Source organism: Harpia harpyja, chromosome 13 (genome assembly GCF_026419915.1).
Source record: "Harpia harpyja isolate bHarHar1 chromosome 13, bHarHar1 primary haplotype, whole genome shotgun sequence".
NCBI lineage: Eukaryota > Metazoa > Chordata > Aves > Accipitriformes > Accipitridae > Harpia > Harpia harpyja.
The window spans coordinates 5,626,389-5,770,567 of NC_068952.1; the positions used below are offsets into that span (position 1 = coordinate 5,626,389).

The following is a 144,179-nucleotide window of genomic DNA, read 5'->3' on the forward strand; positions in this document are numbered from 1 at the left end:
AAAGAATTCTCTGAGAGTCTCTTACTCTGTCCATGAGAGGATTTATCTTAGGCAACACTGGGGCAGTGGGCAATCAAGGGCTAAACCTGGAGCTGACAGAGCTCAGCCCAGCTCCTCTGATTTAATGAAGATAATCTGTATCTGGCCTGAGGAGCCGCTCCTGACTCTGTGGAACAGAGCAAATGTTTGCATGCAAAATAATAAATTTTAGGGTGAGCAGAACAAATGATGCAGGGCCATCTTTTACAACCATTCTCGTAATACAGCAGAACATTAGCTACAGAAATCAGCAGTCATTAGTCAAATTGGAAATGTAACCGTATTAGGCTTTGTTAATCTTTAGTATTCTCTAAACACACAGTATGAAAACAGCACTTGCAGGTACAACCTCAAGTCTTTGATTAAACATAGTGGTGTATTTCAGAAATAAAAACTCAAAGCTGACTCCCACTCTCCCTGTGGGCTTTTTAGCAAATAGAAATATCCTGAAAAGAAGCATTGAACTGTGTTTTCTTACAAAATGAATGAATGTACAGACAGGTGGAGGACCTTGCCCTGAATCTCCTGTGCATAGATTATTGGCCCGAAAATTGATGAACACCTTCTGGTGCTGAGATTTTCAAGGCTGAGCAGTGAACCTGCCCCAGAGCCTCCCACAGATGTTAACGAAAAGTCTGTATCAAAAATGCCTGGATGGTTTTCAGAACTTCAAACAATAACTCTTTGAGCAATGATTCACTTTTAAAGAAGCTGGTTGAGAATTTGAAATACATATTCTTTGCTGTGTAAATTGTTCAAGCTACATCGAAATCAGTGGAAATATGAAAATGCCACTTACTCAAGATCTGTCCTTTAGCACTTAAGGTTACAACATCCTATTCATAATCATCCTAATCATTAGAGATTCTGACTGCCCACAACTCCCATTAAAGTCAGATGAAACTTTTGATGTCTGCAGAATACTTTGTGACCAAGTATCAGCTAAATTACCCCTAAACAGCAAAACTGAGAGAACAAGAGTACACAAAATCTGGGTTAGCTAAAGCATCAGTCTGTGTTCCCAACCATTTGGCAGGCAGAAGCTTTGGAGCTGTGACATGCAGGGCAGCTGACACGGCTCATCTAGTTGCTTTACATCACCCCCATTCTTCTCATATTTGCTGATACGAACTTTTTGCCTTTCCCTTCAACACTTCCAGAGAAAAGTACAGCAGCAGCTGCTGCATTCAGCGTGGCCAGCAGCGTCGTGTAACTAATACACCCATTTGATCCTAGAGGACAGCTTCATCTCAGCACCGTGGTGTGGCGACAGAGTTATACTCCTTTCAAACCCCTGGAAAATCCTAACCCTGTGCTAGCCACAGACAACTGCTGAATGCCAGCACCAAATCCCTCTACATACCACTTGGCGTTTGATGTCCTACCTTGCCCAGGTGCATCCTTACAGCGAAGGATAATTGTTCCACTGGCAGTGATGCCTGCTGCTTATAAATAGTATATATGTTATCTCTACCTATGTGTGTATTTCTGTGAATGAGTGTGTGCATTTATATATATGTCTTGCCTATGTAACCCCGAGAGCTAGTCCTAACCTATCAAGCACTGTGGTAGAAGCAGGAGGCGGGGGAAAAAAGTATATTGAGTAATGCCAGAATATTTCTGAAAAGCCCAATGCAAAACATTTCACAGAAGACATGAGAGAACAGGTCAGCCCATCATGCAGACTACTGGTTGACCCACCCATCGCTTCAGTGGATAGCAGCTTCCTTGTTTAGTTAGCTATTTGATTATTCAAACCACAAAACTCCATGTCTCTCCATATATCAATGACAAGGTAGAACAGGAAGATGGCATTCAACTGTGTCTTAATACATTTTAACAGGACTTCTGCTTTCAGGTAAGAAAAAGCTCAGAAAGGAAATACCCCCAAAAAGCCCACATTTTCTCAGAACAGTTGGGGCCATGACAGTCTCTCCACTTTGTTGATCACTAAATCATAACAATTTTTAAAAAAAGCATTTATGTAAGTTTCAGGGAAGTATACGTCCTATGCCAGAGACAGTCAAAACCATCCAAGAGTTATAGGAGAAACCTCCAAGCTTCTGCACTGCAAGGATAGTGAAGGGCTCAGAGGATTTTTCTTTCCGGCACTATTACAGACATCACATAGGTTAGGTCTCCTGTGTGCAATACAACATGCTTTCTTTGCCATACAAATTTAAGGAGTGAACTCTCTGGAGGCAAGCACGCTTCCCACCCAATATATATAGATTATCCAACCCCATATTCTCCATTTCTGGGTACTAGCACCTTGTTCCACCCCAGGCAATGAGGGGGTAAGAGCAGCATGGAGAGGGTAGGGAAAAGGACAGCATGTGTATACCAAGCCACCTGAGAACAATGGTAGGAGAAACATAATGGGAAATATTTCAGAGGAATATGAAGGAGCAGTGAGGGCAGGACAGGAAGGCAGCAGCTTTCTGAGTTGTAAAGGCAAAGCAATAAGTGAGGAAAGGCATAGACTATGCTGGAGACGATTTTATTCCTAGGCCACATGGCAACAACAGCAGGCAGTTGAGAAGTTTGATCTAGCTGAACCAGAAGAAACTCTCCTTCCCTTACTTATCAAATTAGTGTATTTGGTTTAATTCTGAGGGCCTGCTGCGCCTTCCTCTCCCCTCATCCCTTTCCCACAAACCCAGCTATTCCTTATTGAACCCATCACTACCTGAACTTTTGACACTGTCTAGTTGGGTTTCTTACTTGGCAATGAACAAACAGTGACAGTAACTGCATGGCACGAAGTTAATATTACTAAACTAAGCTACTCCCACAAGCTTCTTGAAACTGTCAAAGTGTTATGGTACTGAGTCACCACCTCTTTTCAAACTTGGTGACTTGCTGAAGTCCCCATCCTCAGATTATCTTTCTTAGGAAGTAAATCTGTCCAACCTAAGGCAGGAGATAAGCAAATACACGTCACCATGACTTGATTTCAAATGAAATGTGTTTCTGTTGTACCATGTTGTGTTTTGCCCCCCCAAAATTAGGTTTCATTCTGAATGCAAATACTACGTGACTTAGTCCAGCCCCATTCACCTCCAGCAAAGTGGAAGTGAATCTTGTCCAGCAAAGTGTGTCCCTCCCAATCAAGGCAAGCATCCAGCTAAGTGACTGCCTGCCATGTTACCAACAGCAGGGACATGACTGAGAAACTACAGAGCTAAAAGTTCAATTCATCACAGCTTGAGAGAAAAAGACAAATTCTATAGTAGATGGCAGTAGAAGACGCCCATCAGTATCAGATACGGGTATGTCCTGAGCACTGCAGTACAGTAGTTTCTGTGCAGGGCATTCAAGAGAGAGCTTTTGCATTTGAACGGCTCAGAAACTTTCAGGAAAAACAGCCCTTCTTCCAGCAGTGACATTTTAAATGAAAAACCTTTGTTTGGAAAAAAAAGATGTAATGGGTTTTATTCTTTTTCTGCTTTCAAAATTTAAAAAATGTAAATTATTTAAAAAAAAAAAAGCCTAACGATTGCACCAGGAGACCACTCTGTTCAACAGAAAACAATCCATTAAAACATCTCTGTTTAAGAAATGAAAAGGAATAAACAATGAAAACAGATTAAAATTTTCAGTTCAGATTCTAGCAAAAAGAAATACCTAATTATACTCTAAACTTCCTTTCCTAATTTTACTTCCTTTTGTTTTTGACAAGCTCTATACTTCAAGGTAAAGAGAGTCCTTGAGGAAGTCAGCCTTCCAGAGAGAAATGTCTAAGAAAACAGATTGAAAAATAAATAAAATTGCCCAATGTTTGTGAGTGACCTAAAGAAAGTCTATAAAAACTGTCGAGTTTGGTTTTGACTTGCCCCGGTGATAAAGAATCCAAAGAAAAGAGATTCTCTTCAGACAAGGCAAGGAAACATTTTTTTTTTGGCCATTTGGCCATTGGGTATACACATTTATGATTAGCACAACTTAATGATTAATACATATCCTCTTCTTGTAAACGTGGGACAAGCGTGCCTCTGCTGTACCTGTAGCAGTTAGCTCCCACAGCTTGCACAACAGAAACCTTGCTTTCCTCCCCCATTCATTGCATTCAGGAAGGGCATCAAGGTGGCCTGGGGAGATTTACAATCAAAGGCTTCCTGGCCTGACCTTTACTCAGCTCTGAGAATATCACAAGCAAGCACCAAAGACACTCCATATATAGCTGTAGAAATACCAGAATGGCATTGCAGAAGAGCAGCCCTTAAATGGCAGACCTGTCTAGAAGATGAAAGTGATTTTTTCCTACAAAATGAAGAATTCTTGCCAAAACGTGTTGACTTCTACGGGGCCTTTCATTTTCAGGAGTTTTCACTGGGAAGGAGTCATCAAATTCTTAAAGCCAAAAGTCTCTATTTATAAAACTAAAGAAACAAGGGAAATTGGTCTTAAGGAAGTTTCAAAACATTAATTCCACTTTCAGACTAGCTTTAGGCATTGGCAGGAAAGCAGAGAAGCCTGACCTTCAGAAAATACAGTCAGCTTGCTATTTTCTTCCAGAAAAAGAAAACCGGTCCCTGAAGTCATCGCTCACACCTCATGAGTCAGGTCATGCCGCAGAGCATAAAAGTGCATGGGATCACACAGCAGGAACGGCCAGGAAGATGGCTGCTCCTGCAGCCAGGTACATAGAAGGGGACCTGGATCATTGTCCAGGCACACGGGGCCGCGCACATCTCCGGGTGTCGTCCCCCCACCCCTGTGAAAAACAACCACTTTTAATGCACCGCCACCTTCACTTATGCAAGGCCTGGGTTTGAAAGGGCAGGAGCCTGCCACACAGCGGGACCACTTCCAAAACTGCCTCTTGCCACATTTCTCGGACCCACTGGATCAACTCAAGTGAAAAAACCATTTGGAGACATGTTAGGAAAAATTCCCTGCTCTGTCCCAGCTGCTCAGTGGTGATGAGGAGAGCCCGGCAGCGGGGCGTTATGGCTGACGGCTGGCCCTCGGGACACACCGAGCCACGGGCCGCCGCTGGAAAACCCATGCAGGCTTCGGCCCGAGCACTGCAGCCTTCGCTCGGCAGCTGCCCTGTCAGCCCTAATTGCTGGAGGAATAAATGAGTGGAGACAGCAGCTAATTCGCCTGTCTCATCTGCTTAAATGGTGAACTCTTCTGGGTACAGCCAGCCTTGTCTCTGCAAGACCCCGGGAAGTGGGGGGCAGCAGCAGTGCGGCCGAGTCATTGGCTTGGGGAAGCGTTGGGGACCCAGCTGTGGGCGGCAGCGTTCAGAAACAGCCGATCCCCCGTCAAATTTGCACATGGAGGGATTTATTTTAAAGCGAGGGGAGAAGGCGAATAAAATGGCGACCGGGCCGCAAAACCCCGCAGCGACCCCTAGGGGGCGCCGTGTCCCGGCGCGAAAAGCGGGGCGGGCCTGTGTCGTCCGCCCCCCCCGCCCTGCTTTTCCTCGGCGTCGCGCCCCGCCTCAATATGGCGCCGCCCGATGCGGCTTCACCCGCCGGGAAGAACGGGCGGCGCCTGCCAGGAGCCGCCGACTTCCGGCGCCGGCCCATTTCCTGGAGGGCCGCCCTTAAACACCGCCCGCCGCGGGCTGCCGCCGCCACCGCCCGCCCCTCCCGCCCTGCCTCCGCGGCATGCCCACGCCGGGAGCCGGCGGCGTGAAGGGAGGCGTCTTCCACAGGCGCCGCTCGGCCGAGGCTGCGAGGAGAAGCGGCCTTTCTCAGCCTCCCGCGGGGACCGTTTGCTGACTGAAACCGCCGGCGCGGGTCGCGTAACGGGAGGCGGCCCTCGCGGGTGGGCGCTGGAGGGGAGCGAGGCCTGCCAGGCCGTCCCCCGGGCCCCGCCGCCCGCCCGCCCTCCCGGCCTGAGGGGGCATGCGGGGCTAGCCCGCGCCGGCAGCCAGCCAGCCAGCGGCGCTTCTCCTGCCCGCCGCCCCTCGCCCCAGCCCCGGTGGTCGCTGCGGAGCTGGCTTCAGGCGGCCCCAAGATGTTCAGCTGGCTGGGCACCGACGACCGCCGGAGGAAGGACCCCGAGGTGTTTCAGACGGTTAGCGAGGGCCTGAAAAAGCTCTACAAAACCAAGCTGCTCCCCCTGGAAGAGCACTACAAGTTCCACGAGTTCCACTCGCCGGCTCTGGAGGATGCCGACTTCGACAACAAGCCGATGGTGCTCCTCGTGGGGCAGTACTCCACTGGGAAGACCACCTTCATCAGGTAAAAGCCGGCCGCCTGCCTGCCTGCCTCCCTCCCGGGCGTGCCGGCACCCTCGGTGCCCGTGGGCCGTGGTGGGGCAGAAGAGGTCTCTGCTACCTGTGCTATGCCTGGATCCCTCTTCTGTCCCGTCCCCCCCTCCGTGCCCCTGGTGCCCGTCAACAGCTTTCAGTTGAAAAGCCACCTGCATTCAAACTCAGAGAGTGTTCCTTTGCAAGGACAGGGTGGTGCGAGATGTCCCACGAAACACCGACGTGGCAAAAAAAGTAGCCCGGAGCAGGGCTGAGGAGTGCGGGCAGGGCATTAGTGTGGATTAGTGTGGAGACGTGAGTCACTTGGGGCCCTCTTGTCTGTTCAAAGTGCAAAGGCTGTGGGAAGCCTCACGCAGGGGTATCCCCGTGACTGCTAGGGTCAGGGTAGCCCCTCTAACAACCATTCTTTTCAGCCTGATGGAGCGTTTGGGTGGTGGGGCAACCTATGGCCTAGGGAGCCTTGAAGTGGGTGCTTGGGTTTGTAATGGTCTGTCTCTCACACTTGCCTCTTTCTTTTCTTGTGCTGTGCCCAGAAGCAATGCTCAGAGTCTAGTTTGAGAAACATGTGTGCTGGGGGGGGGCGGGGGTGTGTGCACAAGAGAAGACCGAGATCTTCAGGGCTCCAAAAGTAAGCCCTGTTTTAACTGTCCAGCTCTGCTGAGATGCTGGGAGCACCAAGCTTGTTCCTAACTGTAAAGAAAGGGCAGCTGCCAGGAGCAGGTTTGATGTGAAACTGTCAGACAGAGGGTTAAACTTTTCCAGCTGGACTTGGTTGGAGGGATCTCTGTTCAGCCACACTGCTAGTTCAACTTGCAGCAACATTTCTCTTGGGATCATAGCTGAAGCTGTGCTGTCTGTGTTTCCTATGTGATTCATAAGCTTAGCATTAAATTCCAGTCTTTTTCTGGTGTGGCTGTGTTGAAATCTGTGGAATTACCCCAGTGTAAATCTGGATGCAAGCCACAAGCAGCCAGCCCTTTGTTCTACCAGTATTTCTTGGTGGAGGAGGGAGCTGTGGAGAGGTGTGAATCAAATTGACTGTACTTCTTAAGGAGTGACCTTGAGAAGTGCAGGGTTTTTTTGTGTGTGTGCTGTAATATTCCAGCTACTCAGTGCCCCAGCTGGGAGCCAAGAACAGAATGCATTTCTGCTACCTTGTCATGCACCTGGCAAACAAAGTTTAAGAGTAAAAAGGCTTTTCTCATGTAAGCAGGTCGGGCAGATGGTGAAGGGGCATGAATGACCCTAAGAAGCATTTGGCACATGGTTGGAAAGCGAGTTACTCTTGTGAAAATTAGAGAGGCTAGCTTGGATAGCATAGCTGTCTCATTCTACTCCAGATCTTTGTTCTGCGACTTGGTACCAAGCCTATTTGAAAGGCTTTTTCTGTCCTCTGTGTTACTGACACTCAGAGCAGAACTTCCCCTGAACACAAGGAGGTTGCTGAATATCCATTCCTGAGGCTGCTGGCTGTGTAACTAGAGTATCTCTTCCTAATGCTTCTCTGGATTGCCAGCATCAGTGTTTCCCTGCAGTCTCACCTGCATGCTGTTAGCAGAGACTTCCTGCCTTTGCCCCTCTCTGTTCAGTGAAGTCGTCCTTCTCTAAGCCTGAGCTCCTTTTGCAAGCTCAGGTGCCTAAAGCATGTTCCAGGCAAAAGGAGAAGACTGAGTCTTCACTTGTGAGATTGCAGCAGCACTGTTGCTCTGCTGTCAGCAAGCTGATCTGAGCCTCTCTTTGACCACTGCATTTCATTTGTGCTTGTGTCCTCTTCTCCCAGTCTTCTCTGTGAACAGGGCTGGGATGAGCCTACTCAGAGACTATGATCAAGCAGAAGTGACCAGGAGCTTCTGCTTTACAGGAGTGCAAAATGGACCTGAGAAGGCCTTCCAGGAAGGCATAAGAAGTGAAAGTTGAGAACTCTTGGAGAACGCCCAGGGCCTCTAGTAGTAGGAGTGTGAGGGTCTGTTACTCTAGTATGTTCCCAACCGAAGGCAGGAGGTGCCAGAAAACTGAGTGGTGCTCGTGATAGGCTTCCAGGGGGAGCTTGCAGGCACTGGTCACTAGTGAGCTGGGATAAGCACCAGATTAGCATCCAGAGTTATTGTGGGAAGGCGAGTGGGAGCTAAAACTGAGAGCAGGGAGGAGTTAAAGGGGACTGGGGGAGGAAGTGGGAGGGAAGACAACCATTATGTCTTGGCAGTAGAGTGAAGCAAGAAACCCTGTGGACATCTCTTCCATAATCTCTTCAGGATGGGGGATAATTGGTGTTATCCTTATGTATACATTCCACTCTAATATTGCACTCTGCTGGTATTGCCATGCAATTTAGGCAGATGACAGTGTTGCTAAACACTCATGTGGAATGAACTCAGTCCCAGTTCACCTGGATCCCAGTATACCATTTAAAAAGAAAAGGACAAAGGACTTTAGTCACCTACCTGAGGTAGGCTTATCTCCTAAACATCTTCCCTTGTTCTTGGGGAATCTGAGGTGTAAGAAGGAAGAAATCATAGAATCATTTCAGTTGGAAAAGACCTTCAAGATCATAGAGTCCAACCATTAACGATGCCCCCTAAACCATGCCCTGGAGTACCCTATGCAAGGCTCTGAAGCACCTCAGCTGCAGCATTTTGCTGTGAGGCTGCTCTCTTGTCAGGAGCTGATGGCAGAAAGAAGGCAGTCAAGGTCAGCAGTGAGAAACATTCCTAGAGGCTGAGGTGGGGAGGAGGGAGGTGATTTGTGTGGGTCAAAGCCAGTGAAGCGAGATCAGAGCACTGGCTTGTTTTCAGTGGAACCAGGCTGTTTTCTCGCCTCCTTTCAGGGACCCAGGGAACTGAGCCTTATTTTGCTATGTGAAAGATGTAGCGTTGCTAACTGCAGCTTTTCCATTCCTGGCTCCTGCTGTATCCTCTTCTGCATTCCCATTTATCTCCTCAGCATACATTTGGATGAGGCTTTTCTGCAGGGCTGGGGTCTGAAAGGCTGTAATGGTGAGGGCAAGGCAACACCTCTACCTGGGAATATCTGACAGCCACAGCAGGATGTCGCTGGAGCCTGCCTTTATAATGTTATTGCTTTTTATGTTTCCTGTAAGAGGGTGGGAGTGCAGGACAGAACATTAGTCTCCTAATTAACTTAGATTCAGTGGTCTTTTCTAAAAATAATCCTGGCTTCTGTCCAGCCATCCTGCTAATAAAATAAACAAGCCTGCCAGAGCCCTACTAACTGTCAACATGGCTTGCTTTTCTGGTGTTGCCACCCTTTCCTCCTACAGCTAATCATTTACATGTCCTGGCCTCTCCAGACTGTTTGTTACAGGCTGCATGCAGTGCTCTGGTGTGACCTGGCGTGTGGCCCTGAACCTTTCATCTCTGCCTGCACCAAGCAGTTGTCACCATTTCCTTCTGCTCTGCCCTTCTTCCCTTTCCCGCTTTGCATCACCTCTGCTGCCACACACAGCAGCATCCTGCATGGCTCCTGCATGACTCATCACAGGCAAACAGCCCCTTCCCCCACATCCTGCAGAACTCCTGCCTGGAGAGCCTGGGATCTCCTCGCCTGGCTCCGATGCTGCTCCAAACCTTCCTGGGAAAGGGTAACCCAAGCCAGGCTGACACTAATGCAGCTTTCCTGCCCTTGTCCCTCACCTCCTCCCCCCTCAGCAGGAGCAGGGACAGGCCTGAAATGGGGCAAACAGCATGATGTTCCCAGCCACATACCAACTCCAGACACTTCTCCAAAAAACAGATTGTCATAAAAAAACACCCCCAACATTCACCTCTTGCCTGGCGTGCTTTGTAGGCTTCCCCAGCCTGGCTGGAGGTCACTCCCCCAGGCCCTTGAAAGTGTTCAGCAGCTCAGAGTAAGGCATGCTGCACTGGCAGGGGAAACTGCTCACTGTTGGTCAGTGTTTTTCACACTTATTGTTTGCTTTTCTCTCCCAGAAATCCCCACAAATGTGACAATTGCATGTGTTCTCTAGCTTGTTTCTGCTAGCAGAAGCAGCCTGTGGCACTGCCTAGCAGAATTGCTTTCCCCCTGTCAGGCAGTGTCAATAAATCCCCTTGTATTTGTCCAGTGTACAATGAGATTCTTGTGCTGCAGTCACCCTGCTGCACAATGTACCTGAATCTCCCACAGAAGCCTTGCTTCAAATAGATGCTATGATACTAGGCAGTGCAAATCTTCATCTCTGCTTTCATACCACTTGTTGCACATTAAATCAATTAACATTGGCTTGTAGCTAGTTCTATATGAGAGTGCTTTTGTTGCGATTTTTTTTTTAAGTCTTATACAAGAAATAAACACAGAAATGCTTTGAAACTTTAGCTGAGTGGAGCTGTGATAAAATTCTTTCGAGCAGCCTGGCTGGAGAGGAGTATTGCTATTATATGCAGGGCTTTTGCTTAGACTTTCTCAGAAGCTTTGTCTATAAATGACAAAACCCCCAGGCTTTTTTATTCTCCTGTTGCTCAAAAGCTATCATACTACATGTGCATCTCAAACCTGTAAAAATACAAGCAGGTTATTGTTGTGGCAAGGCTGTGACGTGGCATTGGGGGTAAGGGGTGTTTCTCAAAAGCAATTTACTTGTTGCATTTGACAATTGTTATCACTACCTGTTTCTTTTCTCTCTCTAGTATTTGCAAGTGGATAACTAAAAGATTCATTTCTATGGATTCAGTGAATGCCCATCCATATATCACTCTTAAATATACTATGTCAGATGAAAAGCCAAGTACAGAGCGGGAGCACGGGAAAGCCAATAGCAGTGACTAGCATTGCAGCAATGTCCATGGGGCTAACATTTTTGAATTGTCATCCAGGAGGCCTGAGCTTAGTTTCCAGAGTCCAGCCAAGTGGCTTCTAGAACATTCAGAGGATAGTGTACAGAGCCTTTGGTGAGAGAAAAGTAGCTCCTCCTTGCTCTCAGCAGCTTGGAGCTAGAGAGAAGTTACTGTAGCTGCCAGGAAGGTGTATTGTGATCTCCAGCCAGGGAGGTGTCACACACCAGCTTTAGCTGCAGTCTGCTTTTGTTAAGTAATGACCCACTTTTATGGGAAAGTTCAAGGAACCCCTGCATAGGCTTTAGGTAGATAGGATGTATCCACCCTACTGTAGGAGGTCAGAGGGCTTTTCCCTTCCTGGAATCCTTCCTGGATTATTTCAATTTTTTGGAAATTGCTAAACAGCTGCTGTTTCATCTGAGTTGCTCCCATTAAGAGAGGTCACTTCTGGGGGCATTCTGGTGAGCACAGGACTTGGAAATCACTTTGGATGAAAGATAGAAGAAAATACATGATAAAATACCAATAAAGGAGGTGGTCAAATCCTAAGGCAATTATGGATATCATTGCTGGAGTTATTCTTGCTGCAGCTATTCTCTTCATTAATATGTACCAAGCCAGATAAGTAGCAGTGATTTGCAGTATGTCTTGGGTGTACATTTGCTTGTTTTACCTCTGGATCCAGTTGATTTGGCCTTACCCATTGGGAACTGAAGATGCTTTTGCTGACATGGTGTCAATAAATAGCCCTGCTGAAGAAGCACAATTTTTTGCTGTTCCCCAAACAGTGATTACCTCTGTTAAAATGACAGTGAAAGCAGGAACCCCTGAAAAGTTATCACAAGCCTTCATGCAAGTGGTCCTGTAGTCTCTCACATAGAAAACTTGCCCTCTGATGAGACTCACCCGAGTGAACCAATGCTGGTTGTTCAACACACTGGTCTCAACCATGAAAAATCCTCAGCCCTTCTCCTGTTTCCTTTTTCCCTATCCCCTGAATCTAGTTTTAACATCACAACAATTCTATATTTATCTTTCTACTTGTACTTTCTACCTACTAAAGATTAGGTCAAAGCACCAGAAGAGGAAGTGCCAGCTATCTGCTGGCAACAAGCAACACAGTATAATACTAACTTCCATAACCTGGTGGTCATTATGTTCCTCATGTAACAATCCAGAGCTTATCACCAGGTCAGGTGGTATGACACCATCCTGTACTGAGGGTTAGACCAGTTCTAGCTCCCTTTTTGCAAGCCACATGGATGCAATGGTCTTAGTTTTCAGCACAGGACCAGCAGGTGGGATGTTTTCTGCACCCACAGACACAAACCTGACCTCAGTGATGGCATTTGGCTCCTTCATGAGCCAAAGGGAACTGTCCCATGCACACCATTGACCCACCCTGAATTTGGCATGGTGAGTCAGGGTATTCTGCCAGGATCCTATTCAAAGTCCTACAGCCACATGGGTGACTATCTTTCTCTGAAATTTGCCAAACTGTAGCTTCAGAGAGGCTGCCAGAGGCTTAGGAAATAAGGGATGCTGTGCTTACTGTGCTATTTAGCTTGATAACAAATATTGGGATATACTCTGCCACCCACATGCTTAATGCTCAATATGCTTGAGCAGTTTGTCATGCAGACCTGTAGCTGTGTTGCAGAAGCACACAAGAAGGGACACTTGAGACTTCAACAGTCAAGTACGGGAGAAGCTGGCATTTGAGCAACTGATTTGGACTGGGGGCTAAGCACATTAGTTGGATGAGTCTGCTGAAATGAGCAGCGGTGAAGTAATTGATATTGGCACCAAAGGCCGGTAAGGTTTCAGGATTAACTCTGTGATTGCAGTGAACTGCTGTTTTTACTTTGCTATGCTAAGTCTGTTCCAAATATCTTGAGGATTAAAATACTCAAAATGATCAAACATGATGACAGTCTCTTCCCAGCAGCTATAATCATCTCAATTTCTTAATCCACCTGAAATAAGAAAGCTTTAAACATGGAGATCCTGAGTAGAAAAGCTACCATGTTTATTGAACGATTCAGTGGCAGTGCTAAAAATAGCCTCAGAAGGATCCATACTCTTGAGCTTCATAATTACACTGCAATCTTCAGTACAACTCATTTAGGACTTAGGCAGCTCATGTCTCATGCCTACACCCTGGGTTTTTTTTTGTCTACAGGTACCTGCTGGAGCAGGATTTCCCAGGGATGAGGATTGGACCAGAGCCTACAACCGACTCCTTTATAGCAGTTATGCAAGGAGATGTGGAAGGAATCGTTCCTGGAAATGCGTTGGTGGTAGATCCCAAAAAACCATTCAGGAAACTCAACGCCTTTGGCAATGCCTTTTTGAACAGGTCAGTACTCCAGATCTTAGGTGCTCTGAAGAATAAAGCTAGAACCTAATGAACAGCATAGCTAGCAATTTAAAGGGATAGGGCATTACACTGTTCTTCCTTTTTTTCCCCATCCACATGGCTGATGCAAAGCCATTCCAGTCCTACCGGGTGCACATCAGTCACTCAGTGAAGGGCAGATTAACAAATTCAAGTGGGACAAACCTTCATTTTACTTGAACAAACAAAACAAAAAACACAGCACAGCCTGTCAAGCTCATCCTGTAGGAGTCTAGAGGTAAATCTCTTTATTACGCTTTGCTCTCCCTTGCTTTTATATTCCTAACTTCTTCCATTCTGCCATTAGTTCAGTTCCCTGAAATTAAATAGTCCAACCAGACGTAGCCACTAGAGTTAGTAGAGAAGTGGAACTGGCACCATATGCGCATCTCTGCTTTCTTGCATTTTTAAACATTGCTTGAATGTCCCCCTTGTAACAAAACCAGGCTCTCTCCATTCTAATGCCTTATACATATAACCTCAGGTGCAAACTGATGACAGCTCTAATATCTTTCCATAAAAATACTGTAGCAGGGGATTTGGACAGTGGCTCTGTGACATGAGGAATGTAACCTTTCCATCCCCTAGACCTAGCCCAACCATACCGAGTTGGATCTAGGCCTTGCAGGAAGCCAGCAGTACACACCCATATCCTAGATGAGCACAAACTGTGCTACAGCAGGCAGATGGGAACAAACTGACTGACTACACCCATCATTGGCGCCTTCCCTGCTAACACAGTGTGGGAGATGTAGCAAACATGGCAGCTGCTCAGCCAAACAACCAGGAAAGCTGGGCTTTGGCTTGCTTTCTAACTTCTGAGCTTAGAGAGTGTCTACCTAGAGAGTACATCATCTCCTACCAGCACTGACCACAGGAGTGCTGGTGTAGGCTGCAGTGAGACAGGGAAGGGGCCTGTGGAGAAACATGGGGAGAAGCTTGATGAGAGAAGAGGAACCTAGCTGGAGTTGCTACTATGCAGAGAACCTCACAGAGCCTCTGGAAGCAGTATCTGATCACTACACAGGCTCATCATTCAAATACATCAACATGGTCCTGCACCAGAGAGACTCTCAGATGTTTTCAATATTTTATAGGGCCCAGAACATCTGCACCTGGCCAACAGTTATGTCAGGTGACTGCCCACTCCCTATACCAGGGGAGAAAGATTGTTTGCCCTAAGAAAATAACAGGCCTCCTGCCTGGAGTGCGGAGATAGCAGATGAAGAGAACATCATTCAGAGCAGCTCTGCTGATAGCCAAGAACAGCCACAGCTAGCAGACAGTTCACTGCAGAGGAGAACCAACATCAGGAGTAAGGAGGCCACGCATGGAGGGCAAAAAAGCAAATGCTCCTGAACTGGACTGATTGATGTGTCCTGAATGCAATTTGCTCCTCATACAGCAAGGGATCTCTGTGTCCGTTAGCCTAGTTCACTGTATCATGCAGTGCTCTTCTTACTCTCCTGCTCCTCTTCCTTCTCCTGTGAGGAGGGAGTCAAGTGTGTGCCTGTGAGGACAGGAACGCAGAGGGGCACAGCAGTGACTCAGCAGCAGCAGAAGTGCAGTCCTGCTAGCGATGCAGGGAGTAGCCAAAACAGCCAATTAACCCCTTTTCTGCTGACAGATTAAAAAAGGGGGTAATGATTTCTTAACTAGCAGAGGAAGACATGCTAAGAGGGACTAGCTCAGCAGTGTGAGCATCACAGCTAATTAGGAAATTAAGCACATGTAAGAACTGACTCGGAGGGCCAGAAATTTAGCAGATATAAGTCAGGGTGCATCCACTGGACTGGATCAAGCCACCCACACTTACCCCTGTTGTGGGCCTGGCTTCTTGGCAAGAGACAATGCAGAGCTGTCTCTGCCTTGCACATATCTTGCTGCTGCTGTGTGTATGCCAAGGCACTGACCTCAGCTAGGAGGCTGTGAGCAGGAAATTTGGAGAAGGGAGGTAATCTCCAGGAGCCACCCCTCTAAGCTGAGATAAGAGAGTGACCCTGGGCAAGTCTGCTTTACCCGTGGGTGGTTAAAGGTAACAACTGGCTATGGGCACCAGTGGAAAGGAACAGAGCAGCATAAGGCAGCAGCATTCACATAGACCATGCTAGTCTTGGCTGAGAGGTGGCAGCCCATGGCACTGTGTCATCTGGGGTGCAGAGCCTGCTGCTCCAGAGGAGCTAAGCAGAGGACCAGAAGGAGTGAGCATCCAGCCTCAGCTGGTACTCCCTTCCCAGCAGAAACTGGGATCTGCTGCCTTCCAGGAAGCAAGGGAAGAGTGGTAGTCAGGATTTGGCTGGGAGGCAGCAACTAATTGTGCTGCTCAGAGCCTGTCTCCTCCCTCCCTTCATTCCCAGGAGATGGAGTGCCTGCCCATACCTTCCTGGCTAAGGAAGGGCATTCTGGTAAGGGCAGAGATAGGGCTGACAAGCTGCCCAGGGCTGAAAAGAGGGTAGCAGCTCTGCAGTACCCTGTCTCTTGTCTGCCTCTCCTTGCCCCAGGTGGTTACTGGGTACTGAAAGAAGGGCTTGTTTTCCTCACTCCAACTCTGCTGGCAGTACCCCAGCTCTGGAGGGATCCCAGCAGAGAAATTGCAGGTTGCACCTTGTTATCAGGAGGACTTGTTTGGCACCAAGGGCCTGGAACAAAATCAGGAATCTCAGCCATTACTTTTCTATCACATTGGCTTGGTTGCAAGATTCCTCCCACCCCCAAAGTCTGTCTTGGGAAGCTAAGGTGGAATCAGCCCTGCTTTTGTGGTGTAAACAGTGGGAGACATCACAGATAACAGGTTCCTCCTTCACCCCCATGCTCTACCTGTAGAGGTAGTGGAAGTCTAGATTGGCAGCACATTCTTTCCTTCATATGGCCCACGCAGAATTAGGTCATGCTCCCTGAGATCCTGCAATTCTGCTGGGACAGCAGGAAGGCAGCAGCCTTAACAACCTTGCCAACAGAACCAGAATGCACTCACTCATGCTGGCCTCTGACCTTGTATCTGAAATCTCCTGTGGAGTACTTTACCTAGAGAAACTGGTGGAAAATCCCCTTGCCTGAGCCATTTAATATTAGACCACAAGGAATGCTCAGGGCTGTAACAGTGGCGAGCAAACATGGGCTGGCAGGACAGGGGAATAACATGACCTCCTGAGCCTTTTGTTCTCTGCTGCTCTGCCTGGCACTCAACAGGAGAATCAAGCCAGTCCCCTGCTTCTACATGAGGTGTTACAAATTCAGAAATGCTCCCTGTTGCAACCTACCAAGCTGCAGATGTGAGAGAGAGAGGCTGTAATATGTGGTCTGAAATAGCGGACAGCTTAGGAGAGAAGACACTCATCTAACCCATGAGGATTCACTCTTGTCAGAATTTTCTTGGAGTCATGCAAGTAGAAAAATTGGGGTGGGGTTGTAGCATAGCCTGGAGGAGCTCATAGCTGCGGGGACTTCAGCAGAACCAGCCACTCAGAGCGCTTCAAGCCTCTGTCTGCCTTGACTGCATCTAGTGGCCCTTGTGCCAACCCCCATCCTTTATGTGGTTCTGCTTCCTCCCACAGTAACATGGTTTTTATGCCTGGAAGTCACACCGCCCTATTAATATGCTTACATACATATACACACACATATTTATAGCTCCTGGAATGCCATCACAAAAAGGCTATCCCTGAAATGCTACTGGGAGCCATGTAAGTGGATAAGCTTTTACTGTCCTTTGCCGTTACCAGCAACTGAAATAGATGAGCTGCAACCCACTAACAAGAAGCACAAGTTACTCTTCTTAGGCAGTGATTTGCATAGCTACAAGATGGGGAACAACTAGCTAAAGAGCAATTACACAGAAATGGAGCTGCAGAGGGGGGAAGAGTGAATTACAAACTGAATGTAAGTCCACAGTGTCATACTGATGTTACAAAAGCAAACATCTTGCTGAGATATATAAACAGGACTGTCATATGTAAGAGAGAAGGAGCAATCCATCCACTCTGTGCACCACTGGCAAGCTCACAGCTGGATTACCACGTCAGCTTGGGGCATCATGCCTGAAGAAATATGTGGAGTAGTTTGAGAGGACCCAAAGGAAAGCTGCAAGGGTCTTCAGGGATTTAGAAATGAGCTGGAAAGGCAGCTAGAGAGAACAGAAAGAGATTGGGGGGAGAAAAAAACCCAACCTGTTTTCTTTAGAGGAAAGACTGGGGGGAGACAGGATGACAACAGTATACGTTGTGATAAGAGGGGAAAAATAAATAATTTTCCACATCTACTGTGTTTGAGACTGGAAGGCATTGTAGCATGGGAGATTTAGATTAGACATTAAGAAAAAGAGTTTTTGCTGTAAGGGTAAGTAATGGAGTAGACTTCCAGCAAATGTTGGTGCATCGGGATTGTTATGGATTTGAAGAACACTTTAGACAAACATCTGATTGATCCTGCCTTGAGGCAGGAGGATAGACTAAGTGACCCCTTGAGATCTCATGCTGCCTATGCTTTAGGATTTCCATGTTGCAAGAATAGCACACTTTCTGTCTAAGACCAGATTTGAAGAGAACAAAAATCCTGCAATGTTGCTGATTTTTAATTTTTTTTTTAAACGAGTTACTTCAGTTCACTTGAGTTCAGGACTCTGCAGGGGAATGCTTAAGTGAAGAAAAACAAATACCACTTCTTGCTAAAATCTAAACAGCAAATGAAAACATTTGGATTTCCACATTTTCATTAATAATTCACAATTTGGGGGCCACATAAAAACCCTGTCATAGGTCATGACTGAGACCCATGTTCCAGAAGCAGCAAAATAGTCAGAGAAAGTGCTTGGTTCTGGCTTCTTTCTCATTTCTTTAAATCAACAGTAGCTCCAAGCTCCAACTGAAGACTTGTAAGTGAGATCAGAGCCTGGCTTGTCCCATGCTGCCTGTGATGTTCAGCACATCATAAATACCTTTTGCTTTTATTTTAAACACATGTATTTTCACACAGGTTCGTTTGTGCCCAGCTACCTAATCCAGTGTTAGAGAGCATCAGCGTCATTGATACACCAGGAATCCTTTCTGGAGAAAAACAGAGAATTAGCAGAGGTAAGTCTCAAGTTCACTTTTCTTCCAAATGACAGTAGTGAAAACCAAAGGGACTCTATATGAGTTTTGCCTCAAGCTATACAAGCTGTAGACAGAAACACTAGTAGGAGCGTCTCAGAGATACAGCATGACTTTACCAATGTCCCTTTGGACTTGATTTGCAATCTGCTATAGAGAATTGAAATGCTTTCAGGGAAGGTTGCTGACAAGGTCAGCAGTACCTGTGTCACAGTCCAGTATTTCCCAGTGGAACAAATTTCCATCGGAAAGAGTCAATCTATACTTATCTGCTTTGCAGAAACACTTGCTTTCAGTGACTTATTGATGAGCAATAGGCAAGGCTCCCATGGCAATCAACCTGGTTTCTTTTGAGCTGACCTAGCAGTTTGCTTGCACTGTCCAGGCTTCCTAAATCTAGTGCAGGACTGGATTGGGCTTAAGAGCCATTGGCACCCAGGTTCTTCATTGCAGTGGGGAGTCTGGAAATCCTGGGGATGCTAAATGGATCTGATGAATAGCACAGAGTCTCTTAGTGAACTTCTGAGTGTCTCAGACTGACCCTCTGAAGTGGGCAACTTCTTGATACTTTAAGCCTAATATCTGTGGTCACTTTCTTGCTCTGTAAGGTAATGGTGGCATAGCTCGCATTTCTTGCAGGTTCCTTAGACAAAGCTGGTAGCTATGCATCATTTCATTGCAAGAAAGCCAAGAGTAGTAATTGCAGCATTCAGGTTTGAGAAGATCAGTTCTCATTCACACTGCCTATTAACAATGCACAATTAAGTTTCAGCAGCACAGGCTCTACCCAAAGTGCTGAGGCCTTTCCCATATTTTGCTGTTCTGTCCTGTAAGATTTCTGATGACTCATGCCTTTCCCACTTCTATAACACTCCTTGCATTGAAATTATTCTTAGAAACTTCCTTTTCTCTTTTGAGCAGCCACCTTGCACAGAGCTAGGTCTTTATTTTACTGGGATCTTGCACCATGGGGACCTTAGCTAAAGAAGCATCAATAAAGCTATAAAGGACAGCTAGAGTTAGTTGAAAACTCACATTAAGCTTTTTCAGCATGGGTCTCTGCACTGCTAGGGGATCATAAAGTCCTTCCAGGCGGTCTACAAAAGGTAACAAGGTGCGCAAGCCTTCATCAGAAGGTTGAAGAACATGCTGTGCAGGCATTCCTCCCTTCAGCAGAAAGTGTTTAAAAGTGGAGATAAACATGGTGTAAACATTTTTCAGTCAAAAAATGCCACTGAAAGCAACCAGTTCTCTTGTGGACCTATCACTGTGAAGAAAGCTTGCTTAGGAGGAAATATTTTTGTAAAAAATAAATAAATAAGTTGTATGCCAGTCAAAATGGACCTATTTCAAGTCCCAAAAAACATTCCATAGTCCCTTTCCTGAATCTCCTCACCAATTCAAATCCTGACATATATTGCAAGATTTTCCTATTTTGCAGCTATTTCTAGTACTAAAAATATCCTCCTGCAAAATGTACTGGCACTGTTATAAAATTCACTGGTGCACTTTGACCCAAGCCAGTAATGCCTTTCCAAACATCTGGGAACAGCTGAGGGAATGTTCCTTATAAGCAGAGAATGCTAAAGGGGAGTCCCAGTTCTCTAAGCTTTTGCACACTATACCTGTTTGTAGAACTGGAGGCCTGTCTCAGCATGTGGAGCGGGTTTTTCCTGGACAACTTTTCTGCCCTTAGTGCAATTAAGTGCTTGTGCATTGGCCCTGTGACTACAGTGTGTGGTCACTCCACCCTTTTGCTGGGAGGTGAGAACTCTAGATGGAGCACAGCCATCTCCTGCTCATCCTACCATCCCAGGAATTTGCTCTGCTACACCTCCAGCCAGACAAGGAGTCTGTCACAACCTGGCTGTCAACTGACCTAATCGCAACAGTTAGAAGTACAGGGTAGGTGGGATTTCACTGCATTGCTGTTTATGTCCAGGACAGCCTGAAACTGGTCATGTGGGCCACATCAGGTGGCCTTTCAATAGCTACAAGATTACAATAGCTACAAGATCCTCATCTGGTTTAGATCAACATAGCTTTGTTGAAGCTGACAGAACTCCAGCAATTTCTGTCTGCAGGGGATCCAGCCCAGGGAGTAGAAAGAGTCAAGAGTGCTGAGGTGCTTATGTTTAGGAAGGGCTGCTGCCAGGCATTGGTTTGAGCTTATCTCAAGGAAGCTGGTGTTTGAAAGGGAGGGCTCACCTCCCAGCTCCCATGGAAGAGGAGTAGGAAAAAGAGGTGAGGCTGGTGCCTTTGCCACCAAGCTTACGAGCCAGCTGTCCTCATTAGCAAGTTGGTTTTGGAGGCAGATAGAGCAATAATGTGGTTTCTAGGCAGAAAACAAGACAGTGCTAAAAACTGCTGACACAACAAAATGCTCCTGCCCTTCTATACCTTCCCAGCCTGCTCAGATTTCACTTGGGAATGAAGCAAGACCTGAGGGAGTCTTACAGAGGTTTCCCAAGAGACACTTTGAAGTTTCTTAACTGCTGGGAACAGGGAAGCTCTTCTTACCCCCGTTGTTTGCTAGTAGTAGGTTTTTAAGACCCTCAGACTGGGGTACCTGTGATACAAGGTCAGGGAAGGAAGTAGATAGTAAAGCAGCTTTCTCTCATAAATTTGAGGGGAAAAGTAAAGATGCATAAGATGTGGCAGGCTTTCCCAGCCTGCCCATCCCATGAGAACCAGCAGCATTTCTAAAAATAGGAAATTCCTCTCACTGGGAACATCACAAGTCTGTCTCCTTTCCCATTAGACGTCAAGAGCATTAGCTAATCTATACAGTGCCAGCTTGGCAGAATACTGTGGTATCAAAGCTTAGCAATCCATGAGGGCCACCTTATATCCCTGAATTTCAAGGCAATAGCTGTTCCTGTTACTGCATCCATGTTTCAAGGAGCAGGAGCAAGGAAACTGGGTTTAAAGGAATGATTCAGGGGCCAAGACCAAGTTCTGAAGCTTTTTATTTGTCTGAATTCAACTCTGAATTAAATTCACTGTCTCGTTGCTGTTGGAAAGACTTAATGTGACAGATAAGACAATCCCTTCCCCAACGGACAGAGAGCATGCAGAAGCACCAGTGTGCCAGTGTTAGCGCTAGCAGCAGCCAGCCTCGTGTAGCCAGCAGCAGGGCTTTGCAAATGGGTAGCAAGCTTTCCTCCAAAGAATGCTGTATAATCCTGAGAAACAGAGCTCTGTGCTGACTATCTTCCAGGACACCACTACATGGTCTTAAGAGCCACCTTCCCCCCACAGAGAGCCCATGAAGTTTCCTAGTAGCAGACCTGCAGGCTTAAGCCTGTCAAGCAGTTGAGGGTGATGCAGTCTGTCATAGCTGAAGTCCACATCCCCTCAGCATGCAATGAGATCACCTGCACTGACACAGCTGCTGCTGCTCTCAGGCTCTGCTAATAAGTGTAGCCAAGGAGCTGCCTGCAGTGATTTGTCCTGCTGAGCTCCTGTGACTCATGCACTTCTTCGTGGTGGACACCCATGGTGTCACAGGTGTGGTAGCTAGACCCCTAGGATATACAGGTTTCATTTACAGGCCGGGTGTGAAATGTTCCCAGGACATCATGGCCCAAAGCATCCTGCCCTTCATTGCTTCTGTATTATGCTTGCCTGGAGACCAGCCATTTCTCTTCTGGTGTTTTTCACATACTGGCACATGGATCTATGTCCACATGTAAAGAATTAGTCATTGCATTACCTTGTCCCTCCTTTCTTTTATTGTTTCCAGCTGAGCATGAGGCAACAGCAGGCTGCAAGGATGCCCATAGGGGAGGTATTTGTACCAAAGCAGCAGAGTCTTGGCTGCATTGACAAATTGATAATGATACAGGTGCCATCCATTTGCAAAACACTGTTCTGGTGTCACATAATGAGCCTAGGCCATGCTGCTGGGAGGGAAGATGTGAAAGGGATGACTGTACTGAAATAAATGAGGACAAACGGGAGACCTGCAGGTCAGGTCATGCAGTACAGCAGAGCCAGGGCAGGAGTTAGGACTTCCTCATAATTCATCATCTTGTGCAGTCTGACATGCTAACTGAGCCACCTGGTAACAGCAACTCATGCACTTCAGTAGCAGTGGCATCCCTGGGGGCTGAGCCTTACATGCTCTGCTAACTGTCAATCGCAACCTACACATGCCCTGAGCTAAGCTGGCTGCCAGGTTCAGTGATGCCCTGGCCAAGTTGTATTTGATCCCTGTTTCAGAGTAGTACTTTCTGAATATATCCTGAACACTTACTTCATCTTCACCCTGTATCTGTCGCCTCCTCCCTTCCCGCATTAGCAGTGAGCACAAGGTCCTAGCCAGGAGGTAAGGACTGGCAGCATCATTCCCCATTGGCTTTCTTTCCAGTATGCACTATTCCAGCCTTTTTCCAGCCTTCTGTCCAGTTCCTTTCTGCTGGCTGCAGTGTAGTCCAGGCTTCCCATAGCCAAGGGAAAAAACACTAGCCTTGCTGTGTCTCCTGGGAATGCAGAATTCCCAAGTGACCAGTAGCTTCAGCACCAGGGATATTTAGTCACTTACCAGCCTGACAGTGAGAAGAAAAATGCTAATGGCAACAGTCTTTGGCAGTGCAGAGCTCTCAGACTGACTGTGTCTCAAATAGCCGTGCTTGGAAGGGAAAGGCAAACACCAAGGGAATTGATGTTCTCCCACTTCATGCAACATTGTTTAGGGTACAAGGGCAGCAAGAAAATACTTTTTCCAAAGAGTTTTGTCATGTGTGCTAGCAACAGCATGATACACAACTGAAAGCATCCACCCTGAAAGCCTCTAAAAGGGAGGCAAATATTTGCTATAATACTCCCCACTGCTGATGTTTGCTTATATTTTTTATTTCACTCTGCCTGGGAGGGTGAAAGTGCACTGGTTAGTTTTGACTTTGCAGTTCACCTCCATTACTGCAGTGCAGTAGCCGCTCTGCCAACTTGACTGATTTTATCACAGTCGTCACAAACACATACTGTTCCACTGAAAGGCTCAGCTCCTACAGTCACACAGTTCTGCACTTCCTCTAAGAGTAACACAAAAATGAGCAGAAAATCTACACAGTTCTCGTCCTTTTTATTCATAGAAATATGTGAAGCCATGAGCCTAACTCTTCTGACGTGAAAGCAGGATGCAATCAAAAACTCAAGATTATATTTGGGTTTTGGGAAGACCAAACCATGATTTTGTTCAGGGAGAGGGGCTGTCTTCATGATTTGAGTTGGAAATACTGCTATATTTTGCAGTTCCAGAACTGGAAGAGAAAAAAATAATGCAAAAGAACCGAGATTAAATAGTTGCACAGATAAAGGGCTGGGCTTTTTTTTCTTTTTACTCCTGTTAATGTATAGCAAGCGTTTAATTTGTGTTACCAAACAAGTCTGATTTTTAGAACAGCTGTTCAATTTGTCCATTTTAGTGTCCACTGTGCACTCCAGAAATATCCTAAGTATCTATTACATCAAGGAAAGATAGTCATGCCCATCGGTGTCTCATCAATTTGCATTATTTATGCCCATCATGTATTTTATCACCAACCTGAGTAACAATGGAGGACTGTGTTTCTTGGTCACTGGTAGCTATCAGTTACTGATGGCCATTTCAGGCCAGGTTTTCAAACATGATTTCTCCCCAGATTTAAACTATGTGTACTGGGAGAATTCAGTTTATGTTTGGACACTATAGTAAAGAAATTTCCTTGAAATTCCAGCTATGCGTCAGCGCTGCTGTGCACTGACCTCTCTGGAGAACTTGGCCTATATTCAGATGCCTTCTGAAGTCTCAAAATCTGGCTAGAAACTGTTTTCAGGATTGGCCCAAGTACCAGGAAATGGTCAGTCCATCTGTCACAAATGACAAAGATATAAACGTGTAAAGGGTAGAGGGGACAAGTTCTGCTGTGTGTTCACAGAAGCTAAACAGGCTGTTAATAAGGAAACTTTGCTCTGGGCAATGCTCTTGTCAGTTTTACTCCACCTGATTTGAATATGCCTAGTGAGTTTTCACTCAATTTCCACTGACATAAAGCAAGAGCCCTGTCAGGCTCCTGGACTCTTCCCAACCCTGAAACCCTTGCAGTAAACAAAATGAAAGCAAGAGGCCACACAGTCTGCCACTCCGGGTACTGATTAACGTAAATGTTAGCATTAGAAATCCAGCACCCACACCCATCTTTCCTAGCTGAGAATATAGGCAGATTTGCTGTGCTTTGAGTCCTTTTGCCTTTGCTTTGGAAACCTTTAAGTCTCCAAAATGTATGTAATGCTTCTGTTTGTTCTTGGTACTGAGGGGGAGGAAGTGCAGAGCACTGGCTGGAGGATGTAGCTCTTAGTGCTGTGAATCAGCAGCTCCAGGACAGATTATTTCTTTGAGTATAGTCAAAGGCAGAAGTAATCAGCAAGCTGAGGCCTGCTCTAGAAATTATGACATGTAACATTCACAGAAATCTTTTCATCCTGAAGGACTTCTGTCTACTTCCCAACACACCCACAGATGTACATTACAGGAATTTCTTTATAGCCCCTTGGAAGGCAGCCACTTCCAGAGAGGAGTATGGCAGCTTTTTACAAAGATGGTTTAGGATGAGCTGCAGTGAGGTATATCCAATACCCATCCCTCACTTTTCAACTTCCCTTCTGTCCTCTCCTTGCTGGCACCATCAGCTCCTCACCTTGAGAGAAACTTGCCCAAATCACTGTTCTTCCACCCAGTCCCAGCTGTTTCATCTCTCATACCCTTCCCCAGCACCCTCCTCTCTCCACTGCACCATCCCTCCCTGGGTCTCACAACAGCCACCCACCCTGCTTCCCACTCACTTTGTGTGTCCTCAAAGGCATGTGTCACTTCCCCCTCCCTTTCTCCCCTCGTTTTCTTCTTCTGACTATTGTGTTGCCTGCCTTCTTTGCTTACAGCCATCTGTCACTCAGGTAACACCTGCCCCTCCTGGCACATTCTCCCCCTCCAGTGTGGACTGCCTGCTTGTTTTGCCATGACATAGTCTTCTTCCCTGGACTTTGAAGGGCTTTCAGGCAGGACATCACTGTGACCAGTTAGACTAAGCCTCCAAACCCTCTTATTCAATTTAAAAATTCCAATCAAGTCATTAGCTCCCTGGAATAGGCATTCATTTTGTCTCCAAGAGCTGCTCCCTCTCTAGGTAGTCAGTGTTTGCTATGCCAACTATCCCATCTTCTGATGCTATCTTCAGACACACAGAGCCAATCTATCAGTTGACAAATAGGGACACAGCCATAAAACTCAGCCCTACAGAGGGCTGTGATCTAGTGAGTTTTCAGTCTCTGGATAACACCAGCTTTAGAAGGAGGAGAAAGGAGCTCCCAGTGACTAATATTCAGCAGGAAAGAGGTGAATTGCTGAAAGCAGCAGCGCTATTTAAAGCAGTAGTGACAGCAAACTGTGAGATACCTGGTGCAAAGCAGCAGCTTTGGGTTTTTCAGCATTTCTTGATCTCACTGTTCCCATTCCATCCCACCTGAACTCTACTACCACACAGACTGTGGCCATGGTTCTACAAGACAGGAAATCCAGTAGTGTGCTTACTATCAGACAAAAAAACAACAACAAAACCAAACCAACAAATCAGTGTAGCTACATGGTGAGAAATGCTGAACCAATACATGCACACTCATTGCTGGTTTAAATTGGCTTAAAAATGTTACAGCCAGGCAGATTTTATGCTGGGTCAGGTATCATCCATCTTCCCACAGTCAGCGTAAAGACTGTATTATGCCTGGTCTGACTCGACAGAAATGTAATTGCATAATCCTGCCAGATCCTAGTGAAATGCATGCTGCCAGGTATTCCAATAGTGCACAGACAAGTATTCATTAAGCCAGTCTGCCTTATGGAGTCTAGGTGGCAGGGTGTCTGCAAGATCATTTTCTCTGTAGGCTGAATCCACTGACAGTCCTGCTGACTTGTCAGCTTTGTGTTAAATCTGTTGAATCCTTTTCATGCTGTCAGAAGGAAATCTATCCCATGAAAAAACATCTGATAGAAGAGAATTATTATCGTGTTCATCTTGTCCTCCTAGTACTGCATGGTTGGGATTCATTTTCTATTCATGTCCACCTTATCTGGAGGTTGCAAAAGAAGCTGCATCAGTGATATTAGAGAATGCTTAAATACGCATCATATTTTCAACAGAAATGCAAGTGCAACCACAAACAGACAGGAATTACTGAACAAAATATTCTGCCCTTTACATTTTTGTCTGAACATCCCTGTAATAATGGTTTTGCATTTATGCAGCTTTGGCAAGCAGATAAGTTCCCAAATGCCCTGTAACTTCACAATAAAACTGTGTTATGTGATGTGGATAACTTCACCCATCACTGAAACACTGCCAAATCAGATATAGTAACTGGCTGCTTTTGTGAGAGGCCTTAGCAACACTACAACACTAAGAGAGGGTGTAAAGAGACACAATGCATTTGCAGTGGAATGAGCAAGGGGACACTTCAAAAACTCCTAATTTGATTGTAGATCAAGATCAGTTCTTGGTCTAAGCTCACGCTAATAAACTGCCAAGGAGGAAATTGGAGTGAGGCTATAACGTTTAGATTTAGTTACAGAATGAGCTTCATGTGTTTTCAGGTGTTGAGTACCTCCAGCCTTGGCTGGAGTCAGGCAAAACATCCTGAGTTCTCTATGCTATTGAAGAGTCCTCTGAAAATGAAAGCTCTGAACTAAACATTAAAAATAAGGTCTTAAATTAATTTTTAATTGAATATTATTTTATTATTTCATTCGTATTTTAAACATCTTTATTAATAGCTTGCCCTTAGAGTTTTACACTGTCACCCAGCTATCCAAATGCTTCAGTAACAATCTACTCTTTTATATGTTAACAGCAAAACTAAAAAGTCAACCCTATGAATCACCTATGTAGCAATTCTCCAGGTACTTGTCTGCGTGAGAAAACAGCATCACAGTTGGTGACTCCCAAGTAGATAGTTGTGAACAGAGGTCTGTCCCACCTGCCCTTTCCACATGTCATTCTATGTGTTAAGGAACAGTACAACACTCATGATAATTTTCCTCTTTTCCTCTAAAATGTTCTGTCACTTAAGAACAAAATACATACACTTACACCTTGGTTTTCCTGCCAAGTACCTCCATACAGGAGAATGCAGGTGTGATCAGCACTTGGTAGAACTGCACACACAGAGAGACATTTCTTGCTTAGCTGGGCACCAACAGGAGAGGTCTCACACATTCCCTAAGCGCCAAAGCAAGCAGGACATACAGGAGGAATGTGTGTGTTGGGCCTTTGTCCCAGCATGGGATGCAGATGAGGCTATGCTGTTGTGACTGCTCTGAAACATCACCACATGTTACTCCCCAGGGCTTTGTTCTCTCTTTAATGGAGATACACAGGACAGCTGTCAGGAGAATATCTCCGAACAAGCAAAGAAGCTGGGAAAGAAAGTCTGCTAATCAATCTAGACATTTAATGAAGTCCACAGGGACATTCAAGACTCCCTGTATGTTGCTGTAGCAGCTGGGAACATACAAAAGGTCTGAGCAGATATTAATTCCCTCTTCTTGTTGGGTAGAGCAACATTTTTGTTTGTGAACAGGACAGAGAGGCTCACAGAACAGATAGGCTCTAAGTGCTTCTGTGTATCCAGGCTTGATACATGGTAAAATCAGAGCTAAGCACCTAAAGATACTTTTGGACAAACACTGAGACCTGGGCAGATCGAAGTGCTAAGGTCAGTCTCCCAAGTCCTCAGCTAATACCAAAACTACAATACCACTTTTTTTTTTTTTTTTTTTTTTTTAAATAATCAGTCCTCACTTTTACTGAATCACTAAAAGGTGGGCTGAGTGTCAGGTGCAGACACTTGCCCCACCTCATCCCAGCCCTTATTAACACAACAGAGAACCTAGCAGTGGCTGTTCCTCTACTGTCAGAGGGCAACCATCCACATGATCTGTGACAGGACATCACTGTAGCATTACAAGGTGCCCTAGAGAGCATGAGACTGTTTCCCCCTTGATGCCCCCAAGAAAAGGGCTGGAAGAAGTAGTCATGGTGCAATTCAAACACATGCCAGCTTGACAAGAAAGCATCTCAGTCAATGAGATTTGACAAGATTAAATGCATAAACATCTCCAAACAAAGTCGCCCTGACTCATTGCTTCCATAGTGAAAAAGCAAGCTGTGTAGCTCTGCATATGAAGAATAAACTATCCTGCCATGCTAAATGACACCCAGTAAAGCCCAGACAGAACTGAACATTAGCTGTGGGTATGCATGCCATGCTTAGCAAAGTTGGGGATGGGGTGGGGGCATCCCCATTTGCAAATTCATTGATCTGCTTGCAGAGGGACAGTTTACAGCCTGAACCCAGTCCAAATGAAATGAGGTATTGGCATTGACTTTGTCCTGCTGCCAGCGCCTCTGAGCACAATTTGGGAAGGAGTCAGCATGTGTAGCTTTATAGTGGATACACAATTAGACCTGTGGAGGTGAGCTCCCTACAGTGAGAACATCTAAGGTTAAAATGCTGTTAATATCTGAAAGCAAGCAGGACCAAGCTTATTGCAATTGTAAGAGGGTCTGACTCGTGATTTTTACTGAGGTCAGGCACATAGACTGGGCAAGATATGCAGTTACCAATATAATATGTTGAATGTTCAGCAGGTCTCTGTCAGAGGTAATACTAATTCCAAATTCTCTAAAGTTCTCAGCATCAAACATAGCTGACCAAAGAGCTGGGGCCCAGCATTGCTTGCTGCTGCTAGAGAAGGCACCAGTGTCCTAAGTGAGCCAAGATTTCAACCCAGTTTGCATAGTCACAAGGGAGAAAAGGCCAGTGGCAAAAATCAAGATCAGAGCTCAGCAGTTCTCTCTTCTGTAGTTCTGATCTAATGACTAGGACACACTGGTTGCCCTCTAGGTTTTAGAGAGGGCAGAAAGGAGAAAAAAAAAGGGGGGGGAAAGCACTGAACTAATTATCATACATTTATTCATGAAAGCCAAGATTAAAATAGTATGTTAAAGGATTTGAATGCAAATAGCATATGCTCTGTCCTGATCTCTCCCATCAGGGTGCAGCACTCTGGCAACACAGATAACCCCATAGGAGAGCCTGACAGAGCAGAGGGAGAGTACCAGTCTCTCAGTGAGGCTTTAAGGAAGGTGAAAAAAACACCACAGAGCCGGGAAAGGTCATTTTGTTGCTGTCATTGCTATTGTTTTAAAAACATCTTCACACACACTATTTATCATGCCCTGTATTGCCCAGAGATGGACCCAAGTCTAACACTGTGCATCCATTATCCTTAGTTCTGAGGCATGTGAAATTTGAACCCACTGTTCCTAGCTTGAGTCCACCTTTGGTGTTCACAGCAATGCTGTCTTTAAGCATCAAGTACTTAGCAAAATAAACACAAATCATTTTGCTTTGTGCACACACAGCAGGTATGACAGGATGATTACTCAGGTGAGGCAGGTTATTTGCATCCTAGATTTTGAATTGGACGGGACAAAGTCTCACACAACTAGACAAGACCTGAAAGTTATTAAGCAGTAGAGATACGCATCTCAAACCAGTCTGGGTGCAAGTACTGCAATTATCCAGCTTTCTACAGCCTTTGTAGGCTATGTTGATGGCTAGTAATTCAGAAACTAGACCTCTCTTGTTGCCACATGCAAGACTGCTGCAGTAGCTCTTTGAATATAGCAGTTTCCCCATTTATGCATTTGAATGAAGCGTCTGTAGAACAAGTTCAGGACTTCTTTGGGTGATCTCTTCATGTGGAGATGATGAGAGCTATCCTTAACTGCACACATCTTGGGCGTTCCAGCGTGAAGGGCAGTGCCTCATCTCCACCCCCTCTGGGACAAGGAATGATGTTTCGGGTTTCCTTTATCAAGCTACCTGATCTACTGGGGAAGCTTCCTCTTTGCAAGCTTACCCTCAGATGGCATAGTTCAGGTACAGCAAGTAGGCTTCTCTACTACCATGCATGTGCATCTCTGCTTTTCCTCCACCCCTTGCAGGTTATGATTTTGCTGCTGTACTGGAGTGGTTTGCAGAGAGGGTTGACCGCATCATTCTCCTGTTTGATGCGCACAAGCTGGACATCTCTGATGAGTTCTCTGAGGTCATCAAGGCCCTGAAGAACCATGAGGACAAGATGAGAGTTGTTCTCAACAAGGCTGACCAGATAGAGACTCAACAGCTGATGCGAGTATATGGTGCCCTCATGTGGTCCCTGGGAAAGATCGTCAACACTCCTGAGGTCATCAGGGTCTACATTGGCTCCTTCTGGTCCCATCCATTGCTCATCCCTGACAACCGCAAGTTGTTTGAGGCAGAGGAGCAGGACCTGTTCAGGGATATCCAGAGCCTGCCCCGCAATGCAGCCCTGAGGAAGCTGAATGATCTCATCAAGCGAGCACGGCTGGCCAAGGTGGGTGTTGGCACAGAACCCCCCCAAGCATTCAGTTTGGGCTGTCTGCATTATGCAGTTTGGCTTGCAGAGCTGGTGGATCCAACTTTTTACCCATCCTATTTCACTCAGCCCAGCATATTAGTCCTATGCACTTCAAGGAAGAAAGCACCTCCTTTGTCTGGTGTGTCAATCATGATAGGCCAGAGTAAGGAAGAAAGCCACAGATCAAAGCAGGTAGTACTTGAAGGGAGCTGGAAGGCAGTTGCTCTGTGGTAGCAACTTGAGAATTAGGACCAATTCAATATGTTGGAATCGCATACCAAGGGAACTGGTAAGCTCTAGGTCTTTTGCCTTAAAGTTTCTTAGCCAGGAGAGATACCTGGCTTAGATGGATAGAGAGGAGGTGGAGACTCACAAGAATGGTAAATAAGCCTGCCGTATCTCTGAATATTTGAAATGAGCTGAATGAAGCCCCTCAGAATACAAGGAAGAACCCCATATTAATTGAGAAAAGAGATCAAAAGATCCCTAAAAAGCTTTCTGTACAAGCGTCTTAATTTCTAAGAGAAAACGCTCAGCCAGAATGTCACAAAGTTAAGGACTGGTATTTGTACTAAAACATTAAACAAAGTCTAGAGAGCTCCAAAACCTGTATGTTTGGTTTGGAGTGGGAAGGGACTATTCCCTGGAAGGCCATGCCCAGTGGAAGAAAACAAAAAAAACCCCAAACAAACAAACAAACACACACACCACTCCCTCCAGGAAGTGCATATGACTGTTAGTCTCTGCATGCCCAGGACTCATACACTGTTGTCACCTTGTCTCAGTACAGCCAGAGCACACAGCTGAGCGACACTTAGGCCTGAAGCAATAATCAGTAGGCACAGGCAAGCTGAGGAGCTGAGCTTGGTCTCCAGGGTACAACAAGATGGGGTTGAGTCCTAGGCACAGATACTCTCTGCTGGGAAGAATTTTCTGATGTGCTCTTTAACACTTCTCGTCTTCATTCCATATCATTTAATGCCCTTCAGGTCCATGCCTACATCATCAGTTCCCTAAAGAAGGAAATGCCCTCAATGTTTGGGAAAGACAATAAAAAGAAAGAACTTGTTAACAACTTGGGAGAGATTTATGCCCGAATTGAACGGGAGCATCAGATCTCACCAGGAGACTTCCCTAATCTGAGAAAGATGCAGGTAAGCAGTGGTGTCTTGGCTGGAGCACCAAACATCCAAGGAAAGACCATTAGAGTAACTGCAGGGAATACGGCAGAAGCCACAAAGACATTGATGTTGCTTGTGGGAAGGGCCTGTTGTAATGTTGAAATGGGCCTTGAAATATGTGCAGGCTATATTTGGGCATGAACACTTTTTGCACATAGAGCTCCTGTGAAGCTACAGCTGCCTTCATTTCTCAAATCTTTGCCTGAATAGCACTTTACAGCAAGTTATTTCTTCTATGTTTTCTTTATTTTTAATTCCAGGTTCCATTTGCAGACTTTTCAGGCCTAAGAATACTGCTAAATTATATTAAAAGGAAAGCTATATCCCAAAAAGCCTACATATGCCCCTCTCTAAGAGCTGTATTTTTTTTTTTTGTCATCTACTTCAGTCTTTGTTTCTAGAGAAAAAGGAGGCTGTGAAAACTTAAAGCCCCTTTTCTATTTTAGGCAGAGAAGCAGGTTTTCTGTTCTGCAGAGCTAAGACCTGACCCAGTGTTCGTGTAAGTCAAAGACTTCAAAGGACCTTGGATCAGAGCCTTGTATTGTATATTCAAACAATGCTGGACACTGCTACATTGCTGCATGGCTTCAGTCCAAGCAGAAACCTGTTCTGAGTTGCTAGCTGTTGAAGTCATTACTCGCACCCTATGGAGAGCACAGCATCTGCTCTTTTTTTCTTTTTTAAAGTATATTTTCCGTAAGTTCTTGGGAATGAGATCTGTGGAGTGTATCCAATAGAAGATCCCATTCACTGCTTGTTAAAATGTGTGTTTAAAAATAACTATACCAATCTAGTAGGAGTGAATAGTGTAGATTTAACAAGCAGAAGGTGATGGATAAAGCTGTAGATCATTTTGCAGTTTTTAGAAGAGAGTTATCTGCAGGCCCTGCTCAAAGCACTTTTGCTTAGCTGTGAAAATTACAGAAACTGAGCCATGCTGTAAAAGACATGCTTACGTCTTTACAGACATGCTACTGTCTCTATGGCATCTGAAAGATGCACTGCATGATGATGAGTAAAATAGTCTTTTGCCAGAGTGGCATCTCCTTCCCAGAGTGCAGAGCGGAAGGGAATGCAGAGTACTTGGCTGGAGGATGTAGCAAGAGCTGCACAACCAGTTTGCTTTGAACAATTTGGTCTTCAAGTAGATTGCTTCTATGTGGCTTGGAAAGGAGGAGTCTTTATCTGCATATGGCCATCATCTAGGCCTTTCAGTAAACCACTTCCCCTCTTTGTACCATGTCAGTCCCACTTTGTAAGCTGAGAATTTTCTGTAGGGCTTAAAGAGGATTTAAGTAAGAGCAAGGCCAGCCAGGTAGACCCCATCACATGCTGAGGAGCAGGGCTATCAGAGGAGGGAATGCTGAGCTCCCCACTCCTCCTCTGCAATAGCAGTTTTTTGAGCCAGAGACAGGCATCCCACTCTACACTGTTACTGCACTGTGCATGGCCATGTCACTCACCTCTTGCTATGTTGTCCCACTTTAAGGACCAGTTACAAGCCCAGGATTTTAGCAAGTTCCAGCCTCTGAAGAGCAAGCTGCTGGAGACTGTGGAAGACATGCTGGCCAATGACATCGCCCAGCTCATGGTGCTCGTACGCCAGGAAGAGTCGCAGCGGCCAACCCAGATGGTGAAGGGAGGAGCCTTCGAGGGCACCTTGCATGGTCCATTCGGCCATGGCTATGGCGAAGGCGCTGGTGAAGGGATCGATGATGCCGAGTGGGTGGTGGCCAGGGACAAGCCCATGTACGATGAGATCTTCTACACACTCTCGCCTGTCGATGGTAAAATAACTGGTGCCAATGCAAAGAAGGAGATGGTAAGGTCTAAGCTGCCCAACACGGTGCTGGGCAAGATATGGAAACTGGCTGACATCGACAAAGATGGCATGCTGGATGATGAGGAGTTTGCCTTGGCGAATCATCTCATTAAAGTCAAGTTGGAGGGTCATGAGCTGCCAAATGAGCTCCCTTCCCATCTCCTCCCTCCATCCAAAAGGAAAATAGCAGAGTGAGAAGAAGGTTACAGGGGAGAGGGAAAGGGAAGGGGGAAAAAGATCTAGAAAAACATGTTTACTTAAATTATACCTTTAGATGTGAGATCACCTTTTGATTTATACCTATTTTGCTGTATGAAGAAAAAAACTAAAGCAGAACAAAAAAGTCCAATCCTTCCTCATGATAATATGCAATTAACTCTTCCAGTGTAATGTCCTTGCTTTCTAATATGTAGTCTGTGAATATGAAGGTAAGGAAAAGATGTTGAGACTAGGAGAATCTCATAAGCAGGAGTAGAAGAAAAACTGAAGTGGGCCACATTTTTTGAGAGTAAAATAGGCACTAATACAAATCTGCTAACTGCCAGCATCACTCCTGAGCTTTGGCTGCACCTTCTGCTCTTTAATGGGTCTCACAAACTTCAGCAGACTGAGATCTTGATAGTGAAGAGGAAACCACAAGGTCTCCAAGCTATTGGCCAAACTAAAAAGGGCACTTCCCAATTAACATAAGCCTACACTAAAATACTAGATACTAAACTCCAGAGTTAAGAATTTTAGGAACCTTGATTCACTGTTAGATGCAAATTTTACAAGCGTTTCCCTGTCCTTAAAGAAAAAAAAAATATAAATAAAATCTGAAACAGCTCTAAACTAGGCACCTGGAGTTCCTCATTGTTCACTGTAGGACAGGCACTAAGAATTCCCAATCGTCTCTACCTCCCATTCAATCCCTGGGGGAGATTTGTTCTGCAGGCATGGCCAAGAGAACCACCCCACTAAGGGAAACGGAAGGAGGGGGCACTAGAGGCAGACATCAGGTGGGTTGGAAGGGAAGAACACCACTCCCAGGCTCACTGAACATTTCACAGCCAGTGGATGGTGTTTTCTCTTTGAACAATGGTGGTGTTTATCATTCCTGTGAAGTGATATGTTTATTCTCATGGTGCACAGTGAAAGCTACTAGGTCCCATTCTTGCTGTAAAGATAAGAACCCTGCACTGTCAGGTAGATGGTCCATCATAAGATCAGATAACACAGTGGGGCAGTGGCCAGAGCCTGCTCTACTGCCTGTGCCCCCACAAATATAGCAGATGTTGACAGCCTTCACCCACCCTCTTCCTCACCACACAGAATCACTTGATTCCCTTCCAGAACCTCTACCCTGGGCCAAGAGACCTTCCCCCCTCTTTCATGCTCTGTGAAATTTTTGTTTTCAAGACCCAATTTTGACAGAAATCCCTCGATTTCCTATTTTGTTTCCCAAACACACACACACATGCAGGCACTCTTCTGGTTTTTGTTGTTGCTTCGGAGCAGTGTGTTGTTCCAATTCCTGTTGTCACTTTATATAAGCTGAGCTCCTACTGTGATGAAGAACCAAGACAAGTATAACTTATTTTATATCTCTGTGTTCATATTATATAGAGAAATATATTCTGTGTATGTAGGATGTGCTTATTGCAGTACATTTATCACTTGTCTTAAAAATTAATGCATTAACCTTTTTTGTACCCTGGTCCTAAAACATTATTAAAAAAGAAAGGCCAGATCTGTCTATTTCTTTACATAGCAAAACGAAATGCAGCTGAAAAGAAAAAAAGCTTATTTCTACATGCAACAGAATGAGGAGATCATCCTTAGCCCACTCCCAAAACATGCATGTACAGATCAGCCCTGCCAGACTTGGGTGTGCACTGCTGAGTGACTGCTTAACATCTGCAATATCTCCTTTCTCTTCTGGCAGTCTAATTACAACCTCGATACTTGCTGAAGCAAGTGGAATTGTACCCACAATTCACCTTGTTCAACACAGGGGAGAAGTAACAACCAAATAAATACTTCATTAGGAAAAGGAATATATTGAAAGAGTTTCTTCCTGCCAGTCGCAGATGAGAATGCTACAGATTAATCAAGATCTGGAAAGGACACAAAAAGCCTTAATCTTAAATCTTGCTGGCTCTAATTTTACTTATGTCTTCATTGCCCTTTCTTTACATGTTCATTACAGTGATCGTTATCCCCAGAATGGGACAGTGAGATGCACTGAATAAGACAGAGCAGTTAGGATAGTGCTGGGGAAGCACTCAAAGAGGGTGTGAGCAGTAATTGGTGGCAGAGTTTCCATTTAGCATTTGTACAAGATGAGAGAGAGGGAGGGGAGAGGAAATCGGGGTGGAGAGCAAGAAGCAATAAATGCAAATTTAGAGAGAAGTCAGCAGACTGTGTGCCACTCCAGTTCAACTACCCAGTAACCCCCAGTTTAACCGTCATTACAGTGTGCACATCTGCTATTACTGTCCAGGTCTTTCTGCGGAATTTGTATCCATCTGACTCCAGGTTGAGGCTGAACAGAGCACCCCGAGTCACCCCTACCTCTCTGCAGGCATGACTTCCTGGTGGCCGCTCGTACAACATATTGCTTGTGCTAATCATGTCACGCTGAAATTTAACACTTTCTCAAAAAGCAGATGATTACTGGTTTTCTCAAAGGGGATGGGAGAAGGTGAGGTCTATTAATCTTTTTCCAGTATATACCAGCAAGGTGCTGAGGTAGGCCAAAAATTCATTGCAGTAGGTATCAAATGGCTTTCAGGTCACAAAGCCTTTTGTGCTTGATTGTTTGGGCATACAAGTTCACAAACCAAACCACTAGCCTGCTGTTAACACACATGTAGTAGATTAGTTTGCATTGCATTGACTGTGGTTGTGCTTTAGCCATCTCAAAAAAGGCTTGCTCTTAAACAGGAAACAGCGAGAGATTTTTCTGTGTCACTGGTAGCAGCGGTCACCCCCCACACCACAGCTAGGGCATGCCAGCACTCTACAGCACATGCCACAGCTCCTGCTTCTGCTCTGCGCGTTGTGCAGAGGCTCCTGCTCTTTATGTCCCCATGCCAGCCTCTCCGGGACATTTCAGCAGGATTCACTCAGAATTGCCAGCAGGACAGCAGCACAAAGAGCTCTGCCAGCACAGGTCAAGTGCACAAAACAACACCGCAGTACTTCGGCATGCGGGTTTTCTTTCAACACTCCTCAGAAACCACTTGCACTGTCAGAGTGCAACTTCCCCAGTCATGCTGGAGGGCAAAGGCCAACACAAGCATTTTAGTGACAAACATGCAGTTACTTAATGTGATTGCACTGTGGTTCAGCAACAAGGCAGGAGGCAAAGCAACCCTGTTACAGAGAGAACGGGACAGCAACATGAGAGGCTGTGCAGAAGAGCAGTTTATAAATAGTCCTCCATATTCAGATAAGTCTATCCAGCACATTTTGCTTTTGCTAAGCTCTTCAGGAAATGTAAAAAAACCCCCAAACCCCACCAAAAACCCCACACCAAACCTCAAGCACCCTGAGGTTCTCTATACAAAAATACACGCAATCCTGTCTCAAGTATGGCCATGAAAAGACGCATATATTTCTCCATCCCCTTCCCACAGACAGCAGCTGCACGCACACACACACACACGCCCCCCCCCCCCTTTTTTTTCCCCCTTCAGAGTTATGACTATTTGGGCAATCCCAGCCGCCTGTATTGTTTCTCACATCTGTGGCAAGGATGTGATTTCCCAAGCCCGCCAGGACTTCAGGCTCTGCATGCAGCCCTCCAGCCTGTGCATGTTCTTGCAGGTTCACAGAGCCACTCTCCCAAAGGCAATTATCTGTGTCCAACAGTGCTTCCTTTTTGTAAGAGCAGTTCTCAGTTACTGAACAAGGTTTCCCCAGGAAGTTATACAGAGGAACCTATTCATTTGCTCATGTCTGTGGGTGGGGGATTCTATCACATGAACGTATCAGTATCGCTCGCTTCTCTGATCTTCCCATGCCCCTCTCTACCCATCCTTAGACAGAAGAGCTTCCACAAGGTCAGAAAAACAAAAAGGTCCTTTCTCTTTCTCTGAGTAGGAACTGCATTTGGTCTTCTCTCTTTCTGTTCCTTTCTGGGAAGGATTTAGAGACGAAAAATCTGTACCTACATGCTATATGGGCTAATATATGGGTTTCTTGAAAATTAAGTTCTCTCTACTGTGGAACACGATAGGCAGATTGGATCAACAGCGCTTTACAACCATCTATTTGATGGGAAGGATAGTAATTACACTAAGTTCCCTGAATAAGATTTCGCAGGAGGTGTGTAGTTTAGCAAAAGGCAATTACTTCTGTGAGCTGGAATTTAGCCAGCATGCTGGACTTCAGAGGGATTTTTAATCAAACAGAAAAGGTTAGAATCAGTTTTCCCATCATTTAAGTTCCAACATTAACCTCATACAACAATGAAATTCAGATATAGGTCTGGAAACTGTTCTTTTAACCTGCTCTCCATATTATGCCTTAATGCTTTGTCCTTATGACAACAACCTTTGGTTGGGGAACACGGAGTTACAGGCCATTTGACCTTACATAGAGTGACAGTGTTCCTACAAGCCCAGCAGGAGCCAGGGACAAGCTTCTCCAGAGTTCACCTCGGAACATGCTACATCTCTTGCATCATTGGTAGCTTCCTCCTCTGCTATTGTTTATCTTGATGTTTCTCTTATTATAGGGACAACCTGTGGCAAGAGGGATTAGGTGACTCCACATTTAGGCTTTGGCAAATCAAGGGACATGATAGACTATTTAACCCCTTCCTAGGCTCAGAAGTCCTCAAGTCCTTCAAAGCTTGACAGTTGGGTGTTTATAAACACTCACAGAGAACAGCATTGAGTTACTCCAGAGGAGGAGCTTGACTATAACATCCAAGTTATTTTTGTGTAGTTTTCATAACACAGCATCTGTTATTTTCTGGTCTTTCCCTTTTCTTCCTTGTGCTTACAAGCCTTTCCCTCTTCTTCCTAGTCTGTGCAAGGGTGGGGGAAAACAAGGCTTAGTTAGGAAACTCAACGTGCTAAGAAGTTCAAGGCTAGTGCAGACAAAGTCAATCACTGTAGCTTTCCAACTCCTTCAGCCACTGCAGATAGAGTAACAAAGCCAGTATTTAAAGCAGGATGAACGCACTTCGAAACAATTCCTCTCTGCCCGAAGGGATAGAAATCCCTGGCGAGTACAGCACTCATTCTCTGCGGCATGTCCATTCCACTGATCCCTTCGCTGGTCAGGAACATGTCAAACACTGTACGAGTTGCTAGGTTTAAAATGGGCTCTTCTCCAGCTAGTTACATGTTGTGTAAACAAGCATCAGCAAAGGCTCCATTAATGTCTTCTGAAGACATGGACGTGGGAGATATTTATAGGCCTTGGATTATATCGTCCTCCTTGCCTGTGCTGTTGTGCAGACAAAGGAAGGGTGTACGCATGGAATTCCTCTCCTTACACCTCACAAGATCACTACAAGCAAATGCCAACTAAAACCTCTCTCTAAATAGTTTTTACCCACCACTCAGTCTACCACCCTGTGCATTTATCTGCAAGATGAGAATCACAGAAGCTCCTTATAAGGCGATGGTAGCACAGAGGCCAGAAGGAAGCACAGCTCCCAGGGAAAGCGCTCTGGCCACTTCTCTAGCCTCCTTCAAACTTTAGTTTTCAAGGCAGTTTCAGCAGATTTTCCTAAAGAGAGTGGAAAGGTATCAAAATGAGAGCTCGCTGCCTGTCTGCCTACCATCTTTAAGCCTTTCACAAAAGGGGGAATTATCTGCATCCAACCATCTTTAAAGCTTAGACGTCACACAGCACAGGCATCTCCAGTTTGCACCATAACTGCGTAGCTGCCAGCTGGGACTCCAGCTAACAGGTATGTTAAATTCTCAAAAGCAGAATTGCTCCCTGATTAGGATGGAAGGACCCAAGTCCTCAGTAAAGAGTTCCTTCATATGCCAATCAGGAGTTTTAATTCCTCTCTACACACAAAAAGGTCATAAGCAGCTCAAGCAGCCATAATAGCTAACTAGCACCCATCAATCCAGTTCTAGCATGAAGCAAAACCTTGGCAAACTAGGGAACTTGCACCATTTGCCACAAAGGAAGATTAGTTCTCTAATTAATATCATCATCTTTGATGACTCATCCTGCCAAAGGGATAAAAGCAGACCGATGACCATCCTCTCTGCCAAAAAATCACAGCTTGCAAACTAAACTATAAAAAGAAATGGTGGCATACTGCCCACAGTCCCACCCGCAGTCACCAACATACATTAGCAAAGCACACCTAAATCCCTTCTTCCTTCTGAGTCATACAAGACCCGACTCTTTCTGCTGAAACTGAGCAGCCGTGAAAGGGGAAAGAAGGAAAGAAGATGATCTAGTTGTTGCCATTTAATGCTAGACTGGAGCTTTGCGGGCTGCTCAGGGGCAATAGATAATCCGGCAACTGGAAGAGCAATTGAGAAAGAAGTTTTACTGCCCAGAGATGCCTCACATGTATAGGAGTGGACAGAGATCTTTACAGAATGAGAGTTATGCAAGCAGTGAATGACAACCCCAGGTCTCACAGGGAGCCTTAATCAAAAAACCCACTAGGGGTCAAGTACTGATGATACACGGAGACCTAGTTTTTAAGCTCTGGTTCAAACCTGCATCAGCCCAAGGCAGGCAGTACATGCTATAACCAGCAATTAGCTCTCAACAGCTACACGTGTACTTTGCCTTACCAGCTGTAGCCATCAGTATAGCAATGCTATGCAACCAAAGTGGTGGAATGCCTCATAAACATCCAGGCCCACAGAAACCAAACCATAGTCCATGGAGCACTGATGGTCTCAAAGCTGTCTGTGCAACCATGCGACCTATATGATGGTGGGGGTTTTGGTGGTTTTGGTTTTTTCCCCTGTGAACACTTCGCAGGAATGGTGACTGACAAGGCAGTGAGGTTTGGCAGCAGTATTTTCCTTTAAGCTCTGCTGATTCAATTGCTCCAGTCCTTTGCCTGCAGTACTTTCCCAGCCTTGCAAGCTATGTTCCCCTTGTCTATAAGGAGAGGGGATGCTGGGGAGGAGACTCTGCCAAGCCTCAGGCACAGCATTTCGGCAGAACAGCACAGAGAAGAGATCACGTGCTGCCTCTGAAGTGGCAAAGTCTAGCCTTGAACAGCTTCTCCCTCCCCCTCCATCCTCTACACAGCTCAGTCAAAGCCCAGAAGCACCACATCGTCTCACCCTTGGCAGCATTTCAGTACAGACCCAAGGTCAGAGTTTCACATCTCTTGTCAGAACCTGGAAGGAGCAGTTACGGGCTTTGTTTGTGGTTTTTCATAGCGATTCCTCTTCTCAAGGCCACTCTCTGTCCTTCTTCCCCTCCCACTGGGGCTTTGGGCAAGTACAGATCTCCATCCAACCTGCACAGTGGGACGGGGGAAGAAAAGTGCTTATCCTGACACCCCAAAGACCTTCTGGGATGGCCAAGAGTGATGGCCCTTGTCCTGTAGCCCCCTGGAGAAAGCCAGTCCATGTCAGGTCCCAAAGCAACACAGCAGAGGTGGCTTCCCAGCCCTCAGGAGACGCTGCCAAAGGCGTGAAGGCAGCCACAGGGGTTCGGAGGGGGGGACCAGGGGAAAGCTGCTGGAAGTTGGCCGAGGTGCCATGTCCATGCAGCTGGGGCAGGCTGGAGCAAGTAGAGCATGTTGAAAGCAGATCGTGCCTCCACGGAGGGTCTGCCCAGCCATCCAGGAGCAGCTACTCCTCACCCAGCAGGAAACACAGATACCTCCTTAGCAGGGAGAGAAATAAGCCCTGCAGAGGAGATGATAAACTGCTAACGTGACAAACGAGGACACGTTGCCCTTTCTGGCTGTCTCTATCCCAGCCCTGTAGGGATCACGTAAGGTCACGAATATTTCTAACGATCTGCTTCCGATGGGTCGCCTCACTCATTTCACTTCGTTTCACAGAAATAAAGGCGGACTAGCAGCCTTTCACCACTTCCTTTCAGGAGGACAGTTACGAACAAAAGTTGGCGCGGTCCTGCCAAAAGCCGTGGGCCACCGTCACAGCCCGAGAGGCACGCGCCAGCTGCAGCCCTTCCCCTTTGCCCAGAAGGGTATTTATTCCTCCAGCTTCTCGCTGCAGACGTGAATGTCAGAGCTGTTATTTACATGGAAAGGCTGCCAAAGTCGGGACAACGCAGGGCTGGTGGGCTCACCGCAGCCACTTGGAGACCCCTGGGGAAAGAGAATGCTCAGACCTGGCTTCCCACCATCTCCAGGGCTGGTCAGACCTGTTCACAGCCCATTTTTCCCCCTCTAGCAGAGAAAATGCCTTTCAAGGACCCCACCATCCCAGTTGGAGGTTCACAATTAAGCCGCCAGACGTGCCAATGAGCTTACAGCATTAATTATTCTTTGGCACCTCAAAGCATCAGATGCAACCTCATCACCTGCCCGAAAGTCCTTCACCAGAGGGATGAGGGAGATGAGCACCTCCCAGCCCCACAAGCAAGCGCTGACTCCAGCAAGAGAGAGCAGGCCAAGAGGCCATTTCCAAGAAAGGCAAGCAGCTCCCCAGAGATGAGTGTGCAAAATACCTGGCATATCATACCCCTTGGATCATTCGCATTCAATTGTATAGCCGAGAGGGAAGGGGAGGGGGAAAAGAAAGAGGCTCTTGACTTCTTCCCAGGAAGATGAGATAAGGTACAAGGAGAGGAAGAGTGATTTTTACAGCCCCAGCAAACAGCTATTTACTTCCTAATGAAGTGCAATGTAAACACTGAATGTAGTCCAAGGAGAGAAAAAGGCCACTGTTTACTGGGACATTTTAGACAAATGTCTTCAAATGCCCTAGTAGAAAGATAAGTGCATATTAAAAGAGAAAAATGGGTTCACACACGAGTGCAGTTACTATGCTGTACCTCTGTGTATCAGCTATGCTTGGCCAAAGACTTCAAGCAATCATGGAATAACCCTGTTTCCCAGAAGCACGGAACACCAGCGTGCTGAACCTCTTTGCATGGAGTGCTCTGCGTTTAAGACCATCATTTAAAAACTGGAGGGTGAAAAAAAAGTTGATCTTTGTACTTAAAGATCTGTTTCAGAGAGCGATATCAGACCAGAAGCCAATAAGCACAGCCAGGTTTCAACATGCACTCATTATCTGTTATGAGATGGAAGGACAGAGACCTCTGATTTCTCTGATGTTGGTTTCACAGGGACTCCTCCAGCTGAGAGGGACCCCAAGCCATGCTGAGAAATGCATTGCTCCCCGAAAAAAGCCTCATTCCCCACACTCCCAAAGCCTGGTCATGCCATGGTGTGTTTCTAAATGCCAGGCCAGAGCCCAGGAGCCCACAGAAATGTGTTCTGCACCGCTGGTGGCACTCAGCAAGCTCAACCAGGACATCGTCCCAGCTCCTCTGCACGGCCCTGCTGCCAAAACGCCTTTAAGAGAGCTGGTCATGGGTTACACACGCAGAAAGTCTCTTTTTCCTTCATGGTCCAGAAGCTCAGCTTCCCAGACAAAAGTTTAATTCTTGTTTTTAAGTGAAAGAGATGTGCCAGCACAAATTAAAAGATAAACAAGCACTTTAGTCAGCAGTCAACATGACAAACGCAATAACCTGGCAGCAGCATTGCACTTTCTTCTTTGCACCATGCCTGCCCAGTACAGCTTGCAGGACACAAAATAGCTCTCTTGGAAGGATTGCTGTAACGTCGGGTGACTACAGGGGTGACAGCAATCCACAAAGCACTCAAACAGATACACCAGGGGACAAAAACGCAAAATAAAAGGAAATACTGGGCAAGGAGCCAGCGCTGTTCAATACAACTACCTGGCAGATTTGAATGGTAAGCTCCTGAGCTCTATACATAAAGCATGCGCACACACACATACATAGAGTTTTCAGATACATTTTACTACGTTGCATACCACTTTTGCGCCTTTTTTTTTTTTTTTTTTAAATCTGAAGACACTTTAGAGGAACGCTATTTTAAGAGAAATTACTTCTGGGCCTAACAAGCCCTCTATGTTGGAGATAGGCACAACAAAACTGGGGCATGAAAAAGAACCAGCCAATCCCCTGTGACAAGTTTTAATAGCTTTATCTATCTATCTATCTATATATATATATGTAGTTTTACAGACACCTGCACACATTCAGCACAGAATTTCATAAGGCAATAATTTAGAAAATTTCCCTGCCAAGAAGATACGTATCATCCCGAGTCCCTCAATTACTTCTGCTGAATAATAGTCACTGAAGACTAAGCCTGTGCATTTTTTGAAGACATAGGTTTGTTGTTTCCTGATCGGAATACAGAACAAAAACAGGATCATAATTTACCATAGAAGACAATGAAAATCTTATCCTTGTAAATATATGTAGTAAGATAATACAAATCCTGTTCCTTGGTATTTCCCCTCCACCCTCCACTCCTGCCACTACCTCTTCCAGTTTTAGGGCCTCTCCCCTGCTTGCATGGAAAATTGATGCCCATCTTAAAGCCATAAATTACTCACAAACAGCTACTGAAAGTAGCAATGACCGAAGGGTAACACTTCCACAAAGCAATAGAGCTTCCTGGCAAGCTGATAAGAGTTTCCTGTTTTGAGTTTTGGGTTGTTTTTTTTTTTTTTTTCTGATAAAAATTTACTTTCTCAAACATCTCAGAAAGGAAGGACCAACAGATTTTTCTTTTTTTTTTCCCCCTCCCATCCCCCAAACATGTTGTGTTGCAAAACACGCTCTGCTTTGCTGAATGTGAAATGGGGACCAGGTCCAAGAAACCTGAGCACATCAGCTGAGGCAGCAGGTGAGAGGAGCATGTCGAGTCCATCACCACTTCAGGATGATGGATCGGCTTCAGCACAAACCTTTGGTCCTACCCCACGCTGTCTCCTCTCAAGTTCTGCATTTTGCACCGCCTCTGGCATCACTCGCAGTTTCTAGTGCAGGCAAAAAAAGCTGAAATCTCCAGGGACACGAGCTCTGCATTTACCTGTCTTATTGGGGGTGGCACGACCTCTGTTGCATCTGGGGACGTATGCACGCTTGAGGAGAGCCACCAGATGGGTGGCTGTTTCTGCTTACCGCCAACCTGCCCTGTACTCATGCGAGGGATCTCAGGCACCAGTTTTCATCTGAAACCCCAAAGTCATCAGCGAGCACTCCTGTGCAGATTGCCCCAAGTTTGCAGCAGCCTGGGGATCCTGATGGCCTCTGTGGGAAGCCCTCACCCTTCCATCACATCAGTGCACCTCCTGGACCTGCTGTTCCTGATTACTGGGGTCAGACCATAGGTCCTACACCTGGGCCAAACAGGCTGTATCAGAGAAAGGAGTACCTCCCAGTTGCCCCTTCCTTGTAAGTGCTACCCTGCCCAAGGGACTTTTGGTGGAGGATTTGCCCCCCAGTCCCAGCCCAAAGGCATTCACATTCACCTCTGTTTTCACTAGCCCTGCAAGCCTCTCTTCTTCAGAAACAAGAGAAAAATCAGAGAAAAATCATTGCATGGGCTTGATTCAACATCAAATATGGATACACGATATCCCCCAGGAGCACCAGATTCCCACACAGGATTTTAACATTTAATCCCCCAATTCACCTCTCATTGAAAGAGGAATAGCCAGCTATAAAGTCAGTCCACTCCAGAAAGTGCAGTAAAAATAACCTTAAATACTCCATTTGTCCTCTGGTACATAGTCCCTGCCCCTGGGAAGGGCAAAGGCAGGGCAGAGCCCCCAGATTCTCTGGCACAGGAGCAGTCTGGACAGTCGTGACAGTGATTTCAAGAGGACAAAATAGCAAGGTGATGTTTTGCAAAGAAAAACCTTTTGTGCATAAGCAAGATAATTTTACAGGGTGAAGTTCAAAACAGATTGCACCCCACAGAGGAAGAGCAGCCCTCTGACTGGTGTTTTTTCCAAATCAGTCTAGGCACTGTTTCACATCACTTCTCTTGTAAGCCAAATTTCACCACTTCATCTTACAGTAAACAACAGAAGTGAGAAGTACTTACACAACATAGTAGAGATCACAGACTTGCATTTTTGTGGACTTTCAGACATTCTTTTTTCACTGCCTGTAAGCCACATACAGTCATTCACACATGGAGTTGCCCAACACAATTTAATTCCTTGCCTATATTAGTATCCAAAACCAGCACCAGATGCTCTCTCTTCATTCATCCTCCCACTCCTTCCCTACCTGTTCTGCAAAGGCTGTTCCCATCACACAACCTCACTCTCAGCAGCAACCCAACACTGCCATTCTCTCCCCAACCTTTCAAACCTGCCTATAATTGCATTAAGTAGGAGGAGACCAGCTCAGGTGAAAGAAGTTCTGCTCTCAAACTCCCATTTACCTGGTAAGTCAAACCTCAGCAAAGCATTTGTAGGGGTCTGGCTAACTCAGGCTGCCCTGCTCAATTTTTCTGGGCTTCCCTCTCTTGATGAAGGCTGCAAACGCTCTTAAGCATTTCTTCTAAGCAAACAACCTTTCAGGGTGTGTTTTGCAGCCAAAGGCTCAGAGCAAAGCTTTGCTGCAGAAAAAGGTCATCGCATGCTTTTGCTTTATCCCAGAATAGGCAAATCAGAGGAGTTATTAGGTAAAGTTTGTGTAGGGTCAGCCTGGGCAGAGCTGGTGGTGGTACCCCCAGGCAAACGAGAGCTGAGACCCCCAGGCTCAGCACATTTGCTCCATTGCTCCTGTTGAGCTTCAAAACATTCAACCTTCACATGCGGTTTATTGTCTCTGACTGCCATTTACATTCCTCTTGCCACTTTTTGGAGACTTGTTGCTTTTCTGGGCTGTGTCAATGTTAACAGGCTGTGCTCCCATGCTGCTCACCCTTTGAGCCCTAAAACACCCATCCCTGGCCACGCACCGATAAAGCAAGCTGCAGGTGTCCTGCTGCTTCTGCAACTGCCAAGGAGCTGGTTATAGCCCTCCGCGGGGTTTCGGCATCTCTCACCCAGCTGGAAACACTGTCATGGTGCAAAGAGCCCTCACCTGAGCTCAAAAGGCCTCCTGCTTTCCATAGACATTTGAAAAGGACTTTCCCCAATCAGGAGGTAGTTTGTACCTATACGTATATATATATATATGCACGCACACATGCACACACACACAGCCCCCGCATAAAAAAATGTCAGTGTGGTCAGTCAGGAGATATGCACCTCATGCGTTCGCTTTACCAGGTGAATCTGGGTACATTTTAATTGCATTTTGCAAGCCAAGCAAAAAGCCTTTTGGTCCAAGGTCCAATACAGATGAGCCTGAAATGAGCTGCCTGACAGAACAGCTGACAAGGTGCCATCAGGGCCACCTTTGCAACCGGCGGTCCCTGCAGGACTTGCCCCAGTGCCACCCTGCCTGCAGAGCTGGTAAAGCTGGTGCAGCTCAGAGGAAAGCCCCAAGCACAACTTCAGCTGGCAGAGCCCTGAGATACCAAAGAACAAAAGTGTGGCTGCAAATGGGTTGCATTTGTTGTACAAATGACAGCGGTAATGAAAAGACACAGCCACAGCGCTATTTTGGCAGTTGCTTTTCAGTGTTGGACTGCAGGAAAGGAAGAGATTTGGGGATTGTGGCTCAGGGCTTGTTTCATTACTATGGATCCCAAAGAACTTTGTAAGGCAATGCTCAAAATCCAGACCAGATGTGCCGGTCCCTCCCTTGCAGGGGAGCAGACCCAAAGCTGGCAATGGCGGAGTCACTTGGGCAAGACAAACCCTCGTGATGCATCAGTACATCATATCGGACCACCTGGATGCAGAAATTTTGGTCAGAGAAAGGCTTGGGCTGGACGTAGGTCAGGGCAGCTCACGGGGCAGTCAGAAACTGAAGCCTTTTGCTCAGAAATATGTCAAGGAGCCACATGAAGAAGATGCAAAAACGCCTCCTCCCGCTTGCCCAGGACACAGGCCTTGGCCACAGCAGTGGTCCAAGCTGGTTTATTTAAGCCACACTCATAAAGCTCGCTGGGAGGAGAAAAGCACTGCAGCAGAGCAAATCCCGAGAGCAGCCAGTGACAGCGGGCTCCTTCTTGGCGTTCACCATCGGTTGCTCAATCAGGCGAGCAGTAGGAGCCAGCCATCAGGGGAGAAGCTCAAGGTTTAATTTTAGCCCGCACCCATGGTGCATCTTTCTCTTTTATTTTTAATCTGAACTTCATGTAAAAATAGAATTTCCTGCCGCCCGATAAGGGATTCCTGTTTTTGCGGCAGGTCTGCCTTCTTGGGAAGCCGGTGCCTACGGGGTTATTGATGGGCGCTTCAAAGCACAACAGCCCAGCCGAGGGGGTAGGACGAACAGCATTCGGGATTTACATTGTTCCTACTTGCCTTAGGGGAAAAAAAATAAAGCAGTTGTGCCCCTCTCCCTCAACAAATAGCTACCGAATTTAGCATTTCCGGAACTCTGTTTTGGAAAAATCTCTGTTTGCCTGAATATTTTTAGTAGCGGGGTTCGGGTTTGCATCCTTCCCAGGTAGATGTTTGTGAGTTTGTCAGGCTCCAGGGAGGCGTATCCTGCCTTTTGAGCCTGGTCATCAACCAGGAGATAAATATAAGTGCGAGAGAACAGTCATTCCTCCCACCCTTCCCACTCCCCCATGACACGGCACCCACGCTCCCTGACACACGTGTACCCACGCTCCCCAACACAGATCCTGGAGCTACGGGGAGGAGCAGTACCTATGGACCCGCCTCGGGGGGTTGCTCCCCACCTCCGCCCAGTACACAGGAGTACCACAATTTCAGGACAGGCTGTTTCGAGCCTGAATGCCAATGATTTTCAGTCTCCTGTAACACAAAAGCATCGCTCTTCTTAGCTATGTCTGCCCTGGGCAGGTACTTACACACCAAAACCGTATTCCAAAGCCACCAAGGTCACTAGCATTGTTTATGAAAGAAAAACGCTGGCAAGGGCTCTGCCGCCCACCAGCTCCTATTCTTTTCTTGCCTGCTTTTCTCTGCGACCAGGGAAGAAATCCTCAAGTGCTGAAAGGAGATGCGCCAAGAGGAATGTGAAGAGGAATTCACGCTTTTCCTGGGTCTCGAGCAGAAGCTTCCCTCAACCCCCCGCAAGCCATTCCTCCTGGCAAGGGAGTAAAAGGGAGTGAGAGTTTTCCCTGAGAAGAGGAAAAGTGCATATTTTTTTCCTTTTAAGAATAAATCTTGATTCTGTCACTGGGGCTGTGGATGTAGAAAATACGGTGCTCAGGACTGAAAGCAGCTCTGCCTGCAGCCCATCCCTGAGATATCCTTTAATGTGGCAGGGGGCTGTCAGAGACACGCAGGCAGGTGAGGCTTTCCTCCTCCTCGCGTGGGTTTGAATCCAACGGGGCCATGCCCGGGGACTTGGCCTCACCACGTGAAAAGGCTCAGAAAGTTAGTCCGGGCAAGGACAGCATAAAGAAATGTCCATTTAGGTCAACCTGAGAAATACCGCTGCTGCTATTCCCCAGGCTGGGGAGAGCGAGGGGGGTCAGGGGGGCGAGACCTGCCTTCAGGCCCCTGCCGTTGGGGAAGCTCGAGCCTTCGAAATGGAAGGATGTATCCTGCAACCGTGGGAAGCTTCATGCTGACTCCTCCATGAAATGGCGAAACAAAGACCCTCAGGTCTGACTCCAACACGCCAACATCTAACGCCAGCTCCCAGGCTCATTGCCACAGAGTCTGCAGTGCTTTTGCATGCATGCGTGTCTTAGTTTGCTTTCTAAAAACAATTTATCCCAGTAGGAAAATTAAAATATTTGACTTAAGACCAAGGGAATCGAAATGTCACAGTACCACAGAGCCACCATTGCATCACTTTTATTAATCAATTGAAAATCAAAACATAAGCCTTCTAACAAGACGTTAATAGCTGTTTCTCTTGTGGCAGTGCTCACAGACTGTAAGTTTCCAGCCCGGCACCCTACAACACGGTGATCAGAGGCAGGGCTGTGCCTGCCAGGGACTGAGCTCTCTGAATTTATAGCAGGAGTATTTATAGAGGCAGCTGGCACTGGCAGCTCTCCTGGGACACCAGCGTGGTCTTCCGCAAAGGGGCTTCTGGGGAAGGAGTAAGGGAGCGGGAATGTGCTGGAGCAACACCAGACCACCAGCCAAGGGTCTAAAAAAACCTCAGGAGGACCCAAGAGCCAGATCTCAGGGCCATTTCAGTGCTCCGCTCCAGTTAAACCCCAAGGGCTGGGGCAGCACTCCCACGCGGATCCCAGCAGCGATGCCAGTTCCCAACCACTCGGGAGCTGTTGAAAGCATTGTTTTGGCATGGGGTCTACAGCATCTTCCCACCCCTTCCCTGCTGGCTTGCCCTCCCTCGGGGGCTGAAGCAAGCGATGGATGCCTGCTCGCGGGTGTCTTTCCCAAGGGAGCCACTTCTCCGTCACCCATCTTCTTTATCTCCTTCTTCATCTTCACCAGGAGAATCAGCTGAGGATGCTCAACCAGGGTGCAGCAACCGGTTGGGGTCACGAGATCCCAGAGGCAAAACCTGCTGCAAGGTCTTAGGTAAGAGTTAGCGATGGGGCATCTGAAATCGCTGCTTCCAAAGAGCACCCAAAATGTGATTCGTTCCCACATGCCACATTCAGTGGAAATAGGTGTAGGGGAAGACAAAGGCTCATAGCGTCAGGCGGCTGCTGGGGTGAAACAGCTCTTCACCCCTCCTGGACCTTTCCTTCAGGCACGGAGGTCTCTGGTCCTCCATTTTGTGCTTTTCTTGCCTTGTTAGTTAAGAGTTTCATTGCCTACTTTTGAATTGAGCATGCGGGGCAGGTGGAGCACCAGAGCGTGACTTTTAACAGCTGCCGCATTCTGTGCCCTGCACTAGGAAGCATAGCTGAAATCCTTTGCACTTTTTCAGCCTGAAACTGCCTCGACTCCAGGATCTGCTGCTTCTTTAATCATGGCTGCGTGTGAAAGGATGGTGATTTTCTCATTTGCATCATTTTTCTTCGGTGATTTTTCAGTGTTTCCAGGCCCTTTCATTCATAACATCATGTTTTCGTTCTGCTGAAACGTGGTGCTGGAGGTAACGAGAAGCCACTTCCCTTGTCTCCAGCCTGTTTGGAAAGATTTAAATCAAATGCACCTCAGCACCTGGAGGGAGACAAGTGCGATCCCGCTGAATAATGTTGTCACAACTGTTTGAGAATAGCCATTTGAAGGGGAAAAAAACCCCAACATATTTAAATCGATGTAATTTAATACATTACATTGCCACGCTGCAATTGCTGCACCCCACAATGGAAGGGGCAGCACCAAGGAGGAGGTCGTGCCGTGGTCAGTAGCAAGGCTGGGCACCAAAACTGATGTCCTTCACAGAGAGGTGGAGGTGGCTGGGAGGGTGGCAGGTAGCAGGGTGATAGAAGATTTTGCAGTGAGGCAACTCGTCTTGTCAACCGAGACGTACAGAGGAAGACACAGATAAACAGGGGCGACAGAAGTGCAGGGCTCTGACATTCCCATCTCCCCAAGTACCCCCAGATGGGTCCATCAAAGCCCTGAGCTCATGGAGACCAGTTCCCTCAACCTGTAGGATCCTCAGAGAGGAGAAGAGGCAGGGGAGTGGTTTTTTTCACAGAATAAAAATATCCACAGAAATGCCCAATTTACAGACAGTTAGGCGAGGTTTACTAATAAACGTAAAATAATGGGAGGAGGCGGCAATTTTTGGCTGTGTTTGCCAGCTTTGAATGAAGGATGGTAGTCATTTCCCCTCTTCCTCCTTCCAAAAACTCTGGGAAAAAACAATAGGAAGAGAAGTTTCTCTTTGCTTCACTTTTAGATAAAAATAACCCTGAGGAAATAAAAAAAAAAAATTCTGACCAATTTTGAGATCAAGGAGGATGTTGGAACCAGTTGGAGCTACAGACTGTGGTGGAGCTACGAGCTCCTGGCGCTTTCTCAAAGCTCCTGCTCCAGGGTGAGGCTGGCAGAGCTGCTCCGGGAGCTGCCGAGGCTTCACGGGGGTAAAGCAGGCGCTCGATGCCCCGGCCAAGAAAATTCCTCTCCCCTGACGTGTCTCAGTGCCAGTGGTGCTGCGGGGCTTTGGGGTCGCACGTTCTTCCCTCTGCCCGACCTTTCCCTGTCAGGCAAGCAGCTAGTGTTCTCCACAAGTGAGTAATTTAAAAAATAAATGAAAAAAAGGAAAATGTTTTGGGATTGTTTGTATAACTTTCTTGTTTGTGCCTAGCCACGAAGGGCTGCCCAGCTCCTGTGAAAACATCTCAGGTATGCGTTTGGTTTGCAGGAGCTTGACAACCTAGAGGAGAGGAAGGCAGAGCATCCCTCGGCTCTGCGCAGCTGGACGGGGCGAGAGACTCCCACACCCACGAGACCCAGCCCCAGGGAGGTATCACTGAGGGGGGACGCTGTATGTGGCGTACCCCCAAATGAATCCTGCAGTCGCTCACGCTCGGACAAGGCTCGTGTCGAGGCTGGACGGGGCCGGGCATCGACCCGCGCTGGCTCAGTCCCGGCTTTGCTGCCGGTCCCGTTTGCAGCAGGTAAATCCCTTTAGCTGCGGGACGGCGTGAGGCTCAGGGCTGGTGAGGGATGGGGGCACACAGGCACAACAAACTGGGTGTCTCTGGGTGGGGTATGGTGCCCAGTGCTCAGGGAGGGAGTGGTGGGAGCCGAGCAGAGCTAGCCCAAAACCCTGAAACCGAACCCCCCGCGATGCCTCCTGTCCTTTCCCCACGTAACGCCACACCGAGAGGGGCCGCGCTTTTGGGAAAAAACGCGGGAAAGAAGAATTTGGGGTTGTGGTTTGCATCCCACGGACTCCAGAAACAACTTGTTGGATGGGAAGACTGATGAGGCCACCTCCCAGTGTCCACAGCCCCGCGCCCCGCGTCCCGCAGGAGCCGGTGGGAGAGGAGGAGGAGGCAGCAGCGTGGGGCTGGCGCCGGGGGGCAAGCTCTGCCCTTCCTGTGCATCTGCCCCCAACCTTAGTGCCACCAACGGGATAAAAGCAGCATTCGTGCCCCTGCTGTGCCCTCACCCTCCGGACCAAAGCACCCAGGCCACCCCGTGCATCACACGAGTGGCATCAAGAGGCTTCTGGCAGCCATGCCTGCCTGCAGCCAGGTCCATTTGTCCCACACCATCTCTCCCCAGGAGAAGTAGCTGTGTCATTTTCCTTTAACAGGACGCAGAGCAGTCTTATCCAAATATAAACAACCTGGGAGTATTTGCTGGCTTATTGTCTGGACAAAAATTAAAACAAACAGACCTTAAACCCTTTTCCCCCCGCCACTTCTGGTACAGTAAACCAGTCAGGACCAGAGACTCCAGAGTTCCCGAAAACCTCTCTCATCAGAAATAACATCCCGCAAAGCCAGGTGTGGAGGTAGCCCAAGCAAACCTTGCTGCCGCCTCCTCTGAAAGTTGCTCAGAAAAAGACAGACATCTCTGAATAATTGAAGAATGGCTACACAAGTAATAGAAACAACCAAGAAAATGTGATAGCCTGCAGCGTTACGTGGCAGCGCTCCCTCAGGAGAGGCCAGGAGCGATGGGCAGATGTCTGGGTGCGCTCTCAAGCAAGCTCAGCTTTCGGGGAGCATCAGCGAAAGCCAGTCCCTGGGCCAAAAGCTGCCTGAGAAGCCATCCCCCAATGTCCAGCAACAGATGCATGTGAGAGCCTTCCTTGCCCGGCCAGGCAGCAAAAAAAAAAAGAGGCATAAAAGGGGAAAACGCTGTCGTAAATGTAAAGCAAAAGTACTTTCCCCAAAAAATGGGGCAGGTGCAGGGCGTGAAGCCTGAGGAAGCGGTCCCTGTTTTGCAGTGAGGGAGCTGAGGGTCAGGAAAGAGGAGCCATGGGAGACACGAGCCCAAATCCCATGACATCCCATCTTGCCTTGCCCATCTACCCCCAGCCCACACCTCCCCTTCCCTCTCTCCTCCCACAGGAGGGAGATCAAAGTCTGGCTCCAGCAAGTGATGTTTGACATCCGAGGTTTCCTTCCCACCATCCCAACGTTTTTCACCACCACCATCTCTTTTCCAGGAGGTCCTGAGACATTTCAGACCCAAATCTCTGTGCAGCCCTCAGCAGTGCCGCTGTGGCCACCCGAGAAAAAAAAATGCAATCTCCATGAAGCTGGGGGTCAAGCACAGGGTTTTCCCCCATGTTCGTGGGCTGGAGAAGTGGATCCCAAAGGTGGTTTGTGGATCCCCCTCTTACACTGGTCCCAAAGGCAACAGTGGTCCAAAGAGGAGAAGTGTCTGGATGGAATAAATAAGCATCTGCCTACACTGATTCCTTGCAGTCAGGGCCCTAAAACGTAAAAGGCAGCCAAGAGTCGCACCCTACAGCACATGCTATTAAGGAACATAACAGCCAGGACAAGACTTGCTTCATATTAAAAATAAATGAGAAAGAAATGGTGAAGGACTACATTTTCCAAATTACTAGACATGCATAGGTGCTGCGTGGTTTGTCTGTGAGTGCTTTGGGTTTCTCCCTGTGCTGCTACTGCATTTTAACAGTCAGAGGAAGAGAGAGGAAGGCCAGGAGGCGCTGGGAGGTGCTTGGGACACAAAGCAAAACTGGGGTCTGGTTAGAGAAATGCTCAGCAGTAAAAGGTCCTGCATTATTTGGGTGGCACCATGAAGCTCCGTGAGGAGCTGCTGGGATGGAGGTGATGGCTGCTACTCCCTTGGGAATTCTGGGACCAGCTGGATTGAGGTGCTGCTGAGATGGAGGTGATGGCTGCTAGTCCCATGGGCAGGTGATGGGATGGAGGTGATGGGATGGATGGCTGCTCTTCCCATGGGAGCTGCTGGGATGGAGGCGATGGCCACTAGTTCCATGAGCACCCTTCCCCTGCACACGTGGATCCAAATGCACGCTATTTTTTTTGTTTCCATGGGATTCCCATCTGCTACCACAGGGAGATGATGGCTGTAATCCCCTTAGTTTTTAAGACATTCAGGCTCATTGAGCCCCCAGGTCTACCTCTCCCAGGAAAATGCCCTTGTCCCTACTAAGGCGGGGCGAGAGGGGTCCTCCGAGTGGGCACGTGGTGGAGGTTGCACGGCTGCCTCAGCCTCTCTCTGCCACGGTCAGGTGCTCATGTTGATGCGAGCCTGGCTGAGTCGATGCAAAGTTTAACAGCTTACATAGTAATTAAGAAAAGCCTCTCAATATAGCATCACTAATTACACGAATCCTCCCTAAATTACCAATAGTTCACGGCACCTTGTAAAATCCTCGTGTAATAGCCTTAGCAAAAAATGACACTCAGCGCTGGCAGTAAGCCGCACAGCCCGCATGGCAATTGCAAAGCAGTTTGGATGTTTATGAGCCTTTTTAAAAAAAAAAAAAAAAAAAAATCTAAAATGTACATTTCCCCCAATGGCTCTGCTCCGGGGAGTATTAAAAGCAGCACCTTGACTCAGCCTACCACATAAACATCCTGCTGCCCCCGGACAGCCCGATACCGTCTTCCTCCCAGGATGAGGAGCTGAATAAGAAGTGACAATCACAGCTCCTGCCCGCGGGAAAACAGGAAGCGCCAGAGTTGTACAACCACTCCAAACATTGTCCTACCTGCTCCTCTCCTTGGGTGCGATGTGAACTTGCTTTTCTTTCCTTTCCGCCTTGCGTAACTATTTCTGGTCCAGCACTGGCCAGTCCCAGGACGCTGCTGCACGGGCCAGTCCCTGCGGCCTCCGGCTTCTCCCCGCCTGCCTAAAACCAGCCTGGTGCTCTCTGTCCAAAGCAGAAGGACAAACGTCCACCCTTCTAACCCACTGCCAACATTGGCAGCTCGGCAGCAGTGCTGAATGCAAGTGCTGGAGGAGATGGAGACGGGCCCAGGGTGCTGTGCAGATTGGCTCACCCCACAGCTGCCCACATCTGGCAGGAGCTAGATAGAAGAAAATCTCAAATCCTCCCGCCAGGAAGCAGCCAAGAACGGACACTTTTGGCTAAAGAAGCCAATGTTTACAGACGTGCTCTGGTTCATGCATTAAAGTGCTAAACCTTGTCCTGAGCAGCCCCTGCGACTAAGGCAACCCAGCGGGCAGGCGATGGGGTAAGTCTGTGCCCCAGTGTTGAAGCAAGCTGGCCAGCCAAGCTTCTCCATGAGCACACACAGAGTAGCTTGGGGAATCAGGAGATGTGATGGAGAAGAGGCCACCCACTCAGCTTGCAGCACCCCCAATTTATCCACAAATACGCACTTCCCCCTTGACTTTTTGGTTTGATTTTGAGGAATGCCCCTTCACTCAATGCAATGCATCCCCAGCCAGCAACCCGGCAGCCCTGCTCTCAGGACTGTCCTTCCCAAAGGCAAGAAACTCTTTCCACATTAAATGATGCTCTGGGAGCGGGGCAGCTCATTCCTCCTCCGACTGCTCCCGCGTTTCTGCCAAGTGACAGGCCCAACTTCACATGCAAAACGTAGACGTCGTATCCGAGTTTCCAAACACGAAGCAAGAGAAGAAGGTTTCCTATCTGCTCTTCCTTTACTCGCAATGTAAAAACATCCCTCGCCGAATGAGACGGCATTTGCCATCACTTTGCAAAGTTCACATTCCCACAAGCGCAGGCGGGTGCGAGAAGGAACAAGGGGGGGGGACCGGCACACCAGCGGGTCACGGTCACACAAGACAATACTTTGCAATATTTGGAAGTGTGGGAGGAATGCGGGAAGGCTGAAGATGAGGATGTTTATTAACATATAAGAATATCTCCAAAGGGTTTGCGTCCTATGTGAAAAAAAAGGGAGCGCGAGGCAATACAGTTTGAGCCATCAGTGGGGCTAAATCTGGAAATCCTTATTCCAGCAATCCTATTGCTGGTGTAAAGAAAAAGAGAATAGCTTTTTCTCACAGTCACAGCAGTAAGAGTCTTCCTAAATAAGGTGAAGCTTCAAATGAATTTCCTAATGAATTCCCTTGTGTAATTGCATTAAATAGTGGGATACGAGTGCGTTTCCACGCCTGGCTCAGCCTCTGTGCCCGAAAAGGGTGCTGCCTCCCTAAAGCATAGAACAGGAAGCTTTTCAGTTCCAGAATTGCAGTCTCAGCCTTGTTGACCACTTCTAAGCAGTCAATGAAAGACAAGCAGGGAAAGCCTAGCAGTAAGTTTAAATTTAAAGTGTCTACAGACACTTGAGAAAACTTTCCAGCACCAAAAAAGAAAAGAAAACCTGGGGAAAAAAAGACAAAGACCACCACACGGGTTTCACACAGGCATCTGAGCGGGGTTTGGATGCTAATGCCCATGGGGCATCACTGACCGGCAGGGCTTAGTGCAGCCCAGCACTGCCAGCCACTGAGAGGGACCTCCAGTTAACAAACTTAACCAGTTATACTCTATTAACAAAGGGAAATCTGCATTTGGGGCATAAGACCCCAGGCAGTCCTTCAGCTGAAGCAGCCACGGCAAAGCAGCTGCTCCCCAAAACCAGTCCCAAGCAGCTCAGGAGCTGTTTCCTCTGGTTTGCTGGTCACAAAGGCACAGCAGACACCATATCTCATGCTCTGCTGAAGAGACCCATACCGATAAATCTTTATAAGTGCTGTTTCCTTGCAATGCAGAGCAAAGGGGGTTTTTCACTATTTTTTTTTTCTCTCCCTCAGAGAACATCTCTTTGCTTTCACCTTATGACTGTAAAGTAAAAATAAACTGTGTTCCTCCCTACCAGTTTCAGCTGCACCATTGCTCGCCCGGGCTGCGGTTGGGACAGTCCCTGCTGAAATGGTGTATTTTAATGCAGGAAGGCACATGCTGCTGCCACCTGCTTAACTAAGAGAACTTGCAGACTTCCTTCTGCCCTTTTATTTATTAACCTTACTGCAGACCATTAATAAAAAGGACCTCCTTGTGCTCAAGCCAGGTCCATCGACGGCTGGACGGGCTCCTGCTGCAGCCCCTGCAGGGCTCAGCTGCTCAGGTGTGCAGCCAGAGCAAGGATGCTGCTGCCCAGCTGCCTGAGAGCAGCTTTGGGAGCTGCAGAGGAGAAGCACTGCTGAGCACCAGTTTGGTCACCCGGAGCAGGGAAGGCGCACAGCACTGCTCTCCGCACCAGCTAACCTGCCCTGGGGAAAAGGCAGGGTATGCTGCCTTGTACAGAGTCCTGCACTGCAGTCATTTCTCAATGGTCACGCAGCCCTTGTGGGGTGGTCAGCACTACAATAACACAAGAAACGCTTATTTTTGGTCAATATTTATCCTTCACTCAGGCACCCTCCTGGCCTAAGACCTATCAGGCTGGGAGGAATAAGCATGACAGTGCAGCTCGAAGTAAAATGCGTGTCTTCTGTTGGAAAGGGAAGCAAAGAGTGGCCGTTCACTCCTGCCCCCATGCAGCCTGACCTCGGGCTGTACCGTGCTTCTCCTGGATTTGGGGGGACAGGTTGCAGTGACACATGCAGCGGGGTCTGGCTGCAAGACCTGACCTCCCAACATGGGTTCTCATCACCTAGAGGAAACATACCCCTCTCGTTGAGAGATGAAAAGCATTTCACGGCCTTTCCCAGAGTCCCAGCGGCTTTCCCAAGGCTTAAAGGAGACCCAGCAGACCTTAAAAGTCACAAACATGGCCATGACGGCCGTGAAGTCAGTTCTTTAAACCGCAGTGGGGAAGCCTTGCATATAGCCCAACTCCATCACCGGCTGGGAGGTGGGCAGGGGTTCCTCGGGCGTGGAGCACCCTCTGGTGGAAAAATCACGGTTGTCCAAACAAGAACATAATCCACCCGTGGCACAAGGCTGGGCTTGGTCAAGACCTCCTGGGAGGTGGGTTTCCACCACCCAGGGTTGCTTCACTGGCAGGCCCCCATGCAACGCAGCCCTTGCGCCCACACCGGCTGGGCGCTGCCTGGCTCGGTACCCTGCCCCAGTTTGTGTGCCCAGCGTGCCTGCTTGCTAGCCCCGAGCTTCGAGGCAGCAATCCCTTCTCCTTTGGCCGCTATAGCCCCTCGTGGCTGCAGGGTCTTTCAGCCAGACTGCATCCCTGCCACGTGCCAGGCCATGGCCTGGCTGCCGGAGGGATGCTGCTGGTGGCAGGTGGCAACTCTTGCCGTGAAAAGGCAGTTTGTAAATAATCAGTCCCGGATTTTGCAGTCTTTGTAGCTGTGATAACCATGGGGCTGGACGGGAGTGTGTCATGCTCCCCAGGCTGCTGCAGTCCCCTTTGCCTTGGTCTTCACAGTTGTCACACTCCCCAGTCAGGCTGCGGCTCCTTTGGGAAGGGGAGGAGCAGCATGGGCGCCTGCCTGCCTGCGTGCGCTCCCTTTTCAGTATAATGGGGCCTCTGCTCTGCCTGGGGTCTCCGGGTGCTCTCACAAAACAAGCAGCAGTCACAAATTTTAAGCAGCCCCCAGCAAAAAGGGCAGAGGCAGCAGTTCAGCGCTTCCAGTCCCTGGGTAGTCATGGACCTGCCGCATGACACTGGATGTGCCCCATCATGTCACCTCTCCTGCCCCAGCTTCTACCTTGAAAGACCCACCAGCACCACGGAGGCAGGACCCATGGCCCAGCACTCGCTTGTCCAGCCCCGGTCCCAGGGCATGCGGCTCCCTGCAGCAGCATTCCCCTAAGCAGTACTTCACCAAGGGGCAAAGCCAGCAGAGAACAAGAGCGTATCAGGGGACCGGGGACATCTCGCCCCATCTGGCTCTGCAGGACCCTGCACGGGGCTGTGGGTGCAGGGCTCGTTTCTCACAGCGACCTCAGTTATCCGGCGTGGCCGAGTGCTGAGGATGGCACGAACGTTGAATAAAAAGGCAGAATCTGCCTCAAAAGCTCACGTTGTAAACGTAAGGCAGGAGGCACCTTTTGTGCCTCAGGCCATTTCCCTGCCCCTAGGCGAGCCGCTGCCCAAACAGTACTTTAACCCAACTCTGGGTGTGTTTCCTTTTAAATAAACACAGGAGGTTCCCCAACACCCTTCCTCCAGGTGCCCACCTGCTCGCCAGCACTGCGTTCGGCTCCCAGCTCCACAGCGGCACCCGAGAAATGCGTTTCTTTCCCCGCCTCGTCATCTCAGCTGCCTTGGGCATTGCCGCCTTCCTGAGCTGGAGGCTGCTTCTCCGGAGCCCAGCCGCCGGCCATGAAGGTAACACCTGGGCACCGTGGCGGTTCTGCATGGCTGGCAGCTTTTCTGTACCACTGCAGAAACGATCCAGAGCTTTTTTTGGAGGTTCTTGGTGGGAAAATGCCTATGGCACAGAAAATACTCTTTGCATAGCCCCAGGGGCAGGATAACCTGTGGATAAAGCCCTTGGTGTGGAGCCCTGCAGCTTTATGTCCTTAATGGCGTCATTGATCTCGGGTGTGGTGGGGAAACCAGGTGTCAGACTGCTGGAGGTAACTCCTAAAATCTTTGCTGCGAAGGGAGAAATGCTGGTGGGGAGGCAGGAGGGAACAGGGGCAGGGAAAACAGTGATTAATGCCTCACTTGCCTAAAAAACGCATCCCTCCCCTCTGGTCCTGGTCAGTCCAGGGCAAAATCATCACTAGATTTTGCAGACATTGTCGATCTGGGGCTGGGTGAGTTGAAGAGCAGCCCAGGATAGCTTCAGGCACCACTGTGTTTCTTCCTGTGTTCCCGGTGTCCTTTTCCTAATTTTAACTGTGCTTTTCTTCCCTGTGCAACAGCCTCCCTGAATCAGTGGGAAATATTTAACTTCCCAAGGACTCGGGAGAAACCAACAAACTGACTGCCTCCCCAGGGCTGCCAAATGCCTGCACTGAGCAGATGAGACAGACGTGCTGCTGCTAAAAAAAAATAAAAAAATAAAAAATAAAGTAGCAAGGCAAGCATTCATCCTCTGCATTCAAACCCACTATGGCCCCTTCACATCAAAAATAAGATGATAAAGAGTAGAAAGCAAAGCTGAAATTTGAGAAATTAAACCAACTGTCATGGAGTCTTTTTATTTGCTTTTGCCTTTTATATTTGCTTTGTTGTCTTCTCACTTCTATTTGCTTTTTGCTTTTTATTTGCTTTTGCCTTTTTATCTACAGGAGAAAAAAATTACATATGGAAATGATGCAAGAATTTATGTCATTTAGATCCCTAAATCGCTCCCAGCCTTTAAGAATAATCTCTTCCTTTCACATATATTTGATAGCTGATGTTAACCAATTAACAGATGCAAAAGGGTTTGCACGGGGTTATGTATTTGTAGCTACAAACCAATTTACTACTCCTCAGTCTCTCAGAATATTTCTGACTCTTTGGTAAACTCACGTCAGTTAAGTTCAGTCGAAAGCAAGGAGTTAAAAGCAAAAATTATGATTTGGCAGAGAACAGGGTCTGTGGCACAAAGCTACAGTCAAGACCAGCACTCAGACACGTCGGTCTGGGGAAAGTGGGGTCTGGGTGTCCATGATCTCACAAATTCATGGGGGCAGAAACCCATTTCCTGGCAAAACTGAGCTCTTTGCCAGGCAGGGCTGGTCTTCCTTCTCCTACCTATCATCTTCATTCATGTTATATCCTTTCCATGCTGGAATAACTAGAAAAGAGCCTGCCACAGCATCTTGCGCTGGGGTACTGGCTTGGGGCAGAGGTCCACTACGGGCTTTCCTCACCCCCATCTTCAAATGGTGTTTCCCAGGTGACCTGGCCCCCAAGGCGGAGGAGGGCCTCACTTTGACGCTGGACACCTTCCTTCACGTTCAGCAGCTCAGGAAGAAGAGACTGAGAGCTTTCTGCAGCCGATCAGGCAAAGTCACCCCTCTGCCCAGCAGTTGGGAGGAGAGAGCCCGCCTGCTCTTGAGTTTGAGGGTAAGCACCAAGCTGGACCTCCTTTACTGCCAAGTGCCATCGACAGGGATGGAGGAATGGCAGCAGCTTTTGGAGAAGCTAGAGGAGAAGGAAAACGTGACGCTCCCGGTGCCGCTTCCCTACCCTCGGCAGCACGCTCCAGAGACACAGCTGAGTAAGTTCAACCTGATGGAGGTAGAGGCCATGTTAGGGTCTTACACCAAAGTGCTGTTTGTCAGGGACCCTTTCCAGAGGCTGATCTCCACATTCATGCAAGGCATGGGCAGCAGCCCTTCCTTCAGCAGCTTTGTTCAGGACGTTTTAGACAGCGGGCAGCACAACGCCCCTGTGGCTTGGAATCCGCTCGTCAGCCTCTGCCAGCCCTGTCTCGTCCAGTACGACTATGTGGTGATGTTTGGCTTCCTCAGGCAGGAGCTGGGTCATCTGCTGCGGCAGGCCGGGCTGCCAGTGGACAGCCACCTCCCCATGTTCACCGACACACAAGTGCGGTGGACCTACAGCTGGTTATCAGAACAGATGTTCAGCGAGCTGTCCCTCCAACAGAAGAAGCAACTGTCTCATTTCTACCGCTGGGACCTTGCTGCTTTCTCATTTTCTGGCAGTTTGCTATCAGACCTCCTCAGCACCCCAGAGACCTGGTAGAAATATCCAGGCTAAAGGGACTGTTTTGGAGAGCGTTAATCCAAATGCAAGTACTTCGAGATGCCAGCTCGGTCATAGGCAGACCCTTGCTCCACAGCTGCATGCAGAGCGCTTGTCCATGTCACAGCTCCAAAAGACACGTCAGAGAGCCGAGACAGACCACTGCCAGGGACACAGTATCAAGGTTCTTCGTGTGGTTGAATTGCATTTAAATACAGCAAGAGCAGGCACTATCAGGAAACCCGTGGCATTGGGGCTTGGAAAACGGCATGAACTGAAGTGTGATGGGGTAAACGGCTCTCAGCAAACCTAGCGTTTTGGGGTAGGGTGGGCTGGACCTGCTACAAACCACAGCAGCATCTGCACACGGTCTGCCTGCACTGCCATTTCATATTCTGGGCTCCCTTTTGGGCCAAGAGGTTTGGCAACAACTTCTTCATGACAAATCTCCCCGCGCAGAACAAGCAGCACTCCCAAAGGAACACGTCACCTGAAGTCTGTCTACTCTGCACAAGTAGGTGGGATATGGCACAGGGTGGCACACCCTTCTGGGGAACCACTGGTGATATTCCCAATCCTTTCATGCTCAGGGAAGGCCAGGAGGGGCCCGGCTCATCATTTGGTCTTATCTGTTCTGTGTGAACCATTCCTGTTTTATGACCTCACATCTGCTGCATGTTTAGGCTCAAGAGGGCCCCGGGGACATGACAGGATGCTTGCTGCATTTGCAAGTTTTGAGTGAGGTTTCCCCCTCTACAGGGCTGACTCAAATGGGCCAAGCCTAGCTTTCAGCTCTACTCACTAGCAATGAGACAGGGATATGGCAGTCTGGACCGGGTACCAGTCACGCCATGCAGACAGCCAGACTTCTACCTTGTCTCAGAAAGCTGGTGGGCCCCGTGGAGGTGGCTAGAAGCATCAGGATGCATCACTGTGCTGCTGTGGAAAACACAATGCGGCTATTGTAAGCTCCTCTTGGCAGAGAAGTGCAAGGACTGGCTCCGCTTTCTTTCGGACTTGGCTGCCAGCGTGGCTGGGTGGAGGCCCAGGCTCTCCAGCTGGCTCACCTGCTGCATCCTGCTGGGTGGCCTTGGAGCAATCACCTGCCCTCTCCCAGCCTTGGCCACTGAGCTGATCTGCCTCCCAGCCTCTGGGGAGGGTCCATCCTTGCCAAACACCAAGGATGAGCTGAAGTTGTCCAGCTTTGAAATCGTGAACAGACTTTTACCATACCATACTAGTTTCCAGAATATTTTTTAGCTTTATTTTGCAATGTTGTGACATTCACAGAGAATTCCGCATACATTCATGTGACAAAGACACCGATTTCACAATGCTCATTAAAAAACAATAGTGAAACTTGTTGATTAGAACTGACTTAAAACAATTACAGAAAACTTGGCCTCCCTCTCTCATTGAGGGACATGCGATTAATAGCGTTAAGACATCACATCAGATGGCCTCCTTTCACCCTCCCACAAACTATTCAGCTACAGCAATTACTACTTAAGTGCTGTTATTGTGCGTAATACTTTACAGTCTAGCAAGATGGCGTAGTTCCTCTTCTGAGGATACAGTTCTGGAAGGAGAGAAGCAGCAAATTTCCAGTTATATGTAACATTGGAGTCATGCATCCATGCTGTATTTCGCTGAAAAGTACTAGGAAAGGAACATTTTTCTCTTTGTAAGTAGCTTTCCCTTCAGCGATTGCAAGCTGAAATCCCATGCAGCGAGATGTGCGTGAAAAGATCTGATGCAGCACCTAGCAGAGGACAGTGCTGTGCACTCACAAGAGAGCTGTTCTCAGACAGCTTTGTAGTGCAGACCGCATTTTAAGTCAGCCTGTCCTATAGCAGCACCATCTCTTCCTGCCAGCCCTCCACAGCGGGTCCCACTCTTTCCCTAAGATGCCTGGCACTTAGTTCCATGGGAAAGCAATGTATGAAATGTTAAGACACTGAGAGGTGAAATGAAAATCTCAGCTTCATGTTCCTTAGAGTCCCTGTCTCACCCGCAGCACAAACAGGTATTACAATGATCTCTGTAAATTTCTGTTAGTCTCCAAGCTTCCCTTTTTCATAGAATCATAGAATCATTTCGGTTGGAAAGGACCTTCGAGATCATCGAGTCCAACCATTAACCGTGCCCCCTAAACCATGCCCTGGAGTACCCTGTCCACTCGCTTTTTTAATACCTCCAGGGATGGTGACTCAACCACTTCCCTGGGCAGCCCATTCCAATGTTTGACAACCCTCTCAGTAAAATAATTTTTCCTAATATCTAACCTAAATCTCCCTTGCCTCAACTTGAGGCCATTTCCTCTTGTCCTATCTCCAGCCACCTGACAGAAGAGACCAACACCCACCTCACTACAACCCCCTTTCAGGTAGTTGTAGAGAGCGGTAAGGTCTCCCCTCAGCCTCCTCTTTTTTAGACTGAACAGCCCCAGATCCCTCAGCCGCTCCTCATAAGACTTGTGCTCCAGGCCCCTCACCAACTTGGTTGCTCTCCTCTGGACACGCTCTAGCAGTTCAATGTCTTTCCTGCAGTGAGGGGCCCAAAACTGAACACAGTACTCGAGGTGCAGCCTCACCAGTGCCGAGTACAGGGGAACAACCACCTCCCTGTTCCTGCTGGCCACACTGTTTTCCTATACACTCAAAACCAGTTTCTGTGATTCCTTTGCAACCCTGATTTTATACCATTGCCCCCTCCCCACAGGTGTTTGGTATCATTTACATTCAATTCCAGTGCACCCCAAAAGGAAGGTCTTTCCTCCTTCTGTCAGCTAGTGGCTGTGGAAGGGTAATAAGAGGGCCCTGAGCTGGGGTGGGCTTGAGGGCAAGGACTGGTGCCTGGGAAACAGCAGCTCACTGATGCTGCAGCAAAAATGGCTCCACAGGCAAAGGTCTGCACAGAACTACCCTGCCCTGACCACTGCATGTACACATAACTTGACAAATACACTTCAAATGAGTGCACAAAGTGAATAACGAGAGAGACTTGATACATCTAATTTAAAAAATTTCACCTGACCAGGCAGTCACCGTGGCTATGTGAGACACCACAAACCCATTCTGAAATGATGAAAAACATGCTCCCAGAACCATGGGGGATAAAGAGCACTTACTCATCCTGCTAGTGACATACCCTCACAGGGAACAGGCCTCTTGTGAATGCTGGTGGCTTTCCCCTGAGACGATGCTGGAAGCTCCTCGACATCACGCACTCTGCCTGTAGCTCCCCATGTTCTGCATTAACACATATTACATTCCCTTTGTACTTCTTCACGGCCTGGTCTGAACAAGCATGTCCAGCAATCCCATGAGGTGGATGCCACAGAAACAGTGCCAACACCAATCTACCTTACAGACTTTGTATTTTGCATCCCTTCCTGGACATCCAAGAACATGAATACACAGGCTCCGATAGTTGTTTTTGCACACAAATGATCACGTTTTCTTCTCTAAGAGGTTTTTTACATATTGCCAACTTTCAGGAGAAAACAAAAACGTGTTCTTGCCCAGTACCTCAGAGCTTAAGAAACGTCTATATCATATTTCAATTAATAAAGCAATTACATAGCAAGCCCAGCAGGCACAAAATGCTTTCTGCAATTCACATATATAAATGCCCTTCTTCTAGACTGTAGAACCATAATATTTTAAGCTGAGAAATAAATCTACACATTTCCAAGCTATATACCCTGGAGTGCTTCAAAAAAATATTTCAAACTGTGCATACATTGCTAAGTCCTAAGATGGAGGCCAATTTTAAGCAGTTTGTATGTGAGCAAAATTTTATATAAGGCAATGGAGTTACATCCTCTTGCACCATGTTTTTTTGATGGCCCTAGGAGTGCAAAAATAGAAAAAGGACATTTTCATAAAGCTGTGGGCCAGAGAAACGGATAAAGTTTGCACATGATGAGCAGGTACAGTACATGGCTGACATCATCTAGAGATAACATGATGCTACAGTGTTAAATCTGACAGTGACAAAACCTGTGAAGAGGGATGCCCAGCATTAAATCCAACATGAAAAATGCATTCAACCCAGAAGACACGAGGTCATTACATAGTCAGCACATCTTTCGGACAAGCAGTCCCTGTAGCAAAACATACCCATTCTCTTACATTCAGCAAAACTAAGAGTTGTCTTGAAATGAAGGCAAGGCCATAGCATGACAGCAAGGGGTTGACCCTAGAGGGCACCCAGAGCCAACTAATCCCCAGCTGTGTCCATCCTCCTGTTCCTTGCCTGGGCTGGTATAAATTGCCTTGGGAACAACAATGAGTAACTTCCTCTGTTACTCCAAGGTCTTTGATGTCCTTTCCTATTTAAAAGGTGGGGAAAGATGTGGAGGTATGGGGCAGGAAAAGGCTGGGTCAAATGAAGCAGCATCTTGCTGGAAGTCCTCTTGGTATCTCTAGTTTTTATCTTTAATCAGAGAAGACACGGTAGCACATGAACTAAATTCATTAAAGCCCCAGTGCAGACAAAGCAATTGTCATTTAACAGGATAAATCTAGCTATTGGTCACATTTTAGGGTTTTCCTCTGAACCACTTTTGTTACATAGGTAAGACCGTCTTCGTTAGCTAACATCAAAACTCCTCCTCATCTTCCTCTAGTGTATATCTGGCTTTGTGTGCAGAGGGGACGCAACAGGGTCCAGCCCTCAGTGCCTCTCATGCCTTCCCCCATCTCAGCTAGAGGACTGTTTGTCTGGGTTCAATGCATTTAAGTCCTTCTTGGCATAGCATCACAAGGTGATCTGTCTTTTCCCCGTAGTAGAAAAAAAAGAAACAACCACCCTGCCATTTCACATTGGCTGGTAAATAAGCATGTCTCCCATCCTCACAGCAATTTTAAATGAAACCTGTAAGATTTTTCAATTACATCTGGATAACATCACCTGCCACTTAGTCTTCATTTGAATTTACATCACAGCTATAATCTGGCAGCAATTACCTCTCCTAGAGAAAACAATGATTGGACAATTAAATGTGAAAGCTCCATGAATCAGTGGATGAACCACATAAACACAGATTTGCCCCCCCAGTATAGTCCTACTGCCTTGTGGTCCCTCTGGTGTAAGATCAGTTTTCATGAGGAGAGTTTGCTCCTCGAACTTCCCTTTTACACACGCACAGACCATGGCTTAAAGGTCCCTGGCTCAGCAGAAGGGCACTGTAAAAAGAAAAAAAATTAAGTTAGCAACAAATGAGGGTCCTGGCCTGCCCCACCATGCTCCCTTTAAGGTAGGTGGCTTTGTACCATTGAAGACCTGAGCTCATATCCCAGTCTTTCAAAACACAGAGATGTCTATCTCATGGCACTTCTGTTAGAGGCTGTGCCTGGCTCTAGCTGAAGGCCTGATGGTCAACAGTTTGTGCAAATTGTCAAAACCGTTTCCAAGTCCTTCTCCCCAGAAAGTGATGCAGGTGTTAGGTGAGAAGGACTAAGATATCCAGGTTTTGCTGTTAACCACAGCAGGGTTCAAGCTGACAAAAGCCTGGAGGATGCCCACACGGACAGACAGCTGTGTTTTCTGGGTCACACAGGAATCAGCAGGACTCTGTGCAGGGACCCACTCCTACACAGCCCTGTCACAACACTGTAACAGAGGAGGAGCCCATGAAGAGAGTGACAGGGTTAGCTCCTGCACTCCTTCAGATCAAGCCCACAGCCTCTAAGGAGGATCCTGTAGTCATAACATTCAGGAGAAGTGAGCATTTTCAGTAACACTTTCCTATCCCTCTCTCCCTGAGGGACACCACTAAATCACAGAGTGGACCTGTAAGGTATGTTAGTGGTGGTCATCCCCTAAGAGATGATAGTTGGAGCATCAGGACCAAAAGTCAGTGCCTTTGTTCTACAGACAGCACTTGGAGGATGGAGGGATGAACTACAACTTCATTGATACTGTATTGCAGCCCTAGCAATGCTGGTCTGTGGATTTGTCTCTCATTTGGTGGCATGTTAAATGAAGGATAACACCCATGAAATAAAACCCATCTGCTTAAGCAGGGCCACAGCCTCCCTATCCTGCCCTAATCCCAGACCTGGGCCACTGTGACCAGCACACACACTCCATGTGGAGTAGGCTGGCTAGGGAGCAGACTATGAAACCAGAAGCTGTTACCATTTTGGTGAAGATGTCCACACAAGCATTGCGGATCCTCTCTGGGGTGGCAGGGCTGTCTAGCCTGAACAGTTCAGTCAGGCCGGAGTCCCTCCTTGCTGAGTAGATGGCATCTTTAATGGCATAAAACACTGAGGCAGACAGGAACAGAGGTGGCTCTCCCACAGCCTAGACAGAGCACAAGCAAGAGTGAGGCTGCAGCCCAAAACAGTTCTGGCCCTGGAAAGACTAACGAGGCTAACAGAAAGATAAGCAAGCCCTATCTGACAATCAGGAATTGTTCACATTCTTCTATTGCTTCTTTGTAACTTCTCAGTCTCTCAGATGTAATCAGGAAGGAAAGGCCAAGCCAAAACAGCCCCTTGCCTTCCAGATGTGAACCTCAGTCTACCAAACGTGATCAGTGAGGAAACACGAAGCTAAAACAGCCTCCAGTCTGCCAGGTGTGATCAGTGAGGAAGGACTGAGCTAAAACAACCCCCAGTCCATTTAAAGAAGAGACAGTAAGAAAACACAAGCTTTCTGACACAGCAAGGCTGTTATGAAGGAAAAAGAGACTAACCCATTCCCACTACCCTTTGGATGGTGCTAAAATTGCAGCAAGGGGAATTCAGATAAGGCAGTGGTGGGTTGTCTGGGGAGAGAGCATGATGCTCCATCACTAGAGGTCCTTGCAAACCAGCAGGAATGCCTCCCTCAGGGATTACACAAGTATTATCTAGTACTGAGGTCCCTGTCAGCCCCTTTTTTCTTAATTCGGTCATCAGCACTAACCACCAAAAAAGTTCTGCTCATTAATGAAGACGTTCCTGTGGATAAAGGGGAAATGGGAAACTGTGAGGAGGCAGGCCAGGCATATACAGATAAGGATGCTGGGTGGCCTCTCTAAATGCTCTGTTGAACTACAAGTAAAGCAAATTCATTGATACTGTAACATCCAGCCCTGCTCTGTGCAGCCCTCACTAACTGCAGAGAACAGCACTGACTGCAGTGGAAACATCTGAAGGACACGTGGATTAATAACAGACCTTTAAGGGTGACATGAGCATTGTGAAACAGTAAAGAAAGCAAAACATGAAAACTCAGGCACAAGATCTTGGTATATCAGATCTGGAGAAAAGATACTGCTGAAACGTTATCCACAGCGGTGGCTCTGGTGCCAGGGAAGGGAACCAGGGAGCTGACATGCAGGGGGATGCTGGCAGCCTCTGTTACAGCAGAACTGGCACAGCAAAGCCACTTCAGTTCTCTCTGATGAACAATCAGGGCGGCAATGTTCAGGTTATTTCAATTCTTCCTAACTATAAAGTACTCCAGGGCATGGTTTAGGGGGCATGGTTAATGGTTGGACTCGATGATCTTGAAGGTCTTTTCCAACTGAAATGATTCTATGATAGTATACATATTTCTGGTAAGGAATGGGAAAACATCCTGACCCCAGAATAAAGCCAGCATAATGATATTAACTATTTAGACACATGCATTGTTACTTTATCACAGTCTGCTTCAAAGAATTATAGAGCAGGAAGAGGCCTGCAGATCTTGCAGGTATACCTTGGATGAATAAACTGCCTTGCTGTTTGGACAGTCACGGAGAAGCGACACATAGAATTCTGTTGGGATGTCTCCAAATGCTGGGATTTTGTACATCCCAGGCCCTCGAGTGTACAAATTTCCTTCAGGAGAATAGCGCAGCTCCTCCATGGTGAAGAGCCCAAGGCCTTGGACAAACGCTCCTTCTATCTACAAACATCCAAACAAGGTTACATTATTTTTTTTGTTGTTGTTCGTCCCTGCACAAGAACAAACAGCGATGATTTCCACCAGAGTTTTCAGCCCTCCCCTCCTGACTGATTTCCCACTTTTCATCTCTAAACCCTTGTCCTTTCTGCTGAGTACAGCTTGGCACCTTTGCACAATTCCTGTGTTCCCATATAGATGTGGCTGCATTTCCCTGGCAGGTGAAGCAATTTACGAATACATGCAAACAGGTATGCTGTAAACGTAGGACAAGAATTTTCTGATGAAGCAAGGAAAAAAAAAAACCAATGCCAAAAATATTGATTCCTTCACAGGCGGATTAACACTGAATGAGTTGTACTTGCTGATAATTCGAAGGACAAGAAAACTAAAAGGTCTAAAGATGACATATCTGAAGACAAACTATTTTACGCTTTCTATTTCTGTATAAATACTTTCCTAAGTACTGCATATTCTCAGGTCACCAGCATAGACAGCTGCAAAAACACTCCCACATCCATTCAAGTACTAAAGACTTCTTTGCATAATTTTTCTACTGTAAATTTTAGGAGAAAAAAAAAAAATAAAAAGAAGGGGAGCAGCTATGAGAGGAGGATGTGCTTGAACCACCCCACATGTAGAAGCTCTGCTCTCTGTGCCCACAGAGAGATCTGACAGGCAGACCAGTCTAAAGATTTGGCACAAACTTGCATTAACTCAGCTCTATGTACTTGTGTTCCTGCACTCATACAACATCCTTTCTCTCCTGTCCCCAGATCCTCTGCAGCAGTTCATGGAAGGACACAGGAAATTGACATCTCTTTGACAGGCTCCGTATAGCCCTTCTCTTTACTCCCAGACTCAAAGTGACAGGCTGCGAAGACAGAAAGGCTCCTTCTGCCCTTGGCCACTTCCAAAAAAAGTCTCTTTCAGAAAAAATGTCACTTTCAAAGAAGTTTCATTTTAACTATAGCAGAGCTCTGCATCTCGTGCTTTCCTGTAAACCCCAAAACCTACGGCAGTTTCACTGGAGTTACATCTAGAGTTAACAGGGAGCTAAGATGGCTAGATGAGCATGTGCAAATGTTTAACAATTCATGTCTTGGTATATCAAACAACACTGTGTTTATTACCTTTATTTGCCAAGAGGTATCACTGTGATTATAACTGCACAAAATATGGAAGTAAGCTTGTCCCTACCCAAGGAATTTGCAAGCTAAGTGACTGGTCCAACTTCCTATTAAGATCCCTACATGCCAGTAGCTGAAGGACAGAGTCTATCACGCTAAATCTTTATTCACAGAAGAATTTTCAGTGAATTAAATGGGACTTGATTTTGACAGACAGGAGTATAAAAATCAGGTGTGGGATTTAGTCTCGCGTCCCGCATTGCAGGAACTAAGCCTGGGATGAGGTTACTCCATCATGTTAGTATTATCTGGATTCATTAGTCAGGCAAGGCAGATATTGAAAAGCATCAGTGTGGTGGTAACTGGAGAATATCTTGCAGTCTTAATATCCAAGGCAAAAAAAACCCCAACAGGTTATTTCCCTACATAATTCTGTGCCTATTGCATAATTAAGTGCGGGTCAAACTGGTTTTCATAGCTAGCCTAAAATGCCTCGCTGGATACCCGAGTTTAAAATGCTCTGTTTGCAAAGGCACAACCTGGAAAGGGATAATGGCTCACCTAGAAAAGCCTGAGAGTAGTGCTATCACTTTAACACAGTGGAAATAGCAACACTATTTCACTTACCTGTCCTATATCTATGGCTGGGTTCAGACTGGTACCAACATCCATAACAATGTCTGTGCGAATGTTCTAAAAGGCAGAAATAAAGAATAAATCAGTACAGAACATTGAAACTGGTCTTTTATGAGGAGGAGTAATGTATCCAACCACTACCCAAATGTATCCAACCACTACCCACACTTGGCCAGTGTTCAACAATCCATCTCAGCTCAACTCTTCATACTGACTTTTAATCCAAGTTCATCCCTAAAGCAAATCAAAGGAATTCACTGTCGTTTTCCCCAGAGATCCAATGGACCCAATTTATATTAGTTCCAAGCTGCTAGCATCAGTGCTCTGTACCTGAGCATAACCAACTAGGTCAGATGTTGATGAAATCTTTTCCTTTTTTCTTTCTAAAAGTCTTCAGTGCTACTTTTTAATGATTAACTCAATTCCAGTATGTTTCTGTTCTTTCGTCCTAACACAGTACTGCTATCTCTTACTTAAGCAAATCCAGTAACTTTTGCAATCATTCATTAAGCCCCCTAATATCCCTGCAGGGTAGATAATTATCGTTTTATTATACTTTACGGATTATTGCACTGTGGAACAGAGGAGTTAAGAAATTTACTGAAGGTCATACCAGACCAATGACAGAGCTAGGAACAGGCTGACACCCAGTATTTGTTCTAACTCCCTGTGAGTGTTTCAGTTCACCTATACACAGAGGGCTATTTCACTGCTGACCCCCTCACCTTGTGGTCACCTGTCAGGCAATCTATCTCAACCTCTGAGCAAGCAACACCATAACTGAAGTAGCAGAATGGTTTTCCTTCATTCTTTTCAAAGTCGTAGCCAATGTCAGGAATTCTTGATACAAAGAAAAACAAAACCACATTTCATTCCATGAACAGTCAAAATTAACACAAACACGTTGCAACTTATCGAAATCCTTATTCAATTTTGTTTCATCCCTTCCATCAAGGCCTTGCAGAAATGAAAAGTGTAAACAACTATAAATAGAAATCTGCTAAAGCTGCTCTATATTCCAAACCCTGACTGAAACTATCAAACTATTTTAGCCACCTTTATTTTCCCATGAATCTCAGGGCTTGTGATGACTATTATGAACTCATTCCCACCAAACCAGTAGCAAATCTTTTGCTTTTAGAGTGCAGTTGAACATTTCTTGGAGGTCATTAAATTTCGGAGCATAATCAAGTTGAACCAGAAACTGGATTAAGCTAAGAACAGATTTTAAGCAAAGTTCATGGCAAACTTTGTATCTGGCTACTTACACTTTTATCTGAAAACTGGTTTATTAAAATACTGACAGTCACTTGGTCAAGAGAAAAACACATTTCAGACATGCAACAGAAATGAGGTCATATTGTATTTTAGTCCTAAATAGGCTCTTCTCAACACTGTGTTTATTTTTTTTATGTCAACCCCTCTGCCTCAGAGGTGATGGATCTCTGTTTTCCTCCAGCAGTAAAGCTGACTAAGAAAAGTGCCTCATTTCAGAACTGCACAGGAACCAGCAAGAATTTAAAGTGGGACAATGAAATTGAGAACACTGATATCTGCTCACACCACAACAGACAGAATACCGCTGCAGCCAATTGCCATAAGTAGCTTGGTCCTCAAGGACAACCACTGCCCCCTTTTTCCCTGCATGATAGTTCTAGTGCAACACTAAGTCACAAGGTTGACACAGAACAGAGCCCCAGGCAAAACCCTGATTTCATTTATGCCTCTTCAGACCTAGGTCAGCTAGAGTGAAGTTAGATCTACTTCAGATTTACATGAGATCTGACCTTGGCCCCAAGAGCTGTGCTCCATCAGGAACCGATTCTCCCCAACCAGGAAAGTGTTAACCTCAGCTTAACATTTCTAGGTAGGAAAGGGAATGCAGCCCTAAGTTAGAGCAGTGACAGGGGGATAGGGGCTGTAAATCCTCCCAGAATTTCCCTGGATGCAATCAAGCTGTGCCTCTGCAGTGTGAATATTCACTCACCTATAAAACCCCGTGGCCGACAGGCTAACACAGTTCTCATAGGCGGCTTTAATCTGGCAAAGTGAACAAGAGTTGGAAAACAGCGATTGACCACCCAGTCTCTGCAAAATAGCTACCCCAAACACATTTCCAGGAGATCATGAATAGAAGGTGTCCAGTGACACATAGCTGTCATGCTACCCAGCACCAGCAGTGCCAAGGGAAACATCATGATGCAGCTGCTTCCCCAAATAGCTCTGTCAGCAGCTACCAAGGGCAGAACTTGCCCATTGGCAGGGGGATAAGACTTACTCTGTTTGTTCGGCTCTCAGCTACAGGTTGTGCTTTCAACCTCAGACAGAGGTTAAACTGACAATCATCTTGACTTCAGTGAGGCCAAGGGAAATCCTATCCTGACTTCCAAATCACAAAGTCAAAGCTCCTTCCATGAAGAGAAGAGCTTGGATCTGAAAATGGCCTGAGAGCCTTACAGCACACCAATCTCTTATTATTGAGGGTTCAGAGATATTGCAGCCAAGGAGCACTACAGGAGGTGGACAGCAGCTCAACAGAGAGTCATCTTTGTCACAGAATCCCTTCACTACAAATCAGGTTTCTTCTTGTCCTAGAATGTAGCCTGACTAGAGAGATATATGTAACCACTCAAGACTTTTATTTGGTCAAGTTTGTCATAGGCAGGCCGCAGGATCAGGAGAAATCTCAGTATTAAAGTCATAACTGATGTTTTGGGGATGACCTCTTGCAAGCTTTGGTTACTTCCCTTGCCAGCTTTCTGTTTCACTGTCTTTGCGCAAATCTTTGCTAGTGAGATGCAGAAGACCTGGAGGATATACCTGCATACAGGGTCTGCCAATTAAAACAATCTCTGATAATGTCCACTTGTCTCCCGACAGATAACAAACAGCTTACCCAGTCTTCCCAGGATCCTTTGGGATTAGACTGTTTGATTGGCTCAAGTCTTTTTAAGATAGTCTGACATGCATTCTATAAACAAAGAGAGAGAGAAGCAATATTTTAAGATTTGAAAAGTCAGCTTATAGTATTAAAAGCCCTATAAGAGTTTCAAAGAACCTTCTGTTTAAATCAATATTGCCTTTAAGACTTTGGCATATCATAAAAAGGAACAAAGTTCACCTAACAAATGTCTTGCTGTATAGGAAGAAATCTTGACTGAAAAGGATTTTCAGCCATCGCTGTGCTGATGGCAGAACGGAATCCCAAATACAGAACAGAACTTTTCAGATCATGACACAAAATATCAGAAGTCCACCCATTTAGACAGTAACTTTATCTGTACCAAGTCATAGCAGGACAGCTTAGCATATCTAGCAAGATGAACCTGTAACACTGAAAAAAAATATTCTTGCCAAAATTCAACGTACTCAGAGAAGCTGTGCAGAGAATAAAAACAGCCTGATGATTTTACTTTACAGGTTACACTTCCTCTTTTCTTTAAACCTGAGAATGACCAGTACTAAATTCCTCTTTTCAATAGAGAAGTCACACACCCTGCAAATATATGCATTGGTAACTCCACCATGTCAGAGACAGTCATGACCATGCCATTGCTACAGAAGGCTGTTTGCTCTGATTGTATCAACACTTAAAGGTGTTTGGTTCTGCAGCACAGCCCACAAACCATCTGCTATTAATATTTGCAGCACAATATATTTGTTACAGATAAGGATTAATTACTAAGAAACTATCTATTTAAATGAATGCTTTGTTCTGTTCATTTTGAGTAATCACAAACACTCCATTTTAGAACTACAAAAGGACTGAAGGAGAGCTTTGAACAACTTGGAAAAAAAAATACAGTCATTCATCATCTAACACCACCAGTAGTTATAACAGGTAAAGAAGTTATGAGGTATCCTTAGCCTGGAATTGCCTTTTGATGGTTATGTTTTCCTTAAGCAATAGATAAATACACATTAACCTTTCATGTTCCAGAGTCCTAGCTTATAACCCACTAGTTTAAATAACTCAGTTTCCGTACATGGACAGCCATTCCATTGATGTCTGCACTGACAGATGCAGCTGTCGGGGATGTATTTGGGACAGTGTTTGTGCTGGTCTCACTGATGTAAATTTTGGAAGTGGGTATTCCCAGTGACCTGCTAGCAACCTGCAGAGCAAAGGTAAACAATTGGTAAGCAGCTCTTCTTATACATTAGCATTATCATTCATTGCTTACACTGCTAGGACCCACACTGCAACCTCTACCCTCTCCTGTTCTAAGTTCCATTTTTCTTGAAGACTCAGTTGATTCAGTGACTGAGAGCTAGCCAGAACATTAAGTTTGCACTTCACAGACTGAATGTGTGCTTACACTTACACTTTTGCCACAATGACAGACATTCACTTCACTATTATGAGACTAAACTCTTCTCTCAACAATTATAAGAATCAGAGGATAAAGAGCCCTATTAGATTTCCCTTTCATTTCCCTGTCAAAGCAGTGTTGCTCCATTAGGCCTTTTTAACTACAAAGCATTAGCATATGCAGATAAATGTTTACAATACAACTAATTTTTGTATAAAATATATGTAAACTGTAGTTTTATGAGATGAAATGAAATTGCCAGAGAAGCTAGATTATAAGCATAACCTGCATTATCTACATAATAAGAGTTAAGATGATAAAGAATCTAATTCTCATACTCAATTGTGATAATACCCTGGAAATCTAGCACTGCTGCTGAAACGATTAAGAGGAATTAGTTATGATTTGTTACCCTATGCATGCACATAGAGGAACTGTCAAGCTGTCTGAGGCAATAATACGGAGTGAGTGTAATTTTCCTGAGACAATGTCTCATTCAGTTAAGTCCAAACTCATTATTACCTGAATCATTTTGGTGTGAAGTCCTTGACCCATCTCAGTCCCCCCATGTGTAAGTAACACAGAGCCATCTGTATACACATGGACCAGAGCTCCAGCCTATAAAAGGGAACATTAATCCAAGAGTCATCATAAATGAACTAGTGAAGTACTTAGCAGATTTCAGTTACAAACTATGGAGACAATTAATTTAGAACTACACCAATGTTGTTCTTCGGTGTAATTAAAGCCTCTAGTTCACACTTGAGGTGAGTTTGGTTTAGTTTCACCAACTCACTAGAAGTTCCAATGACATAACAAACCTCAGTCAGTATTTTCAGCTCAGAAAGCGGGTCATATAACCCAAAACTGCCCCTGTGAAACAGAGATGCACCCTTCACCTAAACTTGCTAACACCACTGACAGTCCATCAAGTCAGGTCAAACACAGGAACAGTGTTTTGACTGTTGAGGAAGAGGGAATAGGCAGGGAAATTAACATAACACAACACCACAGAAACACAGCTGCATTGTGGTCCCTTTTGGACTGTATAAACTGGTAACTGTTGCGTTGCTCATTTTAGTTTGAAAAATGTGTGCTCTTTCTCAACTAATTTACTACTTCTTTGAAAAGCTCCAGTTTGGTACAAATGGAGGAAGGCCTAGGGGAGGCAGCATAAACCTAGCTTCTCTACTGAAAAGATGCATGACGCTTACGGACCTGGTTCAGAAATGGGATAGTGAAACTGATGCCAAATTTGGTAGGAATGATGCACATCCCTCTCTTCTTCCAGCGATTCTGCCTGCAAGGAAAGAACATTATTCATATACTCACAAGGCTTTCATCACAACTCAATACTATGTTTCCCTCTGACAGCTTGGGTATCAAAGCAGAAATGAAATACCTGAATGCAATATATACTGAGTTAATCAGTAATTTTTATGAAAGATTGGCTTTGTTTATGGGTCCTAACAATAAGAAATCAGAAATGAAGATGCTCCCCCAGGAATTGTAGAAGCAATTGTCTGAACTATTAACTATTCAGTTGTATATACAAGCCAACTAAAAAACTACAAGGCAGTGGAAAGCCTAAACAAATTGCCTTGATAGCCAAAGCCTAGCTGTACTTAACAGACCCCCCTCCTTTGCTACATTTCCCTTACAAAATCATGTCATGCTAGGTCTGATTCCTGCCTTATTTTAGCTACCAGCTCTCTGATAGAGGTTTCTTCCCACAGTAAGCATGAAGGAATTTCAAAAAGAGAAGTTTTTAGAAGTCTCTCTGCGAATATAAGGTCTGACTTCACATCACTCAAGTTGCTAAGAGAACTTCAGAAGTTAGTAGGCAACAGGTGCACCCAGTAACAAGACAGCTCCAGAACACCTACTTGTTGAATTCTTCAATTAGTTTCTTCCTGGCGTGATAGCTAGAGCTTGACAAACATTCATCCCAGCATCTTCGTAGAGTAAATCCCTCCAGCTTTTGGTTAAAATGAGTCAGGTCTCCTTCATGATAAAGATTGAGCTTCCGCACCTTCCCAAAGAAACATATAAAGGACATGCCAAGTTTAATGCTTCAGACTAGGCCTTTTTAATGGATGACATCAAAAGCATGTTGGTTCCTAGTTTTACTCCTCTGCTCACTCCACAGAGCAATATAATTAACAGACATACATCTGTTTACGGGAAAATTGGGACTAAGACATTAAGGCTGGGAATATTCAAGAGAGATTGGGACTTAAGCACATTGTTAGTAAGATTAAGGTACCTGCTGCCTTTGGACTTTTTTTTCAATATCTATCCTTAAAGCAGGTCTTACATAATTGAGGCTACTGAGGGAATTTAATGGAGCAGAAGATAATCCATGCTATAATATGGCTGTCATACAGAAAGTTTGAGATCCTGCTAAGGGCTTAGCAGAAATGAAGCAAAAGTTCTTATGCTTAACAACTTTCTGTGGTTGTGTGCAGTTCTCAGAGCTTGTTCAAAGGCAGCACTGCCCTGAAATGTATCAGTGGATCTGTACCTCCTCAGGTGGCAGGCCGCACTTCTGAGCAAGGTCACTCATCCAGCACTCAGCGATCATCATTCCTTGGGGCCCTCCAAAGCCACGGAAGGCTGTGTTAGAAGGTAAGTTTGTCTTGCAAACAATGCCCACGCTGCTGACATTCGGGATGTTGTAGGAGTTATCCAAATGTAACAGGGCTCTGTCTATAACCTGGTGAAGTAAAGGAATGGGGTGGACATATTTTACACGAATCACATGTCAGACTTCTTACTAGCTGCCAAAGCTGGCAGCTGGCTGGAAAGCTCTGAAGCTAATTTACAACAACCAGCACTTTCTCTTGCACCCCGCAGTACTGCAGTCAACACAGGTAGATGAGCACTGAGGTGCAGCCAGTACTCCCTCCCATTTGCAATGGAGTGTCAAGTGGTAACCTCCTGAAGGACAGGACAATAAGCACACTTCTCTGTTGACACTTATGACCCCAGGACAGATTGAGCTTCAAAGTCCTTCGTTGGCCCTAGACTCATGCTGAGCCAAACTACTACTAAATGCCATTACCCACCTGGAAGAACCAGAATCTTCTTTTAATTATACTGAGTAATCTGTTACTGGAAAAGAAGTCTTGCTGATATCAAGGGGGCAACTATATGAAACAAAGATTTTCAACAGTAAACTGCAAGATTTGAGATCTTTGTCCACTAACTGTCCAAACTGGGAAAGGGCCAGAGCTTCCTTCTGGCTTGTGTTCCCAGATTTCCCCTCCAGCAGCAGCACAGAGAGGAGATTATGCACATCCCAACCTTATTTCAACATGGAGCGCTTTCCAGTCCCCTGATTCAGACACAGTCAAAAAGACAATTCACATAGATGTACTCTCAACCAGGCCCTTAGTTTATGCAAAGACACTTGCCTGCCATTCTGCTCTGCACAGCACCAACCAATTGCTATAGCATTGAATGTGGCTCTGGTAGAGAGCTCTTGCAGTTCTCTCCTACTGAAATGGATTCATTTTTGTAGAAAATTATCAAAGACTTAGTGGACTACAGAAAGGGAGCTAGAATAAACATGATTGACACTAAGGCTATTGGGTTGGTCACTCACATGACAGAAAAGGAGAGGTTTTTTACTCATCAGCACAAAAATTCTTGGAGACAAACTCAGAACTCAGGCCTGTTCTTTTCCTTAGTGCTTGTGAACCAAGTGTTAGATTTAGCCAGTCCTTAACAAGCTTGTTGATTTAGGCACTCTTCTCTGATCAGCCTATTGACTTGGATGTTTCTTATTCCGAGGAACTAGCTTCCCCAAAGCTGGAGAACTATCAGTCATCTTGCATTGTGCAACAAGTTTCCCATCACAGCCCTCTGTAACGCAAAGCAAACTTTCTTGACCCTTTTGCCTAATCCAAGTTATTACAGCATTACTAAGAATTATGCGGTATGTGCCAAGGCAGGTCAGTTGGCTCAGAGAGCAGTTGTAGAAGCTCCAAAAACCCATCAAGGTCTGTTTTCAATCATAATGTAACTGTGCTACAGCCATTATCATAGACTGGTTTGGGTTGGAAAGGACCTGAAAGATCACCTAGTTCCAAACCCCCCACCATGGGCAGGGACACCTTCCACTAGACCAGGTTGCTCAAAGCCCCATCCGACCTGGCCTTGAACACTTCCAGGGATGGGGCATCCACAACCTCTCTGGGCAACCTGTTCCAGTGCCTCACCACCCTCACAGTGAAGAACTTCTTCCTTACATCTAATCTAAATCTACCCTCTTTCAGTTTAAAGCCATGAAGTTTCAGTTCAAAGTCATGTCAGAGAGCAGGATGTGCAAGTAATGCTGTAGACAACAACTCTCTGAAGTCAGAGCAAAAGGTTGCACAGGGAAATGTCTTCTGCCTAGTTAGCCATCAGAAAATTTTACTTACACCGTAAGAAAGGTCTACAGAGTTGCCCCCATTGCTGTAGTATGACACCTCCAGACTTTTGACTTTCCCATTCTTCATGAAACCAACCTGTCAAGAGAGTCTCATCAGTAATCGGGTTTCTACAAAATGTTCTGTTTCGTGCTTCCCTCCAAAAACAGAATGGACCTCATACAGTCAAAAGGCTGACTGTCCTCAGCACAGGACAAGCACAGGCAGCAACTGAGGAAGCTTCCCAGTAAAGGGTCCATGTATGCATTTTAATCTTGCTCCAGAGAGCTCTTCTAAAATAAGTGCTGGCCGCTTGTCACAGCCACACCTTCCTTAACAGGTTTTTGCTTTGAAAAACAGAAGCAGTTGGATGGAGATTGAAGAGGAAAGGAAGGTAACAAAACAAACTGTAATAAGATACTGTAAACAAATGGGAAAGCATCTAAGAGCAATGTGATTGTCAACAGGGACAAAGTCTTGCTTGCAAGGAAGAGGGAAGTATTTATGCTGAGGTCACAAGAAGGGAACCATCTTAGTCAAAAGAACTTCTGCAGGACTTTAGCAGGAAAAATGCTATAACCCAGCTGACCTGATCCAGGGGAGATCAGCAGTGAAACAACAAGAGCAGCAAATTTTTCACAGAATCTTACTACTCTCTGATGTTTCAGGTGACAAAACTGAGACGACATGCATTCAGTTCATATGTATACTTACCTTGTACCTCGCCAGGAAGGGATGTCTCCCACCACTTATCAGCATGTCCTCATCTCGATCCAGCATGCACCTTACTGGGCGGCCAGTTCTGTTAAAGGATACGTTTATCAGGCAAAGCCTGAAACGCACGATCCAGTTCCTACAGAGCAAGACTCCTCTTTTTGGTGAACATTGTCTTTCCAGAGTGGCAATGAGGAGTTAGGGGTAAACTGCTTGGTTTATATATCTTCCTCTTAAGAAATGGCAAGATTGAGTAAAAAAAAAATTAAGACCTTAGAAGTTGGGACCTGTTTGTGAAAACTCTTGCGGAGACTCTTATATTAAAAACAAGTATAGTTTCTCACAGAGACAGATGCTCATAACTGAGCAATCATTGCTTTCCAGACTATTTCTCAAGGCACACTCTTGGCTTTGCAAGAGAGAATGCCATATGAATTATATAATAATGCTAAGTAAAGTACTAACTAGCCTTCAATTTGACCTTGGTTTTTATTTGCTTATTTATTATCCAAGGAGAAAAACAAGGAGAGGAGGAGTTGCTCTTCATTTTCTAACAATTCTGCCTTCCCAGTGCCTCTCTTCAAGTTGTAAAAATATCTAGGGGATGCCATAGATGTTATTTTGTAACCTCTGGTATATAAAACAGTGATTTGGCTGGCAGAGATAAAGGAAAGAATGCCCATGTATTACTGATTAATTAGAGAAAGCAGGTGGTTTGCTCAGAACAGGAGCTTCATTTTTGCTGTTCTCTTCCAAAGGTATTTTATCAAATTGCTGCTGTGTTGCAAGATCCATCTAGAATTGCCAACAGGGTGCATCCTCACCTACAAGGGCAGTGTTACATGCAGTGCACAAATGTCATCTCAGGGGCCATGTTCACTCACAACCACAGAAACTTGCACAGTTAAAGATGACTCCATATCAAAACTCCAGAAACCAGAAGCACATTTCCAATCTATGCTTCACAAATGGTTACAGTCTAGGTTCATTCCCTGAGCTTTTAGGGGTTTGAAAATGTGGGTTCCTGTTCAGTGGTCTGCCAGCCTTCCTAGGGAAAAATCCAAAGAGAGAGTTTGCAGAAGCACAGAGAAACAGTGGTGCAAGGCTGGTGTAGTAGAGTTTTGAGCAAAGAAGAGACTCTCATACCTCTGTTATACAGAACAAGAAGCAAGGCTAGTGCTGGATTTTGAAAGGGTTTGGGGTGAAGTGTTGGGAAGAGGCAGATAATTTATATACAAGAGTTTTCAGAGATCACCAAATGAACAGCAGAGTAAGGTTTTTCCCCCCCTCTTTTCTATTAAAAGCTGACATTCCCGCATAAGCTTAGCCCCTCTGAGCAGGTTCAATTCCTCCTACCAGCTAAGAACCCATTAGACACCTCCTTTGGGAAATCCCAGGCTTGCTATAAGCTGTACAGTAACAAGACATGAAGAGTCTTAAAAGTGCTCCAGTGCAAATAGTGCTCCAGAAAGAGGCAGGCTGGGACAGTCTAAAAGGAAAAAGCCCTGTTCCCCACACCCAAACTTACTTGAAGGCTGCAACAGCCACTGCAGTTGTCAAAATAGTATTCCTAGTCTCTTTTCCTCCAAATCCTCCTCCCATTCTTTTTACTCGAACAACCACCCGATTTGAAGGGACTCCCAATGCATTAGCAGCAAACTCCTAAAGAAAAAAACAGCATAACATGTACAGAGCTGAGCTGGTGTTAAAACTAGATACCAACACATTGTCTTTCTGCAACCATTGCAACAGTGCAAATACTCTGTTACATTGCACGTCCTATTGATCCTGCAAGTGGAACCAGTAAGTCTGGTATTTCATCTCTGAAGAGGGAAGACACACAGTGCTTCAGCAGACAGCACCAGATTCAGGAAGAGATGGACATGAGCTGAGATTACCAAGACACAGGCCTCATTTAGCACAGGGTTTGATGTCCATATCACTCTGTCCATTCTCCTCACTCTGAGATCTTTGGACAGTCTTGGTGAGTTAGTACACAGGCCAAAGACACCCCATAGTGTCAGCAGCCTATCTCACAAGATGGCAGAGTTGGTATATATAGTCAGTGTTTACACCACCTCTCTTTCTGACATTTCATTCAACAGCCATGCCTACTGACCAGCTGGGACCCTCTCCAGAAACGGTTAAGCATGTAAACCCTGGTTGACAAAGATGTGCTGCCAACAGAAACATCTCTGTCACCTGGAAGCACATTCAGGACACCAATAGGATAGTTATGGACTTTAGATCCCATACGAAACTCTAAGCCTATGTGGGTTTTTTATTCAAGACAAGATAGGACCAACTGTAAAACAACCATTTATGTAGTCTGAAAATGAGAAACAAATGCCTTTTAGGTATCAGGTCAATGAGACAGTACCTGGGTCTTCATTAGGTTTTGTGTCGACACAAAGAGTTCCATCTCACCATCTTCCCCCTTTGGCACAGCCACAGTACAGTGAGTTTCCAGATAGAAATGCTCCTGCCCACCAAGGTACATCTCTCCTAGAAAATTGAAAGAAATGCCCCAAAGACAGGGTGTCCCTGGTGTTATAAGGTGTCTCCCATCATATGCTGCTTGCAAGCTACTGCCCTTTTGACATGTGTTAAATGGCAGCCCTTTGCACTGCCCAGCTCTGGATATCCCTAGCTCTAAAATTGACACTTCTGGTTCAACATTTAAAAACAAAACAAAACAGACATGCCCCCTGCCCTCCACCTTCTAGAAATCCTCAGTCCAAAACACAAGTGGCTAGCATTTCAAAAATAAGCCTGCACACCATGCCATTAACCCAGCATCCCTTAAGATGCAGTGGTTGGTGCCTTTCAGACTGCCCTGATAACACCACTGAGATGAAGGATAAAAATAAATCAAGTATAGTCTAGCTGAGCAGATCAAATACAAGGTTACAGACTTTGAAACAGGGCAACAAAAATAGAAACCCAAAATGCCTTAAGAAGATCTAACTGGGAATCAACTCTCTGTCACTGCATGTGGCTCTTTCCCAGGACACCTTATCTGGCAGTGCTGAGGGTACAATTTCCAGTCATGCTACACACTATTAAATGTCAGAATCAGCTTCCTTTCTCTGTCATGGCACTGGTCTATTCAGCTGCCATGAAAATTAATATTCAGAGCATTTCTCAAAATCCTGTTCCTCTCTTCCTTTTATTCAATTCAGCAACAACAAAATAGCTGCCTTCATTAGGCACATCAGTGAGAAATGCACATTTGCGTGAGACAACGCCTACTCTGGTATGTAGCAGGGGCCTTTCTCTTGTCTCCTTGAGGGGGTTGGCCTGGCATTCACACAGTATTGCAGCCTTTTAAATAACCTATTCTTCTAGCTCAGAACAATTTCTGCCTTGCCTGGCACAGTGTTTTCATTTTTTATAGTACACTATAAGAAACATTCAACAACAGCTTATGACACCTTTGAAGCGCCAGCGCCAATCACTGACTGCAGAGGAAAGTCTCAGCAATGCATACCAAAATACAACAAATGACAGACCTGGAAATGGGTGTTTCAGTTAAATAACTCCCCCCTCCCCCCACAGGGAGGTAAGGGGGCATGCTTCTCTGTGATCTTCGAGAATAATCCCTTCACACCAGGCTTTGTGTCTGTAACTGATTTAACTTCCCTCTCGGATCTGTAAGAGGGATACAACACCCTTTTATCCATAAATATATAGTTCTCCAAAGGTCTGATGTTTGCCACTCTTCCTCTCAGGAGCTATTGATCGGTGATACATACACCAAGCAATGACATGGGTCTGACAGTATTACAGTTCACAGCTCTGGCATCCTCCCCTCCTAACTCATAGAGGTTTTAAACAATTGTTGATAACTGCTATGTTTATCCATGTTTCTACAACCTGCTTGGAAGACTTCAACTGAATGAAACCAAGCAGCACACCAAAACAAACCCATACTCAAAGACAGACCAACAATCAGCATGGAGAAAATGTTACAGGGCAGTGCCATGTTCTTCATGATACCTATAGCCACCAGTGTTGGTGGATCAGGTTTTCAGATACATGTATTTCCCATTTTCATAAGATAGAGTCATATACCAGGTTAAAGGAAAATGACTGTCTATAAGATTCAGACCAGACTATGCCTGGACAGGGAAGAGCTCCTATATGGATACACTTCAGGAAAAAAAATCACTTTATAGAATATTTGCTTAAGAAAAATGTGTCCTCATATTGGAAGAGAGTGTTACATTTACAGGGGCACAGCTAGGAGCATCCAAGTCCATTTGAAACTGAAATTAAATCTTTCATAAGCTATTTGTATATAGTTAGTTGAAACTTAATATGAAATTAATTTAGCCCTGCAAGCCTTACTTTCCTGAGTTCAGTATCATATGTATAAAAAGGAGGCTGATAGCTTGACTTCTTTTGTCACAAACTATCCTATTTTAAAAGAAGTATTAATGCTTATTCTCACCTTCCAAAATGTGATCAGATTCTTCAAAGCCTTTCTTCACGTCTCCCTTATTAATCCTCTTTATAGACTTAAGAAAGGATCGTTTCTCAATAGCTTCCTAGGAAACATGACGACACAATGAAATTTTTGTGGAAGCGGAGTGAAAACAAAGCTTCCTTTGACTGGAGAAGAAATATCCAAGATAAAAAGCACAAGAACTTATCAGACACTAACTACAGTAATAGCCAAGTGACTTGACTTAAAGCAGTACAAAATAATTTTTGGCAACACAGCAATTTCACAATAAACACCAAAATTGGACAATCTTAGATTGCTCCTTGTGACCCATTTTACATTATGGACCCAGAACCTCAAGGACTGTAGCCACCAGAGCTGACTTACAACTTGTGTTAACTATAGTCTGTGGCCCAGAAGGGGGGAAAAAGAAAAAGGAAAAAGAACCCAGAAAAATAAAAGAGGCAGAAGGAGAAAACTGAATCTCTCAGATGGGATGAGGTCTTCTGCAGAAATAGTTCACTTCTGACCTAATATACAATTATCTTTCTTGGGGAAGTTTTACAAACGCATTTCACTTTTGCCAAAACTGAAGCTTTCCATAATGGGAAAAAATCACAGAATGATCAAACAACAACAACAAAATCAGCACATTTTTGGCTTCACTCTCATCTTCCCTCATTGAATAAACAGCTAGAAACCTCAGAAAAGAAAAAGTTCTCGCACGTTGTTTGTGAACCCACAAATCATACAAACAAACCAAAACCTCTGTCCACAGATGACAGTACCAATATCTGTACTAGACAATGCACAGATTCTTTGTATTTGCATGAATACAATTCACATTACAAAACACATGGTATGAAATACTGGCCATTAAAAAAATTAATTAGAATCCCATGGTTCTAATTTCTCCCCAATAAGAATAGCTTCATACAGTTTTTTCTCATATCTAGATGTGAATGCTGTATTAGATACTATCATTTGCTTTTACTGTCATGTAAGGAAATCTTGTCAAGAAGCCTTCTAGTTAAAAAAAAAAAAGCATGAAATTATCACAAATTGTTGACATTAATTTATTCAGCTTTGAGAAAAGCCACTTAACAGCTGTGTCCATACAGTCAGTGGAAATGTTCACAGTGGAGAATGAACTCCTGAAAATTAATTTAATCAGCTTCGAAACTAGACAAGTGGTCTACAGAAATCTCAGAGAAGCAGTTCAGTGACAGAGCTAGAAGAGACATTTTCACCCCCTATTATTGAGTGTTATAAATCAGCAAATGAAGAATGAATGAATACCAATGAAGCCAGCAGGGTCATACCAGAGAATATTGAAAGCAAGTGCCTGTGGGTAAGAATGTAACTGACAGTAACCTTGTTAATTTAAACAAATTTGTGCTGAGCACAATATATCTACCAGAGTTTGGTTTATTTGTTTTAGCTTTAAATAACACAGAACAAGTTAAGGTACTCCCAATCAGTACCACAAACGTGTGTCCTCTTTATATTTAAATATACAAATTATTCCTTCTATCCATATCCTGCTGCATCCACAAGGACTAACAAAATGTGTGGCTAAATAACCACATATGTGACAATAGAAGTTAACTACACATCAGGGGGTCCCAAGCTAACTGCAGAAGCAGATCTGAGCTATCTTACCTGAATTGTGACAATAGGTTTGAGCTCTTCATACTTAATCTTCACAGCTTTAGCCGCTCTTCTGGAATGTTCTTGTGTGTCTGCAAGAACTGCACCGATGATATGACCAACACAAGTGACCTACAGGCAAGATTAGGACCCACCATCATTTGGTGTGTATACATGCAGTAACTGAGAGGCTCATCATAATTCTCTTAATCTATTCCTTTCATGCAGTTTTTCATCTGTTTGTTCAGACTGGTCTATTTAAAACCAGTCAAGGGAAAATGATCACAACTTTGGACAGTAACCGAGTGAGTCTGTCCCAGTGGTCTGCAGCTTAGAGGAGAATAGTGCAAATAACACAGAAGAGAGGAGCATGGGGCAAAGGGTCTCAGGCCTTATTGAATTTGGCACCAAGATTTCTATTGACTCCAGTGCAGTTAGGATTTATCTCTGTATAAGGTAGAGGACTTCACTGGACAATATGAGAAATCTTATCTCCTGAGCAGTGTGATTGAAAAAGGCTATTTTTAACCACATACCACATCCTCAGCAAAGACAGTTTCATCATTAGCGATGCCAGTGATGTTACTGCCAGGAACATCCTTGGCGGAGACAAAACACACAAACCCAGGAACACTCTGGGCTTCAGATGCATCTACAGAACTAAAGAAAGGAGGAAAGGCAGCGTTATTATTTCTCATTTTTCTTTTTGTCAGCGCATATGAGATACCAATACATTTTCAGGCCTGATTCCCTGAAGGCTGGTTGTACAAGAGAGGTGTTTGTCACATGAATACCGTGTGAAACCAAGGCAGAAAGGGCAACATATTAGACTAAAATCATTTGGGATCTATGTGATAATGTGAATCCTGACTGTGAGTCTGATCACCAGTGTGCTGCTTTGGACTATACTGTGTCATACACCTTTTCCCTAAGACATATCTGAACTTGATCCAATCACCACATGTGCTAAAGATCCCTTGATACCCTTTACCAAAGACAGATTGGTGTTAGTGATGGTATGCCTCCACTGTCTTCTTAGCTGCCATGATTCTGTGAAGGCAAGATTCCTTCCTGTCCATTGATAAACATGAAATTTTACTGCAGATGCATATCATCTACTGTGGGTTCACCTCTAGAGAAAACTGTGGCTGAGAGTCAGGGAGAAGTTGTTGCAGTCACAAGGAAGCTGCAGGTTATTTAAAAGGATGCAAAAGAAATGGCTCTCCAAAAGACAAAAAGCTTCATGAAAGGCTTTCTTTGGTAATCAGCAAAAGACATCTGTAACCAAAATGCTTGTCTGTTTGAATCATATACAGATTTAAAACTAACTGACAAGCAGGACAGAAAGTGACCAGAAAAGTGCAATATAATTTAATTTTTATATGGAGCATTTCATAAAAAATGTATTGCAAGAGACTTCCAAGCTCCTTTTGCAATATTTTGTACATTGGCTATGTAACTGTCTTGCTTTGCAAGGGAACTGTTGTGAAAAGAAAAGCTGTGGCTTTGTTTCTGCTAACTGAATGATTTATTGTCTTCTGTAAATTGCTGCAATTTTTCAGCATGCTTGTTTAGATTCCTGAAACACTGATACAAACTGTGCCTGAAAGTAGCTGTTTATGCATCCCAGTGAGCTACAGACTTTTTAAAAAAGACATTAAATGTATGAATGAACTTTCCCACATGAACTCTTAGACAGCAGGAACTGGAGACAATACTATTTTTCTTTGGAAAGTTCACTTTCCCTTGCTTCTGCAGTAATGCCTCAGAAACAATCACCTGACAGTTTCCCTTAGTTAGAAATACAGAGGCAGATAATTTCTAATTTACACTTTGTGGTCAAAATCTGACTCGGGCGAAGTGGAAGTTTTCAGAGCCAGTATTTTGACCGACGAAATCATAGGCTGCAATACTTCTGTCATCTGATTAAATATTCTACTACTTCCTCTACAGAAAAATACAGGCACGCAGCTTGAAACGTGAGCACGCAACACAAATGTAAAAGAATGTCTACAGCAGTCTTTAGAAAATACTGCATATTGTGGTCGCAAGCATAGATCTGATGCTTTCTCTATTGCTCCATCTGCACTGGTAGTAGTAGCAGTACTTATGCTTTTGCAGCACTCATCAATGACCATGTTGCAACACCTAAGATTTAACTATGATGACAGAGCAATTTCTTTCATAGCCTGGGAGTCAATTACTACATCTGTGTATCCATGACCACCATGCTGCCTGTCCCGTGTTAGACCACTGTGGGAAACCTCTGAACAGGAAGCCTAAATAGGCAGGAAGTATTGCCTAAGGAATGAACAGCACATCGCAAGGCTATTGAGGATGACACGAGGCAATGTAACACAGTGTTCCACATCAAAGCAGGTGAGGGCAGATGAGTGCCTGCAGAGCCACCACAATGTAAGCACAATTAAGGATTCTGGGGTGCAGTGAGTTCCACAATATAACAGCAGGAAAACTCATATGAGAATGTAGATGGCATTACCTGCCAGGATAGGTGTTTTAGAGTTGGTTAGTCACTATTGTTATAAATTAGGCATCAGTCATGCCCTGCATGGACAAGATGTTTTCAGAGACAGCTGCACTTCCAAATACTGACTTACCCACCTTGCTACAGCCAAGCACAAACAGGTCTACATCTAATAGCTGAAGCTAACTCACATAGGACTGTTATGCAGAGGGCTTGATCATAGCCAGTGCAAGCAAGCACTGTGCAAGGCAAAAACTAGAAGACAGTACACACACAACTGACTCACCAGCAGCAGTGCTGTGGCAGAACTGCATGTTACAACCTAAATTTTTAGGCAGATAGGAAAAAAGCGTGTTCAAGCTGCATACTCTGGTTAGTCATTAAAATGACATCTTCTCAGACATTGTCGTTCTCTCCTACCCTGCTCCTTTTTAATCCTGCACACTTGAGTATAAGAGATGGGACATGAGAGAAGGTTGCTTAGGGCTGAGGGCTTTGTGCTTCAGCAAAGCTCCGAGCATGGTGTTAATTCCCTCATATTCCCACTGACGCAGACTTGCAAGGCAGCTGTAACATATACAGCTCGCCTCCATGTAACAACGTGCGATGAACTGGAGTTCCCACCAATGCAAAAACCCTTCCCTCACCTGCAACTTGACAGGTCAATGCTTTCTAAGCCACCAGGCACTGGATGCTTCCAACATCTGAAACTCAGAAGCAACACTTACAGGATCTTAGCGTGGGCTTTGGTACTGGTCACCAGCGTTAGATACAGCTCATTCTCATAGTGAGGGATGTCATCACAGTAAACAGCTTCTCCACATGCTTGTTTGGCTGCTGAAACGTGCATCAAAGGCCGGCCCACCATATCTTCAACTGCCTGCCCCCTGGGCACTTCCTGGAGTAAAACACATGACTGACTACTACTGCTTAGATTGCAGGGGACAGAAGCATTGACAGGAGAGCAAAAAGCACTGTGAGACATTCTAGTGAAATGGGGAATGGGATGGGGGCTCAGTTCTTTGGGAAAGGCAGGTAAACAAGATGGAGTGGCTGCACAGAGGGGACTGTAGAGAATGAAATGAAAGGGATTTGAAACTGCTATGGAAAAGAAGGGTTTGATGTGACAGCTTTCATAAAAGATTCAAGTTCTGAAGCTAGCTTCTACTCTCAAAGCTGAAAAGAACAGGTCATTAATGGAGAAATAAGGAAGAAGATATATCCTGAATCTAAAGCCTGAGAGATGCAAAGAAAAGCAAGCTGTAACTGGGGAAAGCAGAAGGGCAATTTCAGTTTGGATATGGAGCTGGCTGCAGGAGAAAAGTGCTACCCACAGCAATTTTTATGAAGCTGTACATGCCAGGAAGAGTCCTGGGCAATGACAGAGAAGAACATTGTATTCTAAAGCAAGGAAGGGACTGAGACCCAAATACAAGCCTCAGGAATGGCATTGTATAAGTTCATATATTGCCCATACTCAGGGAGACAACAAGATAAGAAGCACAGTTTGAGCTACAGAAAAGCCCGGGTCTACATCATGCAGGTACTGCTACTTACTTGGAAGAGCTGAGCATTTGCAATAGGATCTTTGTGAAACAGCTCTGTAGCACTGATGTAGTTCGAGGGGACAGGCTCACACAGATTGTTCTGCCAGAGAGATATTAAAGAACAATCATCTTCCTTGCCAGTCCATTTCTCACATTCCCCAGTAGCCCAGGATATTCTCCATTCTCCATCCTCTAGTGAAGATAATTCATCTTTTACTGGGTGAAAGGCAAACAGGGCTCAAGCTCTGTGCAAAGAATAGCCACAGATCCATGACAGGAGTTGTAATGCAACAAAGGGGAGAAGTACAGGAATCCTCCTGTGAACCCACAGATAAGCATTCTTCTACAGCAAGGTGGGGATGCTACAAAGCAGCAAGTGGGAAGATACACTAGTCACTGTCATGCAGGTAAGGAATAGAGTAGCTCCGGCATCTATTGCAAAATGGAGTTTGTTATCAGGTACGACTCTGCTTGAATCTGTGTCCTGCCACAATGCAGCTGCCCAGATGGGTTTACCCAATGCTCCCCATGCCTCCCCCACCAAGATAGCACATACAGGTCCTCCTCCCCCAAAGCTGCCTTCCCTAGCAGCACTCACAGTGCCATGGTGGTTTTTGCTCAGTTTCTGAAGGACCGTCAGGTAGAACTTGAAGAAGAAGCTGAGTGTGAGCGTGCGTCGGAAATCCACCATCCCACCAGGCGCAGAAGGAGACAGATCCATCTCACCTGCCAGTAAGTGGCAGGCATTCTGCAGCAGCTTCTCATTCCAGTCTCTGCAAGGGAACAAAGATGACACAGAGCCCTTGCTCAGCCCTAAATATCACCGGGGCAGACTAACTTTTCTGACATGACAGCCCCACAAGCTCTCAAGCAACAGCCACCTGTTCTATCTCTGTTCATAGTATATGTGTCAGCTTTGCTCTTGTCTTGGGCTCACGTCATCTTTTCTACAGATGTGGAAAAGCTATTCAATGATAAGAGTGCAGATTTCTCAGTCCAGTTTGAAAGAAAATCAGTTTTGTAGGTCATGCCCACGTCCAACTTCTGCCCACTTCAACAGATGAGTAAATTTAGCAAGGAAATGGCTCTCTGAATGAGACACTGACATGGATCTTTGAGGGTAAGGAGTACTGGAGGAAGGTGCAAGAAGTGTAGGTACACTTATTCACCTTTCTCCTGTGTACTATCAGAGAGGATTTAGGGTATTTGAAATGCTCCTGTAAAAGTCAGCACTATTCCATTAGACAGTCTTTCTATCACAGAAAAATTCCTACCTGCCAGTGAGCTCTTGGCAAGTTTTTAGCGCTAGGACAGTTGTAGGAGCCATTCCTCCATAGCTTAGTTTTATCTCCTCCACTCGGCTAGTGCCATCTTGGAACAGGACTCTCATCCCACAGGTCACAATAGCAATGTCATCCTCCCGACGAGAAGCCTGCTTGAAAGCTGAGAAGTATTCTCCCTAGAAGACAGGAAAATATTTCTTTATTCTCTACCTTGGCATGCTTTGGAGTATAAATATGGACAAGCTGTTAACCTATCTCTACATGGATGAGCTATGCCAGGGAACTGTATCTGGTTGATTCATCTTGCAGGGCCAAGCAGGACATGTTTGTTCAGGCAGCACTGTATGTTTTCACATGATTCAACGATTAATTCTAATGTGTTAGATCAGTGGCTATTAGCCAACCTAGGACTGTGGGGGAAATGAGCTTTGACAGAGAACTGCTCATACCTGTCACATTTTTTCCGTATCTTGAGAGGAAGAACTAGGACAGATTTTTTTGTACATAAACAAACATACAGTTCCTCAGCAACTCTTTTTTTCCCCCAGGCTGCTAAGCTGAAAGCCTCATCAGTAAAACTCATATCCTAAACCCCTTCCCTTTGAAAGTCTTTGAACTCTGCAAGTACTGAAATCAATAATCACAAATGTCTCACAGTTCTAGAAGAGACCAGACTAATTAATATAAGACAATTTCTATCAATCTGTTACTGCAAATACAATTCTCAGTAACTATCCTGAATCCTCTGCTGCCTTCCAGAGCGATGAAATTCTTTTAAATGTACCAGCAACTACAACTCACAAAACTCAGCAGCTCTCCTATGAAGTGTGGCAGTAAATATGAGATTAACACTCTACCAGTATACACCAAGTGATGGTGTCACCCTGGAGTCACAGTACAGCCAGCTTTTCCCCTTGCCTGTCCTGCAGATTATGACAAATTGCTGTTCAGGCATCCTGCGGACTAAGAGAGGAACCAGATCCGATATCTTTGCATGGCCCTTCTGGAGAGCTTTCTGCCAAGTTTCTTCTCTAATAGGTTAGCCAAGTGACTCTGCACAGCACAGCAGTCTGTTCCATTAATTATTTCTACTCACAAGTGGACAGCAATTCTTTCGTTATTGTAAAGAACAGTTGCTCTACTGTTGGCAATGAGAACAGTTTCACAAGAGGCCCCTTTTGCACATAGAGAACTTGTTACTGGAGATAGAACTGAAGGGTGTGTTTCATTTCCTGAATTCAATTAATTAGTGGGCAGCCAGCAGATAATAGCAGAGGAGCATCAATAGCATCCTCCCAATGAGGACATTCTGCCACTCTGCTTGTTAAACCAATTAGCTTTCAAAGAGTAAAAAACCAGCCTCTTCTCTTACTGCACACTTCAGAGACTTCCAATAACATGATTGCAACAGAAAGGCAATATTTGCTTCACTCCTCACAAGACACCTTAGTTTTCTCGGTACAGAGTCCTGTGGGAGAAAAGGCACTCTATTTTTCCTCACTAGGAGTGTAGGTAAGGTAACCATCACATCAGCTGCCCACATCTGCCCTACCTCCTGATAAAACAACAGTGCATGTCCCCTCTAAACTATCATAGTGAAAGTTTCTAGGTGCTAGTTATTCTCATAGGAAAACCAAGCAACCCTTACTCTTAAGGGCTGCATATTAGGGACCTAGATTAATCTCCCCTCTCCCCCTCTGGACAAGATTCAACCACAGGCTCTAAAAGATTCATAGGCAATATTCACAACTGCAAAAACATTGTTTCCATGTAAATTTTTTCAGTCCACCACCGTGGAATATAGAGATCAATAACGGATGAAGGTTGGATGATAGTAATTTAAAGGATGAAGTAAGATGTCATGACCACTTTCTCTCTCTTAGCAGGGCAAAAATTGTGATACTATGAGCCTATGATGGTAATACTGAGGAAACAGTAGGTTTAGATTTTTTTTTTCCAAAGATAGAAATATATAGGCATTGTGTTGTCAGGCTTTTTCTATTGGAAGACCAGTAAATGTATATGTGATACATGATACTATTATCATAAAAATTAAGTAATAGTGACAAATGTGGCAGAGAAAGATGTATGCAAGGGAAAGGACATGAAAAACTGATGGTCACTAAGTGAGTAATAAGTGGTGCATAGCATTTGTGAACATTAGCTGGAACACAAGGAATGTTTTTACAGTCCAGAAGAGGGTTGTTAAATAAAGGATATGTCCTGTTCTAGGAATGCCTTGTTATATACAAAAAGCTAAGCAGTTTTCTTTTCTGGAATCTGTTTATATTTTATCTTTAATCCAGTGAGCAGTTTCCTTTTCTAAATACTATCTTTGCTCAGCTGCAATTCCTTACAAGTATAGACTCAAAAATCTTTATTCCCTGAATATCTTAAATATCTGACACACAAACTAGCAGGAGAAAAAGGTGTTACCTTCTCTCCCTCAACAGCCTCTCTGTGATAAAGCCTACCCTAAGCTCAGTCCCCCTACAGCAAGACTGAGTCATGTAAACTGCTAAACTTCTTTAGTCTAATTCTTTCTGTTGTTTGACCAGTCCTACCCTTGTTGCAACAAGTCACATCAATGCAAGAGGTAACATCAGTTCTAAACAAACATAAACCAAAAAATTCGATCTAGCTGTGTGCTGACATAGCCTTGTTTACAGTTGTGAGGAAATCAGTTCCAGAAGACTTTGCCTGCCACATGCCACTACCTTCAGACATTCCCTGAAGAACTTTGATCTCCCTGACTTCATGTTTGTGAGCAAAGAACAGCCAAGAAACCATGAAGCAGAGAGTTCAAAAGTTGTTTTAGTTTTTCAGATCAATGAGCTGCATATAACCTAGGGATGAAGCCATTGCCCTACTGGTAAACATTTGTCCATTTTGTGAAATTGCCATATGACTGTCATATGGATGGAGGAATATGGTGTTTTCCACTGACTACCTCAAGCACGTTTCTCATTTTGGCAAAAAGCAATGCTTCCTGCAATTATCACAAGATCAAAGAAGAATCACTCAGAAATAGATGGAAAAACACCATAAACAAAATAGCTGTGTTCCCTTAATAGTTAGATACAAAAATTAGAAAGGATAGACGAAGGATTTATTGGTTCTATCCCATAATATGATGGCATTTCAAGTAAATCAGTGTTTTCCATTTCTAAAGAAAATGTGTTGCTACATGGTGAGCCCTTACATCTTATAACTTATAGCCTCAACCCCTAAAAAGGTAAATACCTTCACAGCCATAAAATTAGTCTTATGCTCTCAGCCCTAAAGGGAAAAAAGACAGTTTTACCTCTTAGACATTCTGAATCAGTTATGGTTCATGCTGCTACAGAAAAGAAGTGTTCATTGTTCTATTTGAAGGAAGTTTTGCAGGCTCATTTGAAGTTGCAAGTCTACATTGCTAAAATGCCCTAATAATCAGTCCTCATGGTTTCAGTCTTGCAAGGCAAGGATGCAGAAACTGAACTTCCCTCTTATCCATACATAGTTTTTCCCATGTCAATTCACAGAAATTACGCAGGAACCTCGGGAACCTTAACTTCAGGAACTGCTAGCGTCTTTGCTGTACTATTTTGCAAACAGAACTTAAACCTCTGGCAACATCATTTTGTCACCTTTCATCATTACCAAATGCACTCAAAAAGCTCCAGACAATAAAGTGAAATTTATATTTCTTGCACTAGAAAACTTATTGGGCTTACCATACTTTATCAGAGAGCCCAGCCCCCCTTGCTTGTCAAAAAGAGTATGTTGCTAGATTTTCACCAAATAATTTACTTGCTTCCTGGTCCACTTGGGACTACATAAGCATTTGGAGGTCAGTCTCCAAGGAAAAAAGTGCCTAACGTTGAAAATAACACTCGAATAACAGCATTTTAGCTCCATGGACATCGAAGTCTCTTCCAAGCTTACCTTCTTGCTGAAGGGTATTTCAACAGAGAGAAGTATTTCTTCAGGCTTAACTACTGTCTTTCTGTATCCGGTGAAAAACTTCTCATCCATGGTGATAGTCCTTTTGCCCTCTGTAGAGCAAGGAGAGATCAATGGCAGATGAATAACTCAGATGAAGAATGACAATAGTATGTGTGAAAGAGCCTTCAACCTACACAAATCACTCTTGACATGATATCAGTTTTCATTTTTCCACCCTCTTTCACCAAATCAGGAAGGATTTTCTCAGATTTATGTTGATCCTTCTGAAATCTATGACAGCTTCTGCCTACATACAAAGTTTTATTTGCACAGGAACTGATCAAAGAGACCTCCCTCCTTCTTTATCTGATTAAAGCAGAACATCCAGGTGGACCAGTTTCCAACATCGCAATGTAATTCCCTCTTTCCCCTTTCCTTAGCCTGCATACAAACCAGTACAAGAGAAAGTCACTGATCGGACAGCCCACTTACTTTAGGGGTAGTATTTAAAAAAAATTCTTCCTAAGAGCAAATACAAATTGAGACATTTGGCTTTCTTCGTAGAAAAAAACAGAATAAGTTTCAATCTGTATCTGAAAAATCCACAAGGATCAAAGTATGATAGTGACAGAAACAATTTCATGCCTATTATTTTTCATGAACAGGCGCCTTCAACCAGCTCTTCACAAGGACGTGTCTGTAAGTATATATACAGTACCAGAAATTCATTCTGGCACAGAAGTTCAAAATTCTTTAGGAAGCCAACCTTAGACCTAGCCTTAGGACTTCAGCCTCAAAAAGGGCAAAACCCCTCAAGATTCACACTAAGCCTGTTTTACATAATGCTAACTTCCACTTTCAAGTTCTGACCTGGCCTAACAATCCATGGCAGAGGACTGTTGACTATCCCACTCCCCTCAGTGCCACAGGGAAATGTAAGTAACTTACCATTTGACACCAGAGTCAGTTTGCTTCCACTTGCCATTAACACAGGATTTAAGTCAGAAATTGGGCTTGCTGTCATTATGTTCCCACCAAGAGCCTAGAGTGATAATATATGCATCAAATACTAAAAAAAACCGAAGATACAGCCATAGCATCTTGTAATCCTGCACTTGTCCATACACCACGCACTAGAGGTTAGCTCTGCTTGAGTTTGCTTTGATAAATTCTTTTTTGCTCACTCAGCAATTGTAGGCCTTTAATGAAGAGGGAAGACATAAAAGCCATGAAATCCATTGCTGTCCCGGTCAATACTAATGTTTGCCTGAAACAGTTTTAGGAACAGTCTTTGGTAATGCATCGAAACTACCTTATGTTCAAACCACGTATGCCCAACAATGCCAAAATTCAATCACTGTAGCTGCAATTAAGGGAAGATCCCTGAAAGTATAGAGCATCTTTTCAGTAACATCCAGGAACCCAAGTTTTTGGCTGCAATACAAATGCATGGCACGGTATCTCGTGGAACAAAATTTTCTGTTTGGTAGGTTGATTCATCTACTTGCTTGATATTTTTTTCTTTTAGTATATGGAGTTTGAACACACTGAACCCAAATTCTCTTTCCCTTTAAAACTAGAGGAAAATTAGCCAGATCTGCTGCATTAACACTATGACTACCATAGTTGTGCTGGCAAAAATCTACACACCTGCTTCTTTGAAGGACTCTAAATACATTTTTGCTAAATTAGTCAAATCTCACTACAGTTTCCCCCACTTATCTTGATAACAGCAATGGAAGACCTGGACAACTGCCATATTTCCCTTGCTTGCTAAATCTGTGATATCAGTGTAGCACAGACACCAGCTGAGACCCATGTCACTATCAGTTCCTGGGGTTGGTTTATGTGTACCTGCTTTTTTGCCTAGGTTTGCAAATGTTCATGTGTGAGAAGCATAAGGCACACCAACATTGGATAAGGGAGGCCAGCTCCTCAGGCTGAGCTTTCAATTCCAGTCCCTGATGCTCCTGAGTCACTTACAGCAACGTTCCTAATCTGTGGCCCTGCAAACCACCGCAGCTGTTCAAGGACAGCCTGGAAGACCTCTGTTTTGTAAGGAGGAAGCTCTGCCACCGCTTTTCTCAGCACCTCCTCTACTGAGCTGAGGGTACAGGCAGCGCCGAAGGTGACCCCTGTAAACAAACAAATGAAAAGAACTGTTGTTCTCCCAGACATCAAGGTACAGGAGGACGGTTATAACTGTGTCTACAAAGCTTAGATGCTACTGAGTTTAATTAGACAGCAGGGTTTAGAGAAGACATTCAGTCACAGTAGACTATTTTGTATGCACTGCATGTAAACATCAGATCCTCGGAACAAAATTCACCTTCAAATCACAGCTCATAGTGGTATTGCCTCTCACATGACAGTAACCCACTGCCCTTTTGCCTCAGTGTATTATGAATGATATTGCCCTCCTATAAGTATTAGCTTGTCCTTTGAGAAGTGAACTCCAACTCCTACAGTTTCCACACCTTAAACATGCTCCCAGGCATTGGGCCACATGCAGTACATTGTCCTAATTAGATCTAACTATTTGTACGGTTGATCTGTTTCTACCACGAAGATAAATGCAATACTTCACTTAGTCACTTAGACTGTCAAATCCAACATCTTTCCCCCAGTTACTAATTTTAAAATCTTTCTAAATAAAAAGACTGCGCATTGAAACCCCTTATTAACCCAGTTAATAGATGTAAAACACCATGCATCAAACAGATAAAATGTCCAATATATCTTCTAGTGAAAGCCCTCTTTGATTCTCAAATTATTTTTACGTATCGCTCAGTTGATTCCCTGCATGGGAGTGGCATTAATGCATACATAAAGCAGTTCTTAATCTGGGGATTTTCCTTCATATCTTCTTTATTATTTCATGGAGTCCCCACTCACTTCACAAGCATTCTGCCTCTTTTTTGCTCACCTGTTTCAGTGTGCTGAACAGCATTCATTTCAGAGATCCATGCTGGTGCTATTATCACTGGATACAACATGTTCTTTAACCTCATCTCAATACCTTAAGAAAAAGTAAGACTTCTTCAGTTACACACAGGTGACAGAGAGCCTAAGTTAGCCATTTCCCAATGAAATAGCAGTAGGCCTAATAAAGAGTCAGTTCATTGACCATCTGTTACACAGATTACATAAGGTCACTTAGTCTAAAAGCTGTTTTCCACTAATACCAGAATTCATGTAGGGAAGTTTTAGAGACTCTTTTCTAGGCTTACAATAACCTTAAATACACTGTTTAGTACTTGTGTAACCTGACTATTGTTGTACATAATCCTTCAGGAAAGAACAATGTATATAACGAACCATACAAAGTTTGGGGATTATCTCCTGAACCAGTTGCTCAGGATAACAGAATTACTAAATATGTCTGAACTCTCTTCCTCAGCACTAACATTTGCAGAAGAATATATTCGGGGGGAAAAAACAGTAAGATTTCAACTCTTGAGGGTTTACTCACTGAAAAATCTTTCAAAACGCAGGTTTCACAACTGAATTCGTTTGATTATAAGGACACTTTACACTGTGCCACTCTCCTCTTCTCAAAATTCCACAAAACTAGCACAAAAGCTCAGAGATCTAAATAAGCATTTTTTTTTGCCTGACACAGCAAAGAACAAGGAAAACATTCACTGTGAGATTGCTCTACCTGAGAAAATTTGTTCCTACATACAACCTGAAGATTAAACAGCCATTTGACAGCAATAGCATGAAGGAGGTTTACATTTGCACTGTTCTCATAGAATACTCTGTGGGAGCTTTTCTGACTGCTCATAATGAGCATCAGCTCTTCCTCTTACCCACTTCCGTGTTCCCCACAACGAGCTTGGCACTGGGATACTGGGATTTGAGAGCCACCAATTCCTTGAGAGTCGTAGGCTGGATCCACATCACACGCTCACCTTTGAAACACAGCTGTTTCTGCTGTTTGTTACTCTGAGTCTGCAAAAGTGAATTCAGATAGAGCTCAGACCCTACATCAAGCCAAGAATCCCTGCTCACATGCTGCCCATGCCTATACCAGGCTCCATCCCAGTCAAGTTACTGACAAGTGGCTGTGATATCCACACAGTTGGCAGTAAGCCATTCCCCATCCTTCTGCTAGCAGTGACTAGAGTCTTTTTTATGCCGCCAAAAGTTTTGCCTTCCTGGTATTGCCAGGTGCATCCTGCTGCCACATCTCCCTAGCAAGACCTCTGCCAGCAAGCTCCATCTGACCAAAGTTCTGGCAGATGCCTGTGGCTCCAGCTGTCTTAGAAGTAATGGGTTTTCCATTCTCATCTCACTGCAAAAATGTCAGTCTTTAGCACTGCTGAATTTGAGTTACCAGCTGTAAGGCCAGATTCTGGTTCCCTTTTTAATTCCTTCATCCAGTGACTGAAGAAAACAGACTAACATGGCTGTCTCTCAGCAACATCAGATCAACCCTTAGGCAGGAAAACATCTTAGAGAAGAAACAGAAGGGACCTATCTCAAGCTAAATATATATTATGCTATGGTCTATGAGAACCTACTCATGCTGTAGCTCATGACACATTTAGTCTGGGTGCAGCAGCAGAACTAATGACTGAATTTCAGTTGTTTGTTAAATGTGAAAGAAGCTGTAAACATGCCATGTGCTGGACTAGATTCCTGGCTGGGACACATTTGCTTAGGGGAAGACTACCCCGAAAAAGACAGGAATGAAACGTGGAGAGAAACTAATCTCACCTAACTTTTGATGTCAATGTGAGCAGCCAACTTCTACTCTTGCTACACTGAGTAGAGAGAAATTGGTGTTTTCAGGAAGCCATCTAGTTGAAACATATATTTAGCTAGATCACATAGCTCCTATTTCTCTTCCTACACTATAAAGGGAGCACAGGGCTATTAGCTCAGATACAGCTGTATTTAATGTAGAAGTTCACATCTGACCTACTAAATTGAAATCTGGATGTCAGCAACTGTTCCACCCCTGGGTAGGCAGTGACCGGAAAGGAAGGCAACCCAAGAGCAGACATGTACGGTGAGAAACAGAGAGGAAAGCCAGCTGGGGCAGGCACTTGGCCTGCATATCTTTTAACACAGCCTGGCTTAAAAGCCTTCCCTTTTATAAAACAGGGAAGCATTCATGCCCATGCATCTTCTTTTATCAGCAGCCATCTTTTGCATTGCTGTTTCCTCAGGGCAGAGACACTGCGGACACCCAAACCCTGGGCAGAACAATGAAACCAACAAAACACATACTATTTCTTTTTGAATGAACTTACCATTAACTCTGGTGGGAAGATTGGCTCCTGTGTAGGGTCCAATGGCCGGAACTCAGAAGAATTGAACAGGCTGGAGGACATCATTGTCTGTGACAGAGAAAATGCAAATGGCTGGGCAGCAGAGGAGAAAGCTATCCACATACAATCTTAACTCGTTCCTCTTTCCAGTCCTATTTCATGGAGCAAAGAATGGCAAACACAGCAAAAAGATGTCACCTGATCCATTGTTTTAGATTCTTCAGTCATATTTTTCTGATCACAATGCATGGCTGGTCAGAAACCTGAACCCTGAACACACTAACAGGTTTTTGCCAATCAAAAGTGACATCACTTTCACACTGGCATGTTAAATTACATCAAAGGTACCTTTTCTGAGGTAGAGACCAGCATAAAATATAAGTTAGTCTAAACTGGTTTGCATAAATACAGCTAAATTAAAAGCATTGGGCTTTGGCACAGAACAAGCCAGAGCTAAGACTTCAAAACATCAGAAACAGAAAAAACTAATAGTTGAGAGGCACGTTACCACATTGTCTTCTTTTCCATTCATGCAGCAATCTGGACCATTGGTTTTTCCTCCACAGCAGCCCCCATTCTGAAAAAGAAACAAGCATGCTTCAGCTATTCTACAGAAAGTCAGAACATTCCAACTTTTACAGGATATATTCCTCCCCTTTTATCAATCACTGGATCACAGAAATTTGCAGTAACGTTTTTGATTAATAAACTACTTTGACGAAAGAACTCCGAGCAGTCTTAATTGCTGGAGTATTCCATGCAACACTGAATGCTTCCTAACAAAGAATCCACTGGAATTTCCTGGCAAAGAATTTCATTATATTCTTTTTTTCCTAAATTCATTTTATACTTACACTACCTTATGCTCTAATGCCTTGTTTTCATCCTTCCATTGTTTGTACCTCAACTGGTACATAAAATGTGATTAACTTTTTTGCTCCAGATGTTCCAAAAGGTTCCAATTGTACAATTTATTGGAATGGTGATTAAATTACTTCATTCATTATTGGACTGCAAAGTTTGGGAAAGATCATACTGGGGAATTAACTGGGTTTTAGATCTGTTTTCACAGAAAGATGGATCGTTTCAGTGTACCAGAAGCTGGTAACACATTGCTGACAGTTGTAACCATGCTATTTCACAAAACTGTTGCACCTCACAGATTCAGAAGGAACATATCTAGATCACTATTGTAAAACCTGTGTCATGATGGCTAGTCATGCTAACCAGGACATATGCAAGCACAATGTTTTCCAAGAGACAGATATTCAAACCAGCTCAGAGGGCTCTGAAAATCTGCTCCACAGTAGAGCCAGAGAGGTTACGAATACATCAAAACTCTAATACCATATTGCAAACTGAGGTTATATTTTTTTAAAATTCAGCTTACCATGCTATTTTCCCTCTCACTACGACAGCATCCAGTGCCATTGGCTACTCTGCCACAGCAGTTCAAGTCCTGTGGGGACAAAAACTATTCTGAGAAAAATGTGCAGATTCCAAGGAAATTAAGTAGGCTTGATTCCCTTTTGAGAGAAATTGATCCCACATTTATTATACCCAAATCAGAAATGGGAGATGGAAGGTGCCAAACACGTAAGTGTTTCCCTTGCCAATGGAAGGCAGTATCCTGCAGTGTGATGGCTAGGTCATATCCAGTCTACTGATAAACCTCTTGTTCTGGTTTAGAACTACTCTGACCATTCAGCCAGTATCTCTGGTCCAGGTGCAGCTGTGAGGAGATACCCAGAGAATAGTAAAAGGGACAAGCACATAGAAAACCTAGTACTCTACCAGCATCCAATTGCATTCAGCTCAGAGGACTACCTTAGCCCAGTGTGGTTTCTGTCTCTTTAGTAACTCTCAGTTCCTCTCCATCCAAGTCCCTGAAGCCTGTGTAAGTTTTGGTGCCCACAAAACCCTTTGGTGGGTTCTGCAGGTCAGCTACCTTGTACGTGGCAGACCATCTGCCTTTGTTTTCCACCTGACTCCTACTAGTTTCATTTCTTGACATCTTGCTCTTGTATTGGACGAGGCAGCAAGCAGCCAATGCCTGTCCACATTCTACCTGCCAGTCACAATTTTGTAGGTCTCTATCAGAGGTCAACACAAACCACCACATGGGCTATGTAGATCCCCTTCCCCTCCCTGACAACTTTTTTCCAGGCTGAAGCATCCCAGCCTACTCAGTGCTTCCTTGTATGGAAGCCAGATTACCACATATGTGATCCTTATTCCACTTCTCTAAATCTTTTCCTATTCTGCTATACCCTGTTAGAAATGAGAGGACCAGAACTGCATAGAGTATTCAAGTGTAGGATAAGCCATGATGCAGAAGTGGCATGGCAGTGTTTTCTGTTTTGCTCTCTATGCCTTGAAGTGTTGTTTTGACTGCCAGTGAGCACTGAGCTGATGCTTCTGTGGAACTGTCTACCACACCTCCAAGACCATCTTCTGGCATGGTAGAAGGAAGATGATCTTATAGAATCATAGAATCATTTAGGTTGGAAAAGACCTTCAAGGTCATCGAGCCCAACCATCATCCATGCCCACTAAACCATGTTATGGAGTACCTCGTCTACACGCTTTTTGAATACCTAAAGCACAAACAAAGGTGTCAAGAGTTGGAGCTGGGTTGTTGTAGCATGAATATTTCCTTCCTCCCCATTTCATCTCATGGTGTATTTTAGTAACAGAAAGACAGACAGCCTTCCAGATTTTTTTAAACATTATCTGAATCCACTTACTTTAGCAAATGTCCTGTATCCTTCCAGAATGGGTCTGTACCCTGTACACCGACACAAGTTCCCTGCATTGCCAGAGCAAAAGAATAAAGATTTAGTGTCATTTGGCTGAGAACTTCTGTTCTTTTAGAACATGTTATTGTTTCTCACAAAAGCTTGTCAAATCTAGATAAAGCTAATGAAAAAACTGGGAGGAGGAAAATTTCATTAGTATTCTTGCAACAATCCTACTATCCCTTTTTGTTGAAATTTCAAATTGAAATTAATTTAGAAAAAATTCAATCTGCCTTACTCAGTATTAATTTACCTCAATTGTGTAAGTCTAATCAGCATGCCAACTATCCAGTCTTCTGAGTTACAAACAGGTTGCTTTCTCCTGCATCTGATTTCCTCTCAGATCACTGCCAGAAGCATGGTAACAGCAATAACCTCAGCAATAACAGCAGCCTCTCAGATGATTTAGACAGTTGGATTCTGCCCCACTCCATCATATATATTGCTGTCTTGGTCCTTGAAGTTGGCTGGCCCAGATGCTCCCTGCCACCTCTGCAGGCTCTTGTGACAGCAATGAATAAACAAGGAGATGTGGATGCTTTTATAAGCCCCCTGGGGACAGGCCACCTTTTGTTCTCTGTTAAGTTTAGTGGGGTCCTAATCCAAGACTGAAGCCACTTGCCCCTGCTTCAGGACATGAGACCATTTTTGTTCACTTCATAGCACCTGGCCAGTCTCCTAGTGGAAAAGTTAGTTCTTAACCTCATAACAATAGGCTATCTGTAACGAAATACATTAAACAGAGGTGCACCTCCATCCCATTTGGTGAAGCAGATGTAATGAAAGCAGAACAGATTGCATCTCTGCAGGGATATGAGTATTACCTTGGAAAGCATCTTCTATGTCCTCCATTTGGGGCACGGGTTTGTTCCGAAGCAATGTATACATGGACATGACAATGCCTGGAGTGCAAAAGCCACATTGGGACCCATGACTTTTTGCTATTCTCTCCTGAGAAAAAGTAACAACCATCAGTTCATAATATCAAGGTGAGTTCATTGTTGTGCTGTTTCTGTAACATCTCTGTCAAAAAAACCCACCAATCTCACCAGAGGAGCTAAGACTATCATCAGATGTTCTCTGATGAGATGGTCAATTAATCTGTGAAGCAGACTTCAAAGAAGAGAACACTCTGAAAAGTTTGCATCTAGGCTTTGAACTCCCAGTGTAACTGAAGGTGACTAGAAGCCTCCAATGAGATCAGTTCTTTAGACTTGCCATGCTAGAAAGGTTGGGGCTACCTGTATAGACCCGAGTTTGAATTTCAAAGCTTAGCTATTAGAATCTTCAGGGGACATAGGGAAAAGAAGCAAACAAAGGTCAAACTAGCTGCCATCCATTCATGCGTGTCTAACTTATTTTTCACTTTGTTGTTTACTGTCTCAGATAGATATTGGCACAAGTCCTACCCACTGTACAAACTGAGATGAATCATAGTTTCCCTTAAAGGAGCAGTATCTCTGATGAAGGTGACACAAGTCTGTTTCCATAAAAAGTGAGTTATAACACCTTGCTAGAAGAGCAAGGTTTCACATTGCTGTCACTCCTCCCCACGAAGAATATTTTGGGGCTCCAGAAACATTGCTGACCCAAACCTTACTGCACCACTGCAGGGAAGGTTCCTAACTGTGCAGGATGAGAAACCAAGGTCATTCATGGAAGGCCACAGAGAGCCAAAACCTAACTCAGATTTCCTGGCTCCAAGTCATTATATAGGCTTTCACCACAACATCAGTCTTCCCAGTTCCTGGGATTTGGTCCAGAATGTGGACCAGATACAGCCACACAGCCCTAGAACAAAAGCATTAGCAATTCAGCCAGGATAGCACCAGTTAACTTGTTAGGGCATAACGGAGCTGCAGCATTGACCCAGGAATTTTATTTCATCACTTAGCCACTCCTGCAAGTAAAGACTACTCATGTGGAAAGTCAAACTCCCAGCTTTAACATTATGATGGAGGTTCCAACACCCTGGAATGGAATTAACATAAGAAGAAAACATGGATAGAGGGTTTTTAAGTTACCAATATTAATAGCTTACCTGGGCTGGGTGCAGCCTGGATTTTGTGTTTCCTATGCCTTCAACAGTAGTTACAGCTACATGATGCAGGGCACAGAGAGGGAAGAGGCAAGCATTGGCAGTATGGTGGCTAAAATAATAAATTAAGGTAATTTCATTTGACAGTGCTGCTCAACAAAGGAAAAAGGGAACAGGAGGACTGAAGAGTACTCAGAAACTGTAGTAGTGGACACAATAGGAGAACTTAAATAGATGTGATTACAGGTATTAGTTACAAGCCAAATCCTACAACATCTACTCAGCCAAAGTTCTCATCAACTTCACTTGAAGTTTAAACTGAGTATGCACCATAGGATTTGACCTAGAAATAACAACTTCAAACATCCTCGTTCCACGTTAAGCTATAGAACCCATGTAAGTAATTTATAGGAGCAGACTACAAATACCAAGATGTTATACAGCTGGCCTAGCCCACTTGCAGAGTTACCTAAGAGCATGGAGTTCTTGGCCTTTTACCTAGGAAACCATTTCTAGATGGTACACATGAGGAAAAAGTCCAGGCTGAAGGTAATATAGAATAACATTGCCAAAATTCTTATAGGAACTAGCTACTTTATTTCATTTCTATCAAGACAGAATAATAACCCTAAAGATATCCTATTAAAGGCCACATTACTAAGCAGAACCACTAAGTTAGATGAACCCAAGTTAAAGTATCTCCAAGCATTATTCCAAATACATCCAAGATTTCAGTGCTTTCCATTCCTCACAGTAAAAATAAACTGGGGCCTGTCCCTCTGCCTCATCCTCTCTCTCTGTTCCCCTTTTTGTTTGATTCCATTGCTTCAGTCTTCAATTAATTAAAGAGAGAGCAGGAGGAAAGTTTATGTCTCAGAAAATAAGAGTCATTCTGAAGGTTACAACAGAAGTAGAGAAAAAGTGAGTATCTGCTAGCATACAGAAACCAGATTATTGTAGTAATACAATAGCAATAAAGATTTTATCACAGTAATCATCATTTGCATCATCACAGCAAAAAGTTATATTACATCGCAAGAAAGGAACATAAAGGTTTTCTGAATTGGGAAGAGGCAGATAGCCTGTGTGCTAGAGTCAGTGAAGATATTTCAGGGCACAATGAATTAGTTCCCTATCAGCACTGTGCAATGCTGCAGGAAAAGATACCTTCTTGTCTTAGCCTTCTGAGTTAATGTTCTGAAAGTGAAAAATTATGTTTTGGCAGAAACATACATTATAAAACTTTTTTTTTTTTTTAAGTAGTGCCACATCTGGAATGTCAAGAACCTGGATCTGTCCCCATTTCATTTCTCTGTTGAAGAGTTCAGATTGCAAAGGATACAGGATTTTCTTCCGAAAGCGATCATACTTGGATATCATAACAGTGCAAGCACCACATCCACCTTCTCCACAGCCTAGTTTGGTTCCACATAGGCCCACTGAGAGAACAGGAATCAAGGAAAACATGAATAGTGTTGGCAGAAGCCTGCTCAAACAGTTGTCAATCAAAGCTTAGCAACAAGTTCTTGCTGGAAACCAAGTACTCATTTTTTCTGCTTAATAACATAATTTAACATAAGCAAAGTTTCAAATGCTAGCATGTGAGCTTTGAGATCAACACCCAAAGCCCTAATAAGGAGGCAGTTCACATTCCAACAGACTCTTAGAATAAACAAAGAATTTCTGAACTTCAATAGTTCCCACTTTCCATTAGACTCAGAAAAGGATATTACATTAGGGAGACAAAGCGCTCGGTAATTGCTGAGCTGGAGCTGTTCAGGCATGCAGCCATATCCCTGAGATGCATGGTGACATCTCCTTCAGCACCTCTCACCAGTGGTGGTTGACTTCATCCTACACCTGGTGATTCGTACCACCTAGAAGGCACCCAGGCAAGGCAGTCGTGCAGTGCTACAAGTCACACAATTTAGCACTGACATGGGAGCTGCACTTGAACTGCTCACAAACTACCTGCATCTCAAGAGTTATGGTCTGGCTACTCTGGCTTCTCTTTTGGCCCCATTTATGATGACTTCTCCATTGCTAGGCACAAAACCAGCCAAGCACACTCCCCAGTAACCTGGTTCCCATAAAACCACAGGAGGGAGACACTGAGAGCCAGAACTAGCAGAGGTGCACAGAACCACTGCACAGACACTTGGGAACTCACAAAGTGCGTGGACTGGCCTAAGTAGATTACTCCACAGGCTGCAGAGCTCATGTCTGTACTTTACAATCAGGCATTACCTCAAATGTTCTGCAAAGGGATTTCAGGAGAGAATTCCTTGAGTCACTTCTGCTTTGGGTTCCTTCATTCATTAGAAAGTATTTAGACACTGTTACTCATTGTGAAGAGGTTGGCCAATGCTGAGAGACTTTTGGTGGGAAAAGAACAGCTGCTTTCATTGGCAGTGAACACATGCCTGTGCTGAGATACTAACCCTGTGGAAAAGGCCTGTTAGGCCTGTGTAAAAGCAACAGGCACCATGATATAGGGAATTCAAATCATCTTTGCCTTCACTGCAAAGATTCTGGAACTGTTTTCATAGAAACATAGAAATCATAGAATCATTTACATGGGAAAAGACCTTTAAGATCATCAAGTCCAACCAAAAACCTAACACTGCCAAGTGCACCACTAAACCATGTCCCTAACCACTGTGTCTACTTTTCATACAATCATGTGCCTGCTTCAGCAGAAATACAATTTTTCTATGCCATCCAATGTTTCTCTTGATGACAGTGTTAATCTGTCTTGAGAAAACATGTTTCTCAAAGTATTTGTCTGACCCTAACCAGACATCTACAAAATAAGTTCACCAGAATGTTCCGGTAGAAGATCAGAAGGTTTTGAAGAGCTCCGATTATGTCTTTACAAAGCTATTTGCATTAGATATTAACAAGCTTAGACACAAAAGGTCTAGCATGAGTAAGTGCAGACAGGCAGAAGAGTCATGCCACTTATTCTTCCTCTTGAACCTTATCTACCCAAGGTACAGTCAGACGAAATAAGGCTGTTGATAGTTCTGCTGGAAACCCCAAAGAGGAGTGTGATTTATATCCCCACACTTCTTTCAGATCCCAGTCAAATAGAACATGGCAGTGTGGTGAAGTAAGTATGCATGATTCTTTTTAAGGAATACACCAACACAGATGTGAACAGTTTGGCATATGTACACACCCAGCTGGTCAGACGAAAACTCAGAAAACATGGAATGACACTACCTACTGAACCAGACCTAGTATAGCCAGCCTGGTCATCACAGTAATAACTACCCAGCTCCTGAAGCTAATCTGACTCATGTGTTGACTAGTTTCTAACAGGAGTGAAACATGACTGCTTGCATCTGCTCATGTAAACATGCCCACAGTATGTGGTGGGAACCCCTGCCTCTGAGTTTGCATCCCTGGGTCATCTGATAAACAGGCCACAGGATAATCAAGTTATTGGATATTAACTATCCAGTAATATCCAAATTATTGGATGATAAGGCAAGCAGCTCCAGTGGCTGTAACATTTTGGCCAGAAAATTCTTTACAATTTGTGTGCAACAAACCTAAATTTCCTTCAATTTTATTGTCATCTCAATTTTGCTTTCTTTCCATCATATTCTATTTCCTAGCAATTCTGAGAGTTTTCCCTTTAAAGTATTAATAAATTATTTAAAGTTTATTTAAAGTATATTATTTAAAATTTGCTATTGTTTAAGCTTGGAATACCAGCTGTAATCTTTGCCAAGAAATACCACACCATGCAAAGCACTCCCTCTTATACTCTGTGCACAAGCTCTGCCTAGCACTCAAGTGACAGGCAGAACAGTAAACAATTATGAAATGCTGTAGGCATTTAAAGCCTTCTGCAGTTTCTTCTGACACTGGATACATTTTCTTCGTAGATAGGTTAGCAGAGTTGTTTCTGGGTCCACATCTTTTTCCACCACCTGCAAGAAGGGAAAGGTACTGTTACACAGAATGTTTTACAACACAAATATGTTAGTTGGAAAGAGAAAGTTTGGTCTTTCTGCAACTTCCTTTCCAAAGCAGGGAGCAGAACCACTGATTAACTTCCCTTACTAGGTTCAGCAATGTTGGTTGCGTATCCAGACGCAACATTTCCTTGAATTTATTGTGACAGAGAAAAGTATATGCATTACATACATCAGAGCTTTTCAGCCATGGCACACAGTCAAATCTTAAAAAATGCTTCATCAAAAATGGCAAACAGAATTAGCATTGAGCAGAGAGAAAAAGAACAGTGGTTTGCACTTGAGTTTTGAATTCCTGACATCTCCCCAAATTGCATCTCATCTTTATTGACCATGCATAACTAACCTCTGTCCCTTCTCCTTCTTACTATTAGAAGATGCAAAGAAAATGAGCAGATAAACAGAATGACAGAAACAGCATCAGTAATAGACTTTGCAGAGAAAAAAACACAACAGTGGAAACCCTAACATGACCAATACAGGTGCTGCAGGACAGACAGCAAGTACCAATCATCCTGAAGTTTCTCTTTCTTCCCTGCTAACATTAAATCAATCAATATTACATTAGTAGCCATCCTAAATGTAGGAATGTGAAATTCCAGCCAAGGAGAAATTTTCTCTGCACATTTTGAGTCAGTCCTTCCTATTAGTGAACAACACTATTAGCAGTTATCTATTAGACATAAAATTAGATTTGACTTCACCCTCTGCCTGATGGTCAGAAACCAAAGTTCTGCCCTTGCCTCCAAATGGCAGCAGAGCTTGTCTTCCCCTTTTTCTGTTATTAATAGAGTGTCAAGAAACTTTTCCAAATGCACTGCGTGCCAGAACGTAATCATGTGTTCTTGGCTCTTACATTGTGCAAGTTCTAAGTACGATAGTTACAGTTTATTTAAATTAATCACTCCCAGTTTGAAGGGCAAATTGAAACAGAGGTCATTTGTATAAGCCTTTTTTCTTACTGATAAGAAACCTTCACAACCTCTGTACTGCTTCAATTTTATGCCTTTGACATGTGACAAGGTTATTCTAAAAAGACAAGGTTCACACCTCCTATTTGAGTCCATGTTTTTAGAACCATCCGATAAAGTTGCTGCTACAAAACGCAACTGGTCATTTTTTATGCATCTTGTTCCTGCATTGGGGATAATCTACAAGGAAACAGAGTTCATTCTTCTAGTTTGGGGATGTCTTACTGTGAATCATGCAGCACTCATATTCTATTCATAAGCTATTCAGAGCAGAGTGCTCCTGTTCCCTCACCTTCTGGATGCATAGAAACAAGTAAGAGCATACACTGGGACACTCATGACCAGTTGGTTCAGAGTAAGCACATATATCTCTCTGCGGTAGTTTTATAAACAGACGTGAGCAGATAATTCCAAAAATGCCTATGACTACAAGTGTCCTGTGTACAAAAGGCCTTTCACAGCCATTTCACATGCAAAGACCCTTTCCCAGCAACTCATACCCTCACTGTCAAGCTAAGTTTCTTCCTCAGGGCTGTGTCAATGGCCATTGCAAACCCTTCCGAAGCAGCTTCCAAGATAGCCAGCCACAGACAAAAAGTTTCAGAATAGTTTTCCAGATGGTTAAATACTATTGAGATTATTCTATGCTTAGATCAAAGAAAATGTCTCAGGAAGTTTTCTTGAAAAAATCCAAGCAGCACTGCATTATGGACTGAAACCAAGCAATTAAAAGTTTGGCCCAATGGCTGCTTTTCAGGAGGTTAAGGAATAAAACGCAGGCCTCAACCTTCATTCAGCAAAGCATTTAGCCACTCAGCTCTACACACTTTTAGTGAAGTACTTAAGCATGTATTAAGTCCCAAAGTCAAACCTTTGCTCAACTTTATCATAAGTGGCTCTCGCTATGCAGTAGAACCTGTCCTGAACAATCCCCACTCTTATCCTGTTCAAACCAATAGCCCAGGATTCCTACTTCAGTCACTTCAAAACTACTCCACTGTAACTATGTAACTGCTGGCAGACAGAGACTTGGGATCAGGGGGAGATAAGGGGTAAGAGTTTGGAGGACATTCTGGATTAAACCAAATCTCACATGTCAGAGAGCAAGGAGTCGTTTCTTTGCACTCAGATACCTGTTGGGGGGATGCTTGTTTATGAGTCTCTCTTGCTGGCCACAGAGTATAAACTTTTTACTATTCCTGCCTTTTGTTCATTGCCATTGATGCTGGTTTTGTTCTCCAACATGTCATTCCTCCGGTGGTTTGTTACAATCACCTGCTGTGATTTGTTCTTAAAATATTTTAAAACCCTGTGGGTGGGAATAACATCTTCTCTTGTCTGATGCCCAGAACAATATGATTCACAGCTCAATATCTTACCCATCAAAACAATTCTTGCTCACCTCCCCCAGTGTTCTTGTACAGAAGGAAACCGAACTATATCCATTGCCTTCAGTGGGAGTAGGATCAGCCTACCTAGATACTGTAATTAAAGAAATATTTCCTTTTTGCTCAGTTACTGGTTTTTACTTTTGGGGTTTTTTTTTTTTAAACAAAATGTCATACTGCCAGATACATCAGATTGATGGCTACATTTTGACAGATTCAAAACTGTGGATTTTTCTGCATGTGGTAGCTTAAATATTAATCAAATGCAGAAAGAAACTTTGTTGGAAACGTTAGGATGGCACTGACAATCAAATGACTCTCAACAAATTTGCTTTGTACTGCCATGTTTGTACTACACATCTATTTGTCTACTGATTCTAGGAATCTTAAATACTCAGATCATCTCAGCAGGGAGCCCAACCTGGCCCTGCAGTTCTTCAAGCTTTAAGTCCTCCATAGAACAAATTCCTAAGCAGTACTCTGTACTCTTAGAGCCCGTTGGCTGGTCCAGAGAGGTGTTGAGCTCACTTCCCCACGATTTCACATACAAAACTTGGATCTCAATGAATATTTTTTTGCTGTCTTTACCTGCCTTTCACTAACTCAGATAACTTTGCCTTTAAAACATAAAGCATCATATTTAAATTAGTATTCCCAGAAAGTTAAAGAAAGGATTTTTCCATTTAAAAGAACAGTAGTTGAGCAAGATAAATAGAAGAACAAAAAGGAAAAGAAAACAGAAACTTTCCTGGTTTACCAAACAACATGCTAAGCTTTCCATCAGCTAGCATCTTTAAATGAGAAACAGATGCTTTTCTGAATGACAAGCTCCCATTCAGTCACTAGTCCCTAGTCACTCAATTAGTTGCAAGAAGAGAAGGTGAAAGGTTTTAACCAGACTACTATGCAGCAAGTCAGACTAGTCAACAGTAAAGGTCCCCTAGGACCTTAAAGTCTGTGAATGTGTATTCCTAAAGTCAGTGAGGGATTTCAAATTCATTTACTAGGGAAAAGGATTAGAACACAGATGAACAAACTGAATATAACCACACAATGTAAATCTGCTATTGGTCATGAGAACATTTTGTTCTGCTTTAAACCAGCACGCTGAAAACTTGTAATTCACTGTTTATGTAGGACCCAGAGGGTCCCAAAGCTCAAAAAAATACTGTATTTTGGTTGGTCCCATTTGCAATCAAACATCCACAGGCTTTGGAAGAGGTCTAATGTGGCTTCCAGCATAGACCCCCTCTTAACATTCAGGATAGAAATAGAAATATTGACTCCACGTGTTTGAACTAAAATTACGTGCTACATATGCATGAGACAGACTTGTCAGCTGAGGACAACAAAATTGCCACTATTAGATTTAAATTGTGTGTGTTGTTTTCCATTCTAGTCTAGGCAGACTATCAAGCTAACTTTGTGCTAGTTGTGTGCCAAACTTTATGCCCAGTGAAGTAAACAGGGGCTTAAAATAAACAATCCTGAATGTGAAGTATGCTCAGCTGTTCTGAGGAGACTTTTTCTTAACAACATTGCAGACTGGGCTAAGGCAAGAGAGAAGTATTTGCTGCCATGAAAGTCCCCATCTTATCAACCACCTCTTATCACACGGTTTTGTACTATGACAAAATATCAGCAGCCCATTAGCAATGTCAAGCTGTCACGAATTCACACAGCAGTAACTTTTCCCACTGGCCATGCTATCACATTCTTTGCAGCTAATCGACTGAAATATTTAGTCAGGTCTCCAGATGGATGGAGCCATATCCTAACGTGCTACCTGCTGTTTCAGCAGCATTGCCCAGGCACTTCCCACCACCCCTTCCATCACGTAACTGCTCATGTGCAGAAATGTCCCAACAAACTCCACATTTGTTGCCACAGATTGGATTGCCCCATGAGTCCAATTATCTCTCTTAAACCTGCATTTGGTGGGGGTGTAACTCAAGCCACTTTGGCAGCACACCCAAAAAGGGAATAGGAAAAAAATATCACTGGAGGCTCTGGGTAGAGCACAATCCAGGAAGCCCTCTCCTCTCTGATCAAGTGGAACCTGCTCCTTTGCTAGCACTGCTGGTTCCATGAGCCAGCAGGGAAGGATGCCGAGACAGCCTTGACACGTGGAATGAGTTGGTACCATTGGTAGTATTAATCGTTCCCTGGTGTGGGGTTTTTTTTAGCCAACAACTGCCAAGATCACACTGTGATAAACACCTTTACACATGCACAAGGTCAGCTGTGAGATGTGGCTTTTGTAAACAGGAACTGCAGTTCCATAAAAATTGCTGAAATGCACCAAAGGCAATGCCATTCACTTCATGTTCGTTAGCACTAGGACATAGCAAGAACAGACAGCAGATACAAAAGGAACTGGTTGTCTTCTGCTGCTAGCCTTCAGGGTCTAGGCTGCACTTTCTCCCCTTCTCCGCCTCACCCTACATGCATAAAAGAGTCCCACAGAGCCAGTTCTGTGCAGCTTAGTCTCTTCTCTTTTTCTTTGACTAATACACATTTTCGTATGTTAGCCAAGAGTCTTCTCCAGGGGAAAGGGCTTTTCTACCAATTTACACAGAGCACCAACCAATGCTGAAGCACCAGTTGTAAATGTATATAGGAATTTGTTTATAAACTCTTCATACCTACCATGAGTGGCATATTGGTTTTGAACCTTAGCTGGTCTGGCACCAGAACTACAGTTCTCTTTCGTTAGAACATACCAGAAAAAGAAAACAAGACAGTACACTAGGCCTGTATCAGGGTCTGGATTGCCCAACATGTTTGGGGCAACCTCCTACTGCAAGACTCAAAAAGCTCCCAGTTCACCCTCTAAAAACTAAGGGATCTGAAGTCACCAAAACCTTCACAGATCAAGAAGACAAGTTAATGGTATACCACCTGTGCCCATCATAGCAGAAAATTCATCAGATTAAATTCACAGATCATCCTGTGCCACTGCTTCATGATCTCTATTACCAGACTCAACTAGCTAGTCATGATTAACTTGGAGCTTCAAGTTTTCACCTCCATCTAGAAACAATGAATGGCTGATATGTCAATTAATGTTGACATACGAACCATAACCGATCTGTGTGAGCAAAGCTTCAGTTGTCATCCTTTAAAAAAAACTCAGAACCAGGGCTGGGTTCTACATTGGTATTAGATTCAAGATTGCTCTTTGACTAACTTAGAATCCATCCTAGATAAACTTCATTCTTCACCTAACTATTGATACTTAGATAAAACAAAACTCTGATATCAAATGCTCTAGTACCTTGGAAAGTTCAAATTCCAATCCAGTTTGGGATCCAAACTCGTAACTAAAGCACCCTAATTGTAGCAACAATCTTATCCACATTTACACTTGATTAAATTAGCACGAAAGATCAACAAAAGCAAAATTGATAGTAATCCTGTGCCAGTCTGTAGGGCAGGGCACAGAGCTTTTTAACTAAAAATATTGTGCGATCCCTCAAGGGATTAAAAAATTAATTCTCTAGCCCAAACTTAGGGCTGCATGTGATTTACCTCTAAGCAGCACACAGGGAAGGTCCACAAACTCTCGGCTCCACAGTACACAATGGATATGCAAACCTCTCCCCTCCCAAGTTTCCCAGCTGGAAGCTGCTTTGGCACAAGTTTCCCTGCCCAAGTATCTAAGCAAGGGGAAGGTGGTGGGGCAAGATTAGTGTTGAGCTGAGCTCAGAAACAGAACTAACTTGGTACTTGTAGTTCAAAAAAGAGGCAGCCTTGACTTGTTAAAAGCTTTTGTTGCAATGCTAGCCAGGGGAAGTCCAAACTGAGAAAGAGGGCTCTGGGACAAACTGTTCATAGGTGTCCAGCATGTGCAAGGACCACCCTAGCCTCCTGTGAGACAGACTCACTTCTTAGGTAATTGTCAGCAATTGATCTAGGAAACAGTATCAGTTAATAGGCTTTGATTTTAAAGAGTTTTCTAGCTTCTTAAAGGGAAATGGAATTAACATTTTACTTAAATCCCTTTTAAAAATCAAATGTCAGAATTACTTACTGAACATATGAATTATATATAGATGCTTACATTTGAGTTATATTTTCCAGATCTGTTGTAATTACTGAAACTATTTCTAGTAGAAATGCCTGTATAAAATCAGTGCACCTTTACTTAAGAGTAGTTACCTCAGAATTGCAGTAAATTATTGCCAACAAATCTAAAATGTAAAAGGAACATTATATAGTTGTGTTACTCTGAATAATTCACAAGGTAAAGTCAAAGAAGAGAAAAAGCCACTTAGCAAAGCAATAAATAGTCCTCACAATTTAATATTTAAAAGTGATGGCAATTGTGCCGGTATTAGAAAACTTCAGAGGAGAAAAAAGATGACTAGAAAAATAAGTAATCAAGCCACAATCCAGGAGCAAGCTGGACAGAAAGCTGTAATCTTCCTTACCTTTTTACCATTCACAAAGAAAACAAGTTCATCCCCTGTCTTGTTTGGAGCCATCCTGCACACCTTCTAAAATTCACTCAAATAGGGCCACAGATAACCCTTCTGAGAGCAGCCCTACACCCCACAGCGAAGTGAGCACCAGCGATACGACAAGTAATACGAGTCTGCCTCAAAAATGTTTGACTTTATTTCTACATCAGTGCCCTGTGAAACCCCATATTATATAAGAGCCAACGAAGAGGCGTGCCAGCTGCGTTTGGTTGGTGCTTCTGCAGCAGTAATGACAGAAAAGGAGCTGGAACGAGCAGAGTGACCCGCCCCCTTTTATATAGCAATAGATCACAATTCAGCTGCATTCCCTTTAGATTACACTGCCAGGCTTGGGGCACTCGGAGTGTGCCACTGCAACGGCTGCCAGGAATTCACAGTATTTTGCAATACAACGCAAACTCGGGGGGGCGGGGGGGGGGGGTTCTCCCAACTATCCCTCACCGAATATTGACAAGAAAAATCTGTTTCCCTTGCTCTGTGCATAGCCATCCACCTGGCATTCACCACACAGAGGTCTCTAAGGAGAGCACCTGCTTATTTAAAAACTCGACACATGCACATCAGCTAGTAGACTGACTACAAGATTATTTCACTATTTTTCCTTACAGTTTTAAAGCTATAGTACCCTCCACCTGCAAGGACATAATTTAAACAGATATGTATTTGTTCAGATAAAAGCAGTTCTAGAAAACTGACGCTCAGATCCAGCACCTCAAAAGAGGTGCTGGGCTAAGACCATAATGTTTTCACTAGGCTCTTAAAGCATTTAAGCTTACCTTTTTTGGCCTAATCCTCACATCCCAGATCTTAGGCACATGTTGCCAGTGAAACAGAGAGGAAAGCAAATTCTTTGAAGAATTTTTTGTCTTCCATTTCCTTGCTGGTGGTTTTTTCTGGTTTCTCCATTACACAACTGTACATTTTGCATTGTTTAAGTCTTCATGTTTTTTCTTCCAAAGTTGTCACAGAATTGTCCCTAGATATGATGTGTTGGTTTCATGAACAAGATATCAAAACCCCTAGTTCCAGTTTTAAAATTGCTCCACAAAACAACATGATTCCAAAGTCTCATGGAAGTTTCCTAGCAGTGGATGTAATCCTGTCTGCTCCATTCTGATTTTTGTGACTTTGCTTTCCTTCTTCAGCATACCAGGCTTATTAGTTTCACTTAGTTTTTTCGGTTTTCTTAAAATCCCTGGGAAAGCACTACATCAAAGCCTACCTCCCAGGAATCTCTCTGAACAATTCACAAAACAACAAACCTAATTAAATTACCATATTCAGAAACAGTCTTTCCTTCAGTATTTTGGAAATATGTCAGAGTGAATACAATACATACATTATTTTTACCATCTTTTATCTTCTGACCCATGTATTATATTGCCCAGTCTATTCCCTAAAAAAGTTATTTTATAACAAGTGTCAAACATTGTCTCAGCACTGCTTTACAGGCATTCAGTTTGCTGAAAGTATAGTTCACAGCGAACTTGTGCTTAACACCAGCTGCCTTAATCTATGTTTGCAGTAAAGTTGTGCATAGTTGAACCAGTGCTGACACCTATTGTCTGGCACCTCCCACTTTGTAATACAAGAGTGTTAGAAAAATGACACTTTTCTCCAAGAAGTCTTCAGCTCTGTTGCTTTATATCTCTGTGCAAATTTACACAAGCAGTACCCTTATGTAGCAAGCATCAATCTCAAAATTAGTGTACACAAGCTTAGTACTCATAAATGGTTTTGTAATATTTTAAATAACATTTATTACTCATAACCACAGGTAACATGTTACAGCAATCTTAAAGCAACTAGCCATTACAGCATTAACACCAAAATCAAACATGCTTAGTTTCCTAATCTGTGTTTTCCATAATGCATGATGTTCTTCTTAGGTTTAAAGAACACTTGTAATCATATCACCTCTTTTTTAAGGAATCCCATGCGCAAATTTTTGCCTAGCCTTCATGATAACCTGATAGCTAAACTATCCCTTTCTACTAAACCAGTAAACAGCATCTTACGATATTCCATCATAATGTTTATTTTTGACCCATCAACCTACTGTATACATAATATAAAGATAAATACATCCATGATAGTGATCTCTATATGTAGGTTACACAGTAACATAAAACTTCAGACCTCATCTCAACAGTCTCACTACCAAATTTATTCATTCTCTCACCACCCTGATGGGATTGTCTATCACTATATCCATTTCACAGGCAGAGAACCAAGACACTTAGAACGGGAATTTTCCAAATCCTCTAAACTCTGGAGCATGAGAGCTTTGCTATTGAAGTCTCTTAACCATTGTTGGAAACCCCAACCCAAACAGAACAGAGGATTACCAGAAATGACAGAGAAGAAAGTGAAAAAAAACCAAACCACCCAACCCTCAGTAAACTTCTGTAACATAAGAACATCTCCATTAGCAGAGAACTCCCTTAAGCAAGCTAAAATTAAAAACTTTTGTCAATCAAACACAAATTGGTTGAGACAAAGTATTCTGACTTACTGGTCAGTTAAAGTCTAGCAGGTTTCCCGTTTTAGAAATCATCCCTTTGCCCCATCATAACTCAGAAATGGGTATGTTTTAGTTCAAAATTCCCTGCAGTCTCACTCACTTATTAAAGAGCTCAGAAAGCCGTTGATATTAGTCAAGAATAAAAAAATAAAAAAATAAATAAAAAAAAAATAGAAAAAGCAGCTGGCTTTTCTCATTCTGACTGGTTAATCCTGCAGACCTGGCTGTTACAATCATAATGGTAATGTGTTCTGCAGATGATTGTACGCCTAGCTCAATAAATACGGTGACATTTACAGAAACACCATTCCTGCCTAAGGAGTTTACTGCCAGAGTTAGGTAAATGCATGAAAGTACAACAACAAACCAATGCCGGAGGTAATACAGGAAAAGGTTTAAAACAAACAAAGGTGAGAACGCTCATTGCTTTGTTCTCATGTTCCTCTTGTGGGACATGGGAGGGAAGAAAGCACAGGCAGCTCTGAAGAAGAATCCATGGAGGGATTTATGAGGAGCAGATTGGTAAAGCAGATACTAAATAAAACAAAGTCCCAAGTCAGTGCTTTAACGCAGTATTCCATGTATCAAGCTTCCAGTATTTTCACATTAACTTTGTGTGCCTGCTGCCCCTCTCTAATAGCTGGACTACTACTATAAATTCATGAAGTATCCACTGTTGCTAAAACCTGTGGACAGCTTCTTTCAGCTAAAGTGGAAACAACTTGTTTGCCTTAGATCTGGAGATCCCTCTTCAGTTGGCACAGATATCTTTGCTGGGAGCATGTACTGGCACTCTTTTTGGGGATCTCAAGCGGTCTCCACCTGCTGAAAGCAGGGTCAGCAATGAAGGCATACCAGGTTAGTTAGGGCTTTACACACCATATCTTACTTCTTAAAGATTCCTTTTCAGAACATTAACTATTGGTGGTTGTGTTACTTTGTTGTAAGTGTTGTCAGTATAAGTTAAAAAATAATCACACAGTAGTGATTACAGACTGTGAATGTGAAGGCAGAGGGTGTTGCCTGAGGATGTCTGTTCTTCTCCTTGGCATCACCTATTGACCACTGGTAAAGTACATGCTCCTGAAATAAGTGGACTTTTTATCTGACTGGATAGGGACATTCATACTTTATTGGCAAAATCTCCCAAAAGATCTCAAAGAAATGGAATCTTTTCAGGATCCTAATACAGGCAGTAAACTTATTACTTTGCAATAACAAAAAAAAATTCCATAAAATTGCCATATGAGTATGAAAGTAAGGTATTGCTTATTTTTTCAGAGGCATTTCTCAGAGTTGAAAAAAAAAATCATAGGTTTCATGCACTTTCTTATGAGATGCCTAAATTCCTTTCTGGCTACAGATAAAGGTTTGAAAAATATCATGGTCACAAATCAAATATAAATTGGATCTCCTCACTGAGGCTTGCAAGTGGATACTAACTCATTATTCATGAATCACTAATCATTCAGTGTTCAGCTTATAATTGTATAAATATTGTCTAATTGTATGGATTCATTTCATGAATTATGATCTCTTCACCTGCATTTGAAGATGGGTGGAGTTTAATTATAGCTCTTTTCCTAGTCCTACCACCTCTGACAGCAAGAAGAAATGAACTAAGTTAGTTAATTCCACCTTCTGTTGAGAAGTACTGCTTGTCACTAGTCTTCAGAGCAATTAGCAAAGCAAGACTTTTTGTTTCAGTTCATTTGCAGTTTTTCCTTTCATTACCTAGTTCCAGTGGACCAAAGGATGTTTCAGATATCTGACCTCAAAAGCAACTTCTTTTCAAGCAGGCTTTTTAATATGTGTTCCTCAGCATTGTCTTCAGCAGCTGCTAACTTGACGCCTATCAGTTGTCTTTTACTTGCTTCCAGGATATCATGAGAGAAACTTCAGACACCTGTCCTGACAATCTAACTCAATAAAATCAGCAAGGTATTTCAATCTTTTTTTCTTGGCCTTTCTTTCTATTCATCTGCTGACATTCTAGCAGTATCTTTTGTATTTGGTCATTATAACTGTCCCAGGGTGCACCAGAAGGAAGCAAAGTCCCCTTGCAGAGACTGGCTGCTGTCTTTGTCACAGGTGGAAGCATTGTCTCCAGTGGGTGTTTCAAGGAGGAAAGGGGAGGGGGGCAGCTGCAACCATCATGTAGAGCTCTTCCTTCTTCTGAGCAGCTGCTAAAGCACCTGGCATCAAATAATACCCTGATATTCCAAGATCCCCTGAGCTCCAAGTAGGAGCTTCTGGGCCAGTCTCAATAAGTAAAAGCTAGTTCCCACACTTAGCTTGCATAGCACATGGCTAGTTTTCCACTGCTCTTCTTCACTGGAGGTAGTCCCTACACAGAGCTCTGCCTCACTTGTTTTCTTCTGCCCCTGTGAAGGTATGGATGAATTTTGCTCAGAAGATCATTAAATCTCATTTTCTCTTGTCTATACACCAGATGCAGTGAAGCATATGGCTCTTTGTCAAAACTCTGATACCAGCTATATGATGTGAATTTCTATTTAATATACTGTCCTAAACCTGTCTGGGCATCTGCACAAGTCCTCTGGCTGCCCTGTGTATCTCACTGCTAATCACTTTGTCATTTTAGAATGCAGTATTTTGGTGGACAGTTTGTTCAAAAGACAAGAAATCCTCCACAGCTGCTTCTGCTAACAAAAAAGTCTTCCTGAATCAATCTAACATTTGACTGTTCTGTCTAGGAAGGATTTGTAGGCCAAAAGCTTGTGAGCATTCTCCAACTACTTAAGTTTGTCTAAGAAAAAGACTGCCTCTCTTCACAGACCCTGCCAAAACAGAGACCTGTACATCTTAGTACCTTGTACTGTGATTTCCTTCTAGTCCCAACTTAATGGTAGAAGTTGTCAAAAGTAGACTTAAAAGTAAAAAAAAAAGGTAGAGAAAAAAAAGTAGACTTGACAAGTATGGCAAGTCAGTCCCCCAGAGAATTTCAGAAGAGCTTTGCTGTTGGTATAATGCAGGACAGCAGATGCCATCATCATCACTGAAACAGGCTAGTTGTCTCAAATTACAGCCATCATGGTCAGCTTGTATCCCCCAGACTGTCTTGATTTCTCTTCAAAACAAACTTATTCAAAGTAATTTGCCACTAAGCAATAGTAACAGACAAACATCGGGCAGGAAAGAAGCCCCACTGGAAAATCATGGACAGTGCTGGCTCAAGAGCAATTGCTATAAACTCAGCATGAATCATTTAAGGTGAAAATTAGAAAAGCCATAAACATTATAGCAGTAATGTTGAAGAACACCCTTCCAAAAGAAGCAGTGCATGAAAGAAAGATTGACTGCTTTCAAAATTAACCTTGAACAGTCTACAAACTGGGTAATATGCTATGCATATATTACAGAAGTTGAAACTTAAATTACTTCAAGTCCTGTGTTTCCCCTACAATCCTACCTCATGTCCAAAAGACAGATTTTAAGTCATGTTCCTGATAATCTACAGTCTCAACCTGAAAAAAAAACAGGCTTCATACTCCCAAAGTTATTTTATTAAGACTAGACAGGGAAGAAAGCTGACTGTACGTAGAAAGCCTGGAATGATGTACATCTTAAACACGTCTCTGAATCCCTGACTACTGAGAAGAGATATTCTTAATTACCTGGATTATTTTCAAACATAAGTACCTTATAGTCAGACTCACTGCTTTCAGTGATAGACTTTATACCCCCAGGTACGGACATTTAAAGGCACAGAACAGAAATCTTACACCTTCATCATTCCTTAAGCTTTTCAATTCATGAAGAACAAGTTATCTCCACTTTTCAAGAATTCACTTGGAAACCAGTTAAAAAGGAGATTAATGTATTCCCTCCACTACACTTCTTCCTATATTTGCATGATGAACTTACAGATCCCAAATATTTCTGATAATTTACCATTATTGCCCTTTGTACCACCTGACGACAAATATCACAGTTTTCATCTCCCTTTTTTAATAAAACTGGTTTCCCCCAACTATTAATTTTTTATCCTGTATTATTTTATATCTGAATACAATATCTGATAGAGCTGTGTCGTGGTTTAAACTAGGACAAGCTGATAGTTTTCATGGGTTAGCAGGAAGTTATTTTGCAGAATTCAAACAGGCAAAATGAGGTTGAGATATTTACCAACAAATGAATTACAGGGCTGTTGCAGTAAAATATCCAGCATGACTAATGCAAACACCTAACTAGAGTACAGATATACCTGTACTTTGGGGAGAATGCTCCTGATGTACCTTGATGTAAACATGGTTAACAACCTTGTTAAATTAAGATAAGATGGGCTTTAACCAAACAGCTTAGAAAAATACTTGAGAAAAACAATGAAAGAGTAAGATAAGGTATAAAGATGTGTGTATAAAGGAATTCTCAAAGCTGCTTTTCCCAGGACAAGGTAAGTGTGCCTTAATGGTTAACAAGGTTGGGACTGTAGAAATTGATAACAGACTGCTAGTTGTTTTCTGCTCTCTGTTATCTCTATTACTAGCAATACAGGAATGTCCTATCACACCTGTGTCTGTTTTCTGCCAAGTAAATCAATGGTTTCTTTGCAATTATTTCAGTGATCCTTCTAGGAGATAAATCAGATCTAGACAAAATATCTCAAGTTAAACGGTCAGGGTAGCCAACATTACTCACTTTATTAAAGAGGACACAAAAAGCTTTTATTCCCTTGAACAAAATATAAGATATTCTATATAAATAAAAACACAGTGGAGTTGAATCCAGAATTTCAGATCCATCTCCCTTGAACACTATGATGGTTCCAATCCTAAATTGGATTCCATATGTAAAAGCTCTGACATTTGTCCCAGGAGAGTTGCAGCAGTGGTCCTATAATATTGTTTGGTTTATTCCCACATCAGAATACTTCCAATAAGAGGGAGAGATTTCAGCTTCTGTGCCACAAAGTTTGCAATCTAAAACAAAAGCCTCTGAAGAAATAGGCTGAGAGAGCCCAGAGAAAAGACCTAGTTCTTTTCTTATTATTTTTAAGATGGTGATTACTGCAGTAGATAACAGCTTTTAGGAGGGACTAGTATGGAACATGCAACCTGCTGCATATTCCATGTCGTACAGAATATTAACCACAAAAATACAAACAGTAACCTGCACTGAGAGCTGAAATAACACAAGAAGAACTGACAGGATTCTAGCATCACTGACACCAAGCCAATGATATCAAATACCCAGATCCTAAGGAACTTCAGTGGTCATCTGAATTAACCTTTTTCCATCATCACATCATCCCATATCACAGCTGTGTGTGGCAGAAGCAATTTTTTAATCAGATCTTTAGTGAGTTTACCTGTTGCACTGGTCAGCTAATATCTGCATGTGTTCATAGATTTTACTTTTTACATTTAATCCCCCTCGTCCTGAAGTTTATGTCAGCCACTTTTACTGCAGCAGTGAACAAAGATCAAGAACAAGGCCCCAGTCTGTTAGTCTCCACCAGTTCAGAGCACAGTCAGTCTCTGCTCTACCACTTCCACTTCAGATGAAGCAGCTACAGGCTAGCAGAGCACCCATAAGATCAAGGAGTGGCGGCCAGGTAGGTACATGATGATTATTACTTTAGAAACAGCCAAAAGTGATGGTAGACAGGTTTTCACTAGACTGTGTTCTGGAAGCTATATTTTATTCTTCAAAGGTAAGGTCCATTTCTTATACTTGCCTCTTCTTTTGAGATGCAGACCTTAACCAAGTTGGCCTTCAAACCCCCACTTTGATCCATCTATTGGACTCATGCATTGAGTGGTCTCCACTTTTCTATGACTAGAACAAATATTTGGGCAACAACAGACATTCAGTTATTTTATATCTACCTTTTATATTATTTAAAGTGTACAAAACCATCCTTTTAAAAGGAACATTCGTAGAAAACCAGCCTTTTTGCACATGACACTTCTCGTTTCTATGTGGATAAAAAAAAGCTAGTTTGAGTTTCTCATCTTACAGAAGAAATTATTGCAGTACAGAAAAGTTAGACAACCTGGCCAAACAGCAGGACAAACAGTGATGAAACCAAGGATGAAATTTTCACAAGTACTCAGTGCTGAGCTCCTTCCTTACTACACTCAGTGGGAGAGAAGTTAGAAAAACATTAAATGCTTTCTGAATAATTCCACCTAGTGAGAAACCACCCACTGTTTTCACTGAGACTATAATCTGAACCCAGAACCTATACCCTGTTGACTGAAACATAACATGTACATATCTTTACTTTGTTTACAGTTCCCAGCACTGATGCCCCAGCAAAAGGATGCAAAGTCAAAGTAAGATCGATTAAAACAAAAGTAAACACACCACACTGTTTTCCTACACTGACCTGAAAGGCATGAAAGCAACATAAGCTTGAAGAACAATGCAAGTACTACCAATTTTCCTGGAAGGGTTTTGTTTTGTTTTCTGGAATAAGAAACAACTATAGAGTAGCTTATTTCACAATGCATAATCCAGTGAATTTCCAAGAGCAGGAGAGTTTAGAGAGTTCAAAGCATATTCTGTTATCACAACTCCTAGGTGTCCATTGTATCTTATTTGGATAACCATTTGTAGTGAGTACAGCCACTCAACTCAAGTAATGTTGCAGTCTCCTAAGATATAAACTGAATGTTTAACTTATAGTTATTCACATCTCTTCCTTGTATCTCAGGAAAATCTCTTTAGCACAAGAAATGCTTTTTACATTAAAACCACTAAGAAAAAAATACATATAGATAAAATTGAGTACCCACCAGTTTGGGGGCACCACTGATAACATATTTGATTTTGAGATATTTTTCCCACGCTTTTAAGTTTCTCAGGTCTCCTAACCTGACTGGTGTTCACATCAGCATTTCTTGTAAGAAAAAACGTAATTGTCCCTGATCCCTTACCTACACTGACGTCAGAGGAAGTCTGGATGCTGAAAGATGACACAATGTTCAGGATAAACTAAAGGAAAAAAAATATAAGAACTTTCATGGTCAGGGTCTACTGATCTATGAAAGCCTGACTCAGCAGCAACTTAGCAAAAAGCAGGCCCCTATTGGGCGAGGAGAGGGAGCGGATCCCAGAGCTGGTCAGCTGGAGAGGTCAGCGGCAGGACCGCAGGAAAGGTCAAGGGCCTGGCAGACAGTGCCTGGGCCCTGTGCCCAGAGAGGCCAGGCAGGGATGGCCAGCGGGGCACCAGCAGGGTAATTGTCTTGCCTGCCCCAACTCCACAGCCCTCAGCGGGACCCCAGCAGTGGGATACGGCTTACCATCATCCACTGATGGCAACTTCTTCAGGCTAAGACTTTGTGGAGACCAGCTTAAATGCAGCGAACCCCCTTATAAGCAGACATTAAAAGAAGAAAGAGGACCTGCAAAAAATTCAGACATTCCACTGCTTATATGAATGATAATGGTGAGCAAGTATATACACTGTACTGAGCCTTAATGGATCTCCCTGCCCTTATTTCAGCCTGTGCCATGCCATCTGGTGGCTGTTCTTTACAACTTGAGATGGTCTCTTAACCGGCCCACAAGATGGACATGTAGATAATGTAACCACCAAAAGCTGAAAAAGCCAATAGCTAGAGAAAGGGAAGAATAGGAGAAAGGGAAGAACAGAGACACTTATAAAGCAATTTTTAAAAATTGTGAGCACAGGAAAAATTATTTGATGGGACAAATATGATACATTTGTTTCTCTGGGAAAAAAACCTCTCTAAATTATTTCACCTATCAGTTAAAAATTCTTTTGGCCCTACCCAGACTGACAAGGCACAGTAGGATGGCTTCCTATCAGACTCAGCTTTTCCTGCATTGCATAGGACACTTCAACAGCTGCCCTGACAAGCTATAAATAATTAACTTAATCCACATTGTGCAAGCAACAGGGCAAAAGATTACAAAATCCATTTATGCAATTGAGACGTGTTACATTGGGACACCCAGAATACACCTCAGCAAGCTGATTGCCCTCTTCTAGTTTTTATGCATAAGATGGAAAACACTGGGAAAAACAGACATAGCATAAGCTAAATTTGATTTAAAATATGGAACTCCTAGGCTGGAAGAAAAAAAACCAAACATTTTTAAAAATACTCATTGAGATTGTCATACAGCATTACTAATGTTGAAATTCAACAAAAAAAAAAGAAACAAAAAATAGTTGTTTATTCTATTTATTCCATTGTAAAAACTGAAAGGGATATGAAATCTGGCATTCGAGATAAACCAGGATAAATAATCCATGTAACTTTTTTTTCCTTCCCCTTTTCAATTTATGTTCTGGCAAGATGACAGTTTTCCTGTAGGCTTTTTATTTTTAAAAAGTCTTCACAAATCATTCCAGATGTATTGATAACGCAAACTTCTGCAAGTATTCTCCACAATGCAAAAAGTTTCCAAACAATTGTGACTGACTAGTTACAATTATATATACTATTCAAGCATTTAAATATCACCATACAATTGATAGTATTCACTTCCTTGCCTGGAGAAGGCAAAGCCTTGTCACTATTGCTTGATGAGACATTATAACCTTCTTCACTGACTCCTAGTGAAAAAATATCATGACCAAATTCAGCATTTCTGTTTTAGCCTTTCCATATAAAGGATATCTCAAGATCACTGCACACTCCAGAATTATTAAACTGCTGATCTGTTTATCCCACATCTCACACACTATTTTAAATAAGTATCTTTGAGTTACAAGAGTGAGAGTCAGAAAGAAGAGCTGGTTGCCAAGTTATGGCAATGCATTGGAACTCCCTTTCCTCAAGGGAAAGGAGAAATCACTCCAGATGACACTATCTTTAACAGGGCAAAACCCATAATTGGAAAAGCACAGGCAGGCAACATTCTCAGAAAATATGACAATGCTCTGATGTAGAGGTACCAAGTGAGTTATGATGTAAAAAGAAATCTAGAGCTTTTTTCCACTGAGATGTCAGAGGACACTTATTTGATGTCATATTCTGTATTTTAAGAGTCTTCTCTCAAGTAACATGGCATTCAGCATGGGCCAAGCAGTTCCACAAGAGGGAAACTGATCTTAGAGGGGTCTTGGAGCCAGGTAGTCTCACACTCCGCTGAGTTGAGTGTACCCAAGTTCAACAAGAGACTGTACAAATATGTCCACAGACTAAGTCCAGCAGAGGTCACAGTGTTCACACAGTCAGATATCTCATCTATGGTTATGACTAGGTATTTTGAGTTTCCCACCCAACTCCACAAAACTTCTGGGTGCAAGAAAGGAAAGGTTAGAACAGGTAAATCTTAATGTTTCTACCTTGTCATTTCTCCTTTCCTTCATCTTTTAGTCTGACTCATCCATAATCATTGTCTTAAGACAATGACCCTTACCCCTTTCAGCTGAGAGTTTTTACTCAGAATCCACTTTATCTTTGATTCATCCAGAACTATGACTTCAAAAGTTCCTTCAAAGTTTCCAAACAGAATAATCATAAATATGCTTTGACAGCAATCCCCCTAGAGAAGTTTCTTGAATAGATCCCACTACAATATCTATCCCTAAATCTTGTGGATCTCTCTATCATGAATTCCTGAAAATCAAAGTTGATACAGGACATGTTCCATGTGTTATAGTCTCTCCAGACCAAATCTGCTACTTGCTAGCCTGCAGGATCACACTCCACCACAGATCACTGCTGCCTCAAGTTCCAACCATGCTGTCAGAAGAAGGTTGATTACCTTTCTGATGTAGGCTGTTTGTCTGGAAAGGTGATGACATATTTCCCTTCCTTACATTTTTCCCCTACTCAGTTGCCTACTTCTGCTCTGTAGCTTACCAACTCAAAGCTGGCTTACTGCTCCCTTCATACAGCCTTCCTGACACGTTGCTTGAATGTCTTTCCTTCATTTCATTTCCTTCTCCTTGACTGTGTTTCATAAGGACCATGCTAAAAAAAAGCAAATGACTTCTATTTGACCTTTTCAAAACTTGTGCTCATTAAGTTGTGGGATTTTTTTCACTGGTGCATCTCATTGTTCACGCTTCATCAACAGAAATTTCTTTTCCCTTTCAATTACTGCTGGGGATCCTTAAGGCAGTTTAACAGAAGCTAAAACCTGCCCAGACAGGCTAAAAACACATTGCGAGCAAGCGTATCTCAGGCATTCAGGTCTGTTGTGGACATACAAAAAGTATACATTGTTCTAAAACCAAGACTGACTGCAGAAGCAGCCCTTTGATCAGCACATTTATATAACAAGTACTTAGAGACCTGAGTATCAATATCTGATTAATCAGATTGTCGTGGTTTAACCCCAGCCAGCAACTAAGCACCATGCAGCCGCTCACTCACTCCCCCCCCCCAAAGTGGGATGGGGGAGAAAATCGGGAAAAGAAGTAAAACTCATGGGTTGAGATAAGAATGGTTTAATAGAACAGAAAAGAAGAAACTAATAATGATAATGATAACACTAATAAAATGACAACAGCAATAATAAAAGGATTGGAATGTACAAATGATGCGCAGTGCAATTGCTCACCACCTGCTGATCGACACCCAGCTAGTCCCCAAGCAGCGATCCCCTGCCCCCACTCCTCCCAGTTTATATACTGGGCATGATGTCACATGGTATGGAATACCCCGTTGGCCAGTTTGGGTCAGCTGCCCTGGCTGTGTCCTGTGCCAACTTCTTGTGCCCCTCCAGCCTTCTCGCTAGCTGGGCTGGAGAAGCTGAAAAAATCCTTGACTTTAGACTAAACGCTACTTAGCAACAACTGAAAACATCAGTGTTATCAACATTCTTCTCATACTGAACTCAAAACATAGCACTGTACCAGACAGTAGGAAGACAATTAACTCTATCCCAGCTGAAACCAGGACACAGATATATACATTTAATATCTTATTCAGACATCCAATTCTGCTGTTTTCCTTCCCTCCTGTTCCTATGACACCGAGCTCTCTCCAGTGAATGTTTCATGACTACATTCACCAGAATTACCTTCCATTTTTTTATTGTCAGCCGGTTCCTCATCCATGGAGGAAATCAAATCTAAGTACATACTCCATAACAGTTTCAACACCCTTTTGAAATAAAAACTGCCCCCAACACAGCCAGGATTTTGAGAGATGCTCTGCACTTTTTTTCTTCAGCTGGTAACTTCAGTCCCAATAACTTCCTAGTTCCAAGAAAGCATAATCAGCTTCTTCCATTGGGTGCAAAGTGGACCTGTACCATGATATCTATTCACCACTTCCCCTTTTCTCATCCTCTGATTAGGTTACTGTTTTCTCCTGTGGTTCTTAGTCTTCAGCACGCAGAAAAACTGGTTTAAGCCCTCCTTTGTGTCTGCACTTTTCTCCCCAAACAGTTAAAAGTCTTTCTGTTGCCACCCTCACAGTACTTCTTCCCACAACCAAACAAGTTAGACCCCTCAGTCAGCTTCTCTGACACAGCTAAGCATCCCCCATCTAGGCTTCTATGCTTAGCTTGGAAGATTTACCTGAACACTTCCACGCTAATTTTCTGAGCCCTGCAGTATTTCCTAAGCAGCTTAGGAACCCAGGAACCTGGCTGAGAAGACAATCATTAGGATGAAGGATCCACAAGTTCGTCCATCTGGCAGAATAACACCCCGGGCCCCATTAGGACAAAGTCTTGAATCATTACCCCCTTGACTTCCTTGAGGGTGAAGGCAGTGGACCTCCACCCTTAGCTATGTAGTGCTCCTCTGCATCTCCCTTCTTATTTCTGACCTCAATGGAGGGGACACTTGGTTGCAGAGAAGACCACCAACTGCCAAGTGGGATGGTCAGTGTCTGGCTCCTTAGTGTGGAACAGTGGGTTCTCCTCCTTACAGCAGTGTTGGTGCATTCCAGGCTAAAGCCAGCTGCCTTCCTCTAGCCTGAGTGTCCTGTAGATGAAAACCATGTACTCCCACTTTTGCAATTCAGTCACCATCTACCTAGCTGTTGTAGCTCATTTGGCAACTGGTATGTTTCACCTCGGCTGGTACCTCTTATCTGGCATCCTTTAAAAAAGTGTCAGTACATTCCCAACAAGTCAGGACCAGAACAAAGGTGGAGAGCTCCAAAGACAGGAACAGAAATGGCAATAGAGACAGTAGAGTGTCTTGATTTCCCCTGAGAGGTAGAAAATAGGCACCTGCTGTCCTCCCTCAACTGAGGAAGTCAGATGGTCTCTGCCAAACAAACAACGGTTAACTTTGGTTTCCTTGCTACCCTAGACCCTCTTAGTAGCCTAAAGAAAAAAAAAAAGTCTGCAGTCCAGCATAGTTTACTATTTCTCTGTTAGTAAACAGCTCAATGACAGCAAGCTTTTCGTGCATAAAACAGCAGCAGACCCTAAGTGAGCTTCTTCCTTTTCACACAGGTTTGGCTTTGTGAACTTCTTGCCTGAGGTCCCTGCTCTGCTAGACAGGAAATCCCAAAATGAAGCATCCATACCTGCTTTGTCCAGCCTCTGTAACTTTTCCAACATACATGCAATACTTGGAGATGAACAATTTAGACCTAGCCATGATTTCTCTATCCCCAGACAATTTCTTCTAGTAAAGAACTCCTTTGCCAGTTACAGCTTCCCCTTCTGGCCCACCCCATATCACATAATGCATCAGTTAAACCAGCACAGTGAGAGTCCAAAGAGCATAGCAATCTCTTGCTAGAATTCTTGGACACCTCCCTTCTGTGTCTTTCTACCTGGGCATCATTTAGTCTGCCACACCTATTTCCAGCTCCTTCAAACAAGGGCCCCATCCTGTTGAAGAGTAAGGCAGCACCTACAGGAAGGCACTGACCTTGTTTAAACCATCTAAGTGATACCAGAACAATAGGATAGTGCAGGGGGCAGGACCTGCCCCATTGCTTAATTAATAGTACTTCCATAAGGATCAGTTATTGATATTACAAAATCTTCAGACACGTTAAAGAATGCCCAGCTAACTATTTGCTAGTCAGGCAAATATTAGAATTGACTGAATCCTGAAATGAAAGCTATGCTTGACTCATGGCAAACCCTTCACAACCAACTACACTTAGTTGTAATGAATGTGTGTAAGGTATGTGGATTGCCAGGATGGCCCAAGTCCAATATTGACAGAGAGCTAGTCTCAATGAACCAAGCTAGCTACCTTGCTGGTGGAAAGCAGGGGACTGAAGCATTACCTCATCATCTACTGGAATGGAGTGAGAAATACTCCAGAGCCTGACTGGAGATGCAAGGAGAAATTAACTTTTGGAAATACTACATTCCTCTTCCGAAGTAAGTTATGCAATCCCACAATGACAAAACCTATCTGGGGAACAAACATGGCAGAGGAACTGTGAAGTCAGACATGGGATACTACACATGCCACAGACTGATCCTTCAAAGAGTATACCAGAAACAAAGCAAATAAGATTTCTGCTCTGACTCATTCATATTATCAGATGCCTCAAATGACTCAACAGTACACTGTCAATGATGTCATTCTGGAAAGTTTATACAAGTGTTTATAATTACCCAGAAACTGTTTATAAATTGGCAAACCAAAGGAGACATCCCATTCACAACATAATCCTGTTGTATTGTCCTAGTGTGGCTCAAATTAATACAATATGAACAGTAAACTTAAAACCTTCTGACTGGAACCAATTTACCAATCAGGTACAGACCAAAAGTTACACCTTACAAATGAAAGAACACATACAAAAATATTGACATATTGCCACAGAAAGCATTGCAAGAAAAAATAGGGCACAAAATTTGCAAGAACTGCAAAAGAACAGAGAATGAAAATGTTTCTGCCTGTTTATTTATAGTGTTACACTCAAGATGTTGCTGATGCACATAAGCCAACTACAACTGTGACTTCAAAGCTACGCCTGTACAAAGTTGTAGAATGTTATCACAGAGGAAGCATCTTATAGCACTATAAAGGGTAGTTTTGGTCAACTGAACTGCTTACTAAAAAATCCTAAAACCCCACCTACAGAAACTTTTCTACAAACCATCAATTGCTATTTTCATTTGGGTTTTTGTTTACATCCCCAGGAGAATTATAAACTTGACCCTATGTATCCCATATCTTTCCAATTAAGCTCCCAAAGTCAATTGTTAAAGGCTTAGCATTAAAGTTATAATTCAAATCTGAAATTTTACAACTTCAATATGCATATTAATGATTTGAGAAGAGCCTCTAGGAAATACCAGAATTCCTTTAAGTCTACCCAGTGTTTAAGGTTGATTTGACTGGATCTATGCTTTAAAAATTTGAGCAGATATATTCATTCATTTTTGCACGTTGCTAGCACTCGGCCACATATTATTTTTCCATGTAATAGCTTCATGTTGCTATGTTACCAGGAGCTAAAATAATCTAATGAACATTAATTAACATTTGCACAACACTCTGATGTGGTTACTTGCAGTTTTATAGACAGGAAAAGCTGAGAAACTAAGAGGATCTCTTAGATCACATGGTGAATCAGCAATAGCACAGGAATAGAGACAATAAATTGACACTCCCATTTCTACAATGTCTAGGCTAGGCCCTTTTTAAGTGACTGAACCATCCAACTAATTCTATTACTCCAAAATATTGCTTCAAATTATTTTTTTAAAATTAATATTACAGCTTTCCACCCAATACTAATGGGTTTGATTTTCATTTACTCTAGATTCTTATAAGAAAAATAAAGGTTCCTTCTTAAATTATTAGAAAACAGCAACTGCAATACTGCAGAGCTAAATGAAAGTTCCCATGATTTCACTTTCAGCTCCCACCTGCTTCTGTGGCAGAGTGGGCAGTGAAGAAGAGTTTTCCAGGTCTATATATAGCATTCACAGGTCTACACATACAGAAATTTCCACCAGACTCTCCCAGCTGATCCAGCAACAGACCACAGGAGAAATCACTGATTATAGCCAGAGGTCTTCACTCTCCTTTTGCCTGCAAGTCCCCCTCTTTCCCAATAATTACATTGTCCAGATGTTACCTGAGATCATCAAGCACATTTGGTTACAGTCTACCTTTGCACATATCAGTAAGCCCATTTGCTCTAGTGTTTTTAAGGCAGAACATCAGCTGTCAACTTCAGAGCCCTCCTCAGAGGAGGGTCTGACATGCACAAACTCAGGAAAAAGCAAGTTCTCAGTCTCACCCTGCACCCACATGCTTTCTAGATGCAACGAACACTCTCCTGAAATAAACATGTCCATCCAGGAAGAATTGTCCTGCAGAGACAAATCCAGTCCACATATCAGTTCAAACACTCCCATCATGTGTAAGGATCACTTCCAGATGTGTTTACACCTCTTTTGAAGGTTTAATTTTGGACTATTAGAAGTCCATTCAATCAAAAAATTGCAAAAGCTTGGTGTCCTTCACTGAGGAACATGAAACTAAGCAGTTATGCAGATTGCTCCAGGGACTACCAATTTCACAAGCTTTGTAGAACTTTACTTGTCATTTTATCTTGCCAATTTGTTTGCATAATAGTTGGAAAGTGGTGCTGATTAAATTTCTCCTGAAGTTTGATGGGCCAGTGCTAACTTGCCTCTGGTTCAAAGCCAAAACACAGAATAAAGTGAAAACTAAAGCACTTGTAAAAATCAGTATCTTGTGCTTAATTAACCTGCTAATGTTTCTCTTAAATTTAGGTAACTATTTCCTAGTTGGCATTTTACCAATTCCTTTTAGAGAACGACAGCCCTTATTAATAGTTACACTGACTCTACCACAGTTAAATCTTACCTTTTATTTCTCCAGTCTTTAGCAATTCTGCCTCCTGAAGTTTGTTCCTTTTAAATAGAGAACATATTCAACCCAAGGTGATCTTCATTGATTTATGCCCATTAAGAATCTGAAAAGGTTTGCTGCTGCCTGAAAGATGTGTACTTATTCTTACTGCTTCTTCTAGATTAATATCCATGGCTACCAGTGATGGAGTTTTCCTGTGTATTCAGTTTAGTGCTAATAAAATCAGCAAGATTATGCAATTAGCAAGATACTATCTAAGATTTTGATTAAATTTTAACATTCAGAATTTCTACATAAAGCTTAATGCTGCTGGGTTGGACAATTAAGACAACTTTGGTCTTGGCAGTTAGGCTCAAAATTCATTCTCCATGTGGCTGTAACAAGTTAGACACCCTGAAGTTCACTAAGGCTGCTAATGATATAATCAATAAGGCACTCATGTTTATTCTAGAACTAGTACCATGAGATTTTGTGCCTGAAGTGCAGTCTACAGATGACACTTGATTCCCTAGTTATAATGAAGACAACTACAAGTACCATCAAGCCAGTAATGATGATTTTACAGGTAACGGTGTCCATTCTATTTTCAGCTCAGATAATGAAATATCCTACAGAGATGTGTTTACTATGGTCTCACCAAGTGGCTGTAAACTGAAGCGATTCAAACTATTTCTGCTTTTTCCCCACTTCCATTAATAAAGAATGTAATGAGATGTCCATTATCATGAGATCTTTTTAGATTACAAATCCATCATTTGCAATAAATAATTGATGGTAACACTTTAATAAGTCACATGAAAACACTTATTACTGCCTGACTAGCTTCTGCTTGTGCTTAGCCACAGTAGAAACAAATTACTCCCATGGCCTCCAATTGACTGACACACCTCAGAAAGCCTAACGTCACTGTTAGGAGGTCATTTTTACAGATGTGTGTATGCTTTCCCATCGCAATCACAAAAAAGCAAACATTGACTGATTTATTTAAGTAACCTGTTGTTTTGAGATGAGTATATCAAGAATTATCAGGACTTCAATCCATCCTTGTGTAGCAAATGTCTAGACTACCTATCAGTTGCAGCTTGCAACACCTTTCTAGCCTCTTCCCCACTTCAGGTAAATGGTGCAACCCCAAGCAGAGCCAATGAACTTTGGAACATTCACCAAGTATTTTACTGTTCCCACAGTACACAACTGGCTTAAGGATTATTTATGACATGAACACCCATGTCATTAATCCTCTTGGCAAATGGTAGAAATAGAAAATGCTGGAACTAAAGCTTTTTAGGAGTGCTCCCAAAGGTCAAGATTTTGTCCAAACGCAGTGAGAGCCTACGAAGCATATTCTGATGAAACACAGCAACCTTCCCTACAGTTACAGCAGAGTCACATTTGCCCTATCTTATGCCTTCAGGGAAGAGTTTGTTAGGAACAGCGCTATCATCTGGCCTCTCCCTAGTTTAGTATTCCTTATGACACTTAATTTAAGCACATGTGGGGAAATATGCATATGCTCTCCTTTTTTTGCAAAGCATTGTATATGTTTCTCATGTCAGTGATGAGGGCAACAAGAGGGAAAAAGCCACACAATGTCTTCCAAAAGAGGATGAAACTGATATTGAATATTTTCCTAGCTCAGGTTGCCTTTGGTTGTTTCATGAAGTGTATTCAACCATGCAGAGCTTTTCAAGTCTTCTAGTCATACCTTCTTGCAAGTTCACGTATCAGACCTAGAATTTCTTGGACAAACTAATCTATTGTTGAGACAGGCACTCCCTGAAAAATGGTTTGTCATATCCTTCTAAAGACAGTATCTGTCATAGCATAGAAGTTGTGGGAAGCAGTATGTGTGAGTATTTACCCTGGCTAAACACTGCATGAACTAACTCTTGAGCCATTTAATCTCCTGTCCCTAAAAGCAATTGTACTACCTTTCAAAAACTATTTATATAATTTTTTGTTCTACTCTTTTCTTCTTTTATTATTTTTGCAACATCAAAACATGTGCAAGCATATCTTCATCATTGCCACATTACAGGTTTTCTTCCCTAATACACCTAGACCCCAAAGCCTCCCCGGCCATAGCACATCAGGAAAGCAATTCCCTACAGTCTGTCACCCATCCATGTTGATTACGCAGGTTGCGCTCTCTGCAAAGACAACTACTTGCAATACCCTGCCAATTCCCTTCCAAACCCAAGTTCTCCTGAATTCCAAGTTACTTTTCCCATGAACTAAGCATTCAGCTAAGCCCAAGGCAAGGACATATCTCTGATGTTTATCTATGTGATGCACTGAACTCTCCTGGCCTGTATCCACTGCAGTGGCAGTCCTAATGCTTTTTAGCAGGTGGAAATCAGCAGATCACATCCATGAGAGACTTTCCTGACAAAAACTGCTGAGTGCAGCTAACACAGGAGGCCTGGTTTCCACCAGGCTGTTGCTACATCAGCAGAGTCAAGGGAGAGGGAGCTAGCGTGCCCTGTTTCAGACTGTATCACAAAAACAAGATCATACCTTGGACTTGCACTACACTGGTCACACCTCTTTCAGGTACTCTTGCTAGCTGTCTCAAAGAATGTATATGCAGAGCGTACAGAGTACACTCTCCATTTGCCCTAAAAAGTTACCCTTCCAACTTAAGGTAGCACTTTTGCCCCATAAATCTAAGATCAAAGATCTTAGGAATGTCCTGAAGTTTCAGGATATTCTGCTGTTACAGACACCTCTTCCCCCTTCAGTTTAAGAAGCTCAGGTGAGTCAGACAACAGAACTGCTAACAACGTTGTGGGCTTGTTGCTGTTTTTTTGTTTTGGGGGTGGGGTGGTGGTGGTGCTTGGTTGGTTGGTTTGTTTGGTTTGGGTTTGGTTTTTTTATGTAAGCCAGTCAAGAAAGATTGTTCCTCATATTTCCCAATACTAGTTCAGCCCACTTACTACTTTTCCAGCAGGTAAGTCCAGCTGCATCTCTAACCATGAAATCTGTTCAGGCAATATGTAAAAAATACCTGCAGTGAAGGTGTAGACCATTCATGACATGCAGCTCCTCAGACATGCCAGCATTTTTAGAAGACAATTAGTAGCAATAATAGCTGGATACTTTGACCTAGAAGGATGTAGAAAAAGAATTAAACACAGCAGATTGCCAAAAGACCTGCTAATTAACTTCCTCCAAGACCAGTCTATCAGTAGGATATAGTTTGAAGCAATTAAGCATAGGATATTTTTAAAACTTCACTGTTTCATTTTCTAGCAGCTTTGCACTAGCTGCACACATATTGAACATTGGGGATCAGTTTGCACTGCATTACTTACATCAGCCTATCATAAAGACATATCCTGTAACTGCATTTCTATAGGCAGCTGGAATATGACATTAATATTAAAGTTACCAGCTCAGATTTTAATGAGCAACACTGAGCTTTGCAGAGCACCCACAGAAGTTATGCCTGTGCAATATATCAGGCAGGTTTCCCTCAGCTGAACTTAGCAAGCAAAGGTTAAACAAGTTTTTCATCTAGCATTACAAAGGAGCATAGCTATCCTCTTTACTCACTGAGCAATCTGGCTTTTTGCAATACTGCTAATTCCCCCAGACGCTCTTCTATTCACACAAAAATCAAGAAAAACTTTACTAATGATCTTTATAGGTTGCAGGCTGGGCTTTTATCTTTCATGGAAACTTCATGATTCAGACAATACAACTGCAGTTCTTCTCTTTCTCAAAGGGAAATTAATAGCCTATTTTACACTCAGCTCCTGAAGAAGACACCTACCTTCTAACTGTCCTTTGATAGCAGTGGAAAGTATATGCTGAATAAGAAAGGAAAAGTTACACTGCAGGCAGATTAATTGAGCGAAATCAGAAGTGCCTTTTGCAGACAGCAAAAATCAACTTGCATTAGCAAATCTCTCCTAATACACTAGCCTAGGTCAGTATCTATGTGGTCTCTTCTGTCAAACTTCCTGTACCCACCAGCAGCTGCCACAGAGCTGCTCACCTACCAGGCAGGCAGGGGCCAGTTTTGACCAAAACCAGGGCTGCCAAATTTCTGACAGTGCTGTGGCAGGTACTCCAGGCATCCAGGGCAGGGCATGACCAGCTGCAGAGGAAGAGGCTTTGTTCCTACTTACAGGGACCTTAAGCCACAGGCGCAGCAGCCCACCCCTGCTCACTGAGGGACAACAGGGCACCAGCCGGCATTGGAGTTACGGAGCATATCAGTCTCCCCCCACCTGTCTCAGATCTCTTTGTGTAGGCTCAAGTGCTTGAACCTGAACCTCACTTACAGGACGGTCACACCAAGCAGGCTGCCAGCAGGCCAGAAAGCCCACAGCACCTGCACCCCGAGTACAGAGAGGGCACATACCACCTCCTACTGCTTTGTCCCAGTCCTCTGAAAGGCCAGGACGTGAGACACCCATCTCCTTCCAGGGGGCTGCTCCACGTAGGGGGAACATACAGGTCCCACTGACAGGGCCAGCTCCTTATCACTAGCGGGAGCCCAAGCTGGGAGGATTCCCAAGGGCATGCCCACAGACACACCTCCTCACTGCAGCAGGGAGGTGACTCACACTGGGAGAAAGCCAGTAGGAACCACTGGACTGCCTCCTCAAGCAAACAGTGCCTCCAGCAGCCCCTCCGGAGCCTTGCTCACAGGGAGCTCCAGTGCAGAGCAGACAGAGGGCTGCATAGCTTCAGGTGACATAGCCCTTGACTTCAGGGCTGTCACCTTCACTCCACTCCTAGCATGGACAGCCATAGAACCCGGCCCTGCTTGCAGGTGGGCCACATTGCCCAAAGTGCTACTGAGTGGCCTACCTCCACTCTAAGACACAGGGGGCTCAGCCCAGGACAGGAGTGAGTACCGATCTACTGGTGCACCACTCAAAATATACCACAGAGTTTTGTTTGCTTTTAAATGAGAAAGGACAAGCACATTCACACACACTCAGACATCAAAAACCATCCCCAGAGGAGGAAGGGGACTCCAGCCTTCCAGGACCAGGCGGCCATTTTGCTCACCCACCAGCAGGAAGCGACCGTCAGGCACACAGCCAGGACATCGGTGGCCCACAGCACTCAACCGGCCGAGGAGCCGCAGAGGCTGCCAGCAGGCAAACGCCGGAGCACAGGGCTGTCAGGCTGCCCAGGCCGCCAGCGGGGCCCAGCGCAACTGAGGTAACTCGCTGTTGCCCCCAGCGATGCCACAACTCTTCCCGCCCAAACACTGAGGTACCAGAGGAGCCACCACAGCAGCACCCAACTCCCAGCCACCCCTTTCCTCTGCATTTATTAACTATATACAGGTGCGCTCAATTTGTTACTAACACAGCCCACCTGTGGCAGGGCCCATGTGCTACCCCACGGTGCCACGAAAGATAAAGCACCTTATTGAGCTTCCTCTTTCCCTGTCATTCTCTTCTATTTTTTATTTTTAATATCAGTGTGAGTATTTTGCCACAGCTGTGATTCCAGAAGTTTTTCAGTCAGGCACACACTAGCGTGCTTGCTTCGTTACACTCTGCTGTCCTCATTATTGCTCAGCAGCCCCATGTCAAAGGATCAGCAGAAGGATCTCTGATCTTTTCTTACCTTCTCCTTGGGTTGAAGGAAACAAACATTTATGCTAAGACTTGTAAAGAGACATTGCACATGCTGGATCAGGAGGCAGGGAAAGGGCAGACATTAAACCCCAACAACTCCATAAACCCCCAAGAGGCATTGAATTCTGATAGGAGTTATAGTCAGAGAAAAAACTTCTCCTATGGCAGAAATTTATCAGTCCTCTATTTTCCCCTATGAAGAATCACATCACTATGCCTTCCATTTAAACACACATGCTTTGAGTGAGTTACGTACTCCTGTCCACTTGACGGCTCAGTTAATTTGGGAAGTCCTCATCTGACCCTACAAGCTTCTGGGTAGGCACCGCACTCCTGTCATAAACTGGGTGAGCAGCTTTAGGCAAACTACAGGAATTGAAAAGAGCTGTCACTGCCACAGAGGTTATTAAACCTTCCCTGCAGAAAGAAGGGAACCTACGTAAACTGTCATTAGGATGGTGCATCACTGCAATGCATTATTTGTATCATGGTGGCATCAGTAAGTTCCAATAAAGTCATAAGCTCCTCCATTCTGTAAGTACATAGCCCCAGCCCTAGATGCCTGAAATTTAAGTAGGTAAGACAGACAAAGAGTGTGGAAATGAGGTATAAGAAATTAAATTATTTTCCAAAGGTCACTCAAGAGGTCTGTGGCAAGCTGAAGTACAAAACCCGAGTCTGCATCTAGTCATTAACCACAGAGGCCTCGTTCCCTCATCTCCCAGTCAGTACATCTGAAATGCTTTTTTCCTCCTGCCTTCCTCCTCCTTAATGTTACTTTGTTTCTGAGGTTTAGTTCCTGGCCCATGCCAGATTTGGCAGACACTGCCTACACGTCACAGCCCTAGGACCTGTTATGTTATTATAGTTGTCCATTTTAATAATGCTGCGTGTCTCTGTCTTCCCTGTTTTGCCTTGTCATGTTCTCCACGTGGTGTTTCTGAACTGTTTTTACAGGCCGCAATCCTGTTCAAACCCAGGGCCTGATAATACAGGTACTGGGAGTTGGATGAAGTAAGGACGATAGTGCTGAATCATGGATGTGTCCTCAACTCCCACCACACAAAAAAAGTCTCCTTAAAAAGCTAGCAAAGTCTAGAGTAAGTAATGTCAGACTTTCCCAGACCTACTAATTTTGAAACCATAAGAGTTTGTTCTCTAAACTGTAATAGCAGAATGAGCTATAAAATGGGAAATGACTGTGTCCTGTCCAGCCTTGGGGTAATCTTTAAACACTCTTTATGAATCAGAGATACAGACAATGACATTTTTTATTAATGTACTATTCTCCAGTGCTAAAATGCTACCAAGAAGCTAAGCAATGTACATGTTTGATTGTCAGATATCGTTCAGATTTGATAGTATCCAACAAAACATCTGTTACTTTCTTCAGTGTGGCTGCACTCAACAATGGTGCTACAAAGCTCATGTGTCAGAAACATTCCTATTTAAAAAAATCATTATCTCTCTGTTTTTTCCTAGTTATCAAATAACATCACTGGATTGGCCCTTCTGAGTAAGAAGGAAGTTTCTACACATCAAACTCATGAAACTTCCAGAGGAATGGTGGGATTCAGGGATCTTCTCTGATCCCTAGGACACCAGCTCGCAAGCCAGCTCACACAGCCTCTCTGGGAACAGAAAGTGTTTGTTAATACTTAGGCCTCAGTAACCTAATTTATAGCTTCACCATACTCTGGCATAAGGAAATGTTCTGCCACTAGGTAGCCACCTTGAGATTCAAATCAGGTTAATGTAAACTGCAAATGAATGAATTTATAACATACAAAAAAGACTATATAGAGAGAAATACATAGAAAAGATGCAGGTGAAGAAATGAAAGGGAAAAACAAGTATAATGTATTTGCACCAAGGTTAAATTCTCAAAACACCTTTCCCTCATCACATCTGAACATTTTCCTTATACATATACAGACTGTTTAATTAACATGCGAGGGGATCTTGACAGATTAAATTCCCTTCCTTCCTTCACTTACCTGCCTTTCTCAACAAGTCTTATATATTTCGTATTCATTTAGGAAATAGCCTTGATATTTTCTAACTAACCAAGAAAGTGAAAGAATGTTTATTTTAATCATTAACAGTCAAAATCAGGAGACTCTGTTCTCTCTTAGAGTGTGCATTTCAGTTCAAAGCCTCTCATCACTGAACTATGTATTTGATATCAAATTGTTCATAAAAACATGTATGTTACAAGCATGTAAGGAAAATTAAGTCATTAAGCTCATAACTGGTTCTTGGTCAAGAAGGTTCTTGTGTCTTGGACACAAAAATACTATTTGGAAGCAACTGACCCTTTAGCACCTATACACTAAAGATTCAATACCATCGACATACTCACCGGTCTTCGTTATATTAGGCAAACATTTCAGGCTCAAATTTCCTCTGCTCATATTTCTGCAAAGCTACAACAGCTTAGTATGTCACATGGGCAGCT

General features: G+C 44.0%; 3 protein-coding genes across 4 annotated transcripts; 2 read left to right on the top strand and 1 right to left on the bottom strand.

Annotated features, from left to right (window-relative positions):
• Positions 1 to 5,655: 5,655 nt before the first annotated feature.
• On the top strand, positions 5,656 to 35,754 carry EHD3 (EH domain containing 3). The gene is made up of 6 exons (XM_052806797.1): positions 5,656 to 6,239; positions 13,241 to 13,417; positions 18,428 to 18,525; positions 30,588 to 31,000; positions 32,014 to 32,178; positions 33,695 to 35,754. The coding sequence occupies exons 1-6, from the start codon at positions 6,013 to 6,015 to the stop codon at positions 34,220 to 34,222; spliced, it is 1,608 nt and encodes a 535-aa protein (XP_052662757.1). The 5' UTR covers positions 5,656 to 6,012; the 3' UTR covers positions 34,223 to 35,754.
• Positions 35,755 to 59,992: 24,238 nt separating this feature from the next.
• On the top strand, positions 59,993 to 63,839 carry LOC128150539 (carbohydrate sulfotransferase 8-like). Of its 2 annotated transcripts, none has more exons than XM_052806801.1 (2): positions 59,993 to 60,161; positions 61,669 to 63,839. In XM_052806801.1, exons 1-2 carry the CDS (start codon positions 60,062 to 60,064, stop codon positions 62,478 to 62,480), a joined length of 912 nt encoding a protein of 303 aa, XP_052662761.1. In that variant the 5' UTR covers positions 59,993 to 60,061; the 3' UTR covers positions 62,481 to 63,839. The 2 variants fall into 2 exon arrangements, 1 of the variants encoding a protein (XP_052662761.1); XR_008238081.1 differs by lacking the exon at positions 61,669 to 63,839 and adding an exon at positions 60,704 to 60,858 and having other exon boundaries at positions 60,074 to 60,161.
• Positions 63,722 to 118,024, bottom strand: XDH (xanthine dehydrogenase). The gene is made up of 38 exons (XM_052806790.1): positions 117,808 to 118,024; positions 110,913 to 110,970; positions 108,372 to 108,468; positions 107,033 to 107,141; positions 105,816 to 105,942; positions 104,941 to 105,002; positions 103,584 to 103,652; positions 102,702 to 102,770; positions 102,176 to 102,262; positions 100,727 to 100,868; positions 99,841 to 99,933; positions 98,898 to 99,049; positions 97,863 to 97,956; positions 96,915 to 97,024; positions 92,979 to 93,163; positions 92,303 to 92,477; positions 91,715 to 91,804; positions 90,886 to 91,055; positions 88,209 to 88,332; positions 87,685 to 87,804; positions 86,029 to 86,125; positions 83,956 to 84,080; positions 83,104 to 83,237; positions 81,576 to 81,663; positions 80,874 to 80,960; positions 78,971 to 79,162; positions 78,333 to 78,478; positions 77,665 to 77,746; positions 76,969 to 77,064; positions 76,120 to 76,248; positions 75,030 to 75,104; positions 74,121 to 74,173; positions 72,859 to 72,973; positions 72,125 to 72,190; positions 70,182 to 70,370; positions 68,628 to 68,795; positions 65,124 to 67,672; positions 63,722 to 64,551 (listed from the first exon to the last, which is right to left on the bottom strand). The coding sequence occupies exons 1-37, from the start codon at positions 117,859 to 117,861 to the stop codon at positions 67,622 to 67,624; spliced, it is 4,080 nt and encodes a 1,359-aa protein (XP_052662750.1). The 5' UTR covers positions 117,862 to 118,024; the 3' UTR covers positions 63,722 to 64,551; positions 65,124 to 67,621.
• Between the last annotated feature and the right edge of the window lie 26,155 nt (positions 118,025 to 144,179).

Bases quoted from the DNA above. Each gene is read 5' to 3' on its own strand.
- EHD3 (XM_052806797.1), top strand. From the start codon at position 6,013: ATGTTCAGCTGGCTGGGCACCGACGACCGCCGGAGGAAGGACCCCGAG. The intron at 6,240-13,240 runs GTAAAAGCCGGC...TTTTGTCTACAG, and splicing joins GGGAAGACCACCTTCATCAG to GTACCTGCTGGAGCAGGATT. The intron at 18,526-30,587 runs GTAAGTCTCAAG...CACCCCTTGCAG, and splicing joins AAAACAGAGAATTAGCAGAG to GTTATGATTTTGCTGCTGTA.
- LOC128150539 (XM_052806801.1), top strand. From the start codon at position 60,062: ATGCGTTTCTTTCCCCGCCTCGTCATCTCAGCTGCCTTGGGCATTGCC. The intron at 60,162-61,668 runs GTAACACCTGGG...GGTGTTTCCCAG, and splicing joins CCCAGCCGCCGGCCATGAAG to GTGACCTGGCCCCCAAGGCG.
- XDH (XM_052806790.1), bottom strand. From the start codon at position 117,861: ATGGCTCCAAACAAGACAGGGGATGAACTTGTTTTCTTTGTGAATGGT. The intron at 100,869-102,175 runs GTAAGTTCATTC...TCACTTTTGCAG, and splicing joins TCTTCCCACCAGAGTTAATG to ACTCAGAGTAACAAACAGCA. The intron at 77,747-78,332 runs GTAGGTGTTCTG...CTTTCCTTGCAG, and splicing joins CTAATTGAAGAATTCAACAA to GCAGAATCGCTGGAAGAAGA.